The 144,179-nt window shown below is 45.0% G+C and overlaps 2 protein-coding genes across 4 annotated transcripts; both read right to left on the reverse strand.

The window, feature by feature from the left end:
• Nucleotides 1-5,721: 5,721 nt before the first annotated feature.
• Nucleotides 5,722-51,840, reverse strand: BEAN1 (brain expressed associated with NEDD4 1). Of its 2 annotated transcripts, XM_048516094.1 has the most exons (6): nt 51,113-51,840; nt 49,263-49,337; nt 37,860-37,994; nt 17,411-17,620; nt 15,399-15,540; nt 5,722-6,788 (listed from the first exon to the last, which is right to left on the reverse strand). In XM_048516094.1, exons 1-6 carry the CDS (start codon nt 51,141-51,143, stop codon nt 6,437-6,439), a joined length of 945 nt encoding a protein of 314 aa, XP_048372051.1. In that variant the 5' UTR covers nt 51,144-51,840; the 3' UTR covers nt 5,722-6,436. The 2 variants fall into 2 exon arrangements, with proteins under 2 accessions (XP_048372051.1, XP_048372053.1); XM_048516096.1 differs by lacking the exon at nt 49,263-49,337 and having other exon boundaries at nt 51,113-51,839.
• Nucleotides 51,841-64,974: 13,134 nt separating this feature from the next.
• On the reverse strand, nt 64,975-99,142 carry CDH5 (cadherin 5). 2 transcript variants are annotated; one of them, XR_007246160.1, is made up of 13 exons: nt 98,988-99,142; nt 82,108-82,322; nt 79,050-79,338; nt 77,407-77,523; nt 75,701-75,868; nt 74,887-75,074; nt 73,787-74,040; nt 73,050-73,180; nt 71,789-71,913; nt 70,820-70,928; nt 69,496-69,741; nt 65,312-68,716; nt 64,975-65,157 (listed from the first exon to the last, which is right to left on the reverse strand). XR_007246160.1 is itself a non-coding variant. In XM_048515958.1 (12 exons), exons 2-12 carry the CDS (start codon nt 82,291-82,293, stop codon nt 68,202-68,204), a joined length of 2,328 nt encoding a protein of 775 aa, XP_048371915.1. In that variant the 5' UTR covers nt 82,294-82,322; nt 98,988-99,142; the 3' UTR covers nt 65,306-68,201. The 2 variants fall into 2 exon arrangements, 1 of the variants encoding a protein (XP_048371915.1); XM_048515958.1 differs by lacking the exon at nt 64,975-65,157 and having other exon boundaries at nt 65,306-68,716.
• Between the last annotated feature and the right edge of the window lie 45,037 nt (nt 99,143-144,179).

Raw genomic sequence — 144,179 nt, forward strand, 5'->3', positions numbered from 1 at the left:
CCAATGCACAGTAGAGTGGTACAATTACTTCCTTCAATCTAGACACTATACTATTATTGATGCATCCCAGAATTGCATTGGCTTTCTGGGCTACCCATATCACACTGCTTTGTGGTCTACTTAGTCTCCCAGATCCCTTTTACATGTAATGTTGTCAAGTCAGGTGTCACCTATATCTGTGCATTTCATTTTTTTTCTGTCTAAGTGTAGAATGTTACATTTATCTCTGTTGAAATTCAGTCTGTTAGTTTTGGGCCAGCTCTCTAATCTATCCTGATCATTTTGAATCCTGCCCCTGTCCTCCAGGGTGTTAGCTACCCCTCCTAATTTGGTATCATCTGCAAATTTGATTAACATGACCTCTATTTAATTATCCAAGTCACTGATCAAAATTATTGAATAATACTAGGCCCAGGATAACCCTGTGGCACTCCACTACTCACTTCTCTCCAGGATGAAAATGAGCCATTGAAGAGCAATGGCCAGTGACTTAAGGTAGTGGAATAGGAGAATAACTGATGTCATCTGAAAGTGTCTTTTAACTGCCTCCGCACATGCAGAATAATGCACTTTCAAACTGCTTTCAGTGCTCTTTGAAGCTGTGCGGAATGGCAAAGTCCACTTGCAAACAGTTGTGAAAGTGGTTTGAAAACGCATTATTGTGCATGTGCGGAAGGGGCCTTTGTAACTGATAGCAATTATGTCACAACAGACCAGTGCAGAATCACCACAGATCATGCATAAATGCACATTTCCCACTCCCTATCAAACATTTTGAGTTTCTAGGGAGGCCCCCTCCTCTTTGAAACAATGCAAAACTAAACATTTTTCCAAGCATTGGTCAACTGGAAGGAGAACACACAAAAACCAAAAGTCAAGAACTGCAGTTTGGTGCACACAAAACAAAATGGATCAACAGCAATGATCTGTGTATTATATTTTTTAACCAAATGTATTCTCAGCAACATCTTTAAAATTAGAAGAAGGGGGGGGATATACTATTCATTACAAATCATTACACTATTCAAAGGGGAAAAAAACTTTATTTCTGGCGTGGGTGAAGTAGATCCTGATTTCTGAGCAATGAAATATTGTTATTCATCATGTGATTTTAAAAAAATCTCCAGTAAAAATACTGAAATTGTACAATGGATAATGTAATGTTTTGAATGGGTCTTATTGCTGAATCCAAGCTAATGCTTGCAGCACAGTCTCTGCCCTTTTCTTTTGTACTTCCATTTCAAACAATTTGATTTGGGGTGACTATTAGATAGGCTTGCCAACTTTCCAGGTGGGGGCTGGAGAATTTCAGCTGAACTCCAGACCACAAAGTTCAGTTCCCCTGGAGAAAACAGGGAGGGCGAACTCTATGCTACAGAAGCCTGTGAAGTCCCTTCCTTCCCCAAACCACAGCCCCCCCCCCCCCCGGCTCTACCTCCAAGTCTCCAGGAATTTCCCAAGCCAGGGCTGGCAACTCAAATATACCATGTTCACACCTTCATCATGTGATATAGATTTCCGGAATATATATGCTGTGAATTGTTGACCTCGTTCATCTTTATCCTTGGAGCTAAACCTTCCAGTACTTAAATGCACAAACTATTTCAGAATCTTTAGTTTACCAAAACTTAGAGGAGTGCTTTTCTCTTGGCACGTTACAATGTTTTGCCATCAGTAATCTTTTGAGGCTGCTCAATTGGGTCCTTGTGGTGTGGGCTGATAGGTTGTAGCCCAGGTGTAGCCCAGGTGTTGTTGTTTTCTAGCTATTTTAAAGGAGTCTGAAGTTGGCCCGCGAGGGTCGCAAGGAAGAGGCGAGACGCAGCGATATCATCCGGTGGAGAGAAGCCAGCAGCAGGAAGCGTGATCCGTGGATCTGGCGACTCTGCCGTGGTCTGGTCCCTGGCACCTTTTATTAGGGTTTCATAGGGGCGGATCGGGAGAGCGGGAGAATACTGTACAGTATGTGACTCATGGGGTTGCCTACATGCGGGAGGAAACATTCCTGTCTGGGCCTAATCCATACCTGGGGGCTAGCGCCCCTTTGTCCCTTCGTCTGGGATGTCTTGTGACCATGAGTCAGGTATCTCATGACCTATGACTCACGGGGGCTTGGGGGACAGGTGAGCGTGTGCACCCAGAAGGGCATAGATGGCACAGGCATTCCTGCGCTCTTTCTGAGGCTCTGCTGGGTTCGCGGGGCTCATCCCTACAGAGTCGGAGGTTAATTGCTCTAACTCTTGGCCAAAGTACCAGATCATTCAGAGAAGAGGCTGGTCAAGTTGTCTCTTGCTGGTTAGAATGTACATATTTACTGAAAGAGTGGCTATTAATTAATATGTTACCATCCAGACTAGATCTTGAAAGAACTCTTGTTAATCAAACATGTACAAGTACTATAATTTGCTTTAATGACTGAATTGCTGAAAGATCTGTTGTCTGGGTAATAAAGATGATGATGACTTGTGTATGTGAACAAACCACCACAGATGGTTCAACCACTGTAGAAGGAACATTTATAACTCATGACTTCATGAAGGCAATGATTTTCAGTGGCCTGGGTTCGAGACAATGGGAAATATTTTTTCTGCTAAGAATAATGTGAAGGACAGATCCTTTGTATGAACTAGTGGTGACTTACCAGGGAAGCAGTCTTGATGTCACGGGGTATAGTCTCTACTGAATGTATGCAGGAGCAGCAGTGGAAAAAGGCCAATTGTATACTAGCTATCATTGGGCAAAGGACTGAAAATGAAATGGCTATTATTGTAATGCCTTTGAATGGTCATATTCAGAAGACTGCATATAGTTTTGGTTTGCCTCACTTCAAACAGGATGGGCAGAGCTGTGAGAGAGCACACAGAAGGTCCCAGGTTTGATCCCCAGAATCTCCAGTTAAAAGGGCTGGTTCATAGCCAGCGTGGTGTAGTGATTAAGAGCGGCGGACTTTAATCTGGTGAAACAGGTTTGATTCCCCACTCCTCCACATGCAGCCTTCTGGGTAACCTTAGGCTAGTCACAGTCCTCTCAGAACTCTCAGTCCCACCCACCTCATAAGGTGTCTGTTACAGGGAGAAGGAGGAGGAGTAAGCTGCTTTAAGACTCCTCATAGGAGAGAAAAGGGGGTATAAATCCAAACTCTTCTTCTAGATGTGACCCTGCTTGGAAACCGATATTGCCAGATAGAGTACGCAATATTGACCATATTAGGCAACAGGTTCAGGATATACAAAAGGAATGGGTAAATGACTTGTGTCATTTACTAAGGGTAGTACTTAAAGCCACTTCATCAGGGAATTGAACACATTTATGGAGGATAGGTCCACCGTTAGTTGTGATGGCTGAATAGAACCTCTATATTTAGAGGCAGTTCACTTTCAGATGCCAGTTTTGATTTGATATTTAATTTATATACTGCCCTCCCCCGGAGGGCTCAGGTGCTATAGTCCCTGTGTCCCTTCAGTAGGCCTTTCAGGTCATCTGGTTGGTCATTGTGTAAAACAGGATACTGAACTAGAGGGTCAACTGGTTTGTTTCAGAAGAGCTTTTCTTAGGTATCTGTGATCTAATTATGCAATTTTTGCTATAAATGGCCTTGTATGATGTCCTAGGTATGAATCAGAATTTTAAAAACTAAATATCATAGAGCCAAAACACCAATATTGATAACAGTTATAAGACAAATAGATGAAAATTATCCTTACGAGAATTCTATGGACGTCTCATAATTTGGCTTTCAGCAATAGCAAATTATTTACTATAATCATCATCCTTTTAAGGAGTAATTACACACTTGTCCTTCAGAAGAGATGTTAAATGGGGCCTTTTCCAAACTGCAAGCTATTTTGGACTGAAAGCATTTCAGACAGAAAATATTAATGAAGTGGGCAAAAGCAGTACTTACTACAGGATTGAAACCCATGGAAGAGATAGTGACTGTACCACATTCAAATTGTGACTTCCTATCAAGATATTCTCAGTTGTTGTTGCCTGAATGTTTGTTAACATTTTGTTTGTTAACATTTCAAGCATTAAATAAAAGTTTAGAATGATTACTAAATACAGGGTAAATTTCTGAGTTACACAGAACTCTTTGTCTGGCAGGGAAGTAAGTTCTGTGTAACATGAAAGCTGACACACGTGTAACACCAAGGGCCACTGGTCTACTAAAATATATCAACTTATTTTTATTAGCTCTCTTTTCTCAGTGGTAATAGGGTTATTAAGTAAACAATGAAACAATGGCAGGAATTTAAATGGAGGTGTAAGTTAACGTTTCAAAACCTTGAATCAAACAGATCTTGCTTTTGAAAAAAAATAGATAGAAACAGGCTGAAGGAAGAATGAAAAAGAGATGGGATAGTGGGGAAAACACATACATGGAACCTGATAATCATTATCTGACTTTGGCCTCTCCTCAACTCACAACGATCTGGTGTACACACTTTCTATCACTGTGAAATTCTTTCCTGAGAGAAGCCCTGGAATATGTCTGCCCTGGAACATCTGTGCATTGCAAAGGATTCTGGGGAATAGTCGATAACACACTGTTTCCTCACGCAGGTTAGGCCTGCTAAAGCATACCTTCACTCCTTAGAGCACTAGGAGTTTTTATCCTTGTCAGGTTCAGAATTTTCAGAAGGGGAAGTGGAGGCCATCACAAAATGGCTGCCAAGGAGGCAAGAGTCAGACCCATTACAAATTGGCATGTAACAATAATGAATAGTGTCATGGCACTGTGAAGATCCAGTGGGGCATAGTGGTTCAAATGCTGAACTATGATTACGGAGTCCAAAGTCCAAATACCCACTCTCCCACGAATCTTTGCTTTTGTTATCCATGCTTTTGTGACCTTGTGGCTGGGCTGCTGATACAACAATTTACATTGAGCTGCCCTTGAAGACAACCTGGAACCTACAACTATTTTAGAATGCAGCAGTCCAATTACTGCTAATTGTCAGGAATAGATTGCACTTATTTCAAGACAACTACATTGGCTCTCAATTTCCAAGGCTCATTCCGCACACGCAGAATAATGCACTTTCAAACCGCTTTCAGTGCTCTTTGAAGCTGTGCGGAATGGCAAAATCCACTTGCAAACAGTTGTGAAAGTGGTTTGAAAACACATTATTTTGCGTGTGCGGAAGGGGCCCAAGTTAAATTCAAGGTACTGGTGATAGCCTTTAAAGCCCTTTATGGCCTGGGAGCTATGTACCTTTCCACATTTGACCCAATGCGCCAACTGTGCTCTTCTGGATGCCATTTTCTAGTTGTTCCCCCACTTAAGGTGGAACATTTGGCATCTTCCAGGGGCCATTTGATCTCCACAGTGAAAAGGGACCCCTAAGGGGGTGAGGGAAGCCCTGTAGGATCGTTTCAATTGCAAAGGCTTTTAATGGGGTTTATGCTACAGGCATTCTCTTGGGAGGGGTTAGTGAAGTTTTATTGTACTTTGTTTTACATTTCTGGAATAGTGAGGTGTCTTCAGCCTCAAGGGAAAGGCAGGATATAAATATTTTAACAAATAAATGAAATTTACTAGTTGACCCTGGGCTTGTTACTGTTTCTCAGCATGGCATATCTCTCAGGGCTGTTGTTAGGATAATATGGACAGAATCACATAAAGCACCCAATATTTCTCCCTGGAGGAGCGGTGGGATTAAAATACAACAGACAGAAATATTCCTAAATAGCAGAATAAGGTTTGAACTCTGATACAGGAGATGAGGTTTTGACAGCAAGCGTTTATATTTTTGGGAGTAGGCATGGATTTAAATCCAAGCCAGTTAAGAATTCAGTAGGAAACTTCTAACCTTCAGTTTTCCATCTGTAAAATGGGAATAATTCCAATGCATCATTTTTTTTGGGCAGGAAAAACCATGCAAACCATTGTTTATATGAACCTGGAGCTGAGGTATACATCTAAACAAGTACATTTTCCAAATGCTGCAAACGAACAAATCGTCTCTCATTACTAAGTGATCGAGCATCAATTACTTAATGGAGCTTACAAGTATGGACTCAAACCCCTCCATCTTCCTTCCCTCCTGTTCTAAGACATGCAAATTACCATATCAGAACTGACAGCCAGGTTTGACCACACAACATCAATCTAGACTAAAAGCAGATTAGCTGGAGGTCCTTTCAAATGTTACAGAGAGGCCAGCGTCCCGTTCTAGCTGCCGCTTTCAGTATTTGACAATTTGCAGAACAATTCAACCCCCCTCCCCCCAAATTAGTGTGCAGGTAAATGTTCACAATGTTCTGTTAAAAAACAATAACAGTACCTCTACCCCAAACCAAACCTCACCCCCAAATAATCCCATTCCAGCCCTGTTAAAAGTAGAAAAGAGTTTTGTAGAGTACTCAGATGGGTTAATCTCATTCCATGTCCTTGCTACTCCGCTTGAAGAATCTCTTGAGAAGCTCCCGTTTTCTTTTACATGATTCTGTTGCAAAGGTTCTGATAGCCCTCTCTAGAATTTTTCACTACTTCCAGAGGGACTAAGGGAATTGGGACATTCTGTTGGCCCACAACGGTCTCGTATGGAGGAGCAGCCTCCATTGTAAACGAGGAGGTCGAGGAAATGGAAGAGATGGGCTGCTGGGGGTCTTGCAGTCCAACCCAGCACTCAGTGGCCTGTTCTGTAGTCCCAGGAGTCGCTTCCTCTCCCGAAGGAACGTTTATTGCCAAGTCACTCCTTTGGTAAGGGTCCGTCAGGGAATAAGGCGGAGGGTCGTCTGTAGGAATGTAAATTTGGGCTGCTCCTGGTCCCACACACTCGTCGTAACTGAAAAGAAATCAAGATTCCTGTTAAACATGCTGCAGAACAGAATCATGCTGTGTGTGTGACGGAGGAAAAAGAAATTAATACTTCAGGAAGTGCAAAATTCTGTGGTTCATCTGTAGATGGGCTGGTCACAGGGTTGCAATGGGTTTGATCCTACCAGCTTTTCTGCAGGACTAATGAAGGAAGTGGGTTCCACACAGAATCATGGAAACTGTGTGCCACATGTGAGCTGCAGTGATGCAAGATGGGAAAAGGTCAAGTAGAAAAGCTGGCAGGATCCAACCCATTATTCCAATCTGAATCAGTGGCCTGGGCCCAGCAAAGCTTAGAGATTACTCTCTTCCACATGAACTTCCCCATTCCCTCAGATTGAGCTTTGTACCTTTGATTCCTGAAGCAAAATCTATGTCGGCTGTACTGCTTAAAGCTCTCAATGGCCTAGGACTACAGAATTAGATAAAGCCCATTCTTTCATATGAATCTTTGAGCGTTTCCCCACTTACCTGCTGCTGCGCGCTACTCTCCCCAAGTAGCGCGGGGTCCCCTGGCACTCCCCATTACAGGGGCGGCGACAACGCAGCCGCCCCGACGCTGCCACTGCCGCGCCCCCTGAGCGCGCGACATTCCTGGCATTTTTTGAAACGGCGCCTTTTGATGAAGCCCAGGCGCGCGTCAGAAATGATGTGCACTGGGAGTAGCGCACAGCAACCACTCACCCAGGTAAGTGGGGAAACGACCTTTGTGTTCTTCCAGATCAGGAATGAGGCTCTGTTCTATGTCCTTGCAGAAAGTCTTCTTAGCACTACTGCTAAGCACCATTTTGTCAAATGGTGAAGACCTTTGTACTGGCAAAGGGCTCTTCCCCAACCTCAAGCACATATCCACCTTTTGCCTCAGTTACATGAGCAGAGCTGTGTAATATGGACACAGCCTATCCATATTAACATGTGGAAAAGCAGTATGAAAGATTCAAAAGCAAAACAGACGTACAAATACACGAAGCAAAAAAAGAAAAACAAACAAAAGCAAATAAAGAGTCTGGGATCCAGTTTCTAGAGCAGTGGTTCTCAACTTTCCTAATGCCGCGACCCTTTAATACGGTTCCTCATGTTGCGGTGACCCCCAACCCTAAAATTTATCCATTTTACAGATAGAGAACACTGATGCAGAGAGTCTTAGGCGACCCCTGTGAAAGGGTCATTCGACCCCCAAAGGGGTCCCGACCCACAGGTTGAGAACCACTGCTCTAGAGCATATATATATTTGGGCTTAAATCTCGTTTATTTCAGTGCAATTAACCTCAGAGCAAGTGAGGGGATGTAGGTATAGTACAGCCCAATCTCATCAGATCTTGGAAGCTAAGCTGGGTTGGTACTTGGATAGAAGACCACCAAGGAAGACACAAGTGTTTTAGGGTTGTATTTCTAGTTTGAATATCACAGAAAAGCCGCTCTGATTCAGTTCACAACCTGAGGCTAATATGAAATTAATGTTCTCCGAACATACACATGTTCTGGCAGCTAAGGATTCTGCTCCACTGGTTTCTAATGTGCAATTAAGACTGTGAGCACTTTCTCTGCATCTGGAGAACTTTGGAAGTTAGTAAGACCTAAGTGGCTTTCCTGAAGGCAAAAACAAGGAGATCTCCTGGAAGAAGCCAGAAGGGTGTGCCAAAGCATACACAAGGTTTTTGCAACATGGTAAGGGACAAGACCTCAACTGTATTTATTATGTATGGACTACCTCTAGAGTAAACTGACTATTTCCATAAATTCTCCTTTCCTGCTGCAGATCCCCCTCAGGACATTCCTCAAGGTGCCCTATCTCCCAGGAGTAGCATTCTGAGAATATGAATGGGCTGTAGTGCAGAGGTGTAGCAAGGGGAAAAAGCGCCCAGTGCACTGGTGCGTCCTCTGCCCCCCCCCCCATAGGGGTGTGCGCCCACTGCATCACGCACCCCCTGGTCCCCTTGGAGCTACGCCTCTGCTGTAGTGGAAGTGGAGGCAGCAAAGCCCAATTCCAGTAATAGGGCATTTAGCCTGGATCCAACCAAATGAATATCTCCCCAAAACAACATCGTGGAATTCTCTATGAAAAGCCAGCGATGCCAGTGTCACTCTTTGACAATGAAGATCTGTCAGGATGGATCAAACTCACTTTTTTCGCTCCATCTCCTTCAGTTGCCCTCCTCACTATGGCCCTCATCCTACATGCCTTTTGTCCTTGCAGGTCCCTTTAGGGTAGCCGAAGGGCAACCGTCCTCCCTTTTCTACCAGCAGAAAAGCTGGCTGGATCCACCCCATCCTAATTTGCAACAATATTGTGTATGCATCACATACAGAATTCTATCTGAACCAAAAGAAGGCTCTTTGTGATGTGTATTCCTCAGTATTCTTCCCATTGCATTTGACTGAACTGTGGGTCAACTGTTGCTCATTTTAAGTTTTAAACAGATTATACAAAAAAGGCTTTCTTTTAAAACAAACACACATATCTTGCTTTATACAGTGTGTGTGTGTGTGTGTGTGTGTGTGTGTGTGTGTGTGTGTGTGACAGGTTGTAGGGGTGGTGTGTGGGGAATTTTTGCTTTCAAAAAGAGGCGTGAGGGGATAAGATACAATGAACTCCCCTCCCGCACTGAATCTCTGAGGCTCAGCAGACCAAACGGTTTTGTTTCACCAGCCAGCAATAAATCACCTTCAGAATATTTGCCATATGTTAGCAAAGGGGCTATTAAGCAGGGACTGTGGCTCAGAAACATGGAAGAGCTTATTTAAGAGAGAGTCAGTCCTAAATCTATTCATTGTTGTATTTAAGACAGAGTCTGCAGAATCTGCCCAAAGTAACTACTGACTCAGGTTGCCAACTCTGGGCTGAGAAATTCCTGGAGATCTGAGGGTAGAGACAGGATTGGGCAGTTTAAAAAGTGGGGGGGGGGGGGAGGTCCATAGAGATTTTATGACATAAAGTGGCAGACATGAAGCTGCCATTTTCTCCAAGAGAAGTGATCTCTCTTGACTGGAGATCTGTTGTAATTTGACGAGACCAGAAGGCCGCACCTGGAAGTTGGCAACCCAACCACCAACAAAAAATAAAAACATAAATACAACTTGCAATTTTTAAAAAGCCATGAAAATAACTCAATAAACAATAATCTATTAAAACAATAAACACTCTGCTTCTGTCTTTGGTCTGGATTTTTACATGACTATTTTGTTGTATGTTTTGGTGACAACTGTTGTCTGCTCCTAGGATTCCAGGAGAAACAGGACAGTGAAAAATGAAAGTTCTTTCACATATGGCGGTTGCAGAATGTAGATTTTCTGGTGACAAAGTCTGGGCTTTTGGATTCTGGATGGGTTTTACGCTGCGGGCACAATTAGGATCCTGACCAAAGTGTCTCATTACACTTCTAATGAATGGCTTGAAATGTTGAGACTCGCTCAGTGGTGGCAAATGTGCCCCTAGAAACATTTATGTGCATGAAATAGTTGGTGAAGGGCTGCCAGCTGTCATCTGGACACTTTCATTGTGTGTCTCACTTTTTAAAAACACCTCTCATGTCAAATCAATCTGACATGCTTGCAGAGAGCTCAGATCCACGAGAAAGCCAATAATTCACCTAAAGGACATTTGTGGATACGATCACCATCTAGTTAAGGTTGTCAAGGCAAATTGACCACGTGGGCTCCATTGGGTGGCCTGGTGAGCGTGCCACGATTGAAAGCAAAAAATAAATAAAAATCAAACCACCCAAATGAGGACTGCAGCGATTTCCTCAAATCTAGTGTGAGAACCGATTAGGAATGCAGATAATCAAATTGAGTCCTAAATGAGATTTCTGCAACTCATACATCAAAGCAATTAAATTATTAACGCCCCTAAGGCATCTTTCATAAATTAATTTCCCAATTAGGATTTTATATAAATAGTATTTCTGCCCTGGGTATCCTTCAGGAGGGAAAAAAAAATACAGATGAATCCTGTAAACGGCTGAATGATAAGGAGGACTCCGGAGGGCCGAACCCGCCCTGGCAACTCTGCTCTGGATTCTGGCAGCTGTTTTGCTCAAGGCTGAACGACATGAGCCTCTGAACTTCTGAGAACAGAGGTCGGTCCGTGCAATCAGTGCTAAAAGCAGTAACGTGGTCATTGTGGTGACAGAGAAACTGTGGATCTGAGTCACGGAGCCGAGGCAGTAGGGGAGTAAGACTTCCCGAAAATTGAAATTTCCCTGGTGTAGCAATTTTTTGATCTAATAGTTTGTTGTGACACCTGATTAGGGCTTGTTTCTTGCTCACCAGCCAATCTAGGGCCCTTTCTGCACTGTGGAAAGGCGCCCCTGCACCAGCAGGAATCCTGCCGGTGGAGGGGTGGGGGCCGTTCGCATGGGAGCATGCGAGCAGCCTCCGCAGAGGCTGGCGTAGGAGAGGCGGCTCCGCATGGAGCCGCCTCTTCCCCTTCCCCCCCCCACTCACCTCGTCGCCCTGCGTCGCCCTGCTGGACTACTAAAACCCACCCACGCTGCCCTCCGACCTCCAGGGGTCGGAGGACAGCGAGGGAGGGTCTCAGCAGTCCAGTAGAGCAATGCAGGACGACGAGGTGAGGGGGGGGGGGACGACGGGGAAAACAGCGTGTTCCCGGCGGTGCCGTTTGCACCGCGCCGGCGGAAACACACTGTTTTTCAAAAACCTCCCTCCAGGAGGGAGGTTTTTTGGGGCGGCCTGACGCCGCTCTGGGGGAGGTGGAGGGAAGCCAGGTCGGCGCTGCTGAAACGCAGCAGCCTGTGCAAACGGCGCCTTAGGGACGGCATTTTTGCCGTCCCTAAGGCGTCGTATTTGGGCCGTGCGGAAACGGCCTAGGATTCCAGGCATGTTCATAATTTCTGAATCCATCCTAAAACATGAACGATTAGGGAAAGGTAATAATTCCCAAGGGATTTATGGCAAAATTATATAGGAATCCAGTAGCATTTTAAAGACTAATGGGCAGACCCATCAAAAGTCCCACTGGTGGCATGTAGCGCTGCAATGGTGCTGCCCTGCTGCCTCCAAGAGGGCTTTCCAGCAGTAAGGGGAGGTATGCAACAAAGAACAAGCCTCCACCACTGTAGAGCCCTTGATTTGGCTCTACGGACTTATGCCACCCAAAAGGGTGGCATAACTCTGAGAGTCGGGGCCACAGAGCAGCTGCTGCAAACCTGGGGTGGAAGCTGACTGATATTGTGGGAGTGCTGCCGTGATGTTGTGGGCCATGGCATCAGCCACCTGACAGTGTTTCTCCCCCTTCACTGGGGTAACCTTTGGATGGGATGGTAAATGCATTTCAGAACATGCTTTTGTGAGTCAGGACCAGACTAGGTGTGATAATATCCCACGCTTGCCACAGGGACTCTGAAGTGGCATTCCTGTGGCAGACATGAGGATGCTTTCACATCTAGTTTGGCCCTCAAGAGTTCACTTCATTACACACATACAAGTTTAGGCCCAGTTAACTACCTAGCAGAAGTTAGGGGAGGGGAGTGCTACGAAGAGTAAATATAAACATACTGTAATTTTTTAAACATGAAAAATGTTCCTACCTGCAGAACCCGCAAATAAATGTTGGACTAAATGTGTGTACAATATTTGATTTTGCAGAAGAGGAGGAGAAGGAAGAAAACATTAAAAACACCTGATTTATTAATTCATCTTGGGCTGTGTGGAGAGGCAAAGTTCACTGAAGAATTCAAACTTTCCAGAACAGGCAGCCAATGGGCCCTTATCTCAACGGGCCTCCCAGTGAAAATCCATTTGTGCAGATCCATAGTTCATAATTGATCCCATCAATTCATTCTCCATGTGACTCTATTAATAAAACCGCTCACCACTACTTTTTTATTTTTCTTGCCTACTTGCGCCTAAGAAAATATGGCACAAGCATCCAGCAACCTACAACCTGTAAAGACACAGGGGATTGAGTGCCATTCAAGTTGCCACCCTCAGAAACTATTACAAAAATAGTTTCTCACTCATCTCTCCTACAGTTCTACTGACACAATGCTGTTCTCCATGGGAGTGCTTTGGGAAATTATTCCTGCTGAGGGATATGTGTGGAAAACGGTACATTAGAAGTAAAACTTTACATCGTTTTGACTTCAGGGAGAAAGAAAAAATTCAGGGAGCTTTTCACTAATCTGTCCATTGCAGGGGGGTTGGCAGTCCCAGTGAGAAGAAAATCCAGGCAAACAATCCAAGGTTGCTTCACACAGTTGATGTGGGGGACTATCTATACTGGTGTTCACGTGAGGCTATGTTCTCAATACAGAATAGAATGAAGTGAGGAGGCAGAAACTAGATGAATTACTACAGACAGCAGATGGAGGAGATCCACATTTCTAGCACTCTCATGTTAAAGGCTCCCTGGCAAATTAAAAATGTATACATCAAGATGAAAGAGTCTACCTTAGCTCTCTGCATGCTGTGTGCTACTTTCCCCAGGGATTAATGAACGTAGGGGAAAACTGAAAAACGTAATCCCCTCTCCTGCAGTCCGAAGGGGTACAGTCAGTGGTGGGATTCAGCCAGTTCGCATCGGTTCAGTAGAACTGGTACCTAATTTTTTGTTGAGTTCGGCAAACCAGTTGTTAAAAGTGACATTCAGAGCCCCAGAGCAGCTGGGTGGCTTTCTGCCCGGCTGCTCTGAGGCACTAAAAATCCTGTCGTTCCCTCTTCCAGGAGAGGGGGAGCGAGGGGGCTTTCAGAGCAGCAGCGACAACCCATTTCCATATTTTTACACAACATGGTATGGCTCCCTCCCTCCCGCAGCAGGGAAAACGTCATGTATGGAGCAGCCTATGTTTTCTTTCTCCACCTGCTTCTAGGCCCATTATAGGTGGGAATATCCCAACCTCCGCAGGCCAATTTTTCTGCTTCTTTACACCCAGGCTTGTTCAGACATGTTAACTACTTGACTCCTGGAGGCTTGCTGTTGAATTCCAGAATGTACATCAGCCTGACAGAGGACATATGAACATGCACATTAAGGGCATTAGGTAAGATAAGTTCAGCTTTCAGGGAACATAACACAGGTGACCTTGAGACAGTTTGATCTCAAGAGTTACAGAAAAAGGAGAAAAGTAATGTGCATGAAGAACTTTGCCCTCAATTATCCTGGTCTTTGCATTGCTCAATGGCTCTCATTCTTCAGCCTTCTGAACCCTGTTCTTCTATCTGAGAACTGGACAAGAGAGACCATCTATTATCCTGACACTCTGCTGTAACTACCTGCGCTTGGTAGCAGAGCAGCAAATGGAAATCTGTAAAAGGAAACACACAGCAGCCATCTACACTCCCTGGAGGGGAATTACAGTTGATTCAGTGAAGGGGCAGCAGCTGGCCAAGACACCTCAGAGAGATTGAATGCATGAGAATTCTCATGTTCTCAAACACCTGCAGGGAATCTGGCCTCTCTCAAAATAACCTACCTGGCTGGAAAAATAACGCTTCTCCCTCCTCTATCTTCCCGATGTTTGATTGCTCAAGGGTTTTTTCTTTCACCCCAGCTCAGTCCTGTTTTCTAATACAGCGTCATCTTGTCTCAACTTCTAAAAATCCCAACTTCAAAATAAGGAAAGGAACACATAGTGCGTTACAGAGGAGATGCCGATTTCCAAATGCTTCAGGAAGATAGCAAAGGAGTCCACGACTGGAAACTGAATTTATCCAGTAAAGGAGCACTAGGCCTCTCTAGAGAAAGTGGCGAGAGGTTTCCAGCTACTGGGGGCTACAGCAAGGCACCCACAGATTCATGTGCTGATGTCGCTTACCAACCCTATATATAGGAGAGCCTACATGCTGGCTAGATTTAATATTATGCCATCCCCGCTCCATAGAGGAAGACTCAAGGGTCTACCAAACGATAAGAGGCTTTGCCCCTGCAGCCCAGGGCAGTTGGATTCCATTGCGCACATTCTCCTCCACTGCCCACTTTACCAGAAACCAAGATCCAGCTTATTATTACAAATCATTGAGTCTATGAAAACCCTGACAGAGCTTGATAAAGTAAATATGCTCTTAAACTGTAATGACCTTGACTGTTGTCTCGCAGTGGCAAAGTTTCTGGCTGAGGTTTGCGAACTGAACTTATGATCCAGTGTGAAGTTTTATCTAGTAATTTTAACTGTATTTATATTGTATGTTCTGTATGCCAATAAAGGCTTATTGAATTGAATTGAGATTCATGTGCTGATGTATTGTGTGGTTATTCATCGGCTAGTATTCTCTGGCTTGTGAAATGTCTTTATGGGGTAACTTTGCCCAGCAAGATGAGTCCTTGGCTGTGTATGTCCTGGAAAGATTATCGAAACAGCCAGATCAGGATGAGACTTTGCTTGGTCAAATGACCTTATTGACTTGGAGGTGATCTCTGTGGCTCAGCACCAACAAGGGTGTGATCTTCTGCTGACAAAGAGCAGTTGGACTAGACTACCGGTAGTTCTCTCTCTCTTATTTAAAATAAAAATGGAAGCTTAACTTGATTTACATAATGCAACATGTAGGCCTGTTTCCATGTTCAAGAACAATGTCCATCAGTGACATAAACACAGGAACGTATTCCAAATGTCCTTACCGTGGAGGGGAGTCAGGATGCATGATGTTGACTTGAGACAAGGTCTCCATATAAGAACTGAAATCCAGTGTTGGTGGGAACTCATCGAGGCAACTGGATCTTAGCTCTCCAACTGAGCCACCATATGAGAAGCCGTCTGGAGCTAGAAGTCAATAACAAATGGTGAGCCAGATCTGTAAACCCTGAACCCTGGAGTAGATGGGATATGGGAAGGGGCCTCAGCAGGGTATAATGCCATAAAGTCAGAGGTGGGATCCAGCAGGTTCTCACCAGTTCCCGAGAGTGGGTTACTAATTATTTGTGTGTGCCAAGAGGGGGTTACTAATTGGGTCCGCTTTTTCATTTCCACGCCCTCGCCTCCCCCTCTCTTCTTTCTCGTAGCCCAGAGCTTGCCGGCTAGTAAGAGGAGGGACCCTTTAACTACGGTTGGGTCCAGGGGACTCTTTACTTGCTTGGTAGGCTATTTATTTTGGCCACGCCCCCATCGTGCCCCGCCCAGCCCCACTGGCACTACGCCACTGTTTGAATCCCACCACCATGGGAACCTGTTACTAAAATTTTTGGATCCCACCACTGCATAAAGTCCACTCTCCACAGCTGCCCTTTTCTCCAAGCAAACTGATCTATGTTGTTTGGAGATCAGTTGTCATTCCAGGAGATCTCCAGGCCCCACCTGGAAACTGGCAACCCTGGCAGGGAGAATTCATTCAGAAGGAGCATCCTCCATCACGGAAGGATGCTTGGTTTGCAACTCCTCAACATTTGGTGATTGACTGAAGTCGTGCCCGCGGAGTCAGCGTAAGAACGAGACAAGATGCGGAGATATCATCTGGTGGAGAGCGCCAGCAGCGGGAGCACGGGGGTCCGTGGTCCTGGCGACTCTACCGCGTGCTAGTACCTGGCACCTTTTATTAGGGTTATCGTGGGGGCGTGTAGAAGGGCGGACCGGGGGAAACTGGGAGAGCGGGAGACTGAGAGATCAGTCATGTGATGCATGATCTCACCTGGCTGCTACGTGCGGGAAGAAGCATCAGCGTCTGGGTCTAATCCTCACCTGGGGGCAAGGGCCCATTGTCCCTTTGTCTGGGACACCTGGTGGTTGTGAGCCAGGTAGTTCATGACCTGTGACTCATCGGGGGGTGAGGGGCAGGGAAGCGGTGCGACCAGAAGATCGTAGTCGGGCTGGCATTCCAGCGCTCTACTTACGGTGCTGCTGGATCAGCGGCTCATCCCTACAATTGACCTAGCCTTCCATGGCAGCCATTTTGTGGTAGCAACCCACTCTCCATTGTCATCATTACAAAACTTTGAAACTTTGAGGTCGTCCTCTCAGCCCCCCCCGCTCCAAGATTTTTTTGAAACAGCCTTTTACATACTTTTCCTTTTCTAATAAAGCCTCCTCACCACCCTGAAGCTAAGAGTGTCTCATGCCTTTATTTTCTCTCTGTACTGTTTACATAATTTATGTACCTCTCTCTGTTAGCTAAGGATCCTCAAAGTGAATAATGGGGGGGGGGGAGAGCAGAGAACATCTCAGTCTGCTTATTGTGGTATGCAGTCCTCCCAGACGCTTCCCCCCCCCCCCCCAACTAGCACAGGAGGGTTGAAAAACATTTCCAGGAGGTCAGTTCCAGTGAGTGCTGATCCGGGAAGCCCTGGGGGAACAGTTTCTCTTTCCCTGTTCTTATCATTACAGCAGTGGAAATGGTTCCTGACTGCCATTTTGCCCTTGAACTACCCTGCGAAACACATCAGGCCAAGAGAGACCGACCGTCTGAGCAGAGACAGGATTTCGCGTTAAGCCCAAATGAGACATCTGAGAATGGCAGATGGCAGTTAAACTGGAAGTGAGAGTGAACTTTGGGCTCACAGTCCCTTCCACCCCTTTGCAGGATCCTGATCTTCTCACGTCACAGTATGAGAACAGCAGAATAACAGAGCGAGACCAATTTGAAGTCTGCATGTGCTACTCCCATGCTTGTTGATGGCTGTAAAACGAGATGGCGTCTTACTGTAGCTGGCGTCTCTCCTCAGGTGGGGATGCCGTAACCGCCTATCTTTCCGCAGGCTGCCGATGAAGATGGTCACACAGGAGAGGAACAGCACCACGCCAATCACCATGCCGGCCACCATGACAGAAGAGCCCATCAAATTTGTGTCGCCGTTGTGTTCGGTGTAGTGGGAGAGCTTGCTGATGGGACCGCTCTGGTTCAAGTGAATGTCTGCACAGTAGAGAGACAGCACCAGAAAAAGTTAGTTTTAAATGATATTTGCCTCATGGTACTAGCTCTAAATGTCCTTCCTTCCTTCCTTCCTTCCTTCCTTCCTTCCTTCCTTCCTTCCTTCCTTCCTTCCTTCCTTCCTTCCTTCCTTCCTTCCTTCCTTCCTTCCTTCCTTCCTTCCTTCCTTCCTTCCTTCCTTCCTTCCTTCCTTCCTTCCTTCCTTCCTCCCTCCCTCCCTCCCTCCCTCCCTCCCTCCCTCCCTCCCTCCCTCCCTCCCTCCCTCCCTCCCTCCCTCCCTCCCTAAACCTAAAGCAGCTGACAATATAAACAAAACATTATAAAACAACACTTAAAAACTCCCCCTAAAAAGTCTCTATTTAAAAACTCCCAATTAGGAGGACTGACAATAACAAAAGCTAAAACTATCAAACACAGTTCTAAATAAAGCTCGACAATGAGGCAGTCAGATGATCCCCCTGGGGTGGTTGTTACATAATTGCGGGGTTGCCACAAAAAAGGCCCTCTGTTGTGTGCCCACCAGATGAGCCTCTTTAACTGGTGAGACAGTGAGCAGGACATCTCCCTTCAATCTTAATTTCTGGCCAGGAACATATGGGGGAAGACAGACCTTCAGCTACCCTGGTTCCAAGCTTTAAGAACCATGTAGAGCCTTTACGTTCTTTCTTTATTAAAAGAGTTTCATCTGGCATTATCTATGACCTATAATGGTTCAAAGAAGCATAGAAGAACAACCCCTCAAATTTCCAATTTTTAATCATAAAAATGGCAAAAAAGGCCTCGGAAAAATGGAAGAAACCTGTCATCCACTCCAATGCTTCCATTTTTTCCTCAGGCCTTTACCTCTCTAGTAGGAGCAAAGTTTTTCTCCAAGGCCCTGACACATTTTTGGTGACATGATGAGATCACTAGCCTCTCTTCCTTCTAGCCAGGTCTCCTTTTCTCTTGTCATGTCATCTTTGTGGTTTTTTTTCTGCCACTGTTTAGAAAATGTATACATTGCCTTGCCAAAAAACTGCTCGGGGGCAGCTCACAAAGCAAAAAACAATACAATAAAATAATAAAAACAACAAGCACCAAACAATCAATATCAAAACCAACTTTTGACCAATTCTACTTGTTTATACCACCTATTCTCTAGGGGAGCCAGCATGGGATAGTGGTTAAGAGTGGCAGACTCTAATCTGGAGAACTGAGTTTAATTCCCCACTCTCCTACATAAAGCCTGTTGGGTGACCTTGGGCTAGTCATAGTTCTCTCAGAACACTCACAGCCCTACCCACAAGGTGTCTGTTGTGGGGAGAGGAAGGAAAGGAGATTGTGAGCTGTTTTGAGACTCCTTATGGCAGAGAAAAGAAGGGTATAAAAACAAACTCTTCTTTTTCTAAGGAGAAAACAATATAGTGGTCCCCCCCCCCCAATGAATGCTATAGGTCAGACTACTTTTAAGAGTACTACATGAGTCAAATAAGGACTTGGACCTTTCCAATCCTGTCTGACACTCTATTATAGCACACCCCACTCTGACTAATACACCACACTGTTATAGCCTTTTGCATCTTCTACTTCTTATGTGTTCAGGGACGGCATTACTGCTTGCCACTGAACAGTCCTGCTGACCCACATTCTGCTTCAGGTCCTCCAAGAGGTGAAGATACTAACTCGGCAGCCATCCCAGGTCACCACGTAACAGCACATCACTTTGACAAGCCCATCCAACTTTCAAAGGGTTTCTTTGCTTCTCTCCAAGTAGCTATACTGCCACTGCCTGGTCATTTAGAGTACCCCCCACTAACAAGGCAAGCACTCCTAGTCCGTGTCTCTGATTACAGGCTCTGCTTAGTGCCCGCATCTTCTGTTCGCTTCAGTTAGCTACCGCAAGGACAGTTTACCATACTTGCACACTCCTGGAATCTAGTGATCGACTAACCTCCCTTCCCCTGCTTTCTTTTTCAAGTAGGGCTTAACATGTTATGGAGAACATACTTTCAGAACTCAAAATAATAACTAGATTATTACAAAGAAAATGTCTGCACACATTCTCAGCACAGCAATGGATTGGGTAAGGAGACAACGTAAAGGTGCATGCACAGAATCTTCTGTTTGTCTGGTATACATACCTGACTGCTTTTATTCAAGGGTTATTCTATTTACATTTAAAATTGCAGCATTCTATCAGTCATCCCTTCCCTTGAGTCTTTGCCTGAGCTGCCTGCCTTTGTTAGCTCCATGTGGCAATGACCACCATCAAGGTGGAGCCCAGGTGTAAGAGTTCCTTTTTGCAAGTTACCTCACCTCAACCAAGGAGTCGGCCCAAATGGGCCTCATTCTTCTCATCTCAATGGAATTTATATCCTCCGTTTGCCCACCCTTAAATACTGAGCACTTGGAAGAGTCATCAAATGGATGCTTGAGGCTCCTGAGCAATTAACCTCTCTCCTTTTTCCTGCCTTTTTACTGACAGGAAATTTCTCGGAAAGAATATGGGGATTCTGCAGCTCTCAAACTCCCGATAGCATGATGCAGCTCAGTGGAAGGCATTACTCCACACCACTATATTCTGCTAAGTACCCAGCATGTCAAAATTAAATAGATTGCATCCCACTGTTGCTTGCAGCCGACACTGTGCCCTCCTTCCCACCTCGCCTTTTTGAAATGTGGATGATGGGCACTTTAATTCTGAGACCACCACTCTCCTCCTGCCTTAAAATTCAATCATTTGGTTTCTGCAGAATGTGCAATTCATTAATCAAGGTGAGAGTGATGGGCGCAGGAGGAGGTAAGAAACAGGGGATGGGGCCCGCCGACTCGGTATGAGATAAGGCAAATGAGCATGACCGATGAGAATGTTGTTGATCCTGCCTTCTGACCTATTCCTATTCAGTGCTGATTTGCTATGGTCCAGAGTCCCCAATTGGATTCTGTGCTCTCGGCTGAACTGTGAAATAAATCCTGCCGGCTGCTGCGGTTATCGAGGCTGCCATCGGCCTCTCTATTCCTGCCACACAGGGATCCGCAAAATGAATCAGAACTTGGCTCCCAAAGCTCGTCTGAGAAAAAGATTCAATTTTGTAAGAGATGGCACAGGAAGACTAGAGCAGAATTTAACTCTGGCTCTGCCACAGTTCAGAGATGCAGATGGAGACCTACTGACTTCTTGTGGACCGCCTAGAGACATCTGGCTGACCACAGAAGGGAACAGGATGCTAGCGGAATGGACCCTCAGTCCCATTCAGTTAGGATCTTCTTAGAGCCAAAGCAGATGTGACATGGATTAAAAAATCACCATATACGAGTGCAAGGACTACCGACTGACTTTATCCCGTTCTTCCTTCAAAGAGCTGAAGATACCAAGCACATTTTTTTTTAAAAAATCAATATTTTGTCCCAGTATGTTTGGTTTACATCAGGGCTCAGCAGGGCTCTTTTATCATTAAAGAACCAAAATTCACATCATTTGGGTCTAGAACACACCAATGCTTTAAATGGATGGCACTTTTTACGCCTGTACACAGGGATGAAAGAGGTACTCTGGTACAGTTTTAAAAATCGAAGGGAAATTCCTCTCCTCCTGTTCACACATTCAGCTACACCATATATCCAGGTGGGTTTTGAGATTTCCTGGGATTACAATTGATCTCCACACACCAAAGAGTACTTCCCCTGGAGTAAATGGTTGCTTTACAGGATGGACTCGATCACTGCAATCCAGATGGGGGATGGGTGGGAGATAGCTAACACTGCCTTTTATTTATTTATTATCTCCCCCTCCCCAGCTATCAGGTGATGATTTGCTTCTTGTGCACAGACATTCTTATTAAAGAGTCAGAAGGGATAACATTGGATCACCAGCTGTCTGCAAATTGCGTCTGTCAGAAGTGAGGCGCCTTCACTGGAAAAGGGGCTCTGGGAATAAATCTTCACAGAGGCCTCTGGCTTCAGGGCATTATAATGATGTCACAGCAGTTTGCGTAGGTGCCCGCTTGAATTAACGGGGGGGAAAAAATCTTCCCATCTTCCAACATCGGACCGCTTTTATCAACATGATAAATACCACTGTGGCAAAACAAATCACTCCTGAGGGAAAGTGACACATGTTGTACGAAGCCGCTCCTCACCCCTTTATTCCAGCAGAAAACAATTTTGAGCTAATGAAGCTTCATTGGCAGGGGCAGGCCTTCATATTTCTTGCCATAAACCTCTTCAGGCCTTGCAAAAATGTATGAGATGAAAGTTTGCAGCTTATAATTCTAATGAACTTCCAAAAAAATTATACCTCTTGATTATATTCCTAAAAACATTACTGATAAATGACTAAACATCATATTTTTCTCTATTAAATCTTGCAGCTCAATCTAGATACCCAGGTGGCTGGGGAGGGCACCGCTGCGGTACCACCCTGCCACCTCCAGAGGGCTTTCTGGTGACACAGGGAAGGAGGACAATCGAAAAAACCTTCCTGCCATCAGAAATCCTTCCATAGCACTCAATGGACTTTCACCATCCAAAAGGGTGCGATAGTTCAAGGCGCAGGCCACCATGCACTGCATTTTCTTACAAACCCGGGGTGTGCTGGCGGTGGCGTGGAAGTACAGATGTGGAGGTCAGTACCACATCTGGGCATCTCGGATGCAGCGGACGCTCTACAATTACTACAAACAAGATATGAGAATGTTGTAAATGTTGTGTTCTGTATGTGTTGAGATTTTTTTTAAAATATATGATTATTTGGTAAGATGCTACATGCAATCAGGCTGAACTCTTTAACGGGATGAATTTTTGTTTGTTATATGAAATTAATACAGTTGTTATGTTTATTGCTTAACAAGGACACATGAGGCCAGTGTGGTTAAGAACACAAGAACATAAGAACAAGCCAGCTGGATCAGACCAAAGTCCATCTAGTCCAGCTCTCTGCTACTCGCAGTGGCCCACCAGGTACCTTTGGGAGCTCACATGCAGGATGTGAAAGCAATGGCCTTCTGTGGCTGTTGCTCCCAATCACCTGGTCTGTTAAGGCATTTGCAATCTCAGATCAAAGAGGATCAAGATTGGTAGCCATAAATCGACTTCTCCTCCATAAATCTGTCCAAGCCCCTTTTAAAGCTATCCAGGTTAATGGCCATCACCACCTCCTGTGGCAGCATATTCCAAACATTGTTGTAATGCAATTTTATTTTGGATTCTATGTTTTGGTATACATTAGAAATTCATGGTCTGTCGTGACTAATTAGCCAGCTGTAAAGTCCTCTGACTTATTTATTCTGCACTACCACACATTTTTTTTGATTACTGTCTTCATTAGATCTCTACCAGTACATAAATCTCAAGTCTGAACTATGAATAGGTCTTTCCCAGTACCAAAATCACTTTGTCAGAAGATGTTGGTGGGAGATGGAATCAGCTGTTACTACTTTTAGTGATGGTGGTATGTGCTACAAATAAGATTTCCCTTTAATCTTTCTCAACTGGCTCAATTCATTTGTAATCAAATGCACATCTTGCTTGAAAAAGTTCCACGTTATCAAGCATTAGATTAACCCTAAAATCTGGCTATTGGGGAGGAAACAAATCTACCCAAATGGTAAAAGTTACAGCAGCGGCAAAATAATGTGACAGAGGACGGATAATATATTAATTTATGACCCTTGTCATCCTGATGGCTGGCTGCATTACTGATGGCCTCATTTCCCCAGGAATGGCACTTTTACTATTCTGCAGCATACAAGATGAATATCATCAGCCAGCAATGAGAGCTTTGTAATTTCTCTCCTACTGCTTTCCTACCATCTATTAACAAAAAGACAGAGAGTTATTATTCACCATTTATTGAGCTCTACAGAGAGGGATAAATACTTGGATCTCTGCTATGATTCTCCTGCGCCGTGTCTGCTTTATGTGCATCTGGAGGCTTTGCGGCAAAAAAAGAGAGATCAGGATGGCCAAAAGAACAGAAGAAGAGCTGTTACCTGACACAGCTACAAAGATAATTTATTCATCAGAAGCTCTGAAGGGAAGGGAGCAGAATTTGTGCACTGATTACCCACCACTCTACTGTTGAATCAGGACCAAACAGGAAGAGATGGAAAAAAAACCCCACGGTGAGGCGTTTCACACACACTCACACACTTCCACCCGCAAATCTGGATGGTCCAGGCTAATCCGATCTCACCAGGTCTTCGAAGCTAATCCAATCTCATCAGGTCTTGGAAGCTAAACGGAGTTGGTACTTGAATGAGAAACCACCACAGAAATCAAGGGTTGCTATGCAGAGGCAAGCAATGGCAAACCACCTATATTGGTCTCTTGCCTTGAAAACCCCATGAAGTGTTGTCAAAAGCCAGCTGTTACTTGGCAGCACATTTTGTCCCACCCAGACAGCTGCAGGCTGAATCCTTTGGCTTGGTGCCAGGGTATCTGGAGGACTGTCTTCTCCCATATGTTCCTGCTGGGAATTAAGATCACAGGCAGAGGCCCTCCTGACTGTCCCATCAATCAAAGAAGCTCATTTGGTGAGGACACAAGAGAGATCTTTTCAGTGGCAGCTCCACAATTATGGTACAACCCCCTGAGGAGGTGTGCCTGGCCCCCCTCACCTTTGACCTTTAAAAGGCAGCTGAAGATGGTTTTACGTAGGAACACATTTGGTGAACTTTACTATTCTCTGTCTCAGATGGAGATGTTAGTAAAGGCAGTTGAGGTGCAGCGGTCGACAACATTGTAAAGTGCTCGACGAATATGAGAATGATTCATTTTTAAGGGCTGCCTTCGTCAAAACCATTGGTTTGTTCAAAGCATTTCAGCAAGATTCCACTGCAGAGCGAGGATTTGAACCAGATCCTATTCTTATAACCAAATCAGGAGAACCGGGTTTGATTTCCCACTCCTCCACATGAAGCCTTCTGGTTGACCTTAGGCCAGTCACCATTCTCTCAGAACTCTCTCAGCCCATGTGGAGGCAGGCAATGGAAAACCACTTCCGAAGGTCTCTTGCCTTGAAAACCCTACAGCCGTGGGTGGCGAACCTTTGGCACTCCAGATGTTATGGACTACAATTCCCATCAGCCCCTGCCAACATGGCCAATTGGCCATGCTGGAAAGGGCTGATGGGAGTTGTAGTCCATAACATCTGGAGTGCCAAAGGTTCGCCACCACTGCCTACAGGGTCACCATGAATCAGCTATGACTTGACGGCACATACACACAACCACTGTGCCACACTGGATTTCTAGTGCATGAAATCTGGCACCTGATAAAGATGGGTTGTTTTTGCAAATGTTTCTGTTATTACCATACCCTTTCAATGGAACACTCATTCTTCCCTATGAGGACCTGAATATATAATTTCATTTTATCTTTTTAAATGCTGACAATGATGGATGCATCCATAACAACGGCCATTATCCAGCTCCTCCAGCTAAGCAATTGAGACAGATGGTATAATCACTTTAATTCGACCACCAAATAAGTTAACAGCAGCCTGATTAGGGTTGCAAAGCCTTTACTAACGCAACACACACACACACATTTGTGTGTGGGCCACTGGTGGGCCACTGCGAGTAGCAGAGAGCTGGACTAGATGGACTCTGGTCTGATCCAGCTGACTTGTTCTTATGTACTTACATATATGTATAGGAATGCTGAGATGCTATGAATTACTTCTTGTCATCCTGGTACATCAGCAAACTCCTCTCTATGTTTTCTACATACAGGCACATGCTTAGTACAACAAGAGAAGGGTCTAACAAGAAAGGACCCAAAGCCAAGTGCAGGTATGACTTAGTGACTTTGCATGCAGGAGGTCCCGGGTTCAATTCCCCATGGCTCCCATAAAAACTGTCATGTAGCAGTTGAATGTGCATGACCTCCCCCTGTGGCCTGGGATTGCTGCTGCCAGTCAGAGTAAGCAATACTGATCTTGTTAACCAGTGGTCTGACTCAGTAGAAAGCAGTTTTGTGTGTTCAGTGGGAGAGCATCTGATTTGCATGCAAAAAGTCCCAGGTGCGACCCCCAACAACGCCCATGAAAACCACCATGCAGTAAGGACGTGAAAGACCTCCACCTGTGACCTCAGATAGCTGCTGCCAGTCACAGTAAGCAATACTGATCTTGTTAGGCCAATGTCTGACTCAGTAGGAAGCAGTTTCATACACTCATGGTTATGTATCATTCAACCCTAATAAAGGGAATTGGCAGATAACGTGACATGGTATAAACCGATTGCATGAGAACTCAGAAGCTAAGAAGAGTCACTACTTGGAAGGGAGACCACCAAGGAAGAGTCTGTAGTGAAAGGCAATGGCAAACCACCTCAGATTCTCACTGGATCAAAAGCTCCTTGCTGGGGTTACCATCAATGGTTGCCACTTCACAGTACTTATCTACGTAAGCCAAGGGATTGTGTTGTGGACTTTTGAACCCACTGGAGGCCAGTGAAGATCTTGGAATATATCGGGCATATGAGCACATCCCTACTGTCGCCCTTGGTGCGGCTTCCTGGCCCAGTTACAGTCTTAAGTGTCTTTTCACCTAGAATTAATTTCACTCATCCAGCTTCTAGGAGAGTGGAGCATGGATAAAGAGTAGCTGGTCAGTTACAGCACGATCCTAAGCAGAGTTACACCCTTCTAAACCCACCGATGTCTAGGGACTAAAAAGGGTGTACTTCTACTGAGGACTACATTGTTAGATCCAGACTCTGGAGTCCGGCGGGCTTTGCCTACTGTTCTCGTTCTTTCCCCCCCACCCTGCCTCCTCTAAGATGCACTCTAGAATGCCGTATTGATCAGCCTTTTCCTTGAAGCTGCTGTCATGGGCAAGTCAATTTAGAGTTGATCAAAAATAAATTTCCAAAAATGGGTTTGAAGAAGGCTGCACTTCATGGCCTACTTTGCTCTCAGCTTGCCGGATGAAAATCCTCGGCATCTCAGGAGGAGGAGAGGGGGGAAAAACTCAGCATGTGAAGCTCTTTGTAAAAAAGAGGGGACTCCAAGTCTTTATCTGAGATTTGATGGAGGGGCCCACACCTGCTCTTGAGATGTTGACACAGCTGTTCCATGGGACTTTCAGATGACACAAATGGAGCGCAGCTCATCGCAAATTTCAGACATTTGTGCTCCGTGGCTCTCTTAGTTTCTATCAGCTGCTGGGCTGTCTTCATAAAGCCGGCAGGTTTCCTTTCGAACAAGCCCCCATTTCTGCTAATTTTAGAGTCATAAATAGAAATGATATGTTTATTAATGGACTGCTTTTGAGTCAACGAGCAGAGGGTTTGGCCCAAGGATATTCTCTGATGCTGAGCATTAGGATGGGGATGAATTAATTAATGATTGAAGGAGAGGATTAACGAATGAAAATAACCAAATGTTGGAGCGTCGTCTCGCATTTGAGATTAGCTGCCTACCGTGAAATCTTCCTTGGCACTGAAGTGTAATCCTGTAATTTGGATTCCAGATCAGGAAAATATTATTCGATTCAAGAAGAAGTTGCAGAGGGGGTTGCCATATTCCATACAGCTACTGGACTACACAGTAAACTCACTCAAGGCTCCATCACACTTGTTTCAAGGGTTTTTTTTCCTTTGTGCAACTTTCCACTAGCACACATATATGTTATGGCTGGCACATGAAATCAGAGCTTAAGGATGCTCAATATTAGCCTCCTAATATTAGTCTCCTGGGAGCCAGCGTGGTGTAGGGGTTAAAAGCAGGTAGATTCTAATTTGGAGAACTGGGTTTGATTTCCCTCTCCTCCACCTGAGTGGCAAAGATTTATCGGGTGAACCAGATGTGTTTCAGAACTCCTGAATTCCTGCTGGGTGACCTGGGACTAGTCACAGTTCTTCAGAACTCTCTCAGCCCCACCTGCCTCACAAGGTTTCTGTTGTGGGGAGAGGAAGGGAAAGGAGCTTGTAGGCCACTTTGAGTCTCCTTACAGGAGAGAAAGGTGGGGTATAAATTCAAACCCTTTCTTCTTCCAAATATCACGCTGCTCTGACTTGGATGACACAGGCTAGCTAGCCCTATCGGATCAGATCTCGGAAGCAAAGCGGGGTCAGCTCTGGTTAATACTTGCATCGGAGACCGCAAAGGATGTCCCGGGTCACGATGCAGAGGCCGGCGATGGCAAACCACTTCTAAAGTATCTTGCCTTTAAAACCCCACGGGCAGTATTATAAGTTAGCTGTGATCTGATGGCAAAACTCTCCAAAAAGTCAGATGACTGTACTCAACCTGAAACTTCTTGCATTTTTGTGAACATCGTAGTCCAACACTCAAAATAAAATTGCAAGTGTTTAATTAGATGCTTTTGAAATTAATTTTTTGTGCACCTGAGAAGTGGTCCACCCCTCCCACTGCTAGCTTCCCCCCCCCCTTCTGAAGAGGGTGGAAAGTAACCTGCCATAGGGGGAACAGCTCCCAAAATTACTTTTCCAAACTTTTCTAGTATGTCTCTCTGTTAGCATTCATTCCGCTCCCCAGAGCCACAGTTCCCACCCATGGATTTTTTTCAGCTAAATATATTTTAGAGGAAGAAGGTGAACCAAACAGATTACATCTCCCTTGGGAGAAAAAGGAGTTGTCAAGATGAAACATATTCTGCTGGATGCAATTTAAATTCTATCGCAACAGTGAGTAGGAACAGGGCAGCTACGGATCAAAAACAAGGATGTTTTAAATAGCCTGCTGCAGGTGAGAAGGTTTTGGGATGACCTTATCAGAAAATTACATGATTGAAGGCTGCTTGTTGCTTGCCAGGGCTTCTCCCTTGGGGCTGGAAAGCTTGCCATCCACCCCGCCCCGCCCCTGGCACCGGGGTGCGTCGACGAAGGCAGAGGGCTATTTTTGTACCTGCCAAGTCAGGTGTGTGATCAGAGACTTGCTTGCTCTCTTGGTGTGAGCAGTAATTGCTGCTGGGTAAGCACCCAAGTAGAACATGATGCTGTACAGAGAGCAGCAGTGGCGTAGGAGGTTAAGAGCTCGTGTATCAAATCTGGAGGAACCGGGTTTGATTCCCAGCTCTGCCGCCTGAGCTGTGGAGGCTTATCTGGGGAATTCAGATTAGCCTGTACACTCCCACACTCGCCAGCTGGGTGACCTTGGGCTAGTCACAGCTTTTCGGAGCTCTCTCAGCCCCACCCACCTCACAGGGTGTTTGTTGTGAGGGGGGAAGGGCAAGGAGATTGTAAGCCCCTTTGAGTCTCCTGCAAGAGAGAAAGTGGGGATATAAATCCAAACTCTTCTTCTTCTTCTACACCTAGGCAAAATAACTGGATCTGGACTCTGAGGAAAGATGGGAAATCATTGTTTGGGCCTGTTTTTACTCATGGAAGCCAAAGGTCTGGCTCTTTTCTTAATTTCAACATATGCGAAGCTCAAAGGCAGGGAATCTGTCGGGAAAATAGCGAAGTGCAGCTACTGTAAATCCCTAACTGAAATGCCCGTTTTGACTAATGCCTTTCCCTCCCTGAGTTTAAGATTTTAAAACATCACTGTGTCTATGAAGAGGGAAGTAAAGTTTGTTTTACCAGAGTGGGGAGGGAGTGGTCAGAACTCAGCTATGTGATGCTGGGGCAGACAGTGTAAGCCCAGCGATTTCAATACACGTAGAAGGGGAAACACTGCTTAGAATTGCAGCACAATGGCACAAGACATGTGTTTGCAAGGATGAGCTGAGCTATTTCCCGGCCTGTTCTTTAAATACAGTTGCGGGAGTGTTTGCCCTAACTTTAGGAGGGGCCAAATGGCCCACATTAGTGATTACATAAGGACTGGTCAGGGAAGACTGGGGTTTAAATCCTTGCCTCCGTCATGAAAACCACTGGGTGACCTTGGGCCACCCACAATCTAACCTACTTCCCAGGGGTTCAGTGAGTATCAAAACTGGAGAGAAGAGGACCGTGTATACTGCTTCAACAGACGTTGTCGGAAGGGCACAGTAAATACTGGGGTTTGATCGTACCTTATACTATCATCAGAGGCGTAGCTTCAAGGGGGCGGGGGTGCACGTGACGCACTGGGCGCGCACCCCTGTGGGGGCATGATGGGGGCATTCTGGGATGGGAGGGGGCGGAGTACGCACCAGTGCACTGGGCGCTTTCCCCCTTGCTACGCCTCTGCCTACCATTCCACAGAGAAAAGTTTGAAGCCTTCCGCTAGAGGAAGCTGGAGGAAACTTCCTAAGGCTGCAGAAAGGTTCGTTGGGGAAAAGCTGGATCCAGCCATTTAATACCACTTTAAAAAATCAAATAAAAGGAAGCGAGCATCCCAATTTATCTCTACGCCTGCAGGAGCGGCACTATCAAACCCATGTCAAGTTCCCTGCTGCTGGATCCGCAGGCTGGGAAAAGCTTAAGTGGCTCGCTTTGGTCAGCTTTGCAGCTGTTGAGAGAAACAAACTATGCCAGAAAAAAGATCTGGACATCTGATGTCCTCTTTGCCGTTACGCTTCTTTTCGTCTGCTTGCATCTCCCCTCAACCCCTCGTCCCAGTAGTGTTTTCCTCACACCGGCAGCATGCAAACAGAATTCCATTTCCCCATGCTGACCTGACAGTTTCTTTCAATATTTCTACCAGCGTTGAAATTGGGTTGTGATTGTGATAAGCAAATGTCACCCTAATTGTGGTGGCAACGCATTGTGTTTTTTCCCTTCTTTGTGCCTTTCGACTTAACAAGAAAACTCCTAAAAATAAATGAGCACTAAAAATAAGCATTCAAGCAATTCTAACCTGCTCTACTTCTTTTCTGCACACACACTCTTGGTCCTAGGCTGTTACAGGGATACGTTACCAAGCCAACCTTAATCTGGAACAAGGATTATTATCTGCTTTGTCTTTCACTTGGATTCATCATCTTTAAATATAAAAAGCACCCATTTCTCAGTAGTGAACTTGTCATTGCGACTTAATGGTGAAACAGAATCTGCTTATTTGAGGCAGAATTAAAATACAGCCGGGGAAGGGGGGCTCCTCTTGATCCATTTATTTCCCAACTCCAGAGTTTGTTCCTTTTCTCCCACTAGAATTAGAGATCACTGCAGCTGGGTCCACACAGCCATTGGAGACGGAGATATGTGAACTATTTGCCTCCTGGATTGGACAACCCCGGAGAACAACACTCAATGAGCTTTCAAAAATACTGAATAATTCATGTTCATTGTATTGTCGAAGGCTTTCATGGCCGGATTCAACTGGTTGTAGTGGGTTTTCCGGGCTGTGTGGCTGTGGTCTGGTGCATCTTGTTCCTAACATTCCACCTGCATCTGTGGCTGGCATCTTCAGAGGTGTATCACAGAGGGAAGTGTGTAATAGAGGGAAGTGTGTAACAGACTTCCTTCTATGATACACCTCTGAAGATGCCAGCCATAGATGCAGGCGAAATGTTAGGAACAAGATCCACCAGACCACGGTCACACAGCCCGGAAAACCCACCACAACCAATTCACTTTCATGATTATTTGCAAGCGGATTTTGCCACTCCACACAGTAAAATCTAGCTGCAAAGTGCACAGAACGTGCCATCAGTATTGTATGGATCATACCCATGACCCTAACCAGAAGAACAGAAATTGTATGAATTCCTCTTTGTCTAATGCAGCTGTTTATTTATTTATTGAATTTAATATACCACCCACCCCCAAAGGGCTCTGGGCAGTGTACAAAGAACTTTTTAAAAAAACAACATACGATTACAATCAATAATTAAAACAAAGATATTTAAACCTAAAGTCATGACAACAAAAAATCTAACCACAGATGGCAACTCCTACCCTCCTAGGAGGCGACTACCAATAATTGCAACCAGTTAAGATGGTATGCAGGGAATAGCAGGGGATGGCAAATCAGCGGCTAATCCCCAAAAGCCTGGTGGAACAACTCAGTTTTACAGGCCCGGTGGAACTGTCCAAGGTCCTGCAGGGCCCTGATGGCCAAAGGAGGAGTGCTCCACCAGGCAGGGGCCAGGGCCGTAAAAGTCCTGGCCTGAGTGGAGGCTAGCTGCACCATCAAGGGGCTGCAGACCACCAACAGGTTTGCCTCCACCAAACATTAAATTGTTTTAATTTTATTTTAAAATGTTGTATTGCCACCCTGAGCCCTTCGGGGATGGGTGGGGTAAAAATTCAATAAATAAAGATATCCCCGAACCAAGAGTTGGCAACTATACCCCTGGGGGCTCATTTAAACCTCTGGGGCGCCCTTTTCTTCTGCTTGCTTGACACTGCAAAAAAAGAGGAACTTGGAACTCAATTCCTGCATGGTGTAGTAGTTGAGAGCAGTGGACTCTAATCCGGAGAACCAGATTTGAGTCTCTACTCGGACTCCTATCTGGTAAACTGGATTTGTTTCCCCGTTCCTACACAGGAAGTCTGTTGGATGACCTTGGGCAAGTCACAGCTCTTCACAACTCTCTCAGCTCAACTTATCTCACAAGATGTCTGCTGTGGGGAGAGGAAGGGAAGGAGTTTGTAAGCGGCTTTGAGACTGCTTATGGCTGAGAAAAGAAGGGTATAAATCGAAACTCCTCTTCTTTTCAGGCACACAAAGGCCTGACTTGGATTGGACCAAAACAAGCAAGCTTTCTCCCCCAATCTCCCAGAACTTCCTACCTTGGAGTTGGCAATTTTACTGAGGGTGCAGGGGCTCTCCCACTTAATGGAGCAGAATTTGCTTTGACATATATTCTAGTTTTCATTTTTTTCCCCCTGTTGAGTTGATCCTGACCTTTGGAAGAAGCACTGTAGCTGTTTCCATTAGGTAAGCAATTATGTGCAATGAATATTGCATGGGTTAAACAAAAAAATAAAAAGGAAAAAAGGAAAAAGAAAGAGAAGTCTGAAAAGAACGTTTTATGATCGAGAAGAGGGTGATCTTTTGACTTTTTCATCAAAAAGCATTGCGCTGTTTCCGACACACCAGCCTCGCTTGCTCGGCTTTGTTTATAGTAGAGTTCTATAAAAATTGCAAACCCCATCAGAAATCGCTTTAATAGTTTAGGTGTTTCTTTCTTCTCCAAGCTTCAGAGGTTAACGCTTTCTGCCCATTCTCATCATTTATTAATTTTCATCACCACACTCCTCTAATAACCTTCTTTTTACGTGAGCAGAATACAGCTAAGCCATTTTGTATATGATCGTGGCTTCAGCCCAGCAAGAAATTCTATTGCCCAAGCCCTCGCATAAGAACATTCTCCCATGTGCCGCAAAAGCAGCTGTCCTTAATTCCCCAGCCCTGGCTTTGGAGCCCAACAAAGAAGGCTTGAAGAAGAAGAGCTGGATTTATACCCCGCTTTTCTCAACTGTAAGGAGTCTCAAAGTGGCTTACAACTCCTTCCCTTCCCCACTCACAACAGACACCTTGAGAGGCAGGTGGGGCTGAGAGAATTCTGTAAGAACCTTGTTTATAGTAGAGTTCCATAGAAATTGGAAACCCCACCTGATATTGCTTTAATAGTTTAGGTATTTTCCCCCAAGCTTTAGAGGTTAATGCTTTCTGCCCATTCTCATCAATTGCTCATTTTCATCACCTAGCAGGCTTCATGTGTAGGAATGGGAAAACAAATCATGTTCACCAGCAAGTGTTTGGAGCCATGTGGGAAATCAAACCTGGTTCTCCAGATTAAAGTCCACTGCTCTTAACCACTACAATATGATAAGCAACCAAGGTCCCACCTCACCCCAGTCTGCAAAAGAGGAAAAACTTTTCTTGAAATCAACTGTTCTCAGAATGACCCCTAATTGCTTTATGTCTGTAAACTCAGGAAATCCATACGAAGTTACCGTCTTATGGCCAACCGGCTAGTTAATATTGCCAACTGAAAACAGAAGGCCTTCTCATCTGGGAATCAGTCACAGGAGATGCCAGGGTGTGAACTTGGGAACTTCAACATGCAAAGCATATGTTGTATCCCCGCACTGGAGTCAGTCTATAGCTCCATCTTGACATTTGCTCCATACATCGGAACTATTATGGTACAGACAGGGATCCAAAAGCCCAGGTGCCCAGTTGTCAGCGAGCATCCACATTTTAATTCTTTCTAAAATGTGAACCTCTGGATGACAAGGTCTGCAGGTTCTGTGATGGATTTCAACACTGAATCCTGGAAAGGGGCAAAACAATTTTTACCTTGCGAGAATGGAACCCTGGTTTAAACCATTCACAAGTCTAATCTGGAGAACCGGGTTTGATTCCCCCCCCTCCACACGAGCAGTGGACTTTAAACTGGTCAACTGGATTGGTTTTCCCCGTTCCTCTGCATGACCTTGGGTTAGTCACAGTTCCTCAGAACTCTCTCATCCTCACCTACCTCTCAAGGTATCTGCTGTGGATAGGGGAAGGGGAGGAGTTGTAAGCTGCTCTGACACTCATTAAAGGTAGAGGAAAAGGAGCATAAAAACCAACTCTTCTTCCCTTTTCTTGGATTTTCTTTTTTAAAGAGAAAAACAACACACATTCGCAACTGGAATCCTCAGATCTATCTGCATGGTGGTCTCTTTCCTACTTTATTGCTTTTTCCAAGGCTGGGAATTGTGCTGATGATGTGTTTCAGAACCATGACACATGGGAATACATAAAGCACTTATACTACCCACCCATGTAAATCATCACTGTACATCTGAAACCCCAACATGATGATATGTAGGCACACTTTGGATTCCAAGATTCCTCATCTAAAACTTATTCCACTGGCAAACTTGAACTAATAAATCTCCAACAGCTTCAGATATATTCTTAATATGCATTATTTTTTTTTGCAAACACTAAGGAAAGTACTTCCCCAAACGAAACAGAAAAAAAAAGGGGGGGGGGTACCAGCAAAAAGAGCAATAAAGAGTCCGTATGGTATCCCTAGTCAGCCTACCTGGGCAGATGCATCGTAGTCTTATTCAAAATCCACTACTAATTTGCACTGCTATTATAAACAAATCCTGCCTTTCCCTGCAAAGTTGTACCAGTTGTTGAAGGTTTACACAAGACCAGGGTGGAATTAAACCTATTGTCTCCTTCTAAATGATATTTTTCCTTCCCCTCGGCTGTTTCCTGAGCATGAACAATAGTAAATGGAGATAAAGACATGTGTATTAACCATGAAAGGCAGGCGGCTAAATTACCAGCACAGAAAAGCAAACATAACGGATTTCGCCCTCATCAGAGCTCCGGCACAAAATAGATCAGAGTTTTAAAGCTGTCACTTGACAAAGTACCTCTCAAACAAGCGCCCTTGTCAGATTTTCTGTTTAAAAACTCTGGAACCACCTTTGGGGTAAAATGCAATCATAAGTTGCTTTTACATGTTTAAGAATTATTTTCTTGATTATGATAAATAGTAAGCTTTCATTAAACTGTTGCTGCAGAACAGCTAGCCATGGGCTCTGGAAACCCCCGCCCCGCGTTTCCCTTTCTAGAATTCTGTACATTCTCAGGAGTCTGAGCCTGTTAAGTCCTGGAGTATGTTCAATCCTTATCATACCACCCCCTCAATTTTCTTTTGATTAATTCACAAAGTCACATTTCTCTCTACAGTATGGACTATGGAAAGTACACATATCATTTTGTCTGAGACAGTTTCAATTTTGCAGTAGCTGCCTGCAAAGAACCTTTCATACTGATTCTTCCTGATGATCCAACACAGTGACTGGTAAGCTTTAGAGAAAATATAATTTGGTGTCCAAGAGAGATGTCCCCAAAATTGAAGGAAGACAGCCACTGACCATAGTAAAGTGGGACTTTACCTGCTGGGGGGTGGACTCAACAAACCCTTCAAGCACTAGTTAACACTAGCTAATTTGTTTCTTTTGTTCACAAGCTTTCGGAGAAGGAAAACCATAATTCAATTCCTCTTTTTAAACCCAAAAGGAAGACATCAACCATAAGTATCATCTGTTTCAAAATTAGCACATATGCTGCCACTTTTCTGGTTGCGGCATCTTGACAAAGATGCTGCCAAATTGGGAAAAGTGCAGAAGACAATTAAAAGGTTGGAAAACCTTTTCTATGAGGGGAGGCGAAAGAACCTGGGGTTTTTAAGTTCAGAAAAAGACAACTCAGGGTGGGGGACAAATAACAGAGGGGTTGAAAATTATGCATGAGGTGAAGAAAGCAGAGACAGGGAATTTCTTCTCCCTCTAACACGAAAACTAGAACTTGGGGGCACCCAATCAAGTTGCTGGCCAACAGACAGTAGGAAATGCAGCTCTCCTCAAAGAGTAATCGAATTGTGGAATTCATTGCCACTAGGTGTAGAGGTGGGCACTAACATAATTATTTTTTAAAGAGAATTAGACAGATTCATGGAGGAGAAGTCCATCAATGGCTACTAGCTAAGCCAATTAGAGGGAACCTCTACATTTGGAAGTAGTAAATTCCCTCTGAATTATCAGTGCTAGCAGGAACTATCAGAGGCCCAATTCCCTGCTTGCTGGGTCTCCAGGGCAACTGGTTGGCCACTACATGAAACAGTATGCTGGACAAGATGATCTATCAGGACTCTCCTTTGGTTCTTAGCAGCATTCCAAATCACCATCATTATGTTAACTGGTTGTTCTAATTCCATTTCTGCCCATCAAACGACTTCTGTGTTCTGAGTCATTTTCTGCTAAGCACATCAGCAGCAACTGATGGGGACAAAGAGGCTTTTCTAAGAAGACACTGCTTTGCAGTATGCCAGAAGGACAAAATCCTCTCCATCATTTCCTTTCCTCTGGTCGTTAAGCCAACGCAGGATATTAAGTTAAGAATTAATGACACAGAAGAGTGAAGGTGGCTTGTGAGTAATTCACTTCCTATCCACTTGGCCATTAGTCAGGTGTAGGGATGCGCTGCTGTATTTCTTCTCCCCTGGGTTTCCCCCTTTGCTTGTGAAAAAAACACAGACTCACTCTCAGGTTATGCTGGAGACTGGGGAACAGATACGGAAACCTATCCATTCTTTGAGACATTCAACAATAATTGCCTTCTCAGTCCCAACCTCTAAGGAAGAGGAAACGTGTATATCTCATCTCTCTTTTTTTTCAGCATTGAGGCTGCACATTGAATTGTCAGTCTTGGAAAAGTCTGTGTTACAGAGGAAACAGGAGAATGTATGAGGAACACACACTTTGCCTGACTGGATCAAACCAAGATCCACCTAGTTATGTTCTCCAGAAGAGGTCAGCCTGCTGCCACTGGGAAGCTCAGAAGCAAGTTGTGAAAATGCTGCCAGCCCCATTCATGGTCCACCGCTACTAGCAATTCAAGGGAGACTGCCTTTGTACATGGAAGTTCTGCTCACGTATTGTGAATGAAAGACTTTGAGGGCATCTGACCTGTCTCTTGTGCTCAGTCCTTCACCCTCTCCCAGTCTTTGTGGCCTCAGATCAAAAGGGGAGGTGTCTGTTATCAGCCACACCTTCCTCCTTTCACTGACTCCTGTCCTGCACTCTCTGGAGTGGCCGGTCTGAAGCCTCTTTATCAGCCAGTGTTTTGGCCACTGTACAGCCAGAACAGCCAACTGTCCCCATATTTTCTCTGGCTCTTCAAACCCTTGCAAGAAGTTGGGTTCTTTCAGAGCAGGAATGACAGCCCAGATCTCCCAGATCCTAGTGGAACCCCTTAACCGTCCCATCACACAGTCAATTTTACCCAACCCCATTGACACACGAGCTGGGGGGGGGGGGAGGGTTAGAGACAGGGAGAGGGGAAGGGGCCTGACATCTGGTCATGGCCCACCCACCCTGGGGAAAGGGGGAGGGAAGGGGAGGGGGCCGTCATCTGGTTGTTGCCCACCCACCCTGATAGGAGCGGGAGGGAGGAAGAGAGAGGAGAGGGGGAGGGGGCCCATCAGCTGGTCATGGTCCACCCACTGGGGGAAAAGGGGAGGGCGCTTGTCATCTAGACAAGGCCCATCCATCCTGGTGGAAGGAGGCAGGGGGAGGAAGGAGGCCTGTTATCTGGTCATGACCCACCCAACCTGGGGGGGAAGGGGAAAGAAGCGGGGAGGGGGCCCATTATGTGGTTGAGGTCCACCCACCCTGGAGGAAAGAATGAGAAGGAGGGTTATGGGGGGGAGAGGGGAAGGGGACTATCATCTGGTTGTGACCCACCCACCCTGGAAGGAGGGGAGGGAGAAAGGGAGAGAAGAGGGGGAAGGGGGCCCACCCACCCTGGGGGAGGATTAGGGAGCAGGAGAGAGAAAGGAGGCCCAGGGGTGGGGAAGACTGCAGGAGAGCCTGGAGGGGTTACTCACTTGAGCATGTTATCTGGATGGACATGTAGCCCGTGCCACAATCCTTCTTATAGTGGCAAGGCAGCCAGTTGAAGTGGCAACGCCCGTCGCCACACTGGAGCTCTTCTTTCTTACAAGGCAAGATGCTCTGCTGATCTGGGAAGAAGAGAGAGAGAGAAAGAAAAATGAAATAGCCTGAAAACTTGGAAAAGCACAAGTAAAACTAGGGGCTGAGTGGAAAAGAATGGCCATTTGAAGCCAGGTATAGGAGATCTGCCACTGACCTCGATAGTCCAGGCTAGATCTCAAAAGCTTAGTGGGGTCAGCCCAGGTAAGTATGGGGATGGGAGACCACCAAGGAATGCCAGGGTTGCTGTGCAGAGGAAAGCAATGGCAAACCACTTCCAGTTCGTCTCCTGCCTGGAAAACACTACAGGGTTGCCGTCAGTTGGCTGCAACCTGACGGCACCTTTCACACCTACGTAGCTGCATCCTAGCAGTTCAATACCAGCAGTGTGTTTCGTATTGTCGAAGGCTTTCACGGCCGGAATCACGGGGGTGCTGTGTCTCCGGGCTCTGAAGATGCCAGCCACAGATGTAGGTGAGACCTCAGGAGAGAATGCTGCTAGAACACGGCCATACAGCCCGGAAACCACACAGCACCCCAGTGTGCTTCATTTGAGACCTCTATGCCAGTTCTCACAGCCGAACACCCATGGGGTTAGGCGTAACTGTTTGTGATCTGCAATTCTCCCCACAGCTGCTCCAGAGGAAAAATGTCAGCATCCTCCACCAATGCATTTCTAAATACTATCCACAGCAAGCAGTACGTTGGCTCAGCAGGTACCAGAGTGAAAACTGAAGGGCCTGGCCTCGCGTGGACTATTAATGAGACGATTCTGACTACATGCATGCTTTCAGCGATTCGTGGATAATGTCTGCCCCAGTGTCCAGATCATCAGTAACGGGTAGCTACAAGTCACAATCTGAAGTACAAAGTCTGCCCTCCCCCACACCGGCTCTTTGTTAATTGGTAAAACAATTATTTTATAAAGATATTTAAAAGTGAAGACAGACTTCCGAAGACAATGCTGCCACTGGCTTAGATATCTTTAACAGAGATATACATTTACAGAGAATTAGAGCCTAACGTAGTTAAATGGAGCATCCAGGCTCAGGGACAGTGTATCTGACTGCTGCTTGCTAAACAGCCGCAGTTGGGGAAGGTTCTCCATGATTTCCTTGTGGAATTTCTGAAATTATTTGGCGGACACTACTGGACAGAGGCTAGCAACACAGCAGGACCTCTAGCTTGATCCAGCTGTGCTTTTCTTAAGAGACTTGTATCAAGAACAAATAGAATAGGAGGACAATGAGGCATTTATATGCCCCTTTCTCTCTTGTAATGAGACTCAAGGCAGTTCACAAACTCCTTTCCCTTTGTCTTCCCACAACAGACACCATGTGAGGTAGGTGAGTCTGAGAGAGTTCTGAGAGAACTGGGACTTGCCCAACATTACCCAGCAGGCTTCATGGTAGGAGCAGGGAAACAAATCCAGTTCACCAGATAAGAGTCCACTGCTAATGTGGCGGAGCGGGGAATTAAGACCAGTTCCCCAGATCACAGTCCACTGCTCTTAACCACTACACCATGCTGCAAAATAAATCCCCAAAGGAATTAACCCATAACACCTTGGAAACTAATCAGGATCAGTCCATGAAGGAAGTCCAGGGGTGAGCAATGTCCCATCACCACTGTTCACCTCTTGCATTGAAAACTGTATAGAGTATCCATCCTGGTAGGTCCACGGCAGCCTGACGGCATTTCCCACCATTCCAATTCAATGCAAAACACCAGCATTAAAAACAGCGAATTGCTTATTATTTAAACTTGCCAATTCTTCCCCCCAAACAGTTTTCGCCAGGTGCTTGAAGGATATTGAAGTCAACATCAGACAAAGTCCTTTTGGTGGCAGGAATGGAGAGAGGAGAGGGTCTTTCCTCTGCTACAACAAATGTGCCTCAGTTGGGTCTCCCCCGCCAACCGTGAACTTAGCAAAGAAGACGGCTATCACGAAGATTACAACGGCTGCTAGAACAGCAGCGTTCAACAGTAGGGGGAGCAACAGAGCAAAGGGGAAAATGAAATGTAAAAGGGAGAGGAAGGTTTGGGGGGAGAAGAGAGATGGGAGGTGGAGGGAAGAGAAAGACCACGAACAAGAGACCAGAAGAGCAGGAGAGACCACAGAAACACAGGACAATTTTGAGCAAACATTTGTACGTATTACACTCAATTTCAGCTGGGGATAAAAACTAAGGGGTTAAGCCAAAGGTGACCCAGAAAAGGCAGGTTTAGAGGAGGGCGGCCCACTGCTTTGATCCATTTTCTGCATAAAATGTTGAAAATGTGTCCCTGGCAGAACAATTCAACAATTGCTGCATTATGCATTAGACAGCTCCGTGTTCATTACAAACCCTAAAAAAAGAGAGGTTTCCTGGCCCTCTCCCTGCTCACCTCTCAGCTTGATGCAAATCATCCTGCGCAAATCAACACCCCTTCCCTTTAATAAGAAATCATAATGTCTGCAGAGCCACAGACAAGCAATATATTTCCACGCCGAGTTCCCTGACTGATGTTTAAGAAGCCTCTGGGCAGAACAGCACTGTAGTTCAATAAAAAAAAAACAGTGAGACTGCTTGGGCCCTTTAGGAATCCATACAGACTGGAAGCATGAAGAGGCTCATAAAAATGTTCTCTGCCAAGGACACAGCACTCCAGAGGGCTACCGAGCTTTCGTTCTCGACAAGTCACTCCCCGCCGTGGATTCTGCTGTTGGCACATTTTAAGCTGGCTTCAGACACTGGAAGGATTCTTTGAGTTTTCTGGAATCCTCTTATAAAGCTGATATATCCAGAGGTGGGGATCCAGCAGGTTCTCACAGGTTCCCGAGAGAAGGTTACTAATTATTGGTGTGTGCCGAGAGGGGGTTACTAATTGGTGATTTTGCCACGTGATTTTTGCCCTAGTTACGTCCCTCCTCTCAGCAGTAGCGCGCAGAACTTGAAGCAGTCTAGCAGGAGGTGCACCGGCGTGCGTGGCAGCCTGCGCCTGGGTGCATTCGTTTCCCGCCCAAGGACCGGTGCAGCGGCTGCGTCCTTGCCACAGCCCCGCCCAGGAATGTCCCGCCCATGGAATGCCTGGCCACACCCCTGTCGTGTCCCGCCCAGCCCCATTGGCGCTAGAGTCTTAAAGACAGCAAGACTGGGCAGGGTGGTTCACTAGGTGCCTTCAGGCTAATTGTTCTCAGTCATTCTGACCAATCTCACAGGGATGTTGTGAGGATAAAATGGAGAAAGAAAGAACCCTGCTAGCCACTGTGAAAGCTTAGGAGCAAGAATGGAATGCAAATGTAATAAATATAAATAGGTAACAATAGATCTCTAAGATCTCCGGAAGAAAAAAGGTCTTTTCGACCCATGCGGTCCTTGAACGGGAGTTGGCAGGAATTGAACTTGGGACCCTCTGATGGAAAAACAATTGCTCAGCCACCAACACAAGGCTCTCTCAGAAGTTGCATCTGTATGAGTAATGAAACACCTGACCCAGGAGTTCCATGCATCAATTACAAACATACCTGGGATCTTCCATTACTGTTAACATTGACATCATTCTTGTAAACTGATACCCATATGATACATTAGTGTGGGACATGAGGCACCATTAGGCACCAACAGCTAGTGTAGTATAGAGGTCGAAGAGGTGAACTCGCATCTCCGAGTTCTGGATTCTAATCCCTCTTCAGTCATAAAGTTCACTGGATTACCTCGGGACAGTCATTTTCTCGACCTAACCTAACTCGCAGGCTGCCAGCATGTAGAGGTTAAGAGCAGGTGGATTCAAATCTGGAGAACCGGGCTTGATTCCCCACTCCTCCACCTGAGTGACGGAGGCTTGTCTGGTGAACCAGAAATGTTTCCGCACTCCTACATGCCTGCTGGGTGACCTTGGGCTAGTCACAGTTCTTCGGAACTCTCTCAGCCCCACCTACCTCACAAGGTGTCTGTTGTGGGGAAAGGAAGGAAAAGGAACTTGTAAGCCATCTTGAGTCTCCTTACAGGAGAGAAAGGTGGGGTATAAATCCAGACTCTTTTTCTTCTTCTTGATAATCATTCCAGAGCAGTAGCCATATTAATTTGCTGCAGCCCAAAATAATCAGGAGTCTAGTGTCACTCATCGATTAACAACACCCGGAATGAATGTGTGTGGACTACAGCCCAGAGACAAAAGAAGTGGATTCAGGAGCAGGTGATGTAATGAGACAGAGCAAAGCAGGAAGGGACAGGATCAAGGGAAAATGAGGGCAGCAGTGAGATGCAGATGAAAGGAAGCCACAGCAGCCCAAAGGTGTAGCGTGAGTGTAAAGGCCTTAGCATGGCACGGCACAGTGACTCCTTGCCTCCTGACCCTTGCCGATGGTGGTCAGCATTAGGGGCAGCGGCTGCCCCTTCCAATTAATAATAAAACATGGGAGGTGGGGGAGGGGCGTCCAGAGGAACAGTGGCTGTGGCTATGAAGAAGAAAAAAGAAGAAGAGTTTGGATTTATACCCTACTTTTCTCAATTGTAAGGAGTCTCAAAGTGGCTTACTAACTCCCTCCCTTCCTCTCCCCACAACAGACACCTTGTGAGGTAAGCAGGACTGAGGGAGTTTGGAGAGAGCTGTGACTAGCCCAAGGCCACCCAGAAGGCTTCATGTGGCAGAGTGAGGCAACAAACCTGGTTCACCAGATTAGAGTCTACCTGGTCTTAACCACTATACCACGCTGGTTCCATCAATGCCTTCTCTTACGGGTTTTGGCATGAGGGATGCAATACTCTTTCCATTCGCCTTTCTCCCCTGCATGATGCATACGTGCCCAAGGGAAACGTAAGCAATACAAAATATGGGGGGAAAACAGCCTCTCCCTTATCCGCCTTCCAACTCACCTGGCACAGGAGCAGAAAAGAAAGAGGTCTCAGATCAAATGGAAACTGGCCAGTTAGCAACAATAAGCAGAAAGCCGCCTTGTTCAGACTGGGTCTTAGCCTAGCTTGGATTCCTGGCCCCTAACTCTCATTTGTTCCACTATGTCAGCCCCTCATTTCAAAAAAACACCTCTGCAGCCATAAGAGCTAGACACTGGACTTCTTCAAAACAAAACATCCAGATGAGATTCTCAGGAATCTGAATTGGGAGCCAAATGCCGACATTTTTTGTTTCCTTCATGCCTTCAGGGAACCACAGCTAATGTACAAACCCTGCTTCCTGTTTAGATGCTCCTCCTGAGTGGCAAACTGGAGGAAATCCAGTCAGTAGATGTATATACAGGCAGATGTGCTACACCCTGCACCTTACTTTTCCCTGCATAAAGGGTGACAATGTGGTTACGCTTGTTAACAGAGGTTGCAGAATTAATCTTTGGTGGAAATTAATTCAGTAAGAAAAAGGAAATGAGAGTATCAATCCTGGCCCAACACAGAAATCTTCTGGGGTAGGTCGGGGCTGAGAGAGTTCTGAAAGAATTGTGACTAGCCCAAGGTCACCCAGCTGGAATGTAGGAATGAGGGGAACAAATCTGGTCCACCAGATAAGAGTCCAGAGCTCAGGTGGAGGAGCGGGGGAGTCAAACCTGGTTCTCCCATTTAGAGTCCACCACTCTTTAGCACTACCCCACGCTGGCTCTCGTCTGTCCGGAATCTATTGCCCATCATTGAGTGCTCCTGAGCTCTAGTATGTGGGGAGGGAGACTAATAGCTTTCTATCAACTTGCCCCCATCCTGTGCATAAATTTTACAAACCTCTGCCATGTCTGTCCCCCCTAATTATCTTTCTTTCATTAAACACTTGACCCTTTCCCGATAGAAAAGGTGTTCCAACCTACATGCACAAAATTATCATGAGGAAACGTGGCATTCTGGCTGCAGGGCCACAGAACCAACACCCCTGAATGGATTTATCAGTGCATGCTGTGCTAGTGGCAGAGACTACCACACTCTTTTGCTCATAAGGAGGACATGACCTTCAAAAGGTCTTTTAAACAGTCGAGAAATGCGTAGATGGGTAGAGGAAAACTCCAAAAGGGACGCTGCCAGTCTGAGAGTAACAAAAAAAAGGAATGATATGACTCAGAACAAATTCTAATGAGTGTGATGGGAAAGAAGCCATGCTTGGCGAGACATGGAATCCTCTTGTGCCAAGATGCTCAACTTCAGGCAAAATACACAGGAGCCATCCTTGACGCAAGCATTACACAGCACAATCAGAAGCCATCCCCAAACGATCTGGAGTTCACAAGGTGCAGGGAAAGGCGGGGTGCTCTGGTTTGGTCCCGGAAGCTTTTGATCTGCTTATTTGTAGCTTTGAATCTCGAATTTTCCAAAAAATCTGGTCTGCTTTTCCTGGCATGCAGATAAGAACAGGCTTAGTTTTGAAGGTCCCATGGCTGCTGACCTGATACAAGGCATCGTCCAGTATGGTGTAGGGCACAGGTGTCAAACTCACGGCCCTCCAGATGTTCATGAACTACAATTCCCATTAGTTCTCCCCAACATGAGGATTGGCTATACTGGCAAGGGCTGATGGGAATTGTAGTTCATGAACATCTGGAGGGCCGTGAGTTTGACAACTGTGGTGTAGGGGTTAAGAGAAGTGGACTCAAAATTGGGATAACCAGGTTTGATTCCCCCTACTCCTCTACATTTGGCCTGCTGGGTGACCTTGGGCCAACTGCAGTCCTCTCAGAATTCTCCCAGCCTCACCTACCTCACAAGGTGCCTGTCGTGGGACTGGGAGACCTACTCTTCATCTTCTGCATGGGATGGGCCAAGGCTCACTGGAAGGAGGCTCAGATGATCCCAATCTGAGAGACCCAGATTCAAAGCCCTGCTCTGCCATGGAAGCTTGTTTGGTAAACCTGGGCCAATTGTACTTTCTCAAGCCAACTTACCTAACAAGGATATTGAGAAGATGGAACAAGGGAAGAGAACACCATAAATGCTATCCTGAGGTCTTTAGAAGAATGGTAGGATAAGAAGGTATTAATTGGAGGGCCTTTTTTGCAGCAGCATCATGGAATGCTCATTCTACACTCGTTTCCTGATGCTTTGGGCAAAAACCTTTGCCTGTTTATTCATTAAACAGCATATTGTCACTGTTGTTTGCCTTTCTGACAGCCTCACCTTGACCCATCCAGGAAGTGACACCATCTCTTTTTATGGACCTCCCGTAAGGCTGTCCTTTTCTTGCTGTTTTGATACTGTTATTACCACATCAGGATCTTACTGTTCATCAGAAATCTGACTGATTCTGATGTCGGTGTCAGACAGGCCTTATTAACAGCTTACTTGTGGGAGTGTCTGTTTTTGATCTTGTATTTTAATCCGGGCTGGAAGTCGTAAATGGCAGAAAAGCGGGACACAAATGTCTTAAATCAGTACTCTTTGTTGTGGAAAAGGAGCACTTGGCCTATGCTCAGAGACGCTCTCGTTATTTCATTTAGTCTGCTGCTGAACTTCTGCATTAATAAAATGAACACTGGGTGTGACCCCTTGCTAAAACCCATTCTTGCACAGACCCATAGAAAAGAATGAGTTGCATTTGTGGGAAGTGGCTTAGTGTGAAGTTTGCGTGGATTACTCACACGCACACATGAAGCGGCGTTCTACTGAATCAGAACCTTTATCTTCCAGGCTCAGTACTGCCCATTCTGACTGGCAGCAGCTCTCCAGGATCTCAAGCCTCTGGTCTTTTTACATGCCCTACTTTCACCTGCTACGAATTCTTCTGCAAGCAAACCAAATGCTTTACTGCTAAATACCAGAAGCTGCCTCATGCTAAATGATCCCATTGGTCTATCAAAGTCAGTATTGCCTACTCTGATTGGCAGCAGCTCTCAAGCAGAGATCTTCTGTTATCCTTTTAACAGGAGACGCTGCTAGTGAGCGAACCTGGTACCTTCTGCAAGCCAAGCAAACGAGCAGTGGCCCCTGCCCAGGTATTCTGACTTGGCGGAAGAAGGATTTGGTTACGCTGTGCTGAAATGCTGTCTCGTCCTTTGCCCTCCCTGGCTCCACTTCCAAGAAGGACAGATCACAGCTGGCAGCCCTGTAGACAATGACGACCCTGTCAGGAACCAACTGTGTCACTGCTGCGCGTGCATGCATGCAGGCCCTTGAAACAGGCACTGGGAAAACAGTTCAATGTGCTTATCTTATCAAGCAGGTGTCAAAGCCAGGAGCAGGATTCCTCGCAGAAAGATTCCCAGCTGGTTTTGTACAGGCCCAGCCGGACTCCAAGCACATAAGCCAAGCCACAGCTGCTGACACAAGATGTAATTTCAAGGCTTGCATCTTTCAGGCAAGGAAAGATGTCAAAAATGTGTAAAGCTCTGAGCCAGGGGGCAAGAGGTAGGGGTTGGGGCTCAGTGGCTGAGAACTTGCTGTGTGCGCCAGATGTCTCAAATTCAATCCCCAGTATCTCCCAGTTACACAATGACAAACAGCAGGTGTTAGGAAAGCCCTCTCCTTGCCCCTGCAGGGTTGTAATTCTGAGCTACTGGTCTGAGAACTAATGGTTTGATGATGTAAAGAAGCGAGGGTAGTGTAGTGGTTAAGAGAGGGGTCACCAACCTATGTGAGGATGTGGGCACCTCTGGGATGTTGAGCAGGAGTGGTGACTGCAGAGGTGTAGCTAGGGAAAATGGAGCCCGGTGCAAATTCTGAGTTTTGTGTGTCCCCTTGTGTTTTTTGTATTTTTTAGTGTTTTTTCAGTTGTTGGCCTGCAAGGGGTGCAGTTTTTAGTCTAGCAACACCAAAAATTCAGGGTATCTTTAGAAGACTCTCCTTATGATACCACCGAAGTTTGGTAAAGTTTGGTTCAGGGGGGTCCAAAGTTATGGGTCCTCAAAGGTGTAGTCCCTATCTCCTATTAGCTCCCATTGGAAACAATGGGGGATGGGGCACCTCCTTTGGGAGTCCATAACTTTGGACTCTCTGAACCAAATCTCACTGAACCTGGGTGGTATCATCAGGAGAGTCTCCTAAAGATTTTCTGAAATTTTGGGGCTGCTAGCCTAAAAACCACGTCCCCTGCAGCCCCAAAACTGAAAACACACTAAAAATACAAAAAAACACAAATCTGAATTTTTGCACACACACCCGCCCCCCCAAAGTGCGTGCCTGGTGAAATATGCACCCCCTGGCCCGCTTGGAGCTTCGCCACTGGGTCCACAAGAAGCTGAGTCAAACACAAGATGGCTGGCTGAGGAGGAAAGGGCCAAATAGAATACCATCCTCCTCACAACTCCTTGGAAGCAGGAAATTCTGAAGGAAGAATGGAACCATCTAAAGAAATCCCACTTGCTTACTCCTCCTCCAGTGGAAAATCCTTTCATCTGAATGAAGGAAGACAACAACAAGCCCTGCCTTACAGTGGCCCCACCTGTTTTCTGACAAGCTCGGTGGACACCAAGGGAAATACTGGCAGGCACGATGGTCCCACAGGTGCCACACTGGAGACCCCTGGGTTAGACAATACAGCTAGGATCCAGGAGACCTTGGGCCAGTCACACTTTCTGGATCTGTCATCTGTATGTGGGTATTATAAGGACAAATCACCTGGATGGGCCAAACCCAGAAACCTTCTTTCCTCTTTGCCCATATCACAGCAGAGGGGAAGAGGTGGATGCCCCCCAAGAGGTTGATGCTATCTCTTTGGAACACAAAGATGCCAATCTGCTCAAAAACATTTGCAGCCAAGTGTTGTGCAACATCAGGGCCAGTGATAGCACCACGAGAAATTGCTGTTGTGACTTAGCGGCCAAGAGTTCAGACAGATTTGATCCAAATCTCACAAAAACCACATGACATGTTCCTTCAAGAGCAGTGGAAGGAAGCCATCTGGGCATGCTTTGGTCAACAGGTAAACTCAAATGGGCTTCCTGTGGGGAACTGCGGTTGCCAAATTCTGCATTAATGGCACAGACACACACACAAACGATTCTTTATGGCATCAGGATTTTTACTGGCTTAAAGTTATAATGTGCAAAGGCAGCAATCATCATCACCAGCATAATGCATTTCAGGAGGTAGCATACCACTTTACAAGATTAAATATAACCGATCGCTGCAGGAAGCTCACAGTCCAAAATCAGAACAAAATAATGAAGCAAAAGACATGGGGGTGGAAATAAGTTGCCCACACCTGAGAATCGGATCTGGGCCCAAAAGCTCCAATGTGCAAATGGGTCTCCATCCCAGATCACAAAACAAACAACACAATTCATTTCACTAGACCCCACAACATTCTTTTGTGCACACAGCTCAACCCCCACCCCAAAATGGAATTGTGCACAACAGCAACCTGTGGGGAAAGATTTCAGGTCTCAAAGTTTGTAACACGAAACGCGCATCATCCGGATGACTCCAATGAAATAGCCATGGGGCTAACGACTAAAAATAAGCATTTCTGTATTACTGTAGTTTCTACACTATGATCCAGGAAACCCAAGGGTTCCTCAGAAGTCATCCTCTGCCGCATACAGATTTGTGTTAAACATCAAACGTTCTCATAACTGGTTCTGGGTTGGACCAATGGCTCATGTAATCTAGCATCCTCTTTCCCCCAAGATTCTCCAGAAAATTCTCAGCAAGGGGAAAAAAGCCAGTCCCACCCTACCCCTATCTGCTGTCCCAACTGGTATTCAAAGATATACCGCTCCTGAATACAGAGGATTGATTTGGCATTGTGGCTAATGCCAAGGGACCTATTTTGATGTATTGTCGAAGGCTTTCATGGCCGGATTCAACTGGTTGTTGTGGGTTTTCTGGGCTGTGTGGCCGTGGTCTGGTAGATCTTCTTCCTAACTTTTTGCCTGAATCTGTGGCCGGCAACTTGAAGATGGAACCAGACCCTGCAAACTGCAAAATCCAATTACCATTTCCTAACTTGATTAAGAATGTAGTACAGTAAATTTATTGGCTTTCTTGCACAGGAACTAATACTTCTTCCTAACATTTTGCCTACATTCTTGAACATGCCGGCCACAGATGCAGGTGAAACGTTAGGAAGAAGATCTACCAGACCATGGCCACACAGCCCAGAAAACCCACAAAAGCCAAGCTGTTTTGAGTTGATTTCAGAGGGAGCTTTGTAGAATAGAATAGAGGGAGCTTTGCAGAACGGAATAGCTCTAGCTTCTCCCAAACTTTTGCGTAGCTTTGTCAACCACATTCTTTCATGCCAAAAAACACGCGCTTCCTTTTCACGCAGCGAACACCTCTCCCTTTCTGAGGATTTTCCAGAGAACAACACTCCTCTATTATCGCTAGAGCGATCAGCAAGCCCGCCCTTCTCTTTTGCAAGGTAAACACGGGCAGATTACTTACATAGACCGGAATAATTGCTGCCTGTTCCGAAGTGGACGGAGCTCCCCAGGATGAGAGAAAAGCGGAAGAAAAGAACTAAAGCGGGGAGGGGAGGGGGGGGGAAAGCAAGAAAAGGGGAAGAGAGGTTATTAACAGACGTTTGTTTTGGTTTCCAAAGCAGATGTCATTTAGCGGTACTTGACGTTGAAAGACACCCACTCAGTTTACTAGCCAGCTTTGGTGAATCCATTACCCGTCTCCTTCAATGTGTGGAAATAAAATCCAGTCATTCATTGACATGAGTTCCCAGAAAACATCTTGTTTCGGAAGCGATGGGTACAAGCGGCTTGTCTCAAAGGTACAATCTGGTGAACCTGCATTATGTAAACCGGGCTTTTTCCTGAAATCTCTGGAACGAGACCCTGCAAACTGCACAATCCAATTACCATTTCCTAACTCGATTAAGAATGTAGTGCAGTAAATTTATTGGCTTTCTTGCACAGGAACTAATACTGATGTCGTTTCTGAAATCAAAATGTTCTGGACAAAGGTCTGTGGAAGCGAACGGTTCCCACTGCATGCCCCATCAGGGATTCTCTTGACCTGTTGTTGTTTTCCTCCAAACAAAATCCTGCTCACAAAACACAAAATCCTGGAGCCAGCTAGACAGGGTAAGAAAACGCAGCCTAACATTTGACATGTTCTCACCAAAGTTTGAACCCTACTCAGTCCAGCAGGCACAATTTAAGCACACGCATAAACTCACTGGATGTACTCCGTGGGATTTAAATGGGCTGAGGCATACCCTATGCCAGTGGTGGCAAACCTCTGGCACTCCAGATGTTATGGACTACAATTCCCATCAGCCCCTGCCAATTGGCCATGCTGGCAGGGGCTGATGGGAATTGTAGTCCACAACATCTGGAGTGCCGAAGGTTCGCCACCACGGTCCTATGCTTTGCGCTTTTAATTTTGCAGCATTTCACGTGGCATGAAAAGGCTGCATCCCCCCCCCCCCCCACACACAAAATCAATTTGATTTAGGTCCAGGTTTGAAAACGTAAATGTAAGAGAGAGGACGGTAGGCTCCTTCTGTTCCCAACTTGTGCAGTTACAACACACCCAGCCATGAGTTATGGGTAAATATTTCCCATCGTTCTTCCCTCTTCCACCAAATGAAATAAAAGTGAGAAACAGAACCCAATCTGCCGTTGGGTGTGCAAGCTGTGCTGCAAACTGTACCGGGGTGCCAAGGAGAGCCTACGCCTGTGGAACGGACTCCGACCCCAGGTTCCCCCCCCCCCCCCCGTGCAAGGTGCTCATGAGTGCCTCAAAAGTTATTTTTGGAGAGAAAGCCCCCCCCCCCCCCCGCTGCAAATGGTGCAACAGGGCCAAGATGATGGCTTCCACTGCAGGGCTTGCTCGATGCCACATGTTTCGCCTAACAGATGCAACCTCCTTCCTTCCTTCCTTCCTTCCTTCCTTCCTTCCTTCCTTCCTTCCTTCTCTCCATCTGGCCAGCCCTTGGATTCAAACCCGCCGCTTCCCTTCCATCCCCACCAGTAGATTTGGTGCTCCCTCGATCTGATCCAAATGGTTAACAGGTCAAGCCCACGCACCCAGCCCCCCCCATGTCCCCCCCCCAGCAAAGCGCACGGGGGCATTTAAAGGAACCCTCTCCCAGCTGCATTAATCCGGATCAAAAGAGAGAGGCCAAAAAGCGCGTGGGAATGCCCACCCGTTTCCATCCGGGATTAAGTAGGTCGGGGCTCCGCCTGGGGACTTTCGGCGCGGATGGCCGGGAAGGGATGGATGGAAGGAAGGGCCGGACCGGCGACCCGCCCGCCCCAAGCTTCTCGCCCTGCCCTTACCGGAGCACACCCAGGCGGCCGGTCCCTCCATGCGCTCCGGCGGCGGCGGCTGGCGAGGGGCTCCTCCTTCGCGGGAGCTTCATTGGGCACGGCGGGCTGGACCTCTGGGCACGGCCCCGGCGAGCCAGAGGCGGCGGCGGCGGCGCGATCTCCGCCCGGCGAGCGCGGTACCCGGCTGGGGGCGCGCAAGGATGCGCGCTTGGAGCGCCGCTGGCGGCGGGCGTTACGCAACGGCTCCGGCCCGGCCAGGCGGTCCGATCCGGCGGCCAGCGGAGCCTTCAGCCCGGCTGGGGCGGCTGCAGAGCGGGGCCTGGGGAGGGGGGCTGACGTTGCTCGCCTTGCGTGTGCCCAGACAAAGAGGCGCTCGGCAGCCGCCCCTCCTCCTGCTCCTCCTCCTCCGGCTGGGGCTGCGATCCGAGGCGCGCTTTTCCCGGGAGTCAAACGAACCCCAGGCCCTGAGCACTCGCACGCTCTTTCCGGGCGTCGGTTCGGTTCCTAGAGCCCTGCTGGATTTTTTTTTGCCGCTGCCCAAGGACTGAGTTGCCCATCTGGAATTTCCTAGGAGCGATTGCTCCTAAATGCTGGGTGGCTTACTCCCGAGTAAACACGCGTCGGGTTGTGTTCCGGAGGCCCGAGTTTGAAAAACTCCCCATACCCAGAGGAGCCTCCCTCCCTTTTTATTGCGAAGATTGGTTCCTTTTATGTCCAGTGCATTCTGGAGACCATCGCCACCCCACCCCAGCAGTCGTCTGCGGATATGCCCTGCAGACCCCCCTCCTCCCGCCTGCCGCTTTTCCTTGGCTTGTGGCCGGCAAATTGCTGTTGCCACAGTTGCCTTTGGGGATAGACAAACGTGTGAGTTGGGCAGAGACCGATTTTGCTGGTTCGGATCCGTCCAGGCGCAGACCCAGAAGGGGTGCAGGCAGGGCACGCCCAAGGCATATGCCTCTAAATGCACTTGCATGGATATTAACGCCCCATGCGAAGCACAGCTTGCCTTTCTTTATTGGGTGACATTTCTAGAGGCAACCAATTCCTGCCTGACATGGGTCCAAGACGGAATATCCTTCACCAAGCCTGGGCTGGCTAGCTCAGGGGTCTGCAACCTGCGGCTCTCCAGACGTTCATGGACTACAATTCCCATCAGCCTCTGCCAGCATGGCCAATTGGCAGGGGCTGATGGAATTTGTAGTCCATGAACATCTGGAGAGCCACAGGTTGCAGACCCCTGGGCCAGCTATAATGATGGGAGGCCCAATCCAGACAGATTTCCATCCCCATTTTTTCTACCTTTGCATTCTGTTCACAAGTGAAGTGTGGGGCAAAGTCAAAGATCCCCCCTCCCCCATGTGTTTGTTGTTGGAATAAATGGCCTCAAAGGTCTCCTCCTGACTTGACCATTGACTTGTCTATATTGGTTCTCAGGTGGTTAGCATCAACTTTGGGCGGGGGGGGGGGGAACTGAAGCTGAATGCTCTTTTTGTTGTTGATCATCCTATTGACGGCAGCTGAGAGAATTCAGACCAAGATTTCTACAAATCTTGAGCTAAAATTCACTACAGGTGGTGTATGGGTCTGGATTCAGGGGAAGACGACCACTTGGAACATCTGTTTGCTGGTGGGTGGGCGGGGACTGCTGTCATGGGCTGGGCCAGACTGGGGGGGCGGGGAGCAGGTGGACCAATTTGCATGGGCCTACAATTTTAAAGGGGGCCTATTCCCTCAGGCAGAACTCTTATGGCGAGGGCGGGGTATAAATATGAAAATTAAATTTAAAAAATATTGTAAAGAGAGTCAATTTAGCAGTACCCTTTAGCACAAAATACTAATATTGTAAAAAATATTATTAATAACTAGCGGGCCCAGCCACGCGTTGCTGTGGCAATTGTCCTTCTCATCACAGTCTGCAACCTACACAGATGTCCATGCAGGTCCAATGATCCCCAGCATAGCCTTTTAGGGTGGTCAAATGGAATCCCTCTTTCCCATTTCAATGCACATCGTTATATGGTGCTGTCTTGTTTTTTAGTATAAGGTAACCCTTCCCATTCCACAACGGAACTGTCCAGAGTGTGAATCCCGCTGTCAATGAGGCTGGTTGACACGCACAGTCCTGGCTTGGGTAAGGCAAAACTGGGGCAAGCAGGCTATCCCAGTCAGGCAGCAGAGGCAGGGTGGTGAGGCGCTCAGATCGAGGCCAGCTCCCTGGGTTCGTAAAGGGCCATGTGCAAAAGAAGCGGAGCAGGTAGTGTAGGTTCGCCCCCACCCGCGGATTTTCTTAGAAGAAAAAGGCAAACTCCAGCTTGCTTTTAGAAAAAGAGAGCTGTGGTGAATATGGATGAGGAAGTGGGTAAGTGGTGTTTGGATGTGAGGGAGGGCAGAGTGAGGTGTGTGAGGATGAGTTGGATGTGTGTTGTGTGGTAGCAGTGGGTGAGGCACAGAGAGTGAAAGTTACCTGTGTTTGACTTCCACTCGTATTACCTAACAGTATTACCTATTTACTGTTTCCACTGCTCATCTCTGCCCATCTGAGCGAACATTCTAAGCCCTCAGGCCACAGACAGACAGGCTGCACGAACATTCTAAGGGTGACAGTTAAACAGAGGCGGCTTCATGGCCTGGTGCACCAGGAAAAGATGTTTTACCTGGCTCAGGTATGGACTTTCGACGGTTTGAAGGTCCGAGTACCTGCCAGCAACAGGGAGGGACGTCCTGTGAAAATTTGGGGGTGATCCGTTCAGCAGCTTCTGAGGGACACCATCAGGGACAAACACACTGTTAGCTTTTTATATATATAGATAAAAAAGATTAACCACTCCATTCCAACCTGCAGACGGCAGACTGTAGGCCAGAACCCCACCACCAATGAAAAGCCGCATAGGGCATACAGGACATTCGCCACCAAAATGGTGGCATAAGTTTGAAGACCTGGGTTCCCTACTCCCAGTCCTAAACCCAGGAAGGGAGCTGACTAATCTTGGCTCCATGCCCCTGAGATTGTGCCCCCCCCCCCAAATGCTGGTGTCTGACTTCCAGGCTTTACAATGGCAGGGCTGAGGGATGGGCAGCTGTTGGTACCTCTGTCACCTCTACCAGGGCAAACATACTGTGGCCACTCCCTGAGATCCTTTTGCCCCCCCCCCCCTTTTTGGATGGGGCTTTAATATAGATAAAACAAGGGTGTCCAACTCTGGCGCCAATTGGCCATGCCAGCAGGGGCTGATGGGAATTGTAGTCCATGAACATCTGAAGTGCCAGAGTTGGACACCTCTGAGATAAAATATAGATAAATAAACGCAGATGACTGAAACCAAGTTATGTTTTTTCTCCAGAGCAATTTTGTCGGACCGTATAATATGGAAATCATATGTATTTAGCACTGATTACAAAAATACTTAACGATCAGCTTAATGAGGGGCCTACATTTTCCATCTGGCCTGGGCCTATTGCCAGCTTTGCCTGGGCCTGTCACCACGGGCTATCTTGCTTGTAAAAATGAAAATACTAATCTGCATGAATGTTTTTTAAAAAATGAATGCGTTTAAAAAATAATGTGATTATTTATTAAACAGAAAAATCATCAATATATCAGTCAAAGGTGTGTATAGGAATAAATGCGACATCACAAAGACCATAGAAAATAATAAGAAGAGTTTGGATTTATATCCCACCTTTCTGTCCTGTAAGGAGACTCAAGGTGGCTTACAAGCTCCTTTCCCTTTCTCTTCCCACAACAGACACCTTCTGAGATAGAATGGCCCAGTGGATCTTCCCAGCATTTTTGCGAACAGAAGACCTGTAAGAATCAATTCAGATGTGGGGGGCCTGCAACGCCCTGCGTAACCATATGGAGCATTGCCCGAAGCTCTAGGCCAGCCCACCCTGACTAGCTATGCCACTGGGAGGGGGAAAAGTGAATTGATCTCTGGTTTATTGACTATCTGCATGGCTTCATCCATTGAGACCAGCCACATCTTCCATACTACTGTTAGGAGGTATCACTTTGGTGGGTTTTTTTTAACCAGTAGTGGCCTTTTTGACCTTCACCTCTGCAAGTGAGGGTTGAAGTTGCATTATCTTGAGTGACTTGAAAAGTGAGATTTACCAACTCTGGGCCAGCTGATGGGTGGGAAAAGGGACACAGGAGTTTTCATAGCTCTTTGCCTCTTATTAACTTTCTGCAGGTAATGGAATCCTTTGAAGGGGAACATGTTAGCATCACTAGGACTTGGAGTCTTGGATTAAAGGGGTATTTCTAAAAAGATAAAAACTGTTGAAGTTCACCACGAGGTTTTTGTTTGTCTGTTATGAAACTGAGTTCCCTTGAAGTTCTACCTTGTAACCTCTCTCAGCATCTTTTTTTGTATCCTGATGGTTATGAAGCAAGATGAGAATTCTCTTTTAAAAGCTTTGGCTGTTGAAAATGTCAGGAGGGCTCCCATAAGAATGCAGCGCACACTTCCCCCTCCCAAAGATACATTTTAAATAAGCATGACCTGTAAGCTGAGAAGCTTCCTTGTAATTCTTTTGTATGGATTTTACCGTGGAGTGAAGGTGGTGGACAGGTTAAAGTAAAAAGTGCAGAAGAGACGAACATCCATCAATGACTTGGCAGTGGATGGAGAATACAATGATCTATTCGCAGAGCGATGCAAGAGAAGCTTAGGGGGACTAGAAGAGCAGAGAGAAGGACGCGCAGAGAGATGCTGCTTCAAGGTTACAGAATATAGAATCTCGTCAAAAGAAAGGATCAAGGTCCATTGAAGGATAAAAAAACAGAAGTCTTTGAAAAGTCTGGTGTCCTTCTAAAAGGTAGCTCAGCAACCGTAATGGCAGGTGGCAAGAGCCCATTGGAATGCATTCTGTGCTCTTCTGAAAGGACTGATGTTAGACAGGGCCACATTTCTCAAAGAGGAAATGTATTCAATCATGGAGGAAAAAGCCTGCCAAGTATTTCCCAAAATGCACTTTATATTTTACAAAGAAGCCACTGAGAAGAAGAGATGGCTTGTAGGGTTTTTGAAAAACTAGTATTCTGTTGATACTAACTGGATAGAGAACTGCAAGCGCACAACGTCTCCTATGCAAATCCTTAAAAAAATTTTTTTGGGGGGTGTTTTAGAAGAAGAAGAAGAATTTGGATTTATACTCCACCAAGTTAATCTGGTTCACCAGATAAGCCTCCGCAGCTCAAGTGGCAGAGTGGGGAATCAAACCCAGTTCTCCAGATTAGAGTGCACCTGCTCTCAACCACAACACTTTCTTAGATTAATTTCAAGTGAGTAGCCATGTTGGTCTGCAGTAGAACAGCAAAATTCAGGTCCAGTGGCACCTCAAAAAGGCCACGAGTACGAGCCTCTAAGAGTCTCACCGAGGGAGCTTTGATTTTTGAAAGCTTATACCCTGGAAATCTGGTGGGTCTTTAAGGTGCTACTGGATATGAATCTTGCTCTTCTTGGACAACATTCACCCGTGGCTCTAAAACCTGCTCTTCAGCCCTGTTAATGTAAGCAGAACCCAGAAGAGGATTCTGAACACGCTACGTGTACATTTGCCCCGCTGCTTTACAGATGGTTTGAACTACCGACTCCACAGATGCTACTTACGGCTTTTTCCATCCACTCTCCTGCTGTTGGGAGTGCACCTGGAAAAAACCAGGTGTTTTCAAATGGGCTTGCTATTTGCTGTCAAGCCACAGCTGACTTATGATGACCCAGTGGACTTTTGAAGGCAAGAGGCTTTCGGAGGTGGTTTTCCGTTGCCTGCCTCTTTATTATATCCCTGGTATTCCTTGGAGGTCTCCCATCCAAATGCATGCCAGGCTCAAGGCTGAGAGCATGGAACTGGCCCAAGGCCACCCAGCAAGTTTCCATGGTAATGTGAGGATTCAAACCTGGGTTTCTCCCAGATCCTAGTTTGACACTTTAACCGCTACACCACTCTGGCGTTGAGCCCCCAAGGACAACATGTCCCAAATGCACTTATGCCAAACTCCAAATGATTTCCAGTCCCCTTCCAATCTTTTTGCAGTTGGCCATGCCATGTGGGATTTGGGGCCTTCACTTTTGGCCTGGCTGCTTTTCGAATTGGCCTTGCAGTTGCCCCCTTGGCAGGAGCTTAATCTGTAGCAATTAGCAGGTGAGAAAGCTTAAAGCCAGGGCATAAAAGCACTTACCTGCTCATTTCCGCGTATCAAAGTCTTGTTAAAGGGACTGGAGCAGCTGCAGTCCATTTTATTGTCCTGACTAGCTGGCAGCAATAAGCAACCTGGAACAAATCCAGACTGTAAACATCGACACAGGGCCAGTCGTGGTCTGTATCTGGGAACTGATCCACAGGTCAAATAAACAGAGTCAGTTATGAATGCAATGCAATTATAAATTGGTACAAGCACATAGCAACCATTTAAAGGGCGCACCTTTGTGCAACTTTATGCTTTATCCTGCAAGATCCATGCTTGTTCTGAGACCTCGTTCTTTCCTAGAAAAAGCTGTGATTTGTAGAAATGCTCATGATTCATCAGTGTTGCTGTGCATGTGTTTATAGGGAGGAGCCTTGGTGTGGTGGTACAACATCTGCTTGGCATGCAGAAAGTACCAGGTTCAATTCCCAGCATCTCCAGTTAAAAGATCTAGCAGCAGGTGATGTGAAAGATCTCCGCTAGAGAGCTGCTGTCACTCTGAACAGACATTACTGACTTTGATGGGCAAAGATTCTTTAGGCCAGCGTGTAGTGGTTAAAAGCAGGTGAATCTAATCCAGAGAACCAGGTTTGATTCCCCACTCCTCCACCTGAGTGGCAGAGGCTTATCTGGTGAACCAGATGTGTTTCCACACTCCTCCATTCCTGTTGGATGACCTTGGGCTAGTCACCAGTACGCCACTGTCAGTAGCAGGAAATACATTCACAGTTACCATGGTACCGTAGTTGGCATGATGGGGATTACAGGTTTACTTAAACCAGTTTTACTGTATGGCTGAATTGAGCCTGTTTGCATGAGGTTGAGTGGGATCTCAGAAGCAAGCCCCATCCTTGGTCTATAGAATTAGTCTACTGATGGGAAAATACCTCCAGTGGCGTACCTACCTAAAATGGCACACAGGGCAGGAAACGAACCTGTCCTGCCCCTGCCCCCGACTGCCTGCCCTCCCCAGGAAAAGCAGGCAGCCTGATCCCCTCAAATCACACCTCCCTTCAGTCCCTGCCAGAAGAGTCCCCAGGACCTGTTGCGAACAAGAGGCCAAGTCCCAGTGCACTGGCCAAGCGACCACCTTCCCGTCTTCATGCCCACTTGGCTGCACTCTTGGCCCAAAGCTCACCTGGCGCTTTGCAGCCCAGATGCCACTCACTGTGGGGACCTAGGACATTTGCTGGGAGTGAACACTGAGAGGAGGGAGCCTGGCTGGGTAAAAAGGGAAAGAGGAAGAAGGGAAAAGCCATGAGTCTCTGTCTCTGGAGGGTTTCCTTCCAGTCGACCATTTCTGAGACCATTACTGTATCTTGAGCAGCTAAAGAGTTTCTGCCTCACAGCTGTGCACAATCTAATATAGGTATTTAATTATTCTGTTTAAGAGGATTAAGGGAATGATGGTAATATACCTTACTCAATATACCTTTATTAATATCTGTATAGTCAGTTATTGCAAATACAGAATTTATCTGGTAATGGTCCAGTCAGTGAGAAACAGAGCTGAGCAGAAACACATTGTTAGAAGCCAGAAGCATGTAAACTCAAAACTAACTCGTTCATAGCATCTGAAGAACTTGGATGTAGTTAGTTAGTTTATTATATATCACCTTTCAACGAAAAGTCCCCAAGTCACTTTAGAACATAGTGAAATTAACATCATCAAATTCCTTCATGACTCAATAAAATTTAGGTAAAAACAGGCAAGAAAAAGACTCAGAATTGTACACTTTTATGCAGGTCAAATTCATAGCCTTGTTGGAGCAGAGTGCCACCTGGTGTTCATTTGTGTGACCATCATAAAAAAATGTGGATTTCACTGTGGATGCACTTATTTGTCTGCCTGAGGTGATTACAGCTTTTGCCAGGCATCTTCTTGAAAGATAACAGTCTCTATTTGCTGCCTCTAAATCAAGAGCCAACATGGTGTAGTGGTTAAGAGCAGGTCAACTCTAATCTGGAGAGCTGAGTTTGATGCCCCACTTTTCCATAGGGAGGAGAACTCTTATCTGGTGAACTTGATTTTTCCCCCCTGCACATGAAGCCTGCTGGGTGATCATGGGCTAGTCACAGAACTCTCTCAGCCCCGCCTACCTCACAAGGTGTCTGTTGTGGGGAGAGGAAGGGAAAGGAGTTTGTTAGCCCCTTTGTGTCAGCTTACAGGATAGAAATGCTGGGTATAAATCCAAACTCTTCTTTCCCCCCTCCCTTCACAATAGTCTCAGGGTGGGTTACAACGAAAAGCATGATAAAATCCCATTCAGTGCTGTATAAAAGCAATCCTAAAACTCTCACCCCGACCTTCCTCAAAGGTGGGCAGAGATCCCTCCTGCACATGCAGAATAATGCACTTTCATCCACTTTTGCAATTGTTTGCAAGTGGATTTTGCTATCCCGCATAGCTGCAAAGTGGATTGAAAGTGGATTGAAAGTGCATTATTCTGCATGCGCGGAAGGGGCCAGAGTGTACAGGACACCTTGAGATCAACCCTCCCCCACCACATCCTAGTAGAGGAATCAGCTGAATACCCCGGTAAAGAGGCTGGTCTCCACCAGGTACTGAAACTCCAGAAGAGTACGTGCCAAGTGGGCCTCTGGTGGGAGGGCATTCCACAGTGCAGGGGCCCCTGTTGAGAACGCCCTTCAGGCTGTCCCTCACCTCTGAAGTAGAAACCAGCCTTGAGTCTTTGTGAGACTACAAATCATGTCAATAAAAACAATTTTGTAATCTTCTGTTCCAGTTTTCATCTCTTTTGGAAGTATTTTCATTATTTTTCTTATTTATTTATACATACTTTGCTCTGCTCTCCAAAATAGTTTACAACGCCCTTTCCAATTTACCCTCACAACAACCACCTGGGAGGTAGGTTAGGCTGAGAGTGATAGACTAGCCCAAGATCACCAAGAGAGCTCTTATGGCAAAGCTGGGATTTGAACCTGAGTCTCCCAGATGCTAGTCCAGCACATGAACCACTTGTGTGCGAGTGTGAAACCCAAGTATCTTTTTATATATGATATGTAAACAGGTGTTTGGATTGCCTTCTGGTTGACTGCTTCTAGGAGGCAGATTTCATGGATTAAGTTTTGAATGGAAAGACAACATAAATCCTATTTTTGGACTTCTGCAATCTTGGGCTAGTGGAGCCTCACTTTTCTTTCCTCTCCACAAGTAACTCAACCATCCTGAGTCCAAAAGTGGCACAGGAGGATCTTTGTATATGTGATAGGTTTCCACCAAATGCTACTATCAGTTTCTTCCCAGGTATTCTTCATTCCATTGAATGCAGGCTCTCATTTGTATGTTTAAAGAAAAAATAGGTCAGGTTCACCTGATTATTTTGGAAGGTGCCCGCTGGGGGGGGGGGAATATAATGCAGCAGCTGTTCCCTGCTAATTTGTTTAACAATGATACCAGATGTTAGCAGTAGTTTCTTAAAGAATCTCTAGGTAAAGAACAATGTGTGCTAAATGTTTTGCTCCCCAGGATGTGGATTTTAGAACAGAGGTGGGGGAAACAGCAGAACTCTTGGCAGACATCTGTAAGAATGAAAACTGATTATGTAGGAGTTGTTGTTTTTTAAAAAGAGAATAATAGTGTAATGTTCTTAAATGCCATTAGCTGAAAATCAAGAGCATAATTAGGGCCGGATTATACATTATGTTTTCTCTGGGGATGTCCCAAGTTTGGGCGGGGATATAGGATTGCCAGCTTGCAGGTGGGGCTTGGAGATCTTCCAGTATTACAATTAATCTCCAGACTACAGAGATCAGTTTCTCAGGAGTAAATAGTTGCTTCTGTGGGTGGACTACAGGGCATTATACCTCACTGAGATCTCTCCCTCCCCAAATTTCATCCTCTCGAAGCTACACTCTCAAATTTCCAAGAATTGCCCAACCTAGAACTGAGGAGAGAAGCATATTACAAAGTTTCACTCTTCCTAGGTGGCTGAATGAGGGCTGAATTTGAACGGCACGTGGTTAGAGGAGGCTTAGACCTTCTCAGGTGCCGAAACAGCCCTGGCGGCATTATTTGCCCTGTCGAGATGAATATACCCTGATGAACCGCATATTGTGATCAACTGTGACTCAAGGTTCTTGTGCATGCTTCATTTGTGGTATTCCTCCCAAAAGCTGTCCGCCCACGGCATATAACATTCACCGAGTTTACAGTTCTGAAAGGTTAAAATGGGCAGAGGCAATCAGTACTAATAACTACCCTGTTTCCCCTAATATAAGACATCCCCCCAAAATAAGACATAGTAGAGGTTTTGCTGAAGTGCGAAATATAAGGCATCCCCCGAAAGTAAGACATAGCAAAGTTTTCGTTTGGAAGCATGCCCGACGAACAGAACACAGGAAAAATAAGACATCCCCTGAAAATAAGACATAGCACATCTTTGGGAGCAAAAATTAATATAAGACACTGTCTTATATTCGGGGAAATACGGTATTACCTCAACACAGGTGTCAGTTATCAATGCAAGCAAAGCCCATTTCTAACTGGTCAATTCACTTGGACAGATTTATCTGCCTTATAATGAATTGGATCCTTCTCCATCAAAGTCAGCTTTGCCAACTCAGACTGGCAGCAGTTCTCCAAGGTCACAAGCTGAAGTCTTTCACTTCATCTCCTGCCCGATCCTTAAACTGGAGATCGCAAGGTTTGAATCTGGGACCTTCTGCCTCATATCAAGCTGATCTTCTCCCATTGAGTACAGCCCCTGCATATGAAATAGTCCACCGAGCCCACTAGGTTCGTGAATGAAGGTGTCACCCACAGCATGATTCCTCCTCTGTTCTTTCATCTGGTTTTTACCATATTGTCTCCAGAATTAGGAGCCCCGTGGCGTAGTGGTTAAGTGCTTGCACTGCCACTCACATGGTCAGGAGTTTGAGCCCCATGTGGGTCAGATATCCTGGCAGCTGGCTCATGGTCAACTCAGCCATCCATCCATTCCTTGGTCGGTAAATGAGTACCTAGCACAGTGGTGGCGAACCTTTGGCACTCCAGATGTTATGGACTACAATTCCCATCAGCCCCTGCCATCATGGTCAATTGGCACCAAGGACCAAGCACATAGCTAGGGGGTAAAGAATAGCCAGGGAAAGCAATGGCAAACTACCCCACAAAAACGGCTTGCCTATGAAATCACAGCTTGCAGTGGTACCCCAGGGTCGGACACAACTGAAGAGGAAACTTTACCTTTTTAACCTCCAGAATGCCTTATTACTGGAAATCCATTAGAAGTCCTACTGCCCCAAATTTTAGCAATGAGCAGACAAAAACCAATCGTACTTGAATTTGAATTTTATGTAAGTAAAAAAAACACAACTACAACAAAGTACATAAATAGAAAAATGAAACTATCCAGTGCAAAAACCCAAAGACGATTGATGTACAGTAGAAATTAAGGCCAGTACTCCTTAGAATAGCTTCAATCCAAACAGGCTACAATAAAGGAACGGCTGGGGAAGAGGAAATCAAAGGGAATCTAGTCAGGATAATGTTTACAAAAGCATTACAAGGGCTCTAAATAATTTTCTAGTTAATCCCACTGGTTAAAGAGCAAGGTGTAAATGACATAGGAATATCTTTGTTAGTTGGAATAACGCTTTATATTACATTCTTAGTAGAACCACCCTCGATTGTTTCAACTGGTGAATCATCAGGTTTGTGGTGCAGTCCTGAACAAAGTGAGGATTTCAGATTTCCTGCAGGGTGGACACTTAGTGTATTGAAAGTTGGCAGTAAGTCATCCAGGTGCAGAGGACATGCTGTCTGCAAGCAGCTGCTTCAGGGAACAGATCACAAAGGCTGTTTTCTGGGTCCCTTTCCCAACGATTAAAGCTCTTGTCTAAGGAAAGCCATACCTGTGCATTCTGTTCGATCGTTAAGGCACAGAATCTGGAGTCAGTAGGCACTAAAATACATATATCAAGACCTGTTTCACCAGCTGCCATCTACGGACAAACACATTTGCAAGTAGGCAATGCCCAGTACAAAAAAGAGAGGTCCCAATCAGGGAGTACTTTGTGCATAGCTAGAGCAGACATCTGAATATTTGTCCAAACTCTAATGTCCAGCTGAGCTTATTGAACTGGCTGGATGTATGTTCCCCCTGCTCTGGTATGGATGTACATCCAATTCAGGTTTACTGTAGATATGCACAACTAATTGTGCATGCCTAGATCTGGATAGAGCTCCAAAGTTTCATTGAGGAAAAGCACTCAGATGTGTCAATTTCAGTTTTTGCCCCCACAAGTTGAGAGGTGGCTAGAGAAGGACCGCATTTCCTATGTTTTGCTGTCAGAAACAGCAGTTCAAAAATGCTGCTTTGCACATGTACTTTAAAGTCAGGAGTCAGTTCTTGAACACAAAAGAGAATGTTTGAAGCTCCCCCGAATGTGTGCATAGGGTTATTAGAATGCTAGCAGAGATACTCTAATTGAACTGTGATTTTCTTTCTTTCTTTCTTTCTTTCTTTCTTTCTTTCTTTCTTTCTTTCTTTCTTTCTTTCTTTCTTTCTTTCTTTCTTTCTTTCTTTCTTTCTTTCTTTCTTTCTTTCTTTCTTTCTTTCTTTCTTTCTTTCTTTCGTTCGTTCGTTCGTTCGTTCGTTCGTTCGTTCGTTCGTTCGTTCCATTTATTATAGGACAACAATTTGCCTAAGTAATAGCATCTCAGCAAATGTTTAAGGGTATATTCAGTAATTAATGAAGGGGAATTGTGGCAAGGAAGATCTTTAAAAGATGCTTATTATGGTCTATAGGCTATAGGATAGGTGCATTTATGAAACACAAACCACAAGTTTCTATTTTGTTTTTGAGATGACACTTAAGTATTAGCTGCAATTATACAACGCACAGAGGTACCAAATGTTAAATAAACAATGTTACATTCTCTATACTATTTCACGCATTCATAATGCAGATTCTGCAAAGCGGGCATCTGTTTGGGGCAGACAAGCCAGTGTACAAAGATTGTTCACTTTGACCCACCTATGGCTGCCATTATAGTTGACTGTAGAATTATCATCAACATGTATTTTTGCATCATATTAAGTCATAATGGTAGCATTTGTTTCCTTAAAGCAATGCATGTTGAACCACTTCATATGCTGACTACCTCAAATGATACCCGTAAACATCTAGAGCTGTGCCACATAGATTGCCCCAAAGATGTTGTCTGCTAAACCAATGTCAACTTTACACTGACTCAGCATATCTGTACTGTTCAGTTTATTTCGGGTTTTATACCCGTTTAACTGTCATGGCTTCATCCCAAAAAATTCTGGCTTGGTGAGGAGACTGAGAATTTTCCCTCAGAGATCCTTCTTGCCCCTTCCCTCACAGAATCATAAAGAAGATTCTGAAAGGGCCAATTCTCATCCAAATCAGAGCTATTTACGCTTGGAACTGCCAGATTCTTTATAAGAAAACACCAATTTTTATAGTACCAAGAAAAAAATAGGAAGGAATCGGCAGTGCCATTCTGAAGAAGAAGAAGAGTTTGGATTTATATCCCCCCTTTCTCTCATGTAAGAGACTCAAAGGGGCTTACAATCTCCTTGCCCTTCCCCCCTCACAACAAACACCCTGTGAGGTGGGTGGGGCTGAGAGAGCTCCGAGAAGCTGTGACTAGCCCAAGGTCACCCAGCTGGCGTGTGTGTGAGTGTACAGGCTAATCTGAATTCTCCAGATAAGCCTCCACAGCTCAGGCGGCAGAGCGGGGAATCAAACCCAGTTCCTCCAGATTAGATACACGAGCTCTTAACCTCTATGCCACTGCTGCTCCTGGGCAGAATTATTACAAGTCCAAGCCTATTCATATCCATGAGCTTAGACTGCCGTGGTGGCGAACCTTTGGCACTCCAGATGTTGTGGATTACAATTCCCATCAGCCCCTGCCAGCATGGCCAATTGCCAGCATGGCTAATTGCTGGCAGGGGCTGATGAGAATTGTAGTCCATAACATCTGGAGTGCCAAAGGTTCGCCACCACTGGACTAGAGTAACTCATCTCAGGATTGCAGAGAAATTCCAGTTTCACAGTTAATGATGATCTTAACTTCGAAAGACCACAAAAGCTGAATTCCTTCACCTGTGTTTGTCAGTCTACTTTTTTATACAAACAAAAGTTCAACCTGTATATTAACATGATGGGACTTTTGGAACGATCAAGCTTACATCCTGGGCCTGGGTAATTCCCCCCTTCCTCCCTGAAGAGCCCCTTTGTAGCCCAGTTGATGGTTTTGGATTTAAAAGATCAGAAATGCATATTTAAGACCATGAATGTTTGTGAGGGTGAGAATCACAGTTCTCAAAATGACGTGTTTCCTTAAAAATGCCATCAATACCCAAGGGGCTCACGTTATCAGAAGATAGCCACTTTACTGCACTATCAAGCAAAATTACCCCCTTCTAGACCAAACCCTCTCCCATGTGACATTTTCCTGATCCAAAATGATCCCAGGGGAAATTATCTGCCTTGCAAGGGAGCTGCATGTATAGCCATAAGTACACTGGGAAGCCCTATTCCCACACCACAGCCTCAATCTGAATTTGAGCTCCTCATTGGTCGAATCCCCACTACCGTCTTAGTCAGGTTTCAGAACACAAACGACCTCAAACCTGGTTAGTTTGTGTTCTGAAACCTGGCTAAGACGGTAGTGGGGATTCGACCATTGTCAGTCAAACTGAAGGAACCCTGACCCTTCATGTTACAAATATGGAATATGAGCCTTAGACAAGCATAACTCTCTTTAGAATTGCATAGTTGGTCAGCTGCCACAAAAACAACCTAAAATAGTTTTGTGGCACCTTAAAGAGGAACAGATTTCTTGTGGCCAAAGCTTTTGTGGACTAGAGCCCATGATATGCTACTGCTGTTTTGGGTACTTATAATGCTATAATGCACTGGATAATTTTTTAAGAGCCACAAGGTTCCTGTGTAGATAGTTTCAGAGGGGTAGCCATGTTGGCCTGCAGTAGCACAGCTAAATTTTGAGTCCAGTACTACTTTAAAAACCAACAAGATTTTTGGACTATGAATTTTCATAGTCAACGGTCTGACAAAACTTTTGACTTGAATCAAAGATTCCTGTATATGTTAGAAGAGGCAGTGACACTCCCTTTGGTCTGGTTTTGGGGAGTGCTCAAAAATGACCCACCTGAGAGTTAACTTTACTTTTGAGCTTCTCCGTCACAAGATTTGTGTCCCATGTGAATGGTGTAAATGGAGGTCAGGATTTGGAAGTCAGCTCCAAAGTGCGTTATAACCAACTTTGGTTTTATGATATGCATGCTAATTTAAGCCATAGCTGAGATGCTTCCCTTGTGAAAATGCTTGTCCAATGACAGTGTTTTCGATTGGCACATGATCCAAGAGAGCCAGGGAGCCCCTTGTGATGTTGCAGTTCTTTGGAGTTTGGTCTGTGATGGCTGATTCACACATACTATTCACTGCTTGAAGTTGCAGTCCATGGGTGTCAAAATCTCCCAAGACCTAACTAGAGATAGCTCCAAGTTCCTTCTTGGGAACTCAATTTCTAAGTAGTATTGCAATTCAAATCATGACCCTGAAATGTGGAGAGAATGTGCTTCAGACTTCTGCACTGCACTGCACCATTTTCCCAGGGCCTTTTCTGTACACCACACTTCCCCATTTCAAAGTTGTTTTCCATCCCATCATTTTTCTGTGAAGTTTGTCTGCATTCCACTCCTCAGAATGTTGTTTCCTGGCTGCCATCATTTTTTTGTTTTCTTTTTGCATGTGCAGTAGCGATTATTCATAGCACCGCTGATTTGATGATCCCCCCAAATTGAGAGGATAAAGAAGAAATGATTAAAATAAGAGGAGAGGGGAGAAGCAGTGAAGTGAGGGACAGAAAAATGGTGGCACAAGTGTCAAAGGGGAGATGTGGATAACAGTTAGGGTTTTTTGGCGGGGAAAAAATCATTTCAGTATGATTGCACTGTGAAGGAAGCTAGCTTGGAAATGTTTCAGGAAAAAACATGGCGGTAAAAGTGTCTTCAGAAACAAGATGTATTGTTGAAGAAAAACCCACCACAAAAAAGCCTGGAAAACCCACCACAATCAATGAAGCAAAAGTTTGTTGGAAATGTTTCTGGAACCAAAATGGGGGGGGGGGGGGGAAATGTGTGGAACTCCACGGAAAAACTGAGGCAAAACTGGAAATGTAACCAACTTATGTGGAAAAGGCCTAAGTTGAAATGATCATAGGAGGTGTTATTTCCTCCATTAGGGGCTGCATATGTATTGATGGGATACACAAAGGTTTCCTTGATGGGACAATAGTACCCCAAGACTGTTTCAAGTTGGGAAAATAACATAGTGAAGGAAGGCTGAAACTGCATCTCCCTGCATGCTGTGGATCCAATCCAAATTGAACTCCCATGTGTGAGGGTATTCCTGATGGGGAAATCATGGTTAATTTCTGACTTTCAGTCCTTGCTGTTGACTCAGGGAGGTCACATAGAAAACACCACATGTAGTGAGGCTCTCAGTTGTATTTTCCTGTCAGGAAAATGGAGATAAAGCTTGCCTGTGTAATATAATTGTCTGATGATGAATCTTATGATAGGTTGAAACTGGCAACAAAACCTCCTGGAATACTGAAAAATCCGGGAACGTCAGGGAAATCTCTGACATTATACAAGAAGAAAGATGCTTCTTGCTTTTAAAAAATTAAATATGTTTCCAGGTAAAGAGAAATGCATTCTTCTCCCAGCATGCAATGGGATTTCATTTCAGTTTCTTTGATCCTGGTCACATAAACCTGCTCTGAAAATGCATGAAAATATGGTAGTTGCTGCCTTATGAATTTGCAGTCTCTCAGTACTTTGCTCATGGCTTAAGTTTCGGACAATCTGCCAGAAGTCCAACTCAATATGCAAAATCTTCATCGGCTTCCAGTCCATAAAGCTCTGCCAGCATCTTAAATCTTGGACCCCAGTCGTTCAGGAAGTCATAATCAATATCAGAGTCGGAGGAGCCCGATCCCAAAGAGCTTAGAGATTCTGCAATGGACTCTGCCCCTTCATAGCCAAAGATGTGAAGAGTGTCATATGGAAGCAAATCCCCGTCATTGTCAGCTTCATCTTTTTTCATTTCAATCATAATGGCCATTTCTCCAGTGCCAGAAAGTCCATGTCCATGTCTGGGTGGCTTTTGAACCTGGGAGTATACACAGGGTCTGGGGTCCTGAGTCATCCTCGGTGATGTCATACCACTTTGGCGGACCGAATTGAGGATCGACACATCGTAACTGGTGGTGTCCATTTCACCACCGCCTTCTTCATCATAGGCCACCAGTTGTTCATGGATCTCAGCCACGTTCTTCCGGAGGACATTCAGATCTTTCTTGTGCCTCCTTCTGAGGACTATTAGCAACACAATAACTGCAGACAAAAGAGTTGCAAGAAAACATTGCCAAAAATCAAATATAAAAACGGAGAAGTTGAACAAACCTAGAGAATATAACCCAATCTTATGCAGGATTAAAAGGTAAAGTTGTGAATGTTTGTCTTACTAAGAATTTTCACTGAGAGGTTTTTTTTAAAAAAAGAAAAACCCTAATTGCTTTGCTTATTTGAAATAAACATTTCTCCAAGCAACAAAGTTTGATGCACGTGAGTGCAAAAACTATCAACTTTAGATTATACTGATACACGAGTACCTGCCAACAGTTCAGAAGCAAACAATACGCTGAAAAAGCTGCATGCAAAAGTCTGGTGGCTTTTTCCAAAGAAGAAATTTTGAATGCTTATATTTAAATGGTACATTTTCTTACTAAGGACAATGGGAAGGAAAAATATTCCCCCACCCAAGTACTGACCCTGCTTAGCTTCTAAGATCTGATGAGATTGGACCAGTGGCGTAGCTACAAGGAGGGAGGGGGTTTGTGCGTTGCACTAGGTGCACACCTGGGGAGGGTGGGAAAATTGCCCTGCCCCTTTCCTTTGATGTGCATCTGTGCAGGGGGCAGGGCGGGGGAGGCGCCTGGGTGCCATTTTGCTTCAGGCGCCATTTTCTACCCCTATGCCCCTGGATTGGACTATATTATACTATTCCCCCCCATACATACTCCTGGCTTTGTAACATGCTCCAAATGTACTCCTGTTCCTCCAGATCACCCCAATGTTGCATTTGGAGAGAGTATAGGAATGTAAATAGTTACCAAATATGGTGAGGATGCAGACAAAGATGGCCACCAGGACTTGGATGCTGACTCCGACTTGCTTCGTTGCTTCTTCGCAAAATGTGAACTTGCCAGCCTGGTCACACTTACAGACCTGGATGGTGAGGGTGTTCGTGCTGCTCTGCTTGGGTGAGCCATTGTCAGAGATGATGATAGGCAAGTAATGGATTTTGACTAGCTCCCGATTAAACTCTCCGTATTTGACAGTGATGTTCGCAGTGTTATCTGAGGAAGGGAATGACATCTTATTAAATGGAGACAGTGACGGCCTAGCAGGATTACCAGCCTGTCGACACAAGTTCTGTTCCAAAGTACGAGCAAGCTTTTCGGGAGGCAAGGGTAACCTCTACTGTTTTAATTCCTTTGCAATTTGTTTATTTACTTATTGTGAATCTCAGTTGTGTCTTTGGGGTTGGCAGGGGTTGGAACATCCTCCGTGACCTCACTTCTTTGGGCCTCAAAGGTCTCAGTTCTGAGAAGGAAGGGGTTAGAGTTGACAGCCTCAGGTTGGAAAATACATGGAGATTTTGTGGGTGGAGCCTGAGGAGGGTGGGGTTTGGTGAGGGGAGGGTCTTTAATGGGGCATACAGTCAACTTTCCAAAGCAGTCATTTTCTCCAGGTGAACTGAACTCTGTTTCCTAGAGATCAATTAGAAGAAGAGTCTGGATTTATACCCAGCCTTTCTGTCCTGTAAGGAGTCTCAAAAGCAGCTTACAAACCCCTTCCCTTCCTCTCCCAACAACAGTCAGGACAAACCCTGCTTAGTTTCTGAGATCTGATGAGATCAGCGTAGCCAGGGCCATTCAGGTCAGGGCTCCAAGAATATTTAGGAGCCTTAAATGTAAAAAATACTACTTTGGATTAAACACCTGAACATCAAACTGATATTTAGACCTGCAATTTGCTTTTCAAATTGGTTACTGGTGCAAAGCTGTTGGCTGCCCTTTCCTTAGGAGCAGCAGTGGCATAGGAGGTTAAGAGCTCATGTATCTAATCTGGAGGAACTGGGTTTGATTCTCCGCTCTGCCACCTGAGCTGTGGAGGCTTATCTGGGGAATTCAGATTAGCCTGTACACTCCCACACACGCCAGCTGGGTGACCTTGGGCTAGTCACAGCTTCTTGGAGCTCTCTCAGCCCCACCTACCTCACAGGGTGTTTGTTGTGAGGGGGGAAGGGCAAGGAGATTGTAAGCTCCTTTGAGTCTCCTGCAGGAGAGGAAGGGGGGGATATAAATCCAAACTCTTCTTCTTCTTCTCCTTAACACCATCATTTGGCATCTCAAGAAGTCTACAGGAACATACCATGATTGTCAATCAGAGTGAAGTTGCTTTCTTCAGAGGTTAAAGAATATGTGAATTTCATGCCAGGCAGCATTTCATCCTTATCCACAGCAGAAATTCTGATAATCACCTAGATGAATTAAAAAAATGTCAGCATCCTCACTTTGGGGCAATAAAGGCACAGGCCAGGATGGCCCTCTGAACTGGTTTCTTGATCAGCTAGACTCTTGCTAAGTGGCAAACTGCTTTTGAAAAACCAAGATCATAAGAACATAAGAACTAGCCTGCTGGATCAGACCAGAGTCCATCTAGTCCAGCATTCTGCTACTTGCAGTGGCCCACCAGGTGCCTTTGGGAGCTCACATGCAGGAGGTGAAAGCAATGGCCTTCTGCTGCTGCTCCTCCTGAGCACCTGGTCTGCTAAGGCATTTGCAATCTGAGATCAAAGAGGATCAAGATTGGTAGCCATAGATCAACTTCTCCTCAATAAATCTGTCCAAGCCCTTTTTAAAGCTATCCAGGTTAGTGGCCATCACCACCTCCTGTGGCAGCATATTCCAAACACCAATCACACGTTGTGTGAAGAAGTGTTTCCTTTTATTAGTCCTAATTCTTCCCCTCTAATTCTTCCCAGTCCTAATTCTTCCCCCCAGTAGATCACATTTGAAATAAAAATACAACACAACACGAGGGTGGAGGGAGTTTACTGTCAAAGAAATAAGCCAAAGGAGATAACCACCGTCCCCCGGGCATGCTGAAATCTTGTTAAGCATCCCCAAGCATCTCTTTAGTCCCATCAAAACATGTTTCTACCATTCCCTACACACACTGGTTCTCCATCTTGCCTACCCCTCCACTGGACTTTAACTTAAGATTTAATGTACTTTTTAAAAGACCCATATTTGGTTTTATGCTGAGCAACATTTGGGTCTGGAGACATAGGTGGCAGATCTTTCTGCCTTAAAGAGTTTCTAGTCTCAGAGATACTACCTTTCCTGGTGAGGCATTCTCGCAGACTCCTGGTTGATACGGTTCTGCGAATTCTGGCGCATTGTCGTTTCTGTCAAGAACTTTGATGTAAACTTGGACGTGAGTTTCTAACTGGGTTAATATTCCTGCAATGAAGTGAAAGCAAAAGAGGTTGCAAAGACTTGTTTTCCATGATGTCAGGTTCATAATGCTGCTGTCACACCGAAAGGCCCAGAAAATCATTTCAGTGGGACCAAGAGTGCAGATCCTGAACACAACAATAACTCCCCAACTATCCCTATGCAATGAATGCCAGGCTTTTAAATCTTGCAGCCATGCCAGTGATATTAATTGGATCTTTCTGCAAATGGGGGCATGTTTTGTGACCTGTACTCATGGATGATTGGGTTGGTCCCATTTGTATTTGTGAGATCTAATGCGACCTCCAGCTTGCTTTGGATTTGTGATCTTTTCTGTACCCACTTCTGGCTTGCTCTTGCCTACAAGTAGTCAGTCTGGCTTTTCTCTGGCAACTGCGGGGTTCCTCCCAATGGAGTAGCATCTGTGCCCTCTCCTGGGGCTTGTCCGCTTTCTGATATTCCTTGTAACTTCCTGTTTATTCAGGGTTTTCTTTTCTGTCCTGTATATGTTTTACTGCCTCTAGAGATCAATTTGATATTGGACCAGTTTATGTCTGGCATATATTTCCCTGCAAATTTAATCTGCAGGTTTTTATGCTGGACATAAACCAGTGTAATATCAAATCGACTACTAAAGGGAGCAAAATATGGGCAAAACAGATCTGCCCCCCTGCCCAAGAAATAGGAACATACAAGGGAGGAAAATGAGAATGCAGAAAAGCCCTTGAGCTCCATACAGTTGTCGAACTCCTGGTGGGGTGTGGAGATCCCCTGGAATTACAACAGATCTCCAATCTATTCAGATCAGTTTCCCTGAAGAAAATGGCTGCTTTGGAGAGTGGACTCTATATAATTATACCCCACTGGATCCTGTCCTCTCCCCCTCACCCCACCCTCTCTAAATTCTACCCCAAACCCCCAAGAATTTCCCAAATCAGAGCTGGAAACCTTACCACTCCACTCCTCATTCCACTACTGGCTACACCTGTGGGAAGCGCCAATGGAAAAACAGCTGGCTTAGCTTTGATGTGATGTTTGACAGGCACCTGAGGATTACTGGGAAGCGGTAAGGTAGCAATGGCTAACAAAAGAAGTAGGTGGCACACTTTCCAAATCTCTAGATGATACAAATAAATACTTACTTCCATGCTCTATTTCATTGGCTGCCACCGTTATATTATGCCAGGAATGTTCTTCTCTGTCTAGAGGTCTCTCAGCAAAAATATACCCACTGTTGGATATTTTGAAATAGTTGGATCTTAAGACACGATACCTGTGTGCAGTATTAAAAAGGCGTCACTTGAATAGGATTTTGGCCAATTGATCTGGGCCCAGTGTAGGTTATCAGGTGTGTGCAAGATATATTTCTGCTCAGAAGTGTTGATAAACATTTAAAAAATATTAACAACTTTTCGTACCAACCTTCAACCAGTTATCAGTTATACTGTAGCAATACAGTGTGGTGTAGCAGTTAAAGAGCTGGGGGTGGGACGGGGCAGGGCAGGGCAGGGCATTCCAGGGCAGGGGTGGATGATGCTGCAGCAGGGGCGCAGGGCATGTGCATGCCCTGGGCGCAGTTCCCCGTTGCTCTGCCTCTGGGTATACAACTGGACCAGTTCCAGTTCTCTCTGAACTCTCCCAGCTCCAACTTGCCAAAAGGTTCTGTTGTGGGGAGAGGAAGGGAAGGCATTTGTAAGCTGTTTTGATACTCCCAATGGTTGAGAAAATCAGGGTATGAAAATCTTCTCCTCCAGGAAATGAAATAGCAGAACTGTGACTGACTTATATGTATCATGTCCTAAAGCTGCTCTATCACACCACACTGAGTCCACCTAAATAAATGATGAAGTTCCTCCAAACACAGACCACGTTCCATTACCTTATTTCTCGTTTTGCTCGATCAGGGTCAGTTGCAGAAACGTGTCCAATGGGCACTTTGATATCACTGTCTTCCAGCACTTCAAACATGTATGAAGGCTTTTCAAAGATGGGGGGTTCATCAACATCAATAACTCTGATGTTTACGGTTGCTATACTCTTGGATCCTTTCGTCTTGGAATTGAAGTAGGGTATATCACCATCGGTTGCTTCGACACGAAACTGGTAGGAGGATATTTTTTCAAAGTCTAAGGGCTAAATGAAAAGACAAGCATTTTCATTACAAAACGAATACAGAGGCATGAACATTGTGCTACTCTCTAGACAATGAACAGTTGTTGACAATCAGTTTTTATTAGAGTCCATCTATATGTATTGATGCCTTGAACTGGATGGCCCAGGTTTAAGAAGCAGGGTTGACTCTGGTTAAAGCTCTCTTGTCAGTTTCATCCGCTGCAGGGATTCTCTGTGCCTGCAGCTTTTTGCTTAAGATTTTCCCAGGATGTGTGCTCTGCAGGCTCCGATCTTGAGTGCCTTTTCAACCTGAAAAGTATATGGATGTAATCTGCTTGACCTGCCGATTCAGGCAATATATAGTTTTTCCCTTTTTATTTTCAATGATTTTGTCTTTGAAGACATGAACACATGCATACAAGAAGTGGCTGATTATATGCATGTGTTTATGGCTTCGAAGACAATGGACTTTCACAACCATCTGTACTCCACTAGGAATATTGTTATGTGAGCAATTAGTGATGCAGTTGCTTCTAGCGTCCATTGCAATTCTACTGATTGTCCCCCAGGGAAAAGGAGTGGATGGCTATGATGCTGAGGAGAAGGCTGAGTCGGATCATTGGTCTACTCAGGTCCATGCTGTTTACTCTGACCAGCAGTGGCTCTTCAAGTTTTCCAGGAGAGGCCTTTTATGGCACTTCCTGCGCAATCCTTTTAACTACAAATGTCAAGGACTGCATTTGGGGCCTTCACTGTTCAGAGTGCTGCAGAGTTCTTGGGTAACTCAGCCCAAGCTTCAATACTAGCTTGTGCAGGTTCCAGAAGCCCAGCAATTGGTTGGCACCCTCTCATACAGTGAAGCAGTACCTTCTTGGGTTTAATTATTCCTTCATTTGTATATGGCTTTGGTATGATCAGGAAAGTGTCTTGGAAGTTTCCGCCAGCAAAACTGTACTTTGTGTTTCTGTTCTGAGGCTCATCGATATCTTCAACTTTCAGTTTGCCCACTTCACCATTTAAGGTGATATTTTCAAGTACTTCAAAATGGTATGTTGCTGCAAAACATAAGAAAAACATGCTCATGAGCATACAAACAGAATCATAAAATTATATCAAATGGATCGTTAGCTACAAATTACATTTAGCGAATAGGGGAAAACTGAGGAAGGGGTGCAAGTGGTTGCAAATCTGCTTGATTGGGCTGATTGCTATGATGTCATTGAATGTTCTGGAAAAAAGCTCACATAAGGTTAAGGATAGAAAGCCATGTGTGATGTTCAGGGCAGGCAATGTAGAAAAGGAATGGAGTCGACCTTCCAACATACCTCCTGCTTGTTTTAGGACTTGTATGTAACCTCATCTTGTTAAGCAGAAACCAAATAAAGAACTTCTAATACAAACTGTGGTTAGTGAACCAATTTCAGACATTGGATTGATGAACCAAATTCAGATACTGGATTGAGTGCAAACTAGCCTGCATTCAGATAATTGTGCTAACCATATTATTTAATCAAACAATTTGTATATGTCTGAATAGAATCTTAAAGTGCTAATCCTAGTCTTTGGATAGCTGAGGAAAAGGCCTTGGTTATCTATCCTTAAACTCATCCTTGGTAGTGAAAGATTTCCTCAAATTTAATCCCTGGGGTTTATTGTAGAAGAGAAGCTTTGCAAACCTTACTTGGATTAAAGATTGGGGAGTTGTCATTGATGTCAATCAGTGTGATGCGCACTGTAGCAGTGCCCGACTCTGCAGCCTGTAGACCTTTGCCGTCGATGGCCCGCACCACGATTTCATAGGTAGCTTTCTTTTCTCGGTCCAGATTAGCTACTGCTGTACGGATGACTCCTTTAGAAATAGCAACATAGTGAGACGTCAAGATGGATTTTAACGTGGGTTAGCCTGCTTAATGGAAGAGAGGTCTGTCCGTCAGAGGCGTAGCTCCAAGGGGACAGGGGGTGCGTGCGACACCGGGTGCGCCCCCTGTGAGGGTGTGGTGGGGGCGTGGCAGGACTGGGGTGTTCCGGGGCGGAATGGGGCAGATGGGGGCATGGCAGGGATGGAGGACGCACCAGTGCACCAGGAACTTCCTCCCTTGCTACACCTCTGCTGTCAGTGCTACTAACCCTGGTGACTAAAGGAAACCGCCATATGCAGAGGCTGTAAATCTCTGAATACCAGCTCTAAGAGGCAGCATCCGGGGAATGCTTTGGATTCTATGCCTTCTTGGTTGTTGGCCCCCTAGGGCAACTGGCTGTCCATGGTGAGAAACAGGATGCTGGACCAGATAGAATACTTGAGGATGCATCACTTTGGGCGTTTCCCCACTCACCATGATCCCCCCTATGCCGCGCGCTGCTCTCACTGCTCTCAGTGCGCGCTGCTCTTAGCGCGCAGCATCCCTGGTGCTGGCCAAGAGTCACACGGCTACCTAATCTCCCGCTACTGTCCAAAGCGGGTCATCAAAAGGCACCGTTTACAAGAGCGGCAGGAATGCCGCGCGCTGAGGGGGCGTGACAGCGGCAGCGTCGGGGCTGCTGCGCTGTCGCCGCCCCTGTCGTGGGGAGTGCCAGGGGACCCCGCACTACTTGAGGAGAGTAGCGCTGGGCTTAAGGTAAGTGGGGAAAGGCCCTTTGTCTTATTTCCTTTAAAAATTCTGCTAGATTGATCTGTGTGGCTTAATTTCCAGTTCTGTCTTTAATTTAGCATTAAACAACAAGTGGATTATTTACATCTATCTCATCTATCAAGGGGAAGGAAGTCTCTCGGCTCCTTACTTTTTAGTAGCTCTCATGCTATCAGAGCGGAACAGGGAGAGTGGATCCCCCCATTCTGACCGAAGATAGGTAAAGATGACATCACAGCCCAGATCATGGTACACATTTTTGAATTTTACACATTTACAAATGTTTTGATTTTTCAAATCTATCATTGCTCCCCACTGATAAAAGGCTGTGAGGGAGAGGAAGACATTTTCTGAAAGCAATTTTGCTGTTTGAGGGAAATAGGCATATGATAACCAAGAGGAAACTGGTTAAATCCTATCATGCAGTGCATCAGCCAAGGGTGGTGGAGGAGAATGCAAGCTTTCTAGTTTCATAGAACTTTTCACCAGGCAGAAAACTTTTCTGAGCTGTGAAAGTTTGCATGCTCAGACTCTAAACCTCAGGATCTGATCCCGAACAGGTTCTGAACTTGAAGAATGTCAAGTAGGAAACCGGCCTTTCAGACACAGACAAACTCTGAGGCACAACCTATTGAGTGACAAAACCAAAGCTTGCAGGTCAGACTTCCCGATTGGTCTGAGGTGTGATGTGCACCTATGACCTTGTTTCTGCTTTTGGTCTCTTGTTTGCTAATTTATTTCCTTCTGGTGCCAGACCTACCTGACTTATCTATTCTGAAATAGTTTTCACCCTTAATCACTTTGTAGTCCACGTCGGCATAGCCAAGAAGAGTTGGGTCGTCGGCATCTACGGCTGTCACTGTGGTGACTGAAGTTCCTGGAAAGAGCAATTAATATCTGCATCAGCTGCTATCAGTCCTCCTAACAGGCATGGAGCCACCAAGTGTCTTATCAATAGGGAGGTAGAATAGGGTCTGCCCACAGATATGGATGTCTGCATTTTGGAGGACTCCCCAGGAAAGCACAAAAATACGAACAAAATACCTCTCCACACTCTCTCAAAGACTATTTATTTTTAAATTTAATTTCAAATTTATATCCTGTGCTATCCCAACAAGGCTCAGGGCGTGTCACAACAAATTAATAACAATTCATTAAAACGTATTTAAAACAACGAATCATACAAAAATTAAAACAACAATGCTATGCACGCAGACAATAACTGCACAATAGTGAGTTGTAACAGAAGATAGATGGCGGAAACTTAGTCCCTTCCAAATCATCCCAATATTCCCCACCCCCTGGAGGCTGAAAGAAGATGACTATATTCTGTGAAATCCAGCTGGCTAGGTGGAAAAGGCCTGGTGGAACAGCCAGGTCTTGCAGGCCCTACAGAACTGCGAAAGTTCTTGCAGGGCTCTGACATCTCCTGGAATCTTGTTTCACCAAGCCAGCTGGATAACTCTTGGACCGGGGATCGACAAAAGATTCCCCTCCAATGAGTGGAGGAGCCTTTGAGGGCAATATGGGTGCCCAAGTAGGCATAGGATTGGTTCCTGACAGCTTTCTTTCTGGTTTTACTCCAATGAGTGGAGGAGCCTTTGAGGGCACACATAAGCTCAAGTAGGCATGTAGGGATTGGTTCCCACAGCTTTCTTTCTGATTTTACTCCAATGAGTGGAGGAGCCTTTGAGGGCAACATAAGCCCAAGTAGGCATAGGATTGGTTCCTGACAGCTTTCTTTCTGGTTTTACTCCAATGAGTGGAGGAGCCTTTGAGGGCAATATGGGTGCCCAAGTAGGCATAGGATTGGTTCCTGACAGCTTTCTTTCTGATTTTACTCCAATGAGTGGAGGAGCCTTTGAGGGCAATATGGGTGCCCAAGTAGGCATAGGATTGGTTCCTGACAGCTTTCTTTCTGATTTTACTCCAATGAGTGGAGGAGCCTTTGAGGGCAATATGGGTGCCCAAGTAGGCATAGGATTGGTTCCTGACAGCTTTCTTTCTGATTTTACTCATTTCCCCCCCTCATTGCAGCCCCTATCTTGCATGGATCTTGTCCATTATCCCCAACACAGCCTTTTTGATGGACAAAGGGGGACTCTTTCTCCTTGTTTCACTAGCAGAAAAACTGGTTGGATCTAACCCAAAGAATTAGGCTTGCTAGCTCTAACCTGTCAATCCCTGGGAACTAGGGGAGAGCCAGAGACTAGGCGAAAATGTGTCATGTGCAACTGTAACATCATTTCCAGCTGGCTACCCAGAAGTGACATCACTGCATCATGTGACATTTTCTGCTGCATTTGACTTGTGGGTGCATTTATATTTTGTGAAATTTTCATGCAAAAAAAATAATAATCTCCTAACAGTAATAAAATAAAATTTAAAAAATCAGGAGCTTACCTACGGGTGACATTTCCAAGACAGATCCATTAAACACTCGTTGAACAAATATAGGGGCATTGTCATTCACATCCTGGACGATGATACGGAATTTGGAGGGTGGTTCCAACGACTTATTGGTCGTTCGGTCGAGAATGTGGGCCATCAGCTGATACTCGGCTTTCTGTTCTCGGTCCAGCCTCTCATAAGCAGACACGTCTCCAGTATGTTCATCAACTTTGAATATACTGTTGGCGCCATCCCCCTCAAGCAAGTACATAGCATTGGGGTTCTGAATGCTTGATATGATCTAAAAGGCATAATCCAAAAGCCTATAAGCAAGGTTTAAGGGGAAATAGTACAAGGGCTGGGGAGGAGGGAAGGCTGTGGCTCAGGGGTGAAGCATTTGTTTTGCATGCAGAAGGTCCCAGGTTCAGTCACCAATATGCTCAGGTAGGAGGTAATGTGAAAGTCTTCAACCTGAAACCCCAGAGAATTGCTGCCATTCTACTCTCGGATACCCCCAGTGGTAGTCTTTCAAGTTAAGTGGAGCGAAGGCTGAAAAGTTCACAAACAGCATCCTGAACTGGACCTGGAAATTAGTAGCCACTGCAATTAATTCAATATTGCCTGATCTGACCAATTTCTGACAACAATTGGGTTGCTGCTTTTTGATATAATTGTACTTTCTGAGCCATCTTCAAGGGTAGCCCTGCACAGAGCCCATTTGCAGTAATCTGATCTTAAGGTTTCAGTAGCATGGATCAGTCTAGCCAGGCTAGCTGCATCCAAAAAATGGAGGAATTCTGAAGTCAGATCTAACTGGAAGAAGGGTCTCGCATTGTTCATTCGTCTGAGCCAGCGAGTCAAAGGTGGACAAAAGTTTAGCATTTTCAAGCTGTCAGATAGGTTGCTAAATTTTAACCATGGAAGACCTTGGGTTGCCACCTGTCTGACATCCACTACCTGACCAGTATGGAAATTGAAGATTACTTTGAAGGATACCTGGGGAAGGGAACCACATGGGAGAAATCTTGACACACATCCAGACCCTCACAGGAGAAGGAACTGTACTGTATAAAAATACAGAATGTGATGTGGGTTGGCAGTGCAATTGGCTTGCCTGCATTTCCAATTTGCCCTTAGGAGGATGTGGAATGAACGTTAATTTGCTTGGGGTTGAACGATTATCACAGTGGGGATCTGGATGAAATGGCCCATGTCTGTGCCAAGGACCTGCAACCTTTTACAATTAAAGAGCCAACCCACCTCAAAAATCCCGAGCAACAGATTAAAAAAAAAGGAGCAAGTATGAGAAAGCCTGTTGCTGTAACAGAAAACATATGACTTAATATTATTGATAACTGGCATGTTGATTAATAGCGTATAACATTTCTGCAATCCAAACACTGTTTGTTGTGGGTCTTCATTAGGAAATGGACCACACAGAGTCTGACAGTAACTAATAAATACACACAGGAACACCCTGAATGATTACATTGCATATGTGTTAAGTCCCATCCGATTGATGGCAACCCTATGGATTAATGTCCTCTAAAATGTCCTGTTGTTAACAGTCTTGCTCAAGTCTTGCAAACTGAGGGTCAAGGCTTTCTTCATTGAATCACCCCAGCTCATACTGGATCTTCCTCTATTCCTGCTGCCTTCAATTTTCCGTGGCACTATTTTTCCTCCCAGTGATTCCTGTCTTCTCATAATATAGCCACAACATGATAGCCTCAGTTTAGTCATTTTAGCCTCTAGGGAAAGTTCTAGGGAAGTGGACTGTATGACTTTATAGTATAGCTTGCTGAGGCCCATCTTTTCCCCAAATCCTGCCCTTTCATCTGAAGACCAGTTGTAATTCTAGGGCATCTCCAGGTACCACCTGGAGATTGGCAACTGTATAATGGCATTGAATAAGTATACATACTATGGGAAGTTTGAAATGAGAAAAAGAAAGTTCTGCTCTCTGTCTTTGCACTTCTTTGCCCCCCTGCTCCACTGTTGTTCTTCCAAGAAGTTAAAGGGAGTATACACAGCTTCTCTTCCTGATTTTGTTCTCACAAACAACCCTGTGAGGTGAGGTTCAAAGTTACCCAGTGAGCTTCAGGTATGGTTGCCAATCTTCAGGTGGTGCCTGGAGATCTCCTGGGATTACAACTGATCTCCAAGTGACAGAGATGGGAGAAAATGACTGCTTTGGAGGGTGGATTCTATGGAATTATACTCCACTGGTGTCCATCCCCATGACCCATCTTCCTTAGGATCCCTGCCCCAAATCTTTAGGAATTTCCCAACCCAAAGTTGGCAACCCTAGCTTTAGGGCAGAACAGGAATTTCCCCCCAGGTTTTTCTGATCATGGTATGATACTCTAACCACTACTACACTACTAAGGTTCTCTCTGGAATTAGTTAAGGGGTATGGGAGTTAAACATGTGTGGGATATACAACAGAACAGCAAGTTTTAAAATTCCTCAGTGAACTTTGTGACACCCAGGCAAAGCTTTTCACACACCGTTCTTCATCTGAGTGGGTTCTAACACTTTGCTTGACAGCTGTGGCCATAGAGATCCCCCCTCCCCCCCCCCGCATGACTCTTGGGATCTGTCAGGCTGTCACAGTGAGGCAAAGGGGATCTTTCTGGATCAGCGCTGTCGACTGACAGGCAGCTGAAGGGAGTTACCCTCGGCCAACGAGAGACTATTCTGTCAGCTTCATTTTTTCCTGGAATTATTCCCAAGAAAAGAAGGCTCTTGCTTTTTCAGTTTTCTCAGAGAGGAGAACATATACAATTTACTTCTGGAAATGTTTGTCATAGGTGCATTTGTCTGGGTCCCAGCTAAGCATAATCTCACAGTGCTAAAATGCTAGATCTGTTTGTTGGAGAAAGAACTAGATATTGGGGATTCGTTTAATCCCTCATGACCTGGAACGTTTTTCTGGTAGGCCGGTGAGGACAGGCTAGTCTTGAAGGGCTGTGGCAGGCCCTTGTTATTTTGTGTTTGCTAACTAGATAAAAGTGAGTATTTTTCTCCCAGGCTGGTGATGCCTTGCAAAGCATTATCAAATTCTTACCCTCCCGACATGATGTGGCAGGGTTTCGTTCTTCTCTTCTGAAATGTGCATCTTATTCCAGATCCACTCTCTCCTGAAACGTTTGTGAACTTTGCCGGTGGCTGCAATCCCTGAGAAACCTTCTCCATAAACAGAAGCTGGTACCAACATCACAGAGAACAGAAGAAGGAAACGGTAACTGGCCATATTGTAGTTTTGGCAACTTTTAGGGACACCTGTAGAGGAATGCATACCGTTAATAGTAGCGGGAAAGGAAGTGACTAGGTACCTTCAGATGCATCTTATGAAACCCACCATTGGCCTTTTCTGCACAAACCTTTTAACACATTTAAAATTAACCCGAGGTTCACTGGATTTGCAAGCACCTTTTGTCTGCAAAGTGTATACTTGCAAAGTGTATACCTTCCACCAAGCCCTAGACCAGGGGTCTGCAACCTGCGGCTCTCCAGATGTTCATGGACTACAAATCCCATCAGCCCCTGCCAGCATGGTTGATGGGATTTGTAATCCATGAACATCTGGAGAGCCGCAGGTTGCAGATCCATGCCCTAGACCCTGCCCTATAATTCAGCTCTAAGCATGTGAATTGTGTTCCGGATGGGCTGTAAGTCAATGGGTCAGCATCTGCTTGGGTTTTAGAAGGTCCCAGGGTCAATCTCTTGCATCTCCAGTTAAAAGGAGACCCTTGACTTCCTTGGTGATCTCCCAGTAGATGGTGTGAAAGACATTTGCCTTGGAGAGCCACTAGCAGTCTCAGTAGGCAATGCTGACTTTGGTGGATGTAGACCAAAGGACTAATTCAGTCTAAGGCGGCTTCTTATGTGTTCAAGGATATATTTGTTTCAAATATTGATCAATTGAATCTCATTAGGTGGCTTTAGGCAGGTTGCAGTTTTCCCTTTTCCCTTCTCATTTGCAATTCTAGTGGAGTCTAATGCTAGCCTACTTATTAGAGGGCTCTTGTACAGATTATTAAAATGTATGCTGAATGCCTGACATGAATGATGTAATGCTATGTGTTCCTGTTGCTGCAGATGTTATTAAACACCTGTTCTGCTAAATCTCTCTTCTCCCTCTCATTGTCTGCATAATCAAAGCAAGACAACAAGGTGCTGGAATACCAGTCTGATTGAAATGCTGAAAAAAAATCCTGTTTGGATTTGAGCATTTGTGATGTTAAACGATGAGTGTTATCACATCAGAACTTGATACATTAATTTTCGGGCTGCACATACCTGCAGGTGCATTCTAATCTGGAGGAACCGGGTTTGATTCCCTGCTCTGCTTCTTGAGCTGTGGAGGCTTATCTGGGGAATTCAGATTAGGGTTAGGGTTAGTCACAGCTTTTCGGAGCTCTCTCAGCCCCACCTACCTCACAGGGTTTGTGAGGGGGGAAGGGCAAGGAGTTTGCAAGCCCCTTTGAGTCTCCTACAGGAGAGAAAGGGGGGGGGGTATAAATCCAAACTATTCTTCTTCTTCTTCATCCTGACCTGGATAGCCTAGAGTAGCCCAATTTGATTAGATTTCAGAAGTTAATCTCTGGCAAGGAAAATCCAGGGTTATGATGCAGAGATAAGCAATGGCAAACCACCTCCGAATGTCTCTCTTGGAAACTTTATGGGGTAGGCATAAGTCAGCTATGGCCTTTCCACCACTATCACATCCCTGTTCCTGGCATGTGCAAAAGTCTAGAAGCAAACTCATTCCCCTACTCCCAATACCATTTTTTCTTGAAGCAGCTCTCTGTGAATTTCTGACATTTGCAAAAACAGTGTTGGAATAATTTTAAAAATTATTTTCATTTTAAAATTATTTTAAAACTAGCTAGCTTGAGACCTAATTTTCTTTGAGGATCAACAGGTTTTCCCTATGCTCCTTAAAACACAAAAGGAATGGTGGGGAGTATAAAAAGCCAAAGGAACCACTTCTGTTGCTTGCTGTTGACAAGAAGAAATTCTATTTATTAGATCCCAACTTTGTAAAACAGCAGTGCTAAGTGGACAAAATTAAAGGAACGTCAATGAGCTATAGGGCCTGGTTTGCAAGGGAAGATTGGTTTCTACTTCTACCCATGTGTTCATGGTTGTACTTGATTTGGAGATTCTTGCATGGCAGATTCCTGCTAAAGACCTCTGAAAAAGTTACCCACTCATGTGCCAGAAAGAACACAAATCCATGGTGTATCTGTATTCCAACCATGTGCTGCAGTTTAATTTTATAGATCCTTCCTTTCATGTTCCCTAATGCACAAGTGATTTCATTTCCTCTGGCTGCTTTTGAGCAGACTTTGTGTCACCAGATAACACAAGTTTGTCTCTTGGCTCACTTCACAATCACCCTTCCAGCTGCTTTTTCTATGACCAGTGCCTTCAGTGGACGGAATGTCAACACCCAATTGAGCTTGTGCAGTTGTCAAACCAACTACACAGAGATCCCTTGAATGTTATAATTTATTCCCTGATTATGAAAGTTTTAAAAAAATGCTTTCTTACATTTTGAGAGCCAAATGAAACAACATGGGAAGATGCCTTTCCTTGCTGAGAACCTCCTCTGGACCATAGGTTCCCTGGAAAACATTCTAGTAACCAGCTGCCACTGCTCAGGTACTTCCAGAGAACAGCTGGACTGACCTGCTGAGAAGATATTATCTAGTGTCGTACTAGATAATAACTTAAAATCCTGTCTAGCACCCAGGCAGTCTTGCAATATCCCCAAGGAAGTCACTGTGCTAAATGAAGGGAAAAAAGTCTTTATAAAAAAGCTTCTTATAAAAAAGAAGAAAAAACAGGGGAAAAGGTGGTTGCTAGATCGCCAAAATCTAGTCTAAATTATCTTTCTTCCTCCACCTGCAACCATCCAGAAGACTCTGGGAAGCTCATGAAAATACCATAACAGCATCAGCCTTCCCTTTGTCATTAGCATCCAGTACTTTATATATAGTGCCTTTGAACATGGATATTTTGTTTGGGTAGCTGCCATTGATTGATGCATTACCATAAATATTTCTAATCCATAGACTGGTGCATTACCATAAATTTTTCTAATTCTTAAAAAATAAGGCAGTAGCAATCGCAATTAAGTTGGATCTAATGGTTCTCTTCTGCTGGTCTTTCCCCACTGAATTCAATAAATCAATCATGCATTTATGTGAAGAAATTTCCAAATAGACCTTTTCCATCATTTGAGCCTCTCTCTCATGGTTGACTCAGACTTCCATCCTTCTTCGGCAGGTAAAATGAGTGCCCAGCTTGCAGTGTAGATTACTGGGGAAGGCAATGGCAAACCACCCTCTGAACATCGCCTGCCTAGTAAATGTTGTGATATGACATTACTACCAGGTCATCATTGACCCAGTGCTTGCATAGAGGACTACCTTGACTTTTATCCATTGTTGAAGATGACCTGTCAAATCTTTCTATGTATCTAATCTCCTGACCCTCACCATTTGTGGCAAGGACCCGTCCCTTGGGCAGGGCACCAGTTTTGCCTGCAGAAGGTTCAGCCCATGGCATTCTAGTCACAGGATCTTGGGTAGTTTTGTTCCTCTGTCCCACTGCTGGTATGAGTATAGAACACTGATCCAGCTAATGGCTGAACTTGGCATAAAACAGCTTCATCAATCCAAGCCTTTACTGGGGAAGAAAATGTCAATAAGCACAGAATTGCTAGAGATTAGAGGTCAGCTGAACTCTCTTTAGAGGCTGTAAAGATAGCTGAGATCCAGTGGCTGCTAGAAGAGCTTTAAAACAAAAAGAGGAGACTGTGGGGTAACATTAACTATCAACAGTAACTATATGAAAGTATAAAATTATGCGCAATGATAACTATTCCACATGTTGCATTGTCCAAAAGGCTAATCCTCATTTTGCTGTTCTTCTTTTAAAGTTCAGGGTATTCTATTTGAGATCTTTCAATCAGTGGCTGATTCCGCATGGGCCAAAAACAGCAGTGTGAAAACGGTGTGAAAATGGTGTAAAAGGGGTTAAAACAGTGTAAAAGGGCTTATACAGTTTTCACACCGTTTTCACACTGCTGTTTTTGGCCCATGCGGAATCAGCCAGTGCCATCGAGGCTGTTATAGCCTGAACTCCTCAGAGCTTGGAAGCCAAGCAGGGTTGGTCCTGGTTAGCATTCTAGGAGATCACTAAGGAAGTCAAGAGTCACTATGTAGAGGAAGGCATGGCAAATCACCTTGGCTGATTCCGCATGGGCCAAAAACAGCAGTGTGAAAACAGTGTGAAAACAGTATAAACCCTTTTACACCGTTTTAAACCCTTTTACACCATTTTCACACTGTTTTCACACTGCTGTTTTTGGCCCATGCGGAATTAGCCCTTGTCTCTTGCCTTGAAAACCCCAAGTGTGATCATAGCTTCCCAAGGAAGTGAATGTGTTTGCCTTCACATGAGCAGTATGCAATCCAGAGAGTGAAGCGTTGCTAGGGATTTGAACTATGCATGCTGTGAACTGCTAGGCAGAGATATTCTGTTGCAATCTGCAAACAACGACATCTTCCCTGAAACGATCACGGCTACACATATGGTCCACCCAGATTTTTGTTCCTTAAGATCATGACGACAGCATCAGCCTTGTAACCGGAAGCATGAATGTCATGTTGAATTCCATGGGCTTTAATCCTGAATATGTGTGCAAAGATCCCCGTCTTGGACTGACATCGTACTTCCTAGAGCTCATTGTTCATTGAATTTTATTGTTCATCTTCCTTAGGAAGATGAGTTCATCATGTTCATTCCGCAGAACCTGAATGACTCCAACAAAGAGTAAGACAATTGAATCCTCACTGAGAACGCCAAGACCACTGGCCAACAAATACACATGGGCAAATTTCCTGAACAAAATTATTTTCCTTTTCATATCAGCACTTCAAATATTACAAATGTTTTAAAACTAGCAGTAAAGCCCATTGTATGAACAAATACAACGAGCTCTAGAACAACGTTGCTGGGTTCATGGTGCCCCCAAGGTTGGCAACCCTCATGCCTTTCCTCTCCACCTTAGCCCCATGCAACTATCTCCTTCCCTGTCCGCCTCTTTCCGAATGCCTGCATCAGTTAATCTTTAATGCATTACAGATCTATTTTGATTTGCCTCAAGCTAGCCAGTATTTCCCTAAAGTGTAGTTAGAGCAAGAATCCCTGGAAAAGACAATAATGCCGTGTGCATTATTGAAAAGACAATAATGCAGCAAATAAATGCTGTCAAGTTGCTTCCAGCTCATGGCAACCTTGTGAATCAATGTCTCCCAAAACATCCTATCGCCAACAGGTCTTGCAAACTAACGCTAATGCTAGGAAAAGTTGAAAGCTGCAGGAAAAGAGAAAGCCCCAATATGAGATGGATTAACTCAGGCTGATTCCGCATGGGCCAAAAACAGCAGTGTGAAAATGGTGTGAAAATGGTGTAAAAGGGTTTAAAACGGTGTAAAAGGGTTTATACTGTTTTCACAACGTTTTCACACTGCTGTTTTTGGCCCATGTGGAATCAGCCTCAGTCAAGGAAGAAAACAACCCTCAGTTTGCAAGAGCTGAGCAAGGCTATTAACAATCGGACATTCTGGAGATTATAAATTCATGGAAACACCATAAGTCGAAGTGACTTGTCTTGACTGCCCGTAACACACACACCTAGAGACAAATGGACTCCACTGGAAAAGGGTTTGCATCAATGGCTGAATGGCTTTCCACTGTACGAAAAGAAACTTAAGTTGGAGGAAGGTTCCTCAGAGTTAGAAGGAGACTTTGTGGAAGTTGTAGAGCTCAGTGCTAATTTACAGCTTGTTAGGAGCCTGAAGTTGGCCCCCTGTTCCTTATTCACATTTCTTACTTCCTTGTTTGTGAATCCATCTGGAAACACTGAGGAGAATTGCATAAACTGGAAACCAAGTCCAGCCTCCTCAGCTTGTTCTTGTTATCTACCAGCCTTTCCTCAGCCACACCCTTTGCCCTCCACTTTGGCCAGGCCTCCTTCGGGCTCTCCTCACTGAACTTTATCCTGGTTGGGCCTTCCAGAGTTGCATCTAATATGACCTGTAAATATGAATACGTGGATGCGTATAAAAATACACGTGGTTCTCCCTTGCAGAGGCCAGGTTTGGCTTTGTGTGGTCTAGTGCAGTGTTCTCATACCTTTGAGTAGCATTCATATCCCCTGAGTTCATTTTCACATTTTCGAAGAATCCACTTCTTAAATTCAGCTAATTCATTGAGCTCTTGCTGAATAGGCCTCCCTGGCCCGGATAACGTTGTTGGAAGTGAGCTCGCAAAACAGGCAACTCTCAGACTGGAATGCAGGGGACTGAACACGGCCAGGCCCAAAGGCTGCTCTTGAGATGAAATTTAATTTGCTTCTCCACCCGCTTTTATGAGCTCATTTTGGAAAACAAGAGATCTGCAAACTTCTGGGCGCTGCCAGAAAGTGAAGTCTGCAGCAGAAATGAGTAGAAATAGTGCTGCTAATACTTGGAGATAACTAGAGTGGTTTTAGTCTGTCTAGAACTGCTATTCTGATTTGTCAGAGTTTTTCAGTCATTGTGGCCGATGGCCCTAAATAATGTTATATGCACAGTTAGAGCCCACTGCTGTTGGAATACGTTCAGGGCTTCAGCTATGGGGGTGGGGTGGAGGAAGAACGGAAGGACGGCGATCGATGGCTGGCTTCCTGCAGGTGGCACAAGAACAGGAAACCCAGTGACTCATGTGGATACAATGAAAGCTCTAAAGGCCACCCTTTCTTCCTTCAGCAGGCAACAAAGAGTGATTCCCCTAATCTGGGCAGATAACCAGTGCTGGTTCCCACACATCCCTTTGCATTGCCTGTGGATCTGAGATAAGATGGATTGTACAGGGACAAAAGAGATGAAGAAAAGAGAGCCTGGAAAACCTACGACAGCCAGAAGAAAAGAGACTTATCAGGAAGGAATACGTCTCAATTGCTTGTTTTTGTTCATGCAAACATCTGAAGCTACCTTATTCTACCAGTCAGTCTAGCTCACAGTTGTGCAGTGGTCCTCTGACTAGGAAAGGTCTTTCGCCAGCTTCATTGGACAATGAAGAAAGCTGACAGGGAGAAAGTAGATTCCTTTGAAATGTGGTGTTGGAGGAGAGTATTATGTATACTGTGGACTCCCAAAAAGAAAATGAGTTGGTTCTAGATCAGTGGTTCTCAACCTTCCTAATGCCGCAAGCCTTTAATACAGTTCCTCATGTTGTGGTGACCCCCAACCCTAACATTTAATCCATTTTACAGATGTAGAACACTGATGCAAGGAGTCTTAGGCGACCCCTGTGAAAGGGCTGTTCGACCCCCAAAGGGATCACGGCCCACAGGTTGAGAACCACTGCTCTAGATTATCCAATATCCTTGTATTACCAAGATTCCTGGCTCTCAGCTGTGCTTTGTTTCCTTCGTCCTTACTGTCTATATGAGCTGTGGAATTCAGATGCCCTGGATTCTAGCTGGGCCACCCGGCAGACAGGTGCCATAGAGATGGAAGTGAAACTAGCTGGTATTGGGGGAGGGGGGTTTGTAAAGGAAGCAGCATGTGAGAAATTGCTGGAGGGTTTGGTCTACATAATGGGGGGGAGCCTTTGTGAGCATGTGGGCTCCTTTGGAATTTTATAAGAGGATGGTGAACACCACTCCAAAATGGCTGCTACAGGGGATGGAGCTGAACCCAAAATGGTGGTCCCAAGAGGCAAAGCTGAGAGGAATGCTTCCCTCTTTATACCTTCTAAGAAGAAGGAAAACATGAAGGTAAAATGACTACCTTGAAGCTATCATACTTCAGTCACATTATGAGAAGATAAGACTCATTGGAAAAGACAATAACGCTAGGAAAGGTTGAAGGCAACAGGAAAAGAGGAAGATCCAACATGAGATGGATTGTCCATGAAGGAAGCCACAGCCCTCATGTTACCATTCAAACATGTGTCACAGTTAACCATAACTGGTTTCAGTGTTTGGATTCTGTTTACATCTCGGATGAGCTGTTTGTCTATGCTGCTATGATTCCTAGTGTTTTTTTAAGGACAATTACCTGTAAACTAAAAGCAATCTGTGGTAAACACAGGAGAGTGTGAAGGAAGCGTTTCAGGAAAACTCCTTTGCTCTGAAAATTAATTTCTTGCTTGCTGACTCACGGGTCCTATTTAGTAGTATTGCAAGGAGATGGGAGTATATATATATTCTTGGGCAGAGAAACAGAGGGAAAATGTTTCTCAGGGTCTCCTTTTACACTTTCATGCCACAAATCTGCTGGAGAGTGATAAAGATTTTCAAAAGGACTGCCGAGAAGACCGGTTTGCTGCGTAATGTTTTTCAAAGTGTTGTCTGATGTTGGATGCTTTTGCTTCTTAAAAAAATGATGTGTAACATCCACTGTTTTAGTGAATTTAGATATTACACCCTGTTTTTTTCCACCAGTGGGGACTCATAGTGATTTATAATGGAGTTCTCCCCTTTTTCGTTGCATCACAGCGACCACCCTGTGAGGTAGGTTAGAGCCAGAGATGGGCTCAAGGTCAGCCAGCAAACGTGCATGAAAGCAGTGGTGTACTGGGCCTAAATGGTTCCTGGGGGCATGACCGGCTCCCCACGCCCCCCGTGCCTGGCTCCCCGCACACCACTTATGGAACCCAGCAGAAAGGCCAAAGGAAGGCGGGGCTCGGGGCTTGAATGGGGGCTGCCAAATGCCACCCCTCACCCTCCCTGCATGGTCTCCCTGGGGGGGTCAGGAGCCAGCCTGCAGCCACGGTGAAAAGCTCAGCTGGCGAGTAGAACCCCAGCATGGGGGGAGCCGCTGGGCGCTGGCTGGGTTGCCATGTTGCTGGAGAGGCCGGGCGTGGGAACACGGCCAGCACCTGAACCCCCCCCCCCATGACAAAATGCCATGTGCCCAGGGACATGGGATACCCCATGTTCCCATTAGCAGTACGCCACTGCATGAAAGTAAGGATGTGGACCTGATTCTTTTCAGATTCTAGTTGAACATTCTCACCACTACACCAAACAGAACAATGTGCAATAATTGTATTTTCCTAGAACATGAATAGTTTGTTAAGAACGAATTGATGAAAAATTTGCGGATGAGCTATCAGTTTACCTCAGAGTCCTGCTTGAAGTGGCTTACAATTAAAACAAAATAACAATGTAAAAAATACAGGTACAAACCAGCACTTTCAATAGTGCCTGGAAACAGATAGATAGCCAATTCAGGTGGGCAGAATCATTGTGAAATGGCGGATGGCGGCAAAAACGAAAGTAAAAGGAAGGGTAGAAGGGAGGGGGGAAATTGACCGGCAGGCAGGAAAAATAAAGGATCTCCTGTCTACTGCGTTCACACAGGAGCGTCTTCAAGCCGGGTTTTTGAAAAAAGATCACTAGTTTAGCAATTTTCAAAAAACCAAGGTTGAGAGAAATAGAATGTGCTGAAGTTGTTTTGGGGAAGAGAGCTGTACTAAGTTCTTCCCAAAATGATTTTTATAACATGCTTAGTTCATTGTATTTATGCTTGCTTTGTGAGATTCACCAATATGATTTCTGATCAGTAGTTCTTGATGTGAAAGCCAACATTTCTTGGACTTTGCGAAAATGAATCCTAAGAAATCATGAATTATTTTATGGATCCCAGATGAGAAACAAATATTCTTCAGTGTTCAAAGCATCAACAAGGCCATCAAGAGGATTTTCTATACTCACTCTTTGAAAATATATGAAGTCCATAAGATCTACCCAGGACTTGTCGGAGATTGGGAGCTGAGGGGTGCCCCCTATAAGTGGCAAACTTTGCCTTTGAGACTCCTAGCTACTTGCTTTGTGGACCCAATAGTTAGGTAAAGCAGAATTCTAAATTGTTTCCATGTTATCTTGAGCTGAGCTATGATATTTGATTTTGGGAGAGACTTAAGGCACTAAAGAAAAGCAAACTTGACCTCATGTTAGGCACCCAGTTAACTCTTTCCCTTTATCAGCTTTGCCTTTCTCCTTGGGGACATGTCTTCAGTTTGCTGACCCAGCTGCTGAGTGACAGATGTTGATAGAGAACAGAAACTGATCTTGCCAAACAGCTTTTTTGGACCATGTGAGCTGATTTAGCTTAATTTGAGTTTTTGGAAGTATGTACAGATCTTTTATAATATCAAGAAGGCATGTTAACCTAGAAATGCAAATGCCCTTAGTATATCTGAGGACAAAGCTTATATAGAACAAAATTCTTTCTCTGCTTTTTGCCTTGATTCGACCTAACCCAAATTGTTCATATGATTAGAAATGTTAAGTAGTCTTTTCTGCCAATGACAACTGAGTCCATTTCTAAGCATCCAGTCTAGCTCTGAGGACAGTATGAACCGACCTGCATTATTTTTCACTGACTTTCCCCGCACTCTTTCAAGAACCTTTGTTATTCTTACAACATTCCTGTGAGGTAGGTGAGGGGGAAGGAGTGGCTGGTCACCCAGTGAATTTCGGGGCAGAGTAGGGATTTAAGCCAGGAGTATCCTAGTCCAACATGCCAGATGCTCTACCAAACTTTCTTTCTTTCTTTAGCCTTTATTTGGCATAAAAGCTCTACCAAACTGAGTTCCACTTTGCTTTATGTCTAAGGATCATGGGTCACATTTTTTTTTACTGCTGACTATGTTGTAAATATCCTGGATTTCTCTTTCTCTTTATAGAAATTTTAAAGAATGATTTCAGTTCAATATTTGATTGGGGTTATTTATTTTGAATATGATGTCCCACACTTATAATGAAGTATAGTTTTTTTTAAAAAATCTGATCATTTGCACCAACCATTGTTTATTTGGGTGCCATTCCTCCAAAGAACTCAGAGCAACATACATGGTTCTTTCTCTTCCTTTCTTTAACCTCCAAGCAAGATTATGAGTGGCAGGTTAGGCTGAGAGTGAGTGATTGGCCCATGTCACCCAGTAAACCTCTATGGCAAAGTGGGGATTAGGGCTACAACACTGGGAGATTTGGGGGGCAGTGCCCGAGGAGAGTTGATTTCAGAGATGTGATGTCATTTCTGGGTGATGTTGCATGAATTTCCTCAGCCTCTATGGTAAATACCATACAGACCAGGGGAAATTCCTAGAGTGTTGTTATGGAGGCCATTTTTTCCCTCTCCTCATTTTCTCTATGGGTGGGAGACAGGGAGACTAGGATTGGGGACAGAGCCTCCTAGTGGACCTGAACAATTAGGAAGACTAGTGTGGATCTGAATCTGGGTATCCAAGATCCTAGTTCACACTTAAGAGTTGTGAGCCCTTGACTGTGAACATCATCAGGTGGGACTGCTTCCCTTATACCCATTATCATGCACTGGCTTATAGTTGTGGCAGCCTCAGCCATTCAGTTTGGTCTTTTTGGGTGTGTGGGCATAGTTTCCCCACACCTTAATAGCTTTTGGGGCAGACTGCCATCTTCACATAGATGCAAATAGGCATATTGTAAAAAGGAATTTCCTTTAAACGGAAGAGAGAATTGTATTGTGCTATGATCCCATCCCATTTACCTTGCAGTAGGATACTGATTAAAGCAGGGGTAGGGAACCTGCGGCTCTCCAGATGTTCAGGAACTACGATTCCCATCAGCCCCTACCAGCATGGCCAATTGGCCATGCTGACAGAGGCTGATGGGAATTGCAGTTCCTGAACATCTGGAGAGCCGCAGGTTCCCTACCCCTGGATTAGAGCATTTGTTTCTATCATAGCCACCTGTAGGGTGGAAAGATGATAGATTTCCCAGCCAATGTTGATTGTTGGAGGGCTGGGCAGTGGCAGTTTCCCCCAACCAGCTGCCCCCTCCCCATTCAACCCCCTGCAGGCATTTCATGAAAACTGCTATTTAGAATAATGATTTAAAATGCAAACGCCCAGTAATGTCCTCTTTCCAAAGGCACTGGGCTGATATTGCAAGCATTAGAAAATCATGTGATTTCTGTTCAGGGGAGAGAAAAAAAATAGAGGGCTTTTCTTTTGAATCCTATCTGATGTTCATACAATTGGCAAGGCTATAAATCAGAAAATGCCGCCCAAGGTTAAAAGACTGTACAAATCCCTTTGCCTGTATCCTGTTTTCAATTACTCTGTTTTGCTTCAACAAAAGCAGGATAGGAGGCAGGTCTATTCATTTGACAAATCTTTTCAAGCCCATTAACTATTTAAGTGAAACTTTCTTCTGATTCCAGCTTGTTTGGCAGTAATGTTGCTGGGGCTCAGGGTTTGGCCTAAAATTTCAGGTTTTTGGGTTGCTTCTCAGGGCTAAACTAGTACACAAAACGTAGCAAAATATGTATTCACTGAACTACAGTGAGAGGGAGGGTGGTCCATTATCTGGAGCAATGAGGACAGAGGTATTTAAACTGTCTCCTATGAAATTTTCTTATTAAACTCTCGCTCCTCTCAAATGATCTGTCTGGCAAAGAAAAACACTGTATTTTTTTTAATCTCTCCAGGCCAACCAACATTGTCTATGTTTAAGGAGGCAGTGTGGGGCAGTTGCTAAGAGCAGCAGACTCTAATCTGGAAAACCAGGTTCGATTCCCTACACTTCCGCATTAAGCCTCCTGGGTGACCTTAGGCAAGTCACAGTCTTTACACAATTTTCTCAGCCCATGCAGAGGCAGGCAATGGCAAACCACCTCTGAATGTCTCTTGCCTTGAAAACTATATGGGGTCGCCATGAGTCAACTTTGACCTGATGACAAAATAGCATACACAATTTTTATGATCAATAAAATGATACAAAGCATGGGTTAAATATCCCTGCTGATATATCAAAATGAGTTTTTTTAATGTTGCATTTTTTAAAATTGCTGTTATTGTTTTTGGGCATTTATTTGAAATGGTATATAATGATGTGTGTGTGTGTATGTATATGCATATGTCACTTTGAGTTCATTTTTCTTCTGGAACACAGGACTCAAAGTGACTAACAGACTAAAATAAGAATAGGGTTGCAACTCTCAGAAGTACAACTGCTCCCCCAAAACCATAAATCAGTTTCCTTGGAGGAAATGGTTGCTTTAAAGGGTAGCCTTTATGCAGGGGCGGAGCGAGGGGCAACTGCGCCTGGGGCACACGTGTGCCCTGCACCCCTGCCATGCCTGGAACGCCGCTGCCATTCCCCCACAGGGGGGCACGCCCAGTGTGTTGTGCACCCCCTGTCCCCTTGGTGCTACGCCACTGACTTGATGGCATTATGCACTAGAAGTCCCTCTCCTCCTGAAACCCCTCCCTCCCCAAGCTCCACCCCCAAATCTCCAGGAATTTCCCAGCCTGGAATTGGCTACCCTAAATCTCACCCTGTTACTCAACTCAAGCTAACATCCTGGCCCTGCTTTCTTAGCACTAAGATCTCAAAAACTTGTATCAACCTTTTGGGATGGGGAAGCCTCTAGTAGCACAGTTGATCTTATGTGAAAATACTACACCACAAAAGAACCGCAACCCACTGAGACAAAAATCAGAAAAGCTTGCAGTCTGAGGGCTCAGATGATAAGGAGATTCTCTTAGGCCATGCCCAAGGGTACCACCTTTAGGCAAGGAGTGGAGTCATAGCTCCACAGGTATGATTAGGAGCTGGCCATCCACAGGTCAAGGTGGTGCATGCAGATACTTGTCAGCAGCTTGGCATATCTTGGTTGGTGAAGAAGCTAAGAATCCTCCTTCTACAGCCCTATTTAAGTTAAAAATAAGAGTTCTCAATCACAGCTCTGCTGGATGGAAGGTCCTTTGGTCCTTTGTGGGTCTCCAGGGGAAGAAACAGCATCTTGTGATGGGAAACTAGCATCAATGGGATGGGTGCTCTCCAAGAGCTGCTCAAGGGGAGTTGCCTTTTGCTCTGCTCCTTCCTCCCACGTCTGTCAGCCATAGCCTCTCTCTACTCTTGGCCAGGCAGATCATGCATTCTGCCCACCCAAGCACTATTAAGCTCCACCCTGTCCCATCCTGTTCTGCTTCCAATTGTTAGCTTCCAGCTCCTGCATCTCAGCTGGGTTGCCAGCTCTGGGTTGGGAAATAGGTGGAGTTTTTGGGGTGGAGCCTGAGGAGGGTGGGGTTTGGGAGGGGAGGGCTATAATGCCATATAGTCCATCCTCCAAAGCAGCCATTTTCTCCAGGCGAACTGATCTCTGTTGCCTGGAGATCAGTTGTGAGGAGATCTCCAGCCACCACTTAGAAGCTGGAAACCATCTGAGCCTCAAAAGATCTGAAAGCCTCATATAGAGTTGATTTTTACACACCTGCATAAAATAATGATGCTTGACTGAATTTGTATGGGCTATGATTGGCGAATGACCATAAAGTCAAAGCTCTCCAGGAATCTGGTCATGTAGGATCAATTAGGTTGGTCTATTTTGCCTGGCCCCAAAGTTCCTCTAGCTGTGTCTCACCAGGGAACTGAAAATATCAGTACCTTTTGCCAGATAAATCATTGAAGAAAGCAAACTTGAGAGAATATAGTTCTGCGACTCAACCCTGGGAAGTTTTTTCTCCTGCTGTGAGGGAAAAGCAAAACTGAAAATAACAAATTGACTGGAATTTGGAGACAGGAATTTCAAAGCTGCAATGGAAACCTCCATGAACTTCAAGCTAAGTATGATACAAGCTGGGAAAAACCCCTTAAGGTTACAATTTTTACGATTCATGGGGCTCACGCCCAGGCAATATATTCACCTTATTATCATCATTGTAGAGCTGCATTGTGATCCTGTAATTCCTTCTGCCTTTGTGGGACATCCCAAGTCTTTAATGAAATAGCTAGAAAACTCCATGTACCAAACTGGCACTTCAGCAAGAGCTTTCTGTGTGCATTGGAGCACTCATAGAGCTCTGGACTATTAGAGGGCCATTGGCATCCCAAGGTCTACTAAAATTCTTTAAGCAGTTAGCAAGCGTTCAAACAGACTAATAGCGAAAGTGTGTGTACTATGCACTGGCAAAAACTGCATGAAAATCCGAAGAAGAAGAAGAAGAAGAAGAAGAAGAAGAAGAAGAAGAAGAAGAAGAAGAAGAAGAAGAAGAAGAAGAAGAAGAAGAGAAGAGTTTGGATTTATATCCCCCCTTTCTCTCCTGCAGGAGACTCAAAGGGGCTTACAATCTCCTGGCCCTTCCCCCCTCACAACAAACACCCTGTGAGGTGGGTGGGGATGAGAGAGCTCCGAGAAGCTGTGACTAGCCCAAGGTCACCCGGCTGGCATGTGTGGACGTGCACAGGCTAATCTGAATTCCCCAGATAAGCCTCCACAGCTCAGGCGGCAGAGCTGGGAATCAAACTCAGTTCCTCCAGATTAGATACACGAGTTCTTAACCTCCTACGCCACTGTTGCTCCCCACTTTTCTGAACCATAAAGAGTCTCAAAGTAGATTTCAAGCTCCTTCCCTTCCTCTCCCCACAACAGACACCTTGTGAGGTAGGTGGGGCTGAGAGAGTTCAGAAAGAACTGTGACTGGCCCAAGGTCACCCAGCAGGCTTCTTGTGGAGGATTGGGAAATAAATCCAGTTCCCCAGATAAGAGTCTGTTGCTCTTTATCACCACAGCATGCTGGCTTTGGTGGTTACTTGTGGGGGGGGGGGGACTGATCAGGATATCTGCAATCTTTGTGCTGCACATTGATGTTGGAAAGAAGCATCAACTGACAGTGTTGTGGGTTTGATGGTCAGCGATGATCCTGCAACGGAAAACTCTTCATAAGAACCAGCATCATGTACTGGTCATGCTGGGTCATGCTGGGTTGCCCACCTTCTGCTGGGTCTGGAGTTCTCCCAGAATGACAATTTATCTCCAGACTACTGTTCCCCTGGAGAAAATGGCAGCTTGGTGGGTGGATGAGGGTCTCTTTGGCATCGCATCCCCGTTGAGCCCCTTTCCCACTATCCAAAGGCTACTCTCCCAAAGCCTCATCCCAAATAGGGTTGCCAGCTCTGGGTTATGAAATACCTGGAGATTTTGGGGGGGTGGATGCTGGGGGTGGTGGTGTGGCATTTGGGGAGGGTAGTAACCTCAGCAGGCACAGTGCCATAGAGGCTGCTCTCCAAGGCTGCCATCTTTTCCAGAGGAACTAATCTTGGTCATGTGGAGATCAATTGTAATAGTGAGGGGGGGGGGGGTAATCTCCAAGTGCTACCTGGAGGTTGGCAACCCTACCACCAAATCCCCAAGAATTTCCCAATCTTGAGTTGGCAAAGCTATTGGAGTGTCATTCTAGGATCAGGAAAAGCCCACGTTTGCCACGGAACCTACTTTGCCACAGAAGCTTACCACGAAGGCCCCGCAGTGGCAGGACTCCTCCCACATCACTACCCACTGGGCACCTGGGATTTTAGGTTTTGTTGTTAAAACTGTCTTCTCTTCAAGGCTTTGGGCTGCTTTTTTATACACAGGTCCCGTTTTTTCCCATTTTCCAAGTAATGGACTTGTTCAGATGCTGTATTTATTGAAGACCATTCTGTAATAGTTGCCATTGTCACCTCAGAAGTAAAATATCAGAACTGGGCATGTTTTCCAGCTTAAATTTGGAGCTGATAGTGGCAGCTCCTTGGGATGTTATGTTACAACATGAACTCAACCGTCCTTCTAACCATCACAAAAACCTTTCTTACTAATCCTGTTGTAGATTTTGCAAATGAGCAGCATTCTGGGTTGGCCAAAGCGGCCCCCCAGGCGTCCCTTAAGTACCACTGTCTCGGAGGCATCCTATAATCCTGCATGTAACAGGTCATCCAGGAATTTCTATATACCTCCAACACAGGTGGGGCACACCGAATAAAGGCATATATACAATCAAAATAGTACTTGGCTACTAGGGAATTAAGAACCTGTAAGCAGTTCCCTTCTCCCACAGTCCCATGATTCTTACCTGGTGCAGTTTTAATCCCAAATGGAAGCGAGCCTCTGTTGATTGTATCCAGCTAGCACGCCACGAGCACGGACTGAATAAAGCAGAACGGCAAGTGAACCGAAATGCAATCAAGTTAGTTCCCTGAACTGAGCAAGGCAGGGAGTGTTCAGCTTTCCAGTCTCAAAGGTTTCCCAGCTGGGTGTCTGCCTTTTCCCGTCCTGCATCCTGTTATTGTTCCAAGTCTTACTAAGGCCAGTGAGAGAAGGGAGTGGAGGAAACCAGATAAAAAACTTTTTTGGGGGGTGGGGGGGACTCATTACTGGGTCGACTTACCTTCGGACAGGGAGTAACAAATGGGAAACAGCAAAAGCAAAGGCCACGAGAGGCGGAATTGCTGCAAGGCCATTGCTGTGTGAGCTAGCAGCAGCTTAAGCGCCACGGCAGTAACATGAGGGTTTTATTAGAAATGTGAAAGTGAGGTCTGCAGTTTTCCTTGGGACGCCGGGCCAGTTGCTCCTATGGGCCAGTTTAAACACATGACGGCCCAGGCAGGGAAGCCGGCCAAGAACTTTTGCCTGGTCTTGCTCCAAATGGTGGGCGTATGTGTAAGTAAATACAAGAGCCGACGTTGTGTAGGGGCTATGAGCTGGAACGTGCCTGGTTCAGATCTCAGTCTTTCATTTCCACTGTTGTAGCAGCCTTTAGTTCAAAGGTTGCAGGCACCATACGGGGACTACAATAGTGGAATTCCATGTGGTCTTTGTTTGGAAACTCTTAACCTTCTCCAGATGTCTTCTGGGGCTAGAGATCCAGCAGGCAGGCCCTGTATGGGCAGGACTGTAGTAAAATTCCACCCGGTGGCGGTTTGGAAGCACGTCATCTCCTCCTGATGGCTTCTGGGGTGGAAATTCTGCACGCAGACCCCGTATTATTATTATTATTATTATTATTATTATTATTATTATTATTATTATTATTATTATTATTATTATTATTACTACTACTACTACTACTACTACTATTACTATTATAACTATTATTATTATAACTAATTATTATTATTATTATTATTATTATTATTATTATTATTATTATTATTATTATTTACAAAAATTGTATCTTGCCTTTCTGCCCTTACAATAGCTGCCAAGGCTGCTAACAATTTAAAACATACAATATAAAATTACATTATAAAACCACTAAAAATCCCATCACGATGACATTTTTTTAAAAAAAGATGGGCAGTACAGTAGTGGTAATCCATGTGGTGGTGGCTTGGAAGAAGAAGAAGAAGAAGAAGAACAAGAAGAAGAAGAAGAAGAAGAACAAGAACAAGAACAAGAGTTTGAATTTAAATCCCCCCTTTCTCTCCTGTAGGAGACTCAAAGGGGCTTACAATCTCCTTGCCCTTCCCCCCTCAGAACAAACACCCTGTCAGGTAGGTGGGGCTGAGAGAGCTCTGAAAAGCTGTGACTAGCCCAAGGTCACCCAGCTGGCGTGTGTGGGAGTGCACAGGCTAATCTGAATTCCCCCGATAAGCCTCCACAGCTCAAGTGGCAGAGCGGGGAATCAAACCCAGTTCCTCCAGATTAGAATGCACCTTCTCTTAACCACTATGCCACTGCTGCTCTCCATCTCCTCCAGATTCCTGGCTCTGGTGGAGGCTAGCTGGATATCTTTGGAGTCAGGGACAACCAGGAGATTAGAAATGGAGGAACGAAGTGCCCTCCGGGGGTAATATAAGGAGACGTAGTCCCCAGGTAACATTTTTTGCTGCCTTAGGAACCCTGTGTTGAGTGGAAAGGAAGCATACAAATGTTTTAAGTACAACACAATAAAAATTGATGGTATATGTAAAGAATTACCATGCATGTACACACATTTTTATTTAGACCATTGCAAATGTTTTTCTATAATCCTTACCATACCCCTGCAATAGTGTTGCCAACATCCAGGTGGTGGCTGGAGATATCCCATTATTGTAATTCATCTCCAAGCAACAGATGTTAGTTCATCCAGAGTAAATGACTGCATTCAAGGTACTTCGTGAGTACCTGGCTGAGGTGAAATTCGAACTGGGGACTTTTAGAGACATTGTGGTAGCGACCTTGAGGCATTGGATGCAAGCGTATTTTTTTCTCTTCCCAGAAGACACTCTGAAAAATTGTTTCAGCAAAGAAGCAGCATCCTGCAGTTTCAACCAGGGAAAAACCAACTGCTAAGTGCTGATTGGCTAGTGCCCGTATCGTCACCAATACTGCTCCAATGTTTGCTGGAGTTTTTCTAAATGCGTTTAGAAGGTCTACCACTTTGTCACACTAACAGATGCTGGTTTTTTGAGAGGTAAAGCATGGAAAGTACAAGGCTGACTTGCTGGCTTTCATATTTAACAAGAGTTGCCAAGCCGTATCATAACGCAAATGAACAACCTGCTGTGACCATTGTTAAAGAGTCATATCTGCTTTGCTGTCAGCCACTATGCTCTTTTTTTTTTCAATGAGAAGAAGCTAAAAAATCTTTTCCTTGAATAATGCAAAAGAAATTCTGGGGCGATATGATAACCAAGCAAGGGTCTTATCTGGAGTCTCCCTGGCTGCCTTGTAATAAATGTGACCAGAGGAACTGTATTCCTTTAGCAGGAGACTTTAACTTATAGTGATCCTGAATTAAATATTCCTCCACTTGATTTCGTATCACAATTTGACTTGGCTGGTAGGACAGATTTCTCCCGTCTTTAAGAGGCCTGAGCTCTGTTTGCATTATTTCACATTTCTGATGTGCGGCATTAAAGACGGATAGCACTTTTAAATTTTAGATGCATCTATTATTCAGGAAGGTTAAGCAACTAATGAGGGAACATTTTTCAAAGCCGCCTTGAAGGAGGCTGTTTACAATTGAGTTTCCTCTCAAGCAACAACTCAGATCCTGTTCTAGCAGAGAAGTAAAAAGGAAGGATACTGCATTCCTTCAGAGGAGCTTCAGCTGAGAAGGCAGCATGAAAGGAGCTTGTGTTTCTACGCTGTTCTACGGCTGTTTCTGCATCACACCGAAATCCCTTAATCAAATTTGGCTCCCAGGCAAACTGATATGAATGAGTGTAGCGTCTCCATCATCTATGCTGAAAGCAATCCTATCCCTGCATTAGTCTTATATTGGTTGTGGACGAGCCAGTTAAGTTCATTATTGATTGAACTTTCATCTCCCACCATGGTCCACCCAGATAAGGTACATCAAAAAATCTTACAATTATAGACCAGATCAGGAGTCTGCAACCTGCGGCTCTCCAGATGTTCATGGACTACAAATCCCATAAGCAGACCCCTGGACCAGATGATACACATATTTTTATTTTATTTATTTATTTATTTTATTATTATTTTTTGGTCTTATAGACCGCCCAACCCCCGAAGGGCTCTGGGCGGTGAACAACATAAAATAACAATAACATAATAGGCTATAAACAATTTAGGTTAAAATACCTACGAACCAGCTAAAAATGAGATGAATGTATGGTGCTGGCTACTAGAAGAAGAAGAAAATGAGAATTTTATCGTGTAAAAATCAATTTTGCATATGCCTGTTTAAAGTTTCTGGAGTTTTGCTTGCCCTTGATCATCCTGTTGAGACTTATTCGTGACTACATCAGTTTAGGCCTGTCATCCTTTCTGATAAATTTAGTCAGAATTTAGAAGAAGAAGAAGAGTAGTTTGGATTTATATCCCCTTCCTCTCCTATAGGCGACTCAAAGGGACTTACAAATTCCTTCCCCTTCCCCTCTCACAACAAACACCCTGTGAGGTAGGTGGGGCTGAGAGAGCAAAGAAAGAATTGTGACTAGTTCAAGGTCATCCAGCTTGCGTGTGTTGGAGTGCACAGGCTAATCTGAATTCCTCAGATAAGCCCCCTCAACTCAGGTGGCAGAGAGGGGAATCAAACCTGGTTCCTCCAGATTAGAGTACACCTGCTCTTAACCACTATGCCACTGCTGCTCCTATTTGCTTGAAGAGCCATAATTTCTTACCTGACTTCTAAAAGGAGGAGGTGAATATATGGAGGTGGGTAACTTGTGGAATCTGAACCACATGTTCCACAGGGAACACTGGAGGTTTTATGTTCTGCATGAACTGCCAAAGCACAAACGAGAGCTCGCAAGCTGAGCAAAACATCCCTGAACTCCAAATGTACAGTCCTCTGTCTGTTTTGATTCTGAAGACTGATTGGTTCAGTTTTGAGGCAGCATTCCACCGCTTCCATTGCTGAGGCAGGATCCCACCGCTTCCATTGCTGACGTGTAGTTACCAGGCGTATCCTATGGAATACTATTTCTTTAGAAAAATGTTTAGACTAGTCCAATTTGGCTTTCCCCCCAATTAGTTGGCTCGACTCCGTAACAGCTCTGATGTTTGCTGGAACTTCAGCAGCTGCTCTTTATGTAACCAGTTTAAGTGCCATCTGGATCACATCAGTGAATCTTCCTTTGGACACTCCAAAGTGTCTTGATGAGATTTTGATTGCAAGACCAGTTAAGATGTACGCGGTATAGTTCAAGTAAGGTGTGTGCGTTGTGTCAGGCCAGAAAAGTAAAATTTGGTCAAGATCACCCTAAAGGTAAAGTTTCCCCTTCAGTCGTGTCCGACCCTGGGGTACCACTGTGATCAGCGATTTTATAGGCAAGCCTCTTTTGTGCGGTAGTTTGCCATTGCTTTCCCTGGCTATTCTTTACCCCCTAGCTATGAGCTAGGTACTCATTTACCGACCAAGAAATGGATGGATGGCTGAGTTGGCCATGAACCAGCTGCCAGGATATCTGACCCACAGGGGGCTCGAACTCCTGACCGTGTGAGTGGCAGTGCAAGCACTTAACCACTATGCCACGTGGCTCCTAAGATCACCTTAATCATTAGCTAATATTCTTATAAAGTGACCATTATTAGAATTCATTTCATAGTAGCCTTGTTGACAGTAGTACCAGCAGAAAGGTTCGTTCTTTACAAAACCTTAGCTCTATATTACCCCAAGATGAGCAGCTAAAGAACCTTTATCCTGGTTATTATAAACTATAATGGTAGGAAAACACGAAAGGGAGAAAAATAAAGTAAAATCACCACATTCATGCTACTGCATCTGTAACCTCTATCTGTGGGTTCTGTGGGGCAGAACTTGAAATGACTTTGCAACAACAAAATTTTTAAAAACAAAATGGTTTACTTTCTTAACATATAACATATAACATCAACATTTAACATCACACTTCAAGGTCCTGTTCAGGTTGCATTTTCAAGTCCTTATATTTACAGTCTACTGATACTGCCAAGTCCAAATCTTCTTTGCAAGTGGGTTGGCTCCTGAAGACTCCAAGGGCTTGATGAACAGGATTCAACATGATGAAGGTTTCCAGGAGAACTCTCACCCATTACAACCACAAAAAGAAACCCTGAAACAATAAACTCCAACAGTTACAACATAGCAAAAATAAACAACTACCTTCCCAGTAGTTCCCAACAATATTTCAGTTTACCTTAACAAGGTGTTAAGGGCTTATACAACCAAGGTCAGAGTCTGGTAGCCTTGTCTCCTCCAACTACATGAGCTCTGCAGCCTTCTCCTGTTTTGGGTCTCCACCCTTTTCTGGGTCAACCCATTCTGAGCATGGGGGTTACACATCCCAATATTAACAGGCCAAAGGACTGCTCAGGCAAAGCATATGTGACTGTCTCAGGCAAATTACAAACTTGGATTAAACTGAATGAGACACTAGAAGATCCATTCCTGGGCCTCCGGCCTTTATTTATTTGTTTAGAAGATTTATGTGCCACCTCTCCAGGCCTGCTTGAGTCAGCTCATTAGTAAATAACAATAAAAGTAAAAACATTATTAATAAAACAAACCAATATCAAGAAAATCAATGAAAATACATAAAGCATAGCTGGCTAAATTGATGTTAGCAATCAGGTTCAGAACAGATTATAAAAAGATGGAAATTCTTAGGTGAAGGCTTGGGTTAGAAGAAATGTTTGGCCCCATACTTAAAGGAGACTGGAGTAAGCACCTGGTGAGCATCAAGGGGGTGGGTGTTCCAAATGTGAAGAGCCATCACCAAAAAGCCCAGTCTCTAATGGCCACCTGCCTGACCTTTGCTGCTGGAGGTACCAAGAGCAGATCTCAACAGGTAGGCTGGACATATGGGAGGAGGAGGTCCTTCATGTATCTCATCTCATGTCACGCAGGGCCTTGTAGGTCTGAACCAGAACTTTGAATTGTGCCTTGAATCAGAAAGGCAGTCATTGTTCCTTCTCAGTGTTTTGTCAGTGGACAAATATCAGCTTGGGGAGGTTGTCTAAAGTCAGAAAAAGATTGTAGTAGTGAGAGGATTAAACCCACCTTGTGTGTTTTGATCCTGACCTCAATTTAGGTATCTTCCCACAGGTGTATCAAGAATATAAAAAAATGAAGCTGTGACTCTTCCAGTATGTCATCTAGTTTGACTCTTAGAGATCCACCAGAGACACACATTAATTTGCCTGATACTGAATCAGACCTTGTCATCAATCAGAAGAAGAGTTTGGATTTATATCCCCCCTTTCTCTCCTGTAGGAAAGACAATCTCCTTTCCCTTCCCCCCTCACAACAAACACCCTGTCAGGGTGGGGCTGAGAGAGCTCTGAAGAACTGTGACTAGCCCAAGGTCACCCCAGCTGGCATGTGTTGGAGTGCACAAGCTAATCTGATTCACCAGATAAGCCTCTACAAGTGGAGAGAGAGGGGAATCAAACTCGGTTCCCCAGATTAGAGTGCACCTGCTCTTAACCACTATACCACACTGGCTGGTGCTGTGCTGCCTACTCAGGCTAGCAGCAGCTCTCTGGGATTGGAGACAGAGGCCTTTCCTAGCACCTGCTGCCAGATCCTTTAACTGGAGAGGCTGAGGATTGAACTTGGGACTTTCTACACGTCAAGCTGATGCTCTACCACTGAGCCACAGACTCTCCACTGGTATATGTCCAGAAAGTGGGGGATATTGATGTTAAGACATTCACCAAAATGTATCCGGGACTGTCAGCCTGCACATATGGGCTGTTGGGGTTAATTCAATATTGAACATTCGCTGTAACAAACATATGCTGTTTAATTGAATAGATCCTTCAGTTCATGGATGTAATGAGAATAAATCCATCTTGGAAGTAGTGTGCCATGAAAACATTAGCTCATTAGTGCTCATGCTTTCCAAAGAACTTTCTCTGAGGAGGACAATGAGTTATCAGACCACAGTCTGGCAGCTCAGGAAGATTCCGGTTCAGACAGTTGAAAACTGTTCTTTCTCCTAGCAAGGGCGGGAATCCCTGCTCAAGAAGTTACAGACGCAAGGAATGCTGCAGTAGAATTCGAGTTCACATCCAGTCACAAACATAGGCTGTTTCACACTCAATGGAGAATTTACTTTCAATGTACATAATTGCATGAAGTGGCCTCATCCTGAATTGGCCGATTGGTCTATCGAAGTCAGAACTGTCAACTCAGATAGGCTATCCAGGGTCTCAAACAAAGGTCTTTCGCATCACCTACTATCCATCCATCCATCCATCCATCCATCCATCCATCCATCCATCCATCCATCCATCCATCCATCCATCCATCCATCCATCCATCCATCCATCCATTTATTTATTTATTTATTTATTGGTTTTGTATACCGCCCTACCCCCGGAGGGCTCTGGGCGGTGCACAACATAGTTTCCCTTTACAACACATACAAACAAAAACCCATTAAATTCAAATTACTACCCGATCCTTTTACCTGGAGGTGTCCTGGATTGAACCTGGGACCTTTCTGCAGGTCAAGCAAATACTCTACCACTGAGCCACAGTCCCAAGGAGTTGTGTGAAGCAGGAACATTCACTTGCAAACGATTGCGAAAGTGCATTATTCAATGAGGGTGAAAGCAGCCATGGACTTGATTTTTCAGCCAACGATTAATCTGTTTGTAGGCAGTAGGGTACAATTGATTTTTCGCCCATGTGCATCCCCCCCACCCCAGCCAGGTGAGCCTTCTGCTTCCCTCCTATCTGCTTCCCTGCCTTTCCTCACTTTGCAGAAAATAAATAAGTGGTTAAATTGGTCCCCATTCATATAAACCAGTTACAAATAAATGCTATTTTTCAAGGAAAAAGACCAATCCTATTGTTTGGTGTTTGTCTAAGTAGTCCTGAGGGGACATTGATGGTTGCCAGCCTGTCTAGATTGGCAGCATTTTCATGCCTGCACAGTTTTGAAAAATATGATGCGAATCTGTTTGACAGACATTTGAGAGCACTGGTGCGGAACCGAACCTGCTTGACGATCAGCTCATGTCCGATTGCATCAGTCAAACACAGCAAGTCTGACTGTCAATCACATGTGATGCTGGAATTTCAGACTGCCAACTCTGGGTTGGAAAATTCCTGGAGATTTGGAGGTGAACCCTGAAGACAGTGAAGTTTGGGGAGGGGAGGAACCTCTACGGGGTAGAATGCCATACGGTTCACCTTTCAAAGCAACTGTTTTCTCAAGGGCAATTGATCTGTGTTGCCTGGAGATTAGTTTTAATTCCAAGAGATCTCCAAACACCACCTGGGGGTTGGCAACTCTACTGGAACTCCATGATTTGTACTTCCAGACATACAACTTTTACCTGAACAATAACCATGGTGTGATTGTATGCAAGTAGTGAATCTATTCGGGAAAAAGAGCAGCTTTTAAGGACCAAATGATGTAGGAACCGGTAAGCAATATGGCATTAAAGTAATATCTATCTATCTATCTATCTATCTATCTATCTATCTATCTATCTATCTATCTATCTATCTATCTATCTATCTATCTATCTATCTATCTATCTATCTATCTATCTATCTATCTATCTATCTACCTACCTGCCTACCTGCCTGCCTGCCTACCTGCCTACCTGCCTACCTACCTACCTACCTACCTACCTGCCTGCCTACCTGCCTACCTACCTACCTACCTACCTACCTACCTACCTACCTACCTACCTACCTACCTACCTACCTACCTACCTATCCACACTCTCACACATTACTTTAATGCCATATTGCTTACCAGTTCCTTTTTTGTCAGTATCTCTAATCTAGTATTCTTATGAGAGTATAGATATAGATAAATACATATGTACATGTATTGCTATGGCTTAAGTGCCATTGGAACCCTAGAGTGCAGGTAACAGCGCCCCAGCAAAAAAATATTCACAGGCCCTTAGTCCCGGTGGGGTCCCGGGGCTTCCGCCTAGTCAAATGGATGATAAGGCCCTGACAGCATGCCAAAGATTGGCCTACTGCAGCTGTTCAGATGAATTGGTCAGATCAGCCTCTTGGGAATAGTGGGGGAATACGCTAGAGGCAGGCCAGCCATGCGAGCGGTGAGTAGGAGATCTAGCACCTGTATATACAAAGATTGATTCCCCAAGAAAGTCACTCAAAACCAAGGTTGCAGCAAAAGAGGTTGCAATTTTATTAAGGGATCACACTAAGAAAAATATATACTTGCACAGAAGTATATTAGCAGGGCATGAAGCCCATCCCCCTCGCGCTGTTCTGCTTTTCTGTCGGGTTCTGTCTCTGAGACCGGAGACTCCATGTCACCACCAAGGTCACTGATAATATCCTCCAGGGATGTGTCTCATGCCCCTTTAAAAACCATCTGTGCTCAGGGAATTGACATTTGGTGTGTGCAAGCATTTGGAAAGAACTCTTAGGGGTGCAAAATAGAATAATTCTGATGTACATTTAGCAGAAATAAGTAATGAATGTCTCTGGCAGTGGATGGACAAAACTTTGTGGTTTCAATCTTGATGGACTTTAATCTTGTGATCCATGTTTTTAATTGCATATGCTTATATTTTGTAATCTACCTTGGGCGTTGTAGAAATACAGGATATAATTATTTTAAATACTAAAATTCTGGAGAGAATGCGTTCTTTGGGTGTAGCACACTTGAACTGCCTTCCAACCGCTTCTTCTCTGCACTCCACTGTGTTTGGCAGGGTAGAAGGGCTGATGTCTTTCTCCTTTGGGTTTTCAATTTGTTTTTGTATCTCGATAAACTTTCCCTCTTCGCAGCATTCTAAGATCTTGTTCCCTTTGGGAGATCAAGTGGATTTTTTGGGACTGTCATCCTCTCTGTTCGCATGATAGGTAACCCCTTCCACAAACGACTGATTGCTACTTGTTCATTCCAACTCTCTTGTGGAACAGATGCTTGCAAGTTCCATTTAAACAAATTTCCAGTGTGACTGGCAATTGGTGATTTTTCTGCCTGTAAGGTAAATATTCCCTTAACATGTCTGTGAGTGCGTGAAGCAATGGCCTTGAGAACATTTGAAAGTACAGAAAACAAAAGGAACTTCTGGTTTCCCTTGCTGAGCAATGCAATTAGAGGGAATGCTAGAATCTCTCCCCTGGTTCCTATCAAGCGGATTTCCTTTGTATATGAATCTTCAGACCAGCAATAAGTGGAAGGAAATGCATTGTATATTCAGTCTTTCTAAAACAGACTGTCAGTTTCGGTAGAGCTTAGTAAAATATTAGCATTCTGACCCCATTCCTGAAGTGTATTCTTTTTTTTTGTGTTAAGAAAATAAAATATTCTTTGCTTATTTTTCTCTTGCCTTTTTCTAATGTGAGAAGTGTATTTCTTTCTACAGTCTACTCAGTGCTTGAAAAATTTAGTTGCACTAGAAGGCTGGTCTCTCAATTGTGATTTCCACACAACAGAAATAAAACATCTTGAGGAATGTATTGTTGAAGGCTTTTCACGGCCGGAATCACTTGGGTGCTGTGTGGTTTCTGGGCTGTATGGCCGTGTTCTAGCATCATTCTCTCCTGACGTTTCGCCTGCATCTGTGGCTGGCATCTTCAGAGGATCTGATGTTGGGAAAGCAAGTGGAGTATATATACCTGTTGGAGTGTCCAGGGTGGGTGAAGAAACATTGTCTGTGAGTAACAAATAAGACAACCAGGTCAATAGTTGAGGGCATCTGAATAGAAGTATGAGTAACAATGAAGTCTATAGCATGGGAGTAACAATGGAGATAGCAAGGTCACTGGTGGGAGCATCTGAATAGAAGTATCCTGGCCTTTGTTTCCTTTGTCAATAGTCATCCTATGTTTGTGTGGAGCTGGTTAGACACTGCCTTGACTCTAGTATTTTTCAACACTGGCAATTGGCCATGCTGGCAGGGGCTGATGGGAATTGTAGTCCATAACATCTGGAGTGCCAAAGGTTCGCCACCACTGACCTAACCTGTGGCTGCCATGGGGACTTGCAGCTGAGAGTTCCCTGTGAGGGCTTAATGGAGACACACCACAAAGGCCCAGTTCAAATGGGAACTGCATTGTGGGTGGGGAAGCTTTAGCTTCTTCCTCTGTTGAATAATTTCTGACCTGAAATGGCACCAGGGTGTTCTTTACTCTGCCGGGGTTATAATAAAGGTAACTATTTTAAGCAGCAAAAAAGTGCATTGTTAGCACATGGTTCCCGAACCGAAAAGGACTGGAGAGCCACCGTTTACAGAATCACAGTCCTCTGGTTTCTGCAGGGAAACAGAATGACTGTTCAATGAGTTTATGTCACTTCTGTAGCTATACTCACAGTCAAAATACTGTACCAGCTCAATGCTGATTTGTTAATTGGATAATTGTGTTTTTCTGGTGTTTCCCTCTGAATAAGGAAAGGTTTTCTGCATCACTCTGTGTTCATTACAATAGCCTGAAGTCTGTTCCATGAATTTCTAACGAGAATGCTCATTGAAAGAATGCTGGACTTCCATCAGTGGCTGACGCTGATTGGATTGCTTTCGATTATGAAGATGGATGGGTGCACTTTTCCTAACCCTGTATCACTCCTGACCTGAAATCTGCCTCCTGAAATGTTTCAATGGTCTTTGCATGCAGCTGGCCTTGTATACTGCGAGCAGGCCAGCCTTAAGTCAGCATTTCAAGAATGCAACCCCACCTTTTGGTAGTGAATCAAGCCTAAAGAACATGGAAGGAACTGCAGCGTATCCATTACTCTTGGGAATATGGACGTTTGAGAAGTGATAAGATGGTGAGCTGAAAACCAGTGAGCGATAACTTTCACACTGATAATCTTCCGCAACAATAATGTAACAGAGTTAGTGGGCAGCTGTTTGTGGTCAGAGTCTACTGTGTATCTTGGCAGACCACAAGAGGCATGCAATTTAGTCTCCAAGATAAAAAAGTTGAGTGGTGATCGCTTTGGTAAATGCGATTTTGGCCTTTTGACCAAAATGATCCATCTAACTCGTGGCTGCCATGGGTACTTTTCAAGATAAGTCAAATCTAATTTACTATGACCCAGCTTTTAATGCATAACAAAGAAACAGAGGAGTTGGATTTGGAAGCAATGGTCCGGTTTCCCACAGAGTTCTCCCTTACCAAGTTAAAAATGGTTGGTAAATTTTTACTGATTTGCACATTGGGATGGGCAATGGCTTCTTCATATCTCATCTGCTTTGCATACAGATTTTCCCTGGTTTGGTTTACCCCTCAGCCTCTCTACAGGAGAAGAATCACCAACCTCCATAGGGGGAGGGGGGTTGGAGGTCTTCCAGTATGATCTACAGACTACAGATTAGTGGCCGCTGATCTACAGACTGCAGAGGGAAGATGGCAGCCTTGGAAGGCGGAGCTCTTTGTATTCCATTCCCGCTGAGCTCTCTCCCCAAACTCTGCCCTCCCCTAGTTCCTCCTCGAAATCTCCAGGAATTTCTGATGGAATTTAGCAAGTGCCAGTCACACAATCCAGTAATGAAGTAGTTAATTGTTGAATGCTAATTAGTTAGTGAGGTCAGAAGTCAGTGGCCAGGTAATTGATACCTATTGGTTGGGTGGGCTGCATGCAGGTCTGCATGTAGGCTTTAGATAGATGTTCTTTGTGTTGCACTCTGCACGCTGTCAATTCAGTCGGCCAGTTGCTCAGTAGTAGCCATGTAACAATCTAATCAGTAAGCTGGCTGTTGGTGCTAGCTAGTTAGAAAGATGTTTCTTGTTTTCTTCCAAGTTACCCTTTTTCCCTGTTAGTAAGTAAACTATATACATTTCAGCAAAGCAACTGTGTCTGCCTCATTACTGCATTAACTCTGCTAATTAAGTATTTGTCCACATGACAATTTCCCATTCCAGGAATCTCCAGGAATTTCCCATCCCATCCCAGAATCGTATTTAAACTGATGTCAGGAAAGACTTTGCTGGGTTTAGGGAGAGCTGCTCCTTGTCAGGATAGACGATACGGGGGGGGGGGGGTGACCTGCTCCATGTAATTCTGAGATCATTTTAAAGTGCATGTAAGCTTTTGTGAGATTACCCACAGGCAGCCATTTTATACTGAATCAGACCATCAGTCCATCAAGGTCAGTATTGTCTGCTCGGACCGGCAGCCGCTCTCTAGAGGTCTTTCCCATCACTTGCTACCTTAACTGGAGAGGATGGCGACTCAACCTGGAACCTTCTGCATGTCAAATAGATCCACTACCACTGAGCCACGGCTCCCAGTGGACTGCTTTTGGCAGGGGAGGGAACAACATTGTCCTCTATTGCTTATTTTCACACTGAGAAAAGCCATTCCAGATCTGTCCTTAACTCCACGAAGGGAAAATGAACATGAGTTGTCCCTGGTGTCTCCATGTGCCCACATTAATTTGTCCCTGGTGTCTCCATGTGCCCACATTAGGCTGAACAGACAGGTGGGATGGAGGTCAGGGCACTTGGTTCTAGGGTTGCCCAGCTGAGCTAAACCTGGCAACCAGCAGGCAACCAGCACTGGGAGAGTGAGGAGATGGGTGTGCATGTGCAACAGCAGCAATATTGCTATGTCACTTCTGGGGGAAACCAAGGAGTGACATAGGGTAGCTCCAGGCTCTATGGGAACTCTATGGTAAAACATTTCTAGAGCTACCCTACATCACTTCTACAGTCTGTCTCAGAAAAAAATATGTTAGTAGGGTTGTATAGTCCTCTGCCACAGAACTCAACATGCCGAACTGTCTTTGTTGTAAAATGGTCCACCTGGGTCATAATGCCTACCTAGTCCTGCTCCCTCCATCTGTTGGAAAGTAAAAAAATATATGCTCTTGTATCAAATTACCATGTTCAATAATGCTCAAAATAATGGTTTTGACAAAGGCAGCATGAAAGATGAATGATAATTCTAATATTCTGGACTATATTCTAATGTAGAAGCATACAATTTTCTCAACCAGTGCACCTCAACCGACCCTGCTAGCATCTTTTTCTGAGACAGAGTATAGGTCTGTCCCAAGAAGTGACATTGCTGTTTTTAAAATGAATTTTTCCCTGCCACCATTCTGAGTGGCAGTGGGCAAAGACTGCTGCCAGCAGAAGACCTCCTGCCCTAGAAGAAGGCCTGCTAGCCCTACGTGCTTCAGCCATTGTAAGGAAAGGGCTACTCACTAGGCTGCGATAAACTGTAAAGCTTTTAAGAAGTTTGCCTCATGTTTGGCCTTGATCTCCATTGGTGGTACATGATGACTTCATATCCCCATATGGGTGGGGTTAGAGTTGGGGTGATACATGTAATTTCAGCAAAGAGCCATTTCTTTCTTCCTAAAGGTACATGCTTGCTTACAAAGGGTGAGATCGGGGCTTTTTAAAAACAATTTTTGGTGACGGTTTTGGCGGCAACTCAATAAAATTAGTGAACCATGTCTGTTAATTTATTATCATTATTCCTACCTTGCCTTTCTGCTGCCATTAACTTCTCTAAAAATAACTTGAGCTAAAGAGCGCTTGCATGTTGCATCAAATACCATCAAGCTAAAATCCCACTAATGAATTCCCATCAGGTTATAAATGGGGCCAATTGGAAGACTATCAACATTTTGTAGCCTTGCCAATTGTGAATTATGTCTGTGATCTTTCTGAGGCAGGATGGCTATAAATACTCATCATTCTTCTGAATTCTGTCAGGGCTTGTACATTCGACTTGTAATGCATTTAGTAGTAAAATCAAATGGGGATATAAATTATTGCATGGAAAAGATGTGGGGGGATTGACAAAAGTTCCTAAGTGACTTACTAGAGTAAAAATTATACCAGGTGTACTAAAGGCACTCTTGATAAGTATGAGAAGGAGTATGAGGTGCCACTTTACATCTGTATATGGCTGCAAAGCTGGTTTTACCATAGAGTTTCAGTGGAGTCCTAGAATGTTGCCACAGTGAAACAAAGTCTGTGTCTATAACTTGTCCTTTAGAAAGAGAAAGTTCAAAGGAGCTATGAAGTTCACATTCTGGTTTTTACGATCATTCAAACATTTTCCAGTGTTTTCAAAGTATAGACGGAGAGAAGTTCTAGAAAAAAAAAAACGTTCCTGCTTGTTTGTCTTTTCACTGCCTGCAGATGTGCCGTCATATCAGACAAAGGAATTCCTATAACAAAGTATATGAGCGAATTTTTCTTTCTAAACATTTACATGGCAACAGCTTCCTGAATGGAACTCAGGGCAGGCCTACCTCTTTGCTATTATCTTGGGGTCTTCCTTGGACTTTTATTTGTTTTAAGTCAACAGAGAACAATAGAAATATTTAAAATATAAACCTTTGGTTTATTTTTTAATTGAAAGCTTATTGTTTTTGTGGTTGTATCATGTGAGCAAGGCCTTCTGCCATCTGTGGAGGCCTACTTTGGCTTGCATCAGAATTCAGCTATCAAAGAGCTGTGCGCTATAATCTGTGTAAAACTTCTGATTTGGTGACTGGTCATTTAAACGATCAATTTCTAAACAATCAATTTAAACAATCAATTTTTTTGTGATCAAAACAAAGGGAAAGGGGGCAATTTTTTTCTAAATCACAGGGCTCACAAATATTTTTAGTTTAAAGATTAATGTTTGATAGTTATAGCAGGGCCCCACTCTCCCCCTTTTTTAACAGTGGGGGCCCTGCTGTTCCCCTCTTAGACGCCATCTGTCGTTTGAAACATTATATTATGATTTGAACGCTGCGTTTTAATATGCGCCAGTACTAAATGTACTGTGTTTGTTTATTTATTTGCCTGTTGTTGTTAGTTGTTGTGAACCGCCCTGAGCCCTTCGGGGGAGGGCAGTATATAAGTTTAATAATAAAATAAAATAAATAAATAATTATTGAAAGTTGTTCACATTGGCTTGGAAACGTTTTCAAAACTAGAAGGAGGGTGGGGGGAAGAACAGTGCGGAGCTCCATGGAGGAAACATTTTACTTCCTGCCCGAAAACAGATGTGGAAAAGTTAACCACAACACCAAGCACACCCATTCATGAACTGTCTCCTCATGTTCCCTCCCCTCTTTCAAAAATAGCAGAGCCAATAGCAGATATCCGCAGTCACATTTAGCCAGGCACTGAAAGATGCAGATGAATTCTGTTACTGGGGCTGTTAATGGAAAGTGTTTGACCTGCTTTAAAATCCTAGAATTGGATCGATGACATCTTTCTCTGCTTCATCAGCAATTCAACAGCACTCTGACCTCTATGTTAGCACCATCTGCTGACCGAAAGAAATATCACAACTGGTCTATGACTCCCAGTATTTTGTATCGTAGCTATAGCAAAATATTTAGCTAACATAATCAAGGAGCCGCCCATAATTATGACTGGAGGGAAGTCTTCTATTTTGCACAAGCAGGGTGTAACGTATACATTGGTGTGCATGCTTTCTCAGTACTGTTCCGGAAAAATCCGGCATGGCTACCCTCTTAAACTGGGGCGCTCCCACCCACCCACAGAGGTGCAACTGGCATAATCATTACAGGCACCACTGGAGTAGTTTCAAAAGACTTTTGAGGAAATCTGATATTTGTGTCTGGATGTTGATGGGTTCTAATAGTAACCTTTTTAATCGTGGGCTCCCTCTTTAAGCTGGCAGGGGAACCGGAGGCGTGGAGGGGGGGAAAGTGGGGCCCAGGGCAACACCTGCGCCGGGCGTCCCCCGTCCCATTTACCTTAGCCAACGGGAGCCTGCTGCAGGCCACCCCTTGGCTGGCAGAGGCTTTGCCTGGGGCGACCGGGCCAAGGGGAAGGGTGTGTGGGATGATGCTCCGCCACTGTGACCCCACATGTCCCCGTGAACACTCCGCCTCCAAGCGGAACCCAGCAGTTGGCAATGTTGTATTAGCCAGCTGAAGTTTTTCATGGGCAAAAAGATTTGACCACTGTGGTGCATATCTTGGTTCATTGGCATTCAGTTACTGCAAGGCGCCCTCTGTGGAGCTGTCCTTGAAAAGTTTCTAATTCTTTCAAATGTTTGTTCAGAAATATTCAGGCAGGCCATTCTCAGATTGGTAGTGTATTGATAAAGTTTGAGGGCTCCAAACTGTCCGGGTCACTATTCATTGATGCAAGGGCCAATTAGGAGGGCGAGTAGGGTTGACAAGCTCTGGGTTGGGAAATACCTGGATATTTTGGGGGTGGAGCTTGGAGGGGCGGGATTTGGGGATGGGAGGGACCTCATCAGAGTATAACGGCATACAATCCAGCCTCCAAAGCAGCCATTTTCTCCAGGGGGACTCATCTTGTCTGGATTGTCTCAATTGTAATAGTTGGAGATCTGGATTGTCTGGATTGTAATAGTTGGAGATCTGGATTGTCTGGATTGTAATAGTTGGAGATCTCCAGGTGACAACTGGAGGTTGGCAACCCAAAACACATGTATGGTTGGTGAACTAAGTCTTTTCCAGGCAGTGTTTTCCCAAGATAAAAAGTGCAGACACCTGCCCATAGAAGGTATGGTCTGAATAATAGTAGCAGTAGAGCTGAGTTAACTAGCAAGAGTGAAACGGAAGGCACCTGGTGTTATCAAAAACGAATTCTGTGTTCCCATGCTTTATAGTGACTTGTTTGCAGCTTGCCTCCTTTGTGATTGTTGCATATCCCTGGAATGGCAGGTTTGTCCAATGTCGGCTTTGTTCCAGTGGGAAATATTTTAAAAAGTAATATTTTTGTTTTTGTGTTCCATCTGGATGATAATTTTAGGGACCATTCTATTGGCTCCGATGCACAATTTCAGACCGAAGAAAACAACCCTTGTTTCATAGATAATCCAAATCACATTTCCAGCTGTAACTTCTTGGTATTTCCATCGGATGTAATCGATTCATTATTGATGAGTACGCGCTTGCAAAATTTCAGAGGTATTTATTTTTTCGCAAGCATTGGTTTTTTTTAAAAAACATATGCCGTCTCTTCAGAGACTTGCATGATGTGTCTCACAAAATAGAATAAGACATGGAAACATAAAATCACTGAAATTCATAAGCATAGGAAAGGAGTTGATAATAAAACTGCAAGGATTGTCATGCCCTTATATAAAGCCGTGGTGCGACCGCACTTGGAGTACTGTGTTCAGTTCTGGTCGCCACATCTCAAAAAGGATATCGAAGAGATAGAAAAAGTGCAGAGAAGGGCAACGAGGATGAATGAAGGATTGGAGCACCTTCCTTATGAGGAGAGGCTGCAGCGTTTGGGACTCTTTAGTTTGGAGAGGAGGCGGCTAAGGGGGGATATGATTGAAGTCTATAAAATTATGCATGGGGTAGAAAATGTTGACAGAGAGAAATTTTTCTCTCTTTCTCACAATACTAGAACCAGGGGGCATTCATTGAAAATGGTGGGGGGAAGAATTAGAACTAATAAAAGGAAACACTTCTTCACACAACGTGTGATTGGTGTTTGGAATATGCTGCCACAGGAGGTGGTTATGGCCACTAACCTGGATAGCTTTAAAAAGGGCTTGGACAGATTTATGGAGGAGAAGTCGATCTATGGCTACCAATCTTGATCCTCCTTGATCTCAGATTGCAAATGCCTTAGCAGACCAGGTGCTTAGGAGCAGCTGCAGCAGCAGAAGGCCATTGCTTTCACATCCTGCATGTGAGCTCCCAAAGGCACCTGGTGGGCCACTGCGAGTAGCAGAATGCTGGACTAGATGGACTCTGGTCTGATCCAGCAGGCTAGTTCTTATGTTCTTATTTAAAAAAAACCTTCAACCAATAAAAACCCAGAGCGTAAAAAATATTGGCAACTTAAACGTTTCTTGTAACAGGGCAACACCAATTGGAAGTAAAGTGTCTGGTCTGGTGGTTGACTGAATGCTTTAAATATGTTTCATGACATTTGGAACAATCGTATCACACATCCTGCTGTGATGGGAGTCCTTTTGCTCACTACCCACTGCTACTTCGAGTGGTGGAGAGAGAAAAAAAAATTTAAAAACTTTAATCAGCAGAACATTTCTCTGATGTCACTTCTGGGGGAAAAGAGGAAGTGATGGTGGGTAGCTCTAAGAAAACCATTGAGTTTCTGGTGATTCCAAGAGCTACCCACCATCGCTTCTGCGTTTCTCCTGGAAGTGACATCATGGAACATTGAACGCCGTGCAGCCCCCTCCCCCATGTCCCTATCCTTAAACTCATGGGCCCCTTCCGCACACGCAAAATAATGCGTTTTCAAACCACTTTCACAACTGTTTGCAAGTGGATTTTGCCATTCCGCACAGCTTCAAAGAGCACTGAAAGCAGTTTGACAGTGCATTATTCTGCATGTGCGGAAGGAGCCATGCTGTTTGCCAGGCCTGAAAACCCTTCACATATCAACTGTTTCCACAGATTAAGGGGGAGAGGAGTGAAATATGGTTCTGTCTCTCTGTGTTTGCTCGACTGTAAGTCCAGGAGAACACGGAAACATTAGCCCTTTGCAAAGGGTGAGTCATGTTTTCCCTTAGATCTATACTAATCTTGGCGTACATGGGGATTTGATTTAATACCTTTACCTGGAGAGCTTCTTAAATGTAATCTCTCCAGTAAATCCCATCAAACTGTTTCAATAGTACTCTACTTAATTATTTCAAAGAGTAAAAGTGACCTTTCCGCTGCAACGGGTATCTTTCTTGTATCACGGGGGGAAAAAAAGGGATTTAGAATTTGCACACGTGGGAGGTGGTGTTAAATCTAACTTTTTTAAAAAAGGACTACTCTGGACCAATCAGTGCATCATATGGATGAACCATCTTTTCGACTTTACGCCTTCTGGGTAGGTTGCAGCCACATCTGTCTGGCTCCGGTTGCAAAGGAAACGCTGCAGGAGATGAACTTTGGTCTCATCCTGCAAGGCAGTAATTTGTTATAATCTGTTAGCAGCTGCCCTGAACTTAACTACAGGAATTGCTGCTAGTGGTATTGTCTGGCGTGCCTGTTAAATTGGACCCATGCTGACATATTCATGGCTCATGAGACTGCTTGCGTGTGCGGAAGAGAAACAATTTGGATGGAATATATCTTCTACGCTGGACTACTCAGTACATTTATAATGAAACCTGAGTCATGTTTTGTACTTAAGTTGATTTCCTAGAAGATGTTTGTCTTCTACAAGCAGGCGGCCTGATAAGTCATGGATATCCATGTGCAGAAACAACTTAGACTCTGTGTCAGTGTTATGGTGGATGGGTGAGGTTCATAACTGACTTGCTGGGTCAGACCAACGTCCATCTCATTCAGTGTTTTGTGTCCAATGGCAATTAGCCAGAAGGTTTAAGGAAACCCACAAGGCAGACTGTGAAGACCTCAGATCTTCCTAAGACTGAAGGCTACAGTTGACACAACTGCAGCAATTGCCACGACCTACCATTGCTTGCCCAGTTTCTGTATCCACCTCACTTTCAGCCCAACTTGAATAGAGAGCAAAATTCCTTCTGGCAACTGGTTCCAACAGCCTGCCCAAAGGTCCAGAAAACATCACGTGGGGCCATCTTTGAGGGCTATCAAGGAGATAATGTTCAAATGAACACTCTTTTTTGTACAGGGGTAATTTGAAGGAGCTGAACACACGACCCTTATACAGAATCAGACCTTTGCTCCTCCAGGGTCACTATTGTCTACTCAGACCAGCAGTGGCTCTCCTGAATCTCAAACAGAGATTTTTCGTATGATCTACTCTGTGCTCCTGAGATGTGAGGGACTGAACCTGGGATCTTCTGCATCCCCAACAGATGCTCTAGCACTCAGCCACACCCTCATGGACATTACAATTATGTGTACAGCTGCCTTATGCTCAGTAAGATCATTCATCTTGTTTGCTCTGAATGGCAGTGGCTCTTCAGGGCCTTGTGTTTGAGTATAAAGTACTGACAAGTCCCAGCCAACATATAGCAACCCCTAATGGGGGTTTCAAAGGAAGTGATTAAGCAGAGGTGGTTTGCCATTGCTTTCCTCTGCAGAGTCTTCCTCGGAGGTTGCCCTTCCAAGCATCAATCCAGCTTAGCTTCCGAGATCTGACAAGATCGAGCTATATACTATGAAGCAGAGGCTTTTGGATTTATATCCCACTTTTCTCAACCCTAAGGAGTCCCAAAGTGGCTTACAAACTCCTTCTCTTCCTCTCCCCCCAACAAACACCTTGTGAGGCAGGTGGGGCTGAGAGAGTTTGGAGAGAACTGTGACTAGCTCAAGGTCACCCAATAGGCTTCATTTATAGGAGTGGGGGAAACATAAGCCACTCTGAGCCCATTGGGGATAAGGTGGGCTATAAATATAAAAATAAATAGATGAATCCAGTTCTCCAGATGAGAGTCCACTGATCTTAACCAATATACCTCCTATAACATTCCACATCCTCTTCAAGGCCTTATGTAGAGGTTCTTCAGATCACCAGCTCTCTGATTCTTTTAAAACTAGACATTCTACATGCAAAGCAGATATTCTGTCATTGAGCTATGGACCCTCTACATATTTTACTATGACCATTGTTTATACAATTATGGTTAGGTTACTGGGGCTGCTGGAGTTCCTAAATGAGCTGACTGATAACAAAGAGTGGTTCTCTGAGAAACTGCTCATCCACAACTACATCCATCACTCCTTGAGAAATATGTAACCATGGCAGAGGATGGGGTAGTCGTTAGGATATTTGGTGTGAGATCCACTAGACTGGGCTAATGTCCCGAATTTGCGTCTGATGATGTGTCCCAGAATGCTTTGCAACGCACAGGAATTTCATGGCAGGTTAGTTGATCTGGAAAGCGTTCTGTGAAAATAGAGAGTTTGAAAACCACTGCTATACCAAGCTGTTAACTGTATCCACATCTACCTGGTGGTGCATAGCTGTCCTTCTGTTTAAGTGAACATTATTGGTCCACCAGGCTCAACATGTCTGCTCTGATCAGCAGGAGCCAAGGGTCTTTCCCAACACCTGCTTTAACCTGTGGAGCCAGTCTGAACCTGGGACCTTGGGCGTGCAAGGTATGTGGTTTACCACTGTGCAGAGGCGTATCGGGGTGTGTGTGTGTGTGGCTCCTGGGGACAAGACCTGCTCCGGGCACCCCCATGCTCAGGGGCAGGGATCAGGGGTGGGGTGGCTCAGATGGGCACTGCAGTAACAGCAGGCCAGCAGTGCTCCTGAGCCTCACCCCCAAGGGCCTGGGGAGGGAAGGAGGTGGCTCAGACGGGCATCGCAGCAGTCTTTAGGTGCCTCCCTGCATCAACATGGGGAGGAGGGGGATGGGGGTGATTTTGCACCCTTCCCGCCATTTGCACCCCCCCGCCATTTGATCCCATCTGTACCTGTGGGCAGTACACCACTGCTACTAAGCCATGGTACCTTCTCCAAATATATGGGTATATCATCCTGGCTGTACCAAGTCAGATGATTGGTCTATCTAGCTCAGTATTGTTTCCTCTGGCAGGGTAAAGTTCCTTCCCATCTCCTGTTACCTGAGATCCTTTGACTGGAAATCTGCGTGAAAAACGTGAAGCTTTTCAACAAGATATGACTCCTAGGATCACACATGAACTACTTCCGGAGCCACTGAATCTGGAGCCCAGTGTGATCCCCATGTCTGAATTGCCCATCTTGCATTTTTAAAAGCTTTTAAAATGCCTACATTTCAGTCACACATCTGTTCTGGTCCCTGAAAAAAAAGGACAGATTTCTCAAACGCAGCTTGGGGAATGAGTTAAAACTGTTGCATATTTGAAAAGTGTTTGTGCGTAGGCAACGGGCATCCTTTAAGAGGCCGAAGCGATTTATTTGCTTTGATGTTATTTATCTCCTGATAGATAATGACGTACAGCTGGGGAAGGATTTAATTCTTTTATATACTCCAGTTTGTTACAGTTGGCGAGGTTGCCGTCAGGTCTTGTGTAATGGAATCTATTGGCACTGACGTCCATATTGAATTCCTGTGTTGTCAGAATTTCTCTGATCATGCCCAGGATTAGCCTCCGAGTACACATTTGAGAAAAGATTTATAGTGAACATTTTCCAGCTGCTTTAAGTACAGATTATGGAATCATACAAAAATGGCACTTCTCTAAATTCCATAGAAACAATGACATTTCTTTTCCTCCAAGGAATTTGTGGAAAGTTAACAGATGCTTGGCTGTTGTGCTGCAGAGAATTAAAAGAAAAACAAAAACCACTGGAATTTTTATACTAGCATATATTTTTGCCTCATTAGCTGATGTTGCAAGGAAATTCAGATCCTCTACGTGATGTATCTGTGTGCAGGCCAGGCTGCCGAGGAATAACCTGTGCCAAAACACAGTCTTAGGGATGTCTTCCTGCACTGCCTCCAATACTGTAGCTTTTGAAATTATTGTGATGCAATAAATGTGATGCAATAAATGTGTTACATAGTTCAGTTGGCAGCACTTGATGACAAGGTTGCCATCAGTGCCTTGGCAAATGCCAAGAGACTTTGAGAGCGGTGACTGGGGAGAATAGAATTTGGAGAGGATGTGATGTCATTTCTGAGTGACACTCTAGGAGTTTCTCCTAATCACCGTGGTAAAGACCATAGAGACAGGGAGAATTTGCTAGAGCACCACTATGGAGGTATTTTTTTCTACACTCCTGAATTTCTTGAGGGTAGAAATTAGGGCTGAGAGTAGAGTTTTACCTCCTACAGGTAGGCAGATGGCATGCCTACTTGACGATGCATATACAAGCTTCTAGACATTGATCCTGCTCTTGCTCATTATGCACTAGCTCCACATTTATCAATAAGCACATGTCTGAATGGTTAAAAGGGTGGAATAGTTCCAAGGGGATGAAACAGGAAGCCTCCCACTGGGGAGAAAGGCAGGGTTTAAATGAAATACATAAATAAGGGAAGTGACATCTTCTCCATGTACATCAGAGGAAAACCATAGTGTAGCAGCTGAGCATAGTGTAGCAGCTGTACATCAGAGGAAAACCATAGTGTAGCAGCTGAGCTGTTCTTATAGGGAACAAAGGTATGGTGGATTTCCCAGTCACTGGAGGGCAGCTAACCCATGATTGCAAGTCCTGTCTCCAGCTTGGGAGCTCGGGTGTGGTTTTTCAAATATAAAGATTAGGTAGCTTAAGAGCCCTCCAATCTGATTCACAGCCCTCTGAGTCGACTGTGTTTTTGTTTTGTGAACTATGCAAAGGAGTACCTGCTAGTCCTAGTGCGAATGTTACTTGCATCCTTAATAAGCAAGTCTTTGGAAGGGGGGGGGGGGAGAGATGTGCAGCTGAAGTAAATGATGCGAACAGCCTCCGTGGTAAACAAGAAGCATGGGAATCTACAGTGCTAATGTATTCAGCGGTTTGCCTTTATTTAAAGCGACTGGCAAGGAGCCAAGGTAATTTAGACTATGGGGGTGCTGTGGAGTCTCTAAGCCATGAGAAAGATTTTAGCTGCATGACTTCCATTGACTTCAAGAGCTCGGTGAAAATGGATCTGCAATGCCAGCCATGAGTGAATTAATAATACTTACTCCCTTCACTTACTTAACACTGCTAGAGACAGTCGGAAGCACAAAAGCTTGGCTTGATCTGGTCCTTGGAGTCTTGCGAGAAACACAGCAGAGCACTCAAATAGAAGGAAAAAAAAAACACCCCGAGACAGCAGTGTGGCATTTTCCTAAAAAGTGTGAGATAAACTGGGCAGAACAAAGAACAACGGAATCCTCTTAAAATGAGAGAGATCGTCGCTCCCCAGTCTGTGCCGACGTTGCGTCCTTGATAGCCAAGTCTGTGGCAGCAGAAGTGCAAATTCCTGCAGGGTTGGAGGTGAAGCCCTTGAGCAGATTTACAGTGCCACAGCTGCAACTGGGGTTGCCAACTCCAGGTTGTGAAAGTTTGGTTGAAAGCAGGGGAAAGCTGGATTTGGAGAGGGGAGGGACCTCAGTGGGCTTGAATGCAATAGTCCATTTTCTACTGCAGCCACCTTCTCCAGCATGGAGAAGGGATTTAGGCGTCTTAGTTGATAGTTCCATGGGAATGTCAACTCAATGCATGGCAGCTGTGAAAAAGGCAAACTCTATGCTGGGGATCATTAGAAAAGGAACTGATAATAAAACTGCAAAGATTGTCATGCCCTTATATAAAGCAGTGGTGCGACCGCACTTGGAGTACTGTGTCCAGTTCTGGTCGCCGCATCTCAAAAAGGATATTGAGGAGATAGAAAAAGTGCAGAGAAGGGCAACAAGGATGATTGAGGGACTGGAGCACCTTCCCTATGAGGAGAGGCTGCAGCGTTTGGGACTCTTTAGTTTGGAGAGGAGGCGGCTGAGGGGGGATATGATTGAAGTCTACAAAATTATGCATGGGGTAGAAAATGTTGACAGAGAGAAATTTTTCTCTCTTTCTCACAATACTAGAACCAGGGGGCATTCATTGAAAATGGTGGGGGGAAGAATTAGGACTAATAAAAGGAAACACTTCTTCACGCAACGTGTGATTGGTGTTTGGAATATGCTGCCACAGGAGGTGGTGATGGCCACTAACCTGGATAGCTTTAAAAGGGGCGTGGACAGATTTATGGAGGAGAAGTCGATTTATGGCTACCAATCTTGATCCTCTTTGATCTGAGATTGCAAATGCCTTAACAGACCAGGTGATCGGGAGCAACAGCCGCAGAAGGCCATTGCGTTCACATCCTGCATGTGAGCTCCCAAAGGCACCTGGTGGGCCACTGCGAGTAGCAGAGAGCTGGACTAGATGGACTTTGGTCTGATCCAGCTGGCTTGTTCTTATGTTCTTATGTTCTTATGATGTAGTGGTGTAGAGCCAGTGTGGTATAGTGGTTAAGAACAGGTGAATTCTAATCTGGAGAACCGGGTTTGATTCCCCATTCTTCCACCTGAGTGGCAGAGGCTTCTCTGGTGAACTAGATGTGTTTCCACACTTCTACATTCCTGTTGGGTGATCTTGGACTAGTCACAGTTCTCTCAGAATTCTCTCAGTCCCACCTGCCTCACAAGGTGTCTGTTGTGGGGAGAGGAGGGGAAAGGAAAGGAACTTGTAGGCCACTTTGAGTCTCCTTAACAGGAGAGAAAGGTGAGGTATAAATCCAAACTCCTCCTCCTCCTCCTCCTCCTCCTCCTCCTCCTCCAGGGGAACTGATCTTTGTCATCTGACAATCCGTTGTAATCCTAGGGAAAAACCATGCTCACTCTGGAGGATGACGAGGGCACAAATCTGGAACTGAGTGACCAAACAGGGTGACATATACAAAAAAAAGAAACACAAGCATGAGGTCAGGAATGGTCAGCAAAACACAGCAGCAGGGAGAACCAGAACCAAGGAGAGTCAGGAACCCAAACTAAGGAGCAGGAAGTGGGAGCAAAGGAGCAAGAAGCAAAGTCTATGAAGAGCAGAGCTAGTATGTGGATCATTTGTCAGGGAAAGTTCCTGGCCTGGCCTTGAAAGTTGGATCAGGGCAGAAGGAACTAATTAATAATACTTACTCCCCTCCCCTCACTTAAGTTTCTGTGGCTAAGGTTGCTGCCTCTATTTTCAGAAATTCCTGGAGATTTGGCTGTAGCACCTGAGGAATGGAGGAAGCTCAGGATGGGCTTGTCACTCTAGGACTACTGTTCCCTTAGTGCTTCAATATATCATAGACTCAACCCTCTGAAGCTGCCATTTGCTCCTGGGGAACCAGGACTGCCAGCTCTGTAGTGGGAAATTTCTGGGGTAGAGCCTAGAGAGGGTGGGGTTTGGGTAGGGGAAGGACCTCCTTGGGGTATAATGGCATGGAGTCCTTGGGGTATAATGCCATGGAGCCCAACACAGCCATTTTCTCCAGAGGACCGGATCTTGGTCATCTGGAGATCAATCATAATAGCGGGAGATCTCCAGGTGCTTCCTGGATTGGCAGACCTAAAGGGAACTGGGGTGGTGGCTGAGAGCAGTGGACTCTAATCTGGAGAACTGGTTTGATTCCCCACTTCTCCACATGAGCAGTGGACTCTTATCTGGTGAACTGGATTTGTTGGGACTGAGTGAGCCCTGAAGAACTGTGACTAGCCCAAGGTCACCCAGCAGGAATGTAGGAACGCGGAAACACATCTGGTTCATCAGATAAGCTTGTGCCACTCAGTTGGAGGAGTGGGGAATCAAACCTGGTTCTCCAGATTAGGATCCACCTGCTCTTAACCACTACACCATGCTGGCTCTGCCTGTTCAAACTGACAGTGGCTCTCCGGTAGAGGCCTTTCACATTCTTTAGCTAAATATGCTGGGGATTGAACCAGGGAACCTTCTGCATGGCAAGGTGATATTCTGCCGTTAAACCATGGCCCCTCCTGGCTTCCAGACCCACGGGATGTTTAGCATCTTCTTGGAAAAGGGCAGTGCCCTTTGTTTTACGTTCATGCAAGGCACAGAGAAATCCAAAATGGAATCGGCCGGGTTAACAGCAGAACACAAATTCAAGTAGAAGAAGTTGGCTTAGAAGCCAGTTATTTAAGGAGAAGCAAGATGTCCTCGCCCAGGGCAAGGTAGAGAAAATGATGGAGATAAGTTCATCCAGCTGAAAAGATGTCTCCAACGTCACTGAGACGCTGTAGTTTACTTGGAAAAATGCAAGCCATGCAAGTTAAGTTGCCTCAGGGTGTCTTTGCTTCTATGTCTTATTTTCAAAGGTGCGGAAGAGCGAGACAGAGACTAGAAAGTGTACCATGTTTGCATGGGTCACCTCCCATAATTCTTTTCTTCCACTTCTGTTATTTTGAGAGAGTTTCTCATATGACTGGAGAACACAGACTTGCAATAGTACATAAAGATGCTTACAATGATCTAAAACTCGAGTAGAACAACAGCTGTGGAAAATGGGGGACCCACAGATCTGAAGTTCTTGTGGTCTGACCCTCTATTCCAGCTGTTGTCTGCCCATAAATTCATACTGGCTGTTCTTCTCACCAGGAATGTTCATTAAGTTTATTTTACCCCATAAAGGCAACCAAGATGGCCACCGAATTAAAAATGTATATCTTAAATGCCACTAAAAGCAACAGAAACACACCATTAAAGCAATTAAAACTAGATCTAAACCCAAAAACAGCAACGAGCAAATTGAGCAGAAAGGCAGCGGGCTGAGAGCGAAGCCCTTTTTTAAATTCTTCCCAGTCTGCCTCTGTACACTATACACAGATTGTATATAGATTCACTGTAATTGTGAACAGAGCTACTGTGGATGATGATTGGGGCAGAGCTCTTTTAAAAGAGGACGCCAAAAGTTCATGTTGTCCATACACTGAAACAGTTTCTGGCCTTATGAAGTCTCTTTGTTCGCCTTGAAATAGCAAGTCTGGTGCTTACGGCTTTTTCCACCGCAGTAACAAATCACCCAGGACAATTAGAAGGGGAGAAGCTGCTTGTATATTCTTAGGACTGGTGACCAATGAATGGTCTTGCTGGAAGTGGAGTTTGAGGTGATGATAGACCTTGGACTAAGGAGGCAGGTCAAAGCCAGCAAATTGAGAAGGCTTCCTAGGACACTATTGGCCAGGGATGCGAAGATCCTCGGTAGCCTCCAGACCCCAATTCCCTTGTCTTCTCCTTACTATGGTTCCACCTCTCTTGCATTCAGAAGAGCACATGCAAGACGCTTGATTAGGACATACTTGCCACCAGCAGGCTCCAGTGTTCTGGAAATTTATTTATGTCATTTATGGCTTGCTTTTTTCCTTGATGGGGGCCCAAAGTAGCTTATATCAGTCTCCCCTGCTCCAGGTTATCCTCAAAATAATCCTGTAAAGTAGACTAGGACAGGTGTTTAGGACCAGCCCAAGATCACCCAGCAAGCTTTCATAGCAGAATGGAGATTTGAATGAAGAACTTCCAGATCCTGATCACTATATCTAGCTGTAACCACTATCCCTAGCCCCCCGTCTCAATGGCTCTTCTATCAACACTTTCTGCCAACTGGTTTCTAAGGGATGGAAAAGTGTAGTACCACACTCTGGCCATTTGCAGAGGTGGCACTGTTGCTTTGCTGATAATTTTTGCTATTTTCCAGCTACCGTGGTGGCAAAAAATTAGCTGGATCCTGTTGACACCCCAAATGCCTTACAAGCATCAGATCTAGCAGGGGAAATCCTAGCAAAGTCTATGAAGAGAAAGCCCATGTATCAATGTCCTTGTACAGTTTGGATACTAGAGAGGAACTATGACAATACTAATGAAGAACAGGGACAGAAGGCTGCATGGTATAGCCTGATCCTTTCACATCTCAAAAGCTAAGAAGGTTGGTACTTGGATGGGAGACCACCAAGCAAGATTCTGAAGAGGCAGGCAATGGCAAACCACCTATGCTTCTCACCTGCCTTGAAAACCTCTTGCTGGGCTCACCACAAATCAACTGCAGCATGATGGCACTTACACACATAACTTACAATAGCGACTTGGTGGCCGTTATCCAGGAAACAGTTGGGAGTATTCTTGGTGGAGGCTGAATTTCAGTGCAAGAATGCTTTCCGACCTGTGGCTCCGCTCCACAGTGATGTATGTTTGTGCAATTTTATTTTGCTTTAAGGCGAGAAAATACCTGGGGCCAGCAAGTGACAATAAAGCAAAAGGGATCGCTCTGTGCTGGAAGACTGCTATAAAAAGACTGTTAATAGCTGTTGCTCAGTGTTCACTGTTTTCTGAGCACTATGCCTTTGATTAGAGCTGACATTTGCTAAATGTTTAAATGGCTGTTTACTCTTACCCAGGCAGGTATATGGCTCAGTGTAGAGCACAAGTGAGAGAGAAATCATCCGTGGGGACCAGTGCTGTAAGCAGGACAGATCTGTCGAGGATTGGGGCTTTGAGCTGGCTTCATGAAATGTGTAGCTCTGAAAAGGGTGGAGAAACTGGAAAAGTGTGTGTTGGGCCAGCAGCTTGGCTGCATTCCTATTCTCTCAGCTCCATGTGGAAAAAATCAGTTGCGGTTTCACTGAGGGGCCCCTCTTAAAATCAGCGTGCCATATTTACATATTTGTTTTATTTCAACAGTTACAACTGGCTTTTCTTACCACGGGGAACCCTAAACACGATTCAATATTGTTCTCCCCTTCTCCAGCCGAGTGGGGTGGTGGTTAAGAGCGGCGGGTTCTAATCTGGAGAACTGGGTTTGATTCCACGCTCTTCCACACGAAACCTGATGGGCGACCTTGGGATAGTCACAGTTCTCTCAGAAGTCTCTGTGCCCCACCTACCTCATAAGGTGTCTGAGGTGGGGAGAGAAGGGGAAGGAGTTTGTAACTCCTTTAAGGTTGAGAAAAGCGGGGGATAAAAATAATCTCTTCTTCCATTATTCTCACAGTATCCACCCTGTGAGGTAGGAGAAGTGGAGGCTCCTTCCGCACATGCAGAATAATGCACTTTCAAACTGCTTTCGGGGCTCTTTGAAGCTGTGCTGAATAGCAAAATCCACTTGCAAACAGTTGTGAAAGTGGTTTGAAAACGCATTGTTTTGCGTGTGCGGAAGGGGCCGGAGTGTGTAACTGGTCCAAGTTTATTCAGCAAACTACCATGATAGAATGTGGATGTGAACTTGGACCTCCCAGTTCCATGCCTATTTCTCTAATCGCTACATCTTGCTGGTGTGGAGATGTTAAAAAAGCCAAGCTCACACAGAGGTGAGCAGGGCTTCCAAGCACCACTGGGGTTAGGGCATTCTCCACTGCTGCTGCAAGCAGTGGTGGGTGGGGTTCCTTCCTAGCCCTCCACCAGGAATGGGGGAAACACCTGCTCTGCATCCTTTCCTCTAGCGCCATTCAACCAGCCAGTGGAGAACATACCAGCAGGAAATTTAGGCCTACTTCACTGTCATCAGCAACACTGTGGTGTGACTTGAGGCATGCACTGGAAGAAACATCATTGTATCACCAATGACCACAGGGATGCTGTGGTATTCGGGCAAAACTCTGTGGTATAAACAGCATCTATCATAGAGTTGTACCCAAATAATGGCATTGTCCCTGTATCATCTGTGACATGATGATGTCTCTTCCTGTGCATGCTGGAAGTGATGTCCCCATGTTGCTGACAACAGAGAACTAGGTCTAAGTTTGCTGCTGGTAATTGCCCCCCCCCCCCAACTGGTTGCCAGGGGGGCTTGGCAACCTTAGCGGTGGGAGAAAATTAAAAATAACTTTTTTCCACTTACAGGAAGTTTTTCCCATAGAGTTTCTGGTGAGTCATAGAACTACCTGGAAGTGAAAAAGAGTAGCTCTAGGGATCACCAGAAACTCCATGTTAGGAGCTGCCTCCCTCCCTGCAACCCTCCTGCTGGTTGTAGGGCACTGCCTGACAATCCTAGCCTTAAGTGAGTTTTTAAAAACCCAGTTATTATTTTGATAGTCTTTAGACTTTTGAAGTGTGACTGGGGTGTCTCATGGTCTCTGGTGTGCATGTGTACGTGACGAGATTGTAGTGGCAAGCATTACCTATGTTCTGTGTATTTATTAGAATGAATATATTGAACAGACGTGCACTTAGCTTTCTCTGTGTGAAACAGCAGGTGTCTGAATCGCAGAGAGAAAAATCACAGGCTAATAGATCCATATGTTTGCATAATCCTTGCATATATTCAGGTGAACCTGCATAGTTCAGGAACAGAACATGCTGCGACAATCCACTCTTGTGCCTATTCATTCTATCCACTTTGAATATGGTGAGAGCTTTTCTGTCAGTGTGAATAAGCATTCTCCTGTAGACCCAAAGCCAAAAAAAGACAGCTTATTCTAATGGGCCAGTTGATATATTCAACAGATCCAAGAGGCTAAGCAATCTTTCTAGACTGTACCACTTCAAGCTGTAGCTGGACATTATGCTTGAAGGAATAAACCAGGCTTGAATTGAAAAATAGCATGTTGGAGAGACGTCCTCCTGGCTACACACTTCTCCTTGCTAGTTTTGTTTTAGCTGACTGATTAAAGTCAGAAAGGTCTCGGATATGTGATCTTCTGTTTGCAATTTGCAGTGGTACATTCTAAGGGCAACTTGACCTCTTATACTTCTTCCTCCACAAAACTGATGTAGATTTGTGTCAGTTAAGAGTTTTGAAAATGACTTGGGTATCTTCAGGTTCAGTAGAGGGCAGTATGACATTATAACATCTGCGATGTTCCAAGTTCTTTCAGTTGTGGCAATGTATTCAGGGATGCTTCCAACAACGTCTTTTATTAAGGTGGCTTTTTTCCGTTGGAAAGCCAAAATCTGCTAAACATTTCAAGCTGCCTTATGGAGGATCATTCAACCCAATGTGGACTGGCAGTGACTCCTTAAAAGTCTAAAGGAGAGGACTTTGGTCGTCCAGCTACCAAACCTGATGTGTCAAGTTTCTGGATATTTGGGTCAGGCCCAGATCTACATTATTTTTTGAAGGGGACAAAAGTACAACATCTCCCCCCCCCCCATGTATTACATACATATTTTCTTTATATATAGGTATATAATCAACAACTTGTTTAAATAATAGAATAAATTACGTTGACCTCTAAGAACTGTTAATGAAAAATTACATATTTACATGATTTTATCTGCCTAATGTTTGAATATTCCCCTCAACCCCTCTGCGCACATAAAAACCCAACCCAAGGGGGTCACATTATGAAGATACAAGAGTCACTGGAAAGACAATAATGCTGAGAAAATTGAAGGCAGCAGAAAAAGAGGAAGACCCAATATGAGGTTGACTCTATAAACAAGGCTGCTAGCTCTGGGTTGTGAAATACCTGGAAATTTTGGGGGTGGAGCCTGAGGAGGGTGGGGTTTGATGAAGGGAGGAACTTCAGTGGAGAAAATGCCATAGAGTCCACCTTCCAAAGCGGGAGAAATTCAGATACCACTTGGAGGTTGGCAGCCTTCTCTATAAAGGAAGCCAAGCCCCTCAGTTCATAAGGCTTGAGCAAGGCTGTTAATGGTAGGTCATTTTGGAGGACGTTGATTCATAGGGTTGCCAAGAGTCGGAAGTGACCTGATGGTACATGACTAGAAGACACACATTGAGCTGGCAAGAGCAGGGACTCAGCTTCAAGATTATATAGGGAACTGAGAGTCCCTCTTGTTCCATTAGTCAAAGGGAGGTCTAGGGTTAACAACCCTCAACTCTCCAGAAATTTCCTGACATGGGGCTTTTCCGTACAGTCCATTTAAAATGTTTTGAGGCAGGAAATGAAACATTCTCTCATGGAGTCCCACCCCCCAACATTTTATTTCTAGCCTCAAAACATTTTAAATGAATCCCCCTTTACAGCGCTTCTCTGGCTGAAGCGTTTAGAAAACTTCTTCAGTTGCTGTGTGATCTATTGGCTACATTTCCCATACTTCTCTGCTTCCCTGAACTTCCTCTTCAGCACCATATACTGAACCCACTCGGTTCCAGCTCTCCTAGTTACATCCTTTAGTTCATCACTGGTAGTGAAAGCATGCAAGGCCCCAGTCATGGAGGAGTGAACTGTAGTGTGCTAATGACTTATTCAAAACGATACATATGAATTATAAAACTGCCAGAGAGTCATGGGATTTTTCTTTCTTTTTTTTTAAATGGAAGACAACTGTTGGAAACCCCATGTTTTGTACTCTGCCGACTAGCTTTACAGCGGCAGTTAATCAACAAACACAATTCCCTGCGCTATGTTGACATTAATCGTTGATGCTGCAACGCAAACAGAGATGTTATTGGCATAAGAGGTAGTTTAGAAGTTGACACTGCTGCCTCTGCTAAACAAAACAGACGTGTTAATTTGTGCAGTTTCCATATGATGTGAAAAAAAGGAGGGCATAATCAGTGTTTGCAAATGAGAAGCAAGAAGAGGGGGCATTTGTAGATGGGACTCTCAGCACGAAGCACAGGCATCTGACAGCAAAAAATTAATGGAGCCGACTCAATTTTTTTTAAAAAATTACATCTGGGAAAGGAGGCAGAACTACTTCTGATTGTGGTGTTTCAGGGATGCCAGCCTCCAGGTGGGATCTGGGCAGTGGTGGGATCCAAAAATGGTAGTAACAGGTTCCCATGGTGGTGGGATTCAAACAGTGGCATAGCGCCAATGGGGCTGGGTGGGGCACGACAGGGGCGTGGCCGGGGATCCTGGGGGTGGGGTATTAATAATTTCTCTGTTACTGTAAAAAAACTCTTACTGTAAAAAAAAGTTCCTAATTTCCAGCTGCTATCTTTCTGTCCATAATTTAAACTCATTATAGCAAGTCATATCGTCTACTGCCAACAGAAACAACTACTTCTCCTCTAATTGATTGCCTGTCAAATACTTAATACTTTCAAATACTTAATTTTGTTTCTAGAAATCAAAAGAAGGACACTTTCCTTAAACAAGGAACTTTACCATATTTCTAAAACATGTTTTTAAAACAGCCCAACAGGGAGAATTATCCCATTTTCTACCTTCGCTAACCAGCCACATAGGAAACAACAGGACTTTATGATTTTTGGATCTAATGGAATTTCTAACGGAAAAGCGGACCCAATTAGTAACCCCCTCTCGGCACACACAAATAATTAGTAACCCACTCTCGGGAACTGGTGAGAACCTGCTGGATCCCACCTCTGGATCTGAGGATCCCGCAGAATTATAGCTCATCTCCAGACTACAGAGACCAATTCCCCTGGCTGCTCTGGAGGTTAGATTCTGTGACATTGTACCCCACAGATATTCTTGTCCTCCCCAGGATCTATCCCTGAATCTCCAGGAGTTTCCCAACCTGATTCTGGCAACCTTACTTCCCTATCTCTCACTGGTAGCTGGGGTGGGAGGGACGGGACCTGGCAACCCTATGGTGGTTAGATAAAACTCTTGCTTACCTGGAGTTCAGGTAGAGAGCTGCGTCAGTTTGTAGCAGCAAAACACAATTTGAGTCAGTGGTGGGATCCAAAAATTTTAATAATAGGTTCCAATGGTGGTGGGATTCAAACAGTGGTGCTGCCACACACACATACATCCAGTCCCTGTTGGGCAGGGAGGTTGCTTTAGTAACCCCTTCTCGGCACTCAGAAAAAATTAGTAACCACTTCTAGAGAAGTGGTGAGAACTGGTTGGATCCCACCTCTGATTTGAGTCCAACAGTGCCTTAGAGGCTAACAAACTTTTCCAGGGCATAAACTGATATCATCTGTCTATTTTCTGAGCTTTGACTCACAAAAGCTTGCATCCTGGCAAAGTTTGTTAGTCTCTAAGGGTGCTACTGGACTCTAATTTTATATCTGGACTCTGATTCATTGTCTAGAAGTCATGTGTGAGCAGCCACACACATTGGATTGAACGCTTGGTGTGGAGTTACGAGCTCTTGGGAAGGATAGGAGTGAGAAAACAGATTTGGGTTTTGTGGGGTTATAGTAGTGCGATGGAGTGGATACATTATTTGGGAGGAAAAGTTGGATGCTAGGTATGCTGATCACAATACTTGGGTATTTTTTTTCCAAAAGAAGGTTATTAAATTTCCTGGTATGCAGATGCTGAATAGTCCCCTTGAGGGAGAACACAGATGTTTGAAATTAACTGGGAAAACTGATGACTAGTATTTTGTTGTTAAAACTTCATTCTTCAGTTGATGGTGGTTGGAGTGTTTTCCTTGCTAGAGAGGCTAAGGAGTCTGGGAAATTTTCGTTTAAAGTAAAGATGTATGTCATGGGTTTATTTATTTAATCTCAGAGTTGGAAGGGTCATCAGGAATTGGAGCTATGATATCCCTGACAAGTAGGTATCCAATCGATACTGAAAATGTCCAATAATGAAGGATCCACCACCACTGCACAAAAGAGACTCGCCACCTGGGAGTTTTTCCTCAAATTCAGCTAAAACCCTCTTTTCTCTGGTTTATATCCATCAGTCCAAGTCCCGTCATTCAGTACAACCGAAACACATCTGACCCATCCTTTGGATGGCACCCATTGAAGTATCAGCTTAGTGTGGCTTGGGATGGGTGTGTGATAGAGATTCATAAAACTATGTGTGGTATAGAGGAAGTGTCTAGAGAGGCATTTCTCTCTCCTTCCTGTAATAGTAGAGCTCCAGAAACAACCAACAAAGTTGATGGGCTTGTAAATTCGGGTCACAAACGTGAAAAGGTAAGTGCTCACTCACTCAAAGAATGATTAAATGATGTCATGTATTGCCGCAGGATGTAGCCAACAGCCAGCAGCTTAAATGACTTTAGAAGGGGAAATCGCCACCTTCATCGAGGATACATTAATCAATGACCACACTAGGCAAGTTGATCAGAGGGAACCTCCATATACAGAGGCAGTAGCCCTCGAATTAACAGTACTGAGAGATGTGAAGTCCGATAATGGCTTCGGTCGCCCTGTCCTGCTTGTTGCTTCGGGTCAGCCACTGTGTAATACAAGGAACTGGACCAGATCCATCAGTTTTATGCTGTGTGGCTGCTCTGACATTCTGTGACTTCCATCATTCTTCTGTTGAGTATTGAGTCCCTCCTTTTGACAATAGGACATAGGAAGGATCTGTCTTTGCAACTAGGGGGAGTAATTCAGGACACCATTCAGCTGCAGTTCTCCCCCCAGGTGGACTTGAGAAGCCATAGCAAGGAGAACTGAAATTTTTCGGATTCAGGTTTTTAAACCTGAAAGAATTCGGCAAAAAGCCGAATAAACCAGTGCTGATTGGCTTTATTCGGCTTTACCAATTTTTTTTAAAATCTGAAATTTACCAGTAAATTTAATTGGTGCTCATCCCTATTGACAACTTCGGGAATTTGTGTGGTAGATTAATTGAACTAGCTTATATCATGCTGCAGTACTGTTCCCTTTCGCCCATAGCTGGGACAGGCTATCAATTCACAGAGGGCAGACATGCTATTTCCCCCGAACCTTCCTCCAAGTTTTGAAGTTCTTGACCACGAAAGATGCAGCCCACTTGTTGGTATAGCAACTGCGGCCAGTGGCAGGATGTCTTCATTCATTGATAACCATAATTAAAACTGACGCCCGTTGATTTGCGGCTCTTTTGTTAGGCACACGGCGAGTCTGTGGCTGAGTACAGCTTGATTTCAACCGCAGCCGGCTTTGCGGCAGCTGCGTTCCGTGCCCTAATTTTTCTCATTGTGCCACACATATTTACAGGCCATAATGCGAAGTGTCACTGCTTTTGCGGTTCGCTGTGGCGCTGTCCCCAGTGTGCTGACATGAATGGGGAAAAACCCCACTGCTTTAAAAGTGACTGAGCGAAAACATGGCCTGTCTGAGGCACAAATGAATTAATAAGATTCCCGAGCTGCATTTTGGGCCACTGCTTCTCAGCAGCAGCGCTCAAGTTCAGTGTTGATCAGCACTTTTCTTTCCATTTCCAAGGATGGTTTGCTAAAAACTTCAAAACTGGTTTGGGAGTTTGGTTGATGTGCTGTTGTTGGACGAGGGTTGGCATGCCTCTTAAGTTAGCATGTCTCTCCTAGGGTGGATTGTAAACCAGCGTGGAGAACCAGTGTGGTATAGTAATCAAAAACAGGGGGACTCTAATCCAGAGAGTGGGGTTTGATTCCCCACTCCTCCACATGAGTGGAGGACTCTTATCTGGTGAACTGGATTTGTTTCCCTACTCCTACCCTACTGGATTACCTTGGACTAGTACAGAAATCTCTTAGCCCCACCTACCTCACAAGGTGTCTGTTGTGGGGAGAGGAAGGGAAAGGAGATTGTAAGCCCCTTTGTGCCTCCTTACAGGAATGAAAGGTGGGGTATAAATTCAAACTCCTCCTTATCTTAACTTAGGTTGGTTGAATAAGGTTCTGTGGAGCTGGGATCTAGAAATGCATTAAAGGATTGGGAGGGGGGGGGCTCAGGTATTCTGTAGCCATAGTTCGGGGGGGGGGGTTGTTTTCAGGTGCATCATTTATTTGTTTCCCAATTCAAGTATTTGTAAAGTCAAGATGAATTGATACAGCTTTCATATTGCTGTATCATGATTATATTGATCATAATGTTGATTTTAGGGAAGGCAGCATGGTATAGTCAGATCTTGAAAGCTAAGCAGGGTTAGTAGTTGAATGAGAGACCCCCATGGACTCTGCAGAGGAAGGCAATGGCAAACCCACTCGGCTTCTCACTTAGGAGCAGCAGTGGCGTAGGAGGTTAAGAGCTCATGTATCTAATCTGGAAGAACCGGGTTTGATTTCCCGCTCTGCCGCCTGAGCTGTGGAGGCTTATCTGGGGAATTCAGATTAGCCTGTACACACCCACACACGCCAGCTGGGTGACCTTGGGCTAGTCACAGCTTCTCGAAGCTCTCTCAGGCCCACCTACCTCACAGGGTGTTTGTTGTGAGGGGGGAAGGGCAAGCAGATTGTAAGCCCCTTTGAGTCTCATGCAGGAGAGAAAGGGGGGATATAAATCCAATCTCCTCCTCCTCCTCCTCCTCCTCCTCCTCCTCCTCCTCCTCCTCCTCCTCCTCCTCCTCCTCCTCCTCCTCCTCTTCTTCTTCTTCTTCTTCTTCTTCTTCTTCTTCTTCTTCTTCTTCTTCTTCTTCTTCTTCTTCTTCTTCTTCTTCTTCTTCTTCTTCCCTTGAAAGCCCCTGGCTGGTTGAGGCTTGCTAGCACTTATGCACATAATGTTGGTTTTCATGGTGCCAGGTCAAACTTTTGCAGATATATTGCCCTTCCCTCATGGAAAATTCCTTCCATAAGCAGAAGGAAACTTTCTGGGAGAAATCCTCCCATGAATTAATGCTGAAGGTTAGACAGTCTGGTGTAGAAATTCGAGAGATTGACCAGGACTGGTGAGATCTGGGTCCGAATTCCTCCTGGCAGTGAAACTTGCAGTGTCTCCTGGGCCCAGTCATGGTCTCTCAGCCTAACTTATAGGATGCCAACCTCCAGGTGGTGGCTGGAGATCTCCCAGAATTACAACTGGTCTCCAGCTGCCAGAGACCAGTTCCCCTGGAGAGAATGGCTGCTTTGAAAGTTGATCTCTATGGCATCACAACTTGCTGAAGTCCCTCCCCTCCTCAACCCCCCCTCCCCATGCCCCCTCTTCAAATCTCCAGTAAGTTCTCAATGCAGATCTGGCAACCCTGGAGAACAGAGGCTTCAGAAATGTGTGAAATGCACTGGGTCATTTTTAATTTGGTTTAATGGTTAAATTCTTCGAGCTGTAATGTTGTGTCAGTCAACAGATTAACCAGTATAAATATTTTGATTGGAAAAGGTGCCTCAGTTAATTGAAAAGCCAGTGTTTTTAAAAGCATTAATTACTTTTAAACCCACAAATCGGTGGTAGGGTGAGGCCTTCTCCGATCTCTCATGCCTCTTCTGAGACCACGCCTGTGGTGACCAACCTAGGTGTCACCTCAAATGGAGAGGATTTTTTTATTCTTTTGGAATGGCTGTTTTGTTAAATCTTATCTGATGCGGAAGTCCGATTAAGACACATTTGGAGAGGTGCCTAAGAGTTCTTTAACTGAGCCACAGCCCTCCCATTAATTAATTGTTATGGGAAGAAGAAAACCCAAACAGCCGGCAGAGGGCAGTAGAATCCTAGAGTTCATGTTTTATTGCCTCATAAACTGAAAAGTGTGGACCGGCGGTGGGTTGAAAGTCCCTCCTTCAATCCATCAGCCCCCAAATTTTCCAAATGTATGACACTGTCAAACTGTAGTATTTTATAAATGGGAACAAAATGCAGTTTAACAATCTGATTTTCACCCCGTCTCCAAAATGCTTGCAGACATTTTTTTTCCCTCCCCGACAAAACGCCGCTGCGTTCACTCAGCACTTTTTGATTTAAACAGTGTATACATATAGAGATTTTCGGGTTGGAACAAAAATGTATGTCTCTAACTGGTGATGTAAAATGACAGATAAATTGCTTTATGTCCTTCGAGTATGATTTATTGTAATGGAATGCTTGATACTTGGCACTTGGGCGCCTGGGTTACATCTTAGCTACTGTGCAAACCGGGAAAGCTGCATTGTATATGCTTGGGTGGAAGAATAGTACATCTCTGGGAGGTTTTTTCCCCCTCTTGGTGTTGTTCCACAGGCAATCTGCATACATATTGGGCAGCAAAAGGCCACACAACGCTCCAGCAAAGACTATTCTTTCCCCTCTCGTCGGCAGACAACTTGAGCTGTCTCAAGGTCGGCTGTAGGAGATTGTGCAATTAGACAAAGGCATCAATAGTGTTCGTTTCCCTCTTTTCACTTAACCGCTGCATCCAACCTGGAACTGTTTATTTCTCATGCATACTTATGTCTGATGTTCTGTTCAGCCTCTCTGGTTGCAACACCCGCGTGTTGTGCCGCAAACGACTGTGGCTGGAAAAATCCTCCATTTGCCCCTGTGCATTTCCTACCCTTCCAGCCAGCATTAAGGCTCTCTCAGCTGGATCGTGTACATGGTTTTAATTACAGCTTTCTGGGGTGTGCTTATTTGATCTTCTTCTGACACCTGGAGAGTTCTATGTGCCGTAGCTGCTTTGAAGTCAGCGCAAATATGACTGCTTGTCATTGGGATTCTTGCTGATCGAACATGAGATTTATATAAATGGCTTTTAAAAGGAAGAAATCCAATGGTTAGGAGAAGTCTTGAGTTATGAAGCAATTTTTGAACCTTGGATAAGGGAACAGCAGCACTCGGACGTCTGGCTCTTTGGCCCCTTCCGCATATGTAGAATAATGCACTTTCAATCCACTTTCAATGCACTTTGCAGCTGGATTTTACTGTGCGAAATAGCAAGATCCACTTGCAAACAATTGTGGAAGTGCATTGAAAGTGCATTATTCTGCATGTGCAGAAGGGGCCTTTGTTTCAAGAGGTGTAGAATACATACCAAACTATCTGGGTTGGGCCAATGTAGACCAATGTCAGCAGACAAGATCTTTTCAGGGAACAGTTTCACAGGGCACCTGGTAGAACACTGCTGGAAAACAGGCCACCTGTCCTATCCTGTCCTGGTAACAATATACTGATGGACTAGCAAGGAAGGGCTGGGGTGGCCAGAATGACTGGGGTGGCCAGTATTGCTATGGCAGCATGTGATGGCCTGTGCTAATGTCCATGCCTGGTTGCCTTAATTGAGGATGTTGTCCAAGAGCTGGTCTGGCCAGTTTGTGTGGGAAGGGCACTGGGTTGGGGACTCAGAGCATTCTTGGGCCACTCATGACCATAAGGGGGCTTGGTGTCATCTCAGCTTGGAGGACCCACTCTCAAGAGATGGGGTTTGGGACCTGCAGGGTTGAGGGAATCACCTTCCGATCAGATTTGCAATTCCTGGGACCATCATGGGTGGATGGTGTCTTTGCAAGGTTTGCGATTGGTGCGTTGGGCATCCAGTGAATTATTCAGATACAGTGATGACCCAGAATATTATTGTGGGAAGCAGGAGTTTGAAACTCAGAAAGCAACATCATGTAAATGCTAGAACACTCCATGTTGCCCTGGCAGGGGTGCACCCACATCTGGGAGGGTAGGAGCCTGTCAGTGGCATGGGTGGGTAGGGGGCTGCCTATGAGTTCCTGGCAGACCCTTTCACAGGTAGTGCACTTCCCATGTCAACACAGCTCCCTGTGATAGGACAGGTCACTTTGGGGTGTGTGTGTGTTAGTTTTTGTCTGGAGTATTGTCCTCCCCTTGGGTTTTGCATTGTCCCCAGTCTCTTCCTCATTCCTTTTGGGGGTTGGGGGTTGAACAGTGGCTGAGAGCTCCTCTGCCTACTCCTGCTCCTAAGCTGCCCCGCCTCCTCCACGCTACCTTTCTGCTGTGCCATCCCAGAGCTGGCTGTGGGGCTGCAAAATGCTAAAGAGGCAGTTCAGCTGTGCTGTTTCTGTACCATCCCTGGCCGCAGCACAGCCGTCCCCCCTTCTGGATTGCACTGTAAGATATTAGGTCAGGAAACAGTGACTTAACAAAGACTAATAAATACACGAAGTTGCCTTATTCTGGCCCATGGTTTCTACAGCCTCCCTCAAACATGCAAGAAGTGAGAGGTAAAGTTGGGTGTAATCTGCCTGTTGGCAACAACCCAGCCCAGATCTCATCCAGAGGTTTCATGTATCTGCTGAAGAGCAAGACCAGAGGTAATCTTGGGAGATTCTTGATTATTTCTCGTGATTCATAACCATCAAGACTTAAAAATCTTGTCTCCTTCCTAGAGGCAGAAGTAGGAGATGTAAGGAAGCCATACTTCCAGAAGGCCAGTGTGAGGATGCGCATGTAGCTGCGTTATCAGTGTCCCGCATCAACCTTATGTACCAGGACGGAGCTGTTGGAGAACATACCAACTTTCTCTGAATACATGCTGAGAGAGCTCATAAATGCTGAATCACTGCTGAATGAAGCTGAGGGGAAATTGCCCATGGCTGTGTGGTCCTGTGGAGAAAATGCTCCGTGGTTGTTTGTGTAGACTTCAGGCCATTCTAAAGCTGAGTGGTTTGCAATGTTGATGGGGAGAGATCTTTCTGCTTCCTTTTGTTCGTTGCAGCAGCAACTCGCTGGGAGGTGTAGAAGTGACTTGGCATAATAGCGGGCAATCAGCCCTTGTGAATGTCACATCTAAGGAGCAGAGCTGTGGCGTCCCCCTAAGAATCATATTGTACGTTCCATTTTGATGCTTTAAGGAAACTGTGACAATAGTTTGGCTTCCTCTCTGCTTTTGCACACTGATCTTTGGGCAAAATGGCACTAAGTGCCATGGTGCATTGGCTGATAACATGTTTTCGGTTCTAATGGACACCTCCTATTTCCTTGCTTCCTTTTCTGTCTTCTGCTGTACAATTATGAATGGTCATTGTGTGTTGCACACTGTAAATGGCTCTGTTTTGCTCTAGCCTTTGGCTGTTAGCAGTTATAAAAGCCAAATACTTGTGTAGCAATGTAAGAAGAGCAATGCTGGGAAAGGCCAAAGGGCCCATGGTCCAAGATTCTACATCCAATTATGGCCAGCCAAATGCCTCTGGGAAATTTATATGCAGAATATAAGTGACATTTCTCCCCCAGCATCTTTCTCCAGCATGGGACATTCAGAAGTGTACAGTGCTTTTGTATAGTAGACCAGTTTTCTGCTAGGCATTGGATCTGTCCGCTGGTGAAAAAGGCATAAGTGATCCACTTTGGCCACCCTCCTCCCCCAAAATGCCATGCTAAGAATCATGGGTAGGCTTGGTCAATACCCTAGAAATTTGGTAAAATTCAGATTTATTGAGGCATAAAATTATCTGTATGCTCGAATAAGACAAATAACATATTCAGATATACCCGAATATTCGGGTATACCCGAAAAATTCGGGTCTGTCTGATTTTTTGGGGTATTTTTTGGTGTTTTATTGCAGGGAACGCATTTTTAAAGCTAGTGGCTCCAAAATTTCAGGGTATCATCCAGAGACTGTCCTGATGATATCACCCAAGTTTGGTGAAGTTTGGTTCAGGGGGGGCAAATGTTTGGACCTGCAAAGGGGGTGCCCCATCCCCCATTGTTTCCAATGGGAGCTAATAGGTGCCGATTTTCAGCTGAATATGCCCGAATTTGCCCAGATTCGGGCCAAATCTGGAATTTGTTGTACCTGAATCTCCAAGCCTAACTATGCTGCATGTACAAAAGCCATGTGGAGATCTGTCCGCTGATAAGACTGAATTTAAAGGCTGGCTTGATCCAACCCAGTCAGTTTATCAAGAAGAAGAAGAAGAAGAAGAAGAAGAAGAAGAAGAAGAAGAGTAGTAGTAGTAGTAGTAGTAGTAGTAGTAGTAGTAGTAGTAGTAGTAGTAGTAGTAGTTTGGATTTATACCCCACTTTTCTCTCCTGTAAGGAGACTTAAGATGGCTTATAAGCTTCTTTCCTTCCTCTCCCCACAACAGACACCTTGTGAGGTAGGTGGGGCTGAGAGAGTTCTGAAGAACTATGTCTAGCCCAAGATGACCAACAGGAATGCAGGAGTGTGGAAACACATCTGGTTCACCAGATAAGAGTCCTCTGCTCAGCTGGAAGAGTGGGGAATCAAACCAGGTTCTCCAGATTAGAGTCCACCTGCTCTTAACCACTACACCACACTTGGTATTATCTATTCCAACTGGTAGGAGCAGAGTGAGGTCTTTCCTAACTAGCTGAGATCTTTTAACTGGAGATTGAACTTGTGACCTTCTGCATGCAGAACAGAAGCTATTCTGCTGACCTATGGCCTCACCCGATAACAGTATTTATTAAGCAGAGGTCAGCACTGCAGCAAAGACAATAATCCCATCCTTTCTGCACTTGTCCTCTTTGTTTTGACTTGGTCATTATTTTGGTTCATATCCCTGCTTTTAAATATAGGGTTCAGGAGCTGTCTTTTTGACAAAGCTGGCTTTTACTTTTGGTTCTGCTCTAGCATTGAATCCAAGGCTCCACATTGCTTTTGATCCCATTCAAATTCAGTATGCGGAGGGCACATGGTTACGGAGGGCAGTGTGTTGCCCTGAGAATACCAATGAGTTGATTATCACAACTTGTGTTCTCCATTTGGACCAACACCTGAGCTTACGACTCTATCCATACAATATACAAGAGGTGAAAATAGTCCTTGTAGGATATCGAGAGTTTCCCAGCTTTCGGTAAATCCACGGAGGGCTTTGGACGTGCAGCACATAACTTGCTTTTCACAGGGAGGCTCTGAAAATGACACTGGTGCTTTTTTTCTTGTTCCCAGAGGCAACGTATTTTGTGTTCTCTTAGCAATGCAACTTCCATGCAGAATGGCTGAACTGAACACCAAGGCAATGAGGATTGGCTCTCTGACCTGTGAATGGTTCCTTTGGGCCCCGCCTCAAAGTATGGGTGTGTTGTAGCCAGTTGCAGAGTGAAGTCATCCAAGGTTTCATTGCTTTGGATGGTGTGGGGTTAGAGCAAAGCGGTGATTTTACCGCATGATGCCCTACTGCTTGAGCATGGAATCAGGGCATGTATATTT

Source organism: Sphaerodactylus townsendi, linkage group LG14 (genome assembly GCF_021028975.2).
Source record: "Sphaerodactylus townsendi isolate TG3544 linkage group LG14, MPM_Stown_v2.3, whole genome shotgun sequence".
Lineage (NCBI taxonomy): Eukaryota > Metazoa > Chordata > Lepidosauria > Squamata > Sphaerodactylidae > Sphaerodactylus > Sphaerodactylus townsendi.

What these genes read in the sequence shown, in the direction of transcription:
- CDH5 (XM_048515958.1), bottom strand. Translation starts at nt 82,293, where the DNA reads ATGGCCAGTTACCGTTTCCTTCTTCTGTTCTCTGTGATGTTGGTACCA. An exon ending in GAATAATTAAACCCAAGAAG is followed by an intron (nt 74,041 to 74,886) that starts GTACTGCTTCAC and finishes CTTTTCATTTAG; the next exon opens with CCCTTAGACTTTGAAAAAAT. An exon ending in CGAGCAAAACGAGAAATAAG is followed by an intron (nt 73,181 to 73,786) that starts GTAATGGAACGT and finishes TACTGCACACAG; the next exon opens with GTATCGTGTCTTAAGATCCA.
- BEAN1 (XM_048516094.1), bottom strand. Translation starts at nt 51,143, where the DNA reads ATGGAGGGACCGGCCGCCTGGGTGTGCTCCG. An exon ending in GAGGAGAGACGCCAGCTACA is followed by an intron (nt 15,541 to 17,410) that starts GTAAGACGCCAT and finishes ATTGACTTCTAG; the next exon opens with CTCCAGACGGCTTCTCATAT. An exon ending in CATCCTGACTCCCCTCCACG is followed by an intron (nt 6,789 to 15,398) that starts GTAAGGACATTT and finishes ATTTCTTTTCAG; the next exon opens with TTACGACGAGTGTGTGGGAC.